General features: G+C 42.2%; 1 protein-coding gene across 2 annotated transcripts; it reads left to right on the top strand.

Moving 5' to 3' along the window:
- The first annotated feature begins 1,511 nt into the window (after positions 1-1,511).
- On the top strand, positions 1,512-92,914 carry IRS1 (insulin receptor substrate 1). 2 transcript variants are annotated; one of them, XM_029068906.2, is made up of 2 exons: positions 1,512-5,325; positions 90,884-92,914. In XM_029068906.2, the coding sequence occupies exon 1, from the start codon at positions 1,607-1,609 to the stop codon at positions 5,303-5,305; it is 3,699 nt and encodes a 1,232-aa protein (XP_028924739.1). In that variant the 5' UTR covers positions 1,512-1,606; the 3' UTR covers positions 5,306-5,325; positions 90,884-92,914. The 2 variants fall into 2 exon arrangements, with proteins under 2 accessions (XP_028924739.1, XP_028924740.1); XM_029068907.2 differs by lacking the exon at positions 90,884-92,914 and adding an exon at positions 31,534-31,854.
- Positions 92,915-121,896: the final 28,982 nt, after the last annotated feature.

Here is a 121,896-nt window from a genome sequence, read left to right as displayed (position 1 = left end):
GTCCGGGGTCGGGGTGGAAGGCCCCGCCTGCAGACACTGAGAGGGAGCTCGGGCCGCACTGCACATTCCAAGCGCTTAGTCCAGTGCCCCGCACATGGTAAGCGCTTAACAAATACCACCATTATTATTACAATTGGGCAACAGGGACCATCCCCGCCCAACAAGGGGCTGACAGTCCCTCCGGGGTCGGGGTGGAAGACGCCTGCCTGCAGACGTTGGGACGGAGGCCGGGCCCGCCCCGTGCAGTCGGAGCGCCGCGCACACAGCGGGAGCTCCCCCGAGGCTTGGGGAGGGAGGCCAGGGTCGGCCCGGGCAGTGGGAGCCATGGGCAGAGCGCTTTGCACACAGTGAGAGCTTCCCCCGAGGCTTCGGGAGGGAGGTGGGGCGGTGGCGGGCGGCGCTGGTTGGGCTTGGGAGGCGGGGCGGTCCCGGGGGCGGTTGCGGGCCGCAGCGTCGATCGGAATGTAGCAGCGGGGCCGGGGCCGGGGGCTCCATCACGTGCCGGCCCTGCTCGGAGCCAAACGGCCGGCTCGCCCTGCTCCTGCTCCTCCTCCTCCTCCTCCTCCTCCTCTTTCTCCTCCTCCCTGCCCCTCGCAGGGCGGGGGGCGGCCCGGCCTCAAAAACGCCCCGGCTCCCCGGCCTCCCACCTCTCCGCCAGCAGGAGCCGGAGAAGCGAAGGGAAAAGCCTCCCCTCTTCCCTCCGGCCGCAGCGGGATGGGGGGCTGAGCCGCTCCCGGCCCCCATCCTCCGCCCTGCCGGGAATCTCCGGGATTCCAGAAGGGGAAGGTCGGGAGAAGCGCGGCAGGACTGTACGGGAGGGAGCGAAAAAAAAATAAAAGGGAGGAAGCGGGGACTCTTCCCCTCCTCCTTCTCCTCCTCCTCCTCCCTGTGCAGGAATCCGAGCCATGCGATGAAAGATGAGGCTTCGCTTCTCGGCGGCGGCCGGGGCTGAAGACGCTTGGCCCCGCACCGATCGACCCGCCGGCCGCCCCCGGGACGCGGGACCCCCTTGAACTCAGCTCCCGGGCCTTTTTCCCCACCGACGAGGCTCGCCCTCCTCGGCCCGTCCCCCCCGGGGCCGAGTTGGGAGGGGAGGGCGGAGAACTAGAGGCGACGGGGGCTTTTGGCGGCCCCCCCTTGGCTCCCCGGTTTGCATGTGTCGTGGTCCGGGAGGAGGGGGGGGCGTCTCGTCCTTGGGGCTGCTCGTTTTTCCTCCCTCTCCCCGTCCCCGCCGAGCGGCTGTGTCGGCGGCACCGCAGCGACAGCATTAGCAGCTGCAGCAGCACCGAGCGGCAACAGCATTTGCAGCGGCAGCTGCGGCTTTGAGCGGCAACGACCCTTGCGGCTGCAGCACTGACCACAGCACTTGCGGCTGCAGCGTCGGGCAGCATCCGCCGCAGCATCTGCAACGTTTGCAGCAGCATCTGCAACGTTTGCAGCAGCAGCAGCAGCAGCAGCAACGTTTGCAGCACCATCTGCAACATTTGCAACAGCAGCAGCAGCAGCAGCATTTGCAGCAGCAGCAGCAGCGAGCAGCCACGGCATCCGCTGCAGCGGCAGCCGCAGCCTTTGCGCCAAGGGCGTCCGCAGCAGCGGCGGCGGCAGCATGGCCAGCCCTCCGGAGAGCGACGGCTTCTTCTCCGACGTGCGGAAGGTGGGTTACCTGCGCAAACCCAAGAGCATGCACAAACGCTTCTTCGTGCTGCGGGCGGCCAGCGAGGCCGGAGGCCCGGCCCGGCTGGAGTACTACGAGAACGAGAAGAAGTGGAGGCACAAGTCCGGGGCCCCCAAGCGCTCCATCCCCCTGGAGAGCTGCTTCAACATCAACAAGCGGGCCGACTCCAAGAACAAGCACCTGGTGGCCCTCTACACCCGGGACGAGCACTTCGCCGTCGCCGCCGACAGCGAGTCGGAGCAGGAGAGTTGGTACCAGGCCCTGCTGCAGCTGCACAACCGGGCCAAGGGCCACCACCACCCGCCTCACCACGAAACGGCCTCCGCCGCCTTCGGGGCGGGCGGCGGGGCCGGCGGCTGCACCGGGAGCCTGGGGCCGGGGGAGGCCGGGGAGGACGGCGGCTACGGGGAGGCGGCCCCGGGACCGGCCTTCAGAGAGGTCTGGCAGGTGATCCTCAAGCCCAAGGGCCTGGGCCAGACCAAGAACCTCGTCGGCATCTACCGGCTGTGCCTGACCGACAAGACCATCAGCTTCGTCAAGCTCAACTCGGAGGCGGCGGCCGTGGTCCTGCAGCTGATGAACATCCGACGCTGCGGCCACTCGGAGAACTTCTTCTTCATCGAGGTGGGGCGCTCGGCCGTGACCGGCCCGGGGGAGTTCTGGATGCAGGTGGATGACTCGGTGGTGGCCCAGAACATGCACGAGACCATCCTGGAGGCCATGCGGGCCATGAGCGAAGAGTTCCGGCCCCGCAGCAAGAGCCAGTCGTCGTCCAACTGCTCCAACCCCATCTCGGTGCCCCTGCGCCGCCACCACCTGGGCAACCCCCCGCCCAGCCAGGTGGGGCTCAGCCGTCGCTCCCGCACCGAGAGCGTCACGGCCACGTCGCCCGCCGGCGGGGCCGGGGCCAGGCCCAACTCTTTCCGCGTCCGCGCCTCCAGCGACGGCGAGGGCACCATGTCGCGCCCGGCCTCGGTGGACGGGAGCCCCGTGAGCCCCAGCGCCAACCGGACTCACTCGCACCGGCACCGGGGCGGTTCCCGCCTGCACCCGCCCCTCAACCACAGCCGTTCCATCCCCATGCCCTCGTCGCGCTGCTCTCCCTCGGCCACGAGCCCCGTCAGCCTGTCGTCCAGCAGCACCAGCGGCCACGGCTCCACCTCGGACTGCCTCTACCCGCGGAGGTCCAGCGCCTCGGTGTCGGGCTCCCCCAGCGACGGGGGCTTCATCTCCTCCGACGAGTACGGCTCCAGCCCCTGCGACTTCCGCAGCTCCTTCCGCAGCGTCACCCCGGATTCCCTCGGCCACACCCCCCCGGCCCGGGGGGAGGAGGAGCTGGGCAACTACATCTGCATGGGGGGCAAGGCCGCGCCCGGCCCGACGGCCCCCAACGGCCACCACGTCCCGCCCCGGGGGGGCGGCGGCGGCGGCCTCCGCTGCCCCTCCGGGCCGGCGCCGGGCCGGGCGGGCGACGACGCCGGCGACTCGGAGAAGGGTTTCCGGAAGAGGACTCACTCGGCGGGCACGTCCCCGACCATCTGCCACCAGAAGACGCCCTCTCAGTCCTCCGTGGCCTCCATCGAGGAGTACATCGAGATGGTGCCCTCCTGCCCGGGGGCCGGCCCGGGGGGCCGGCTGCCCTCTCACCGCCACTCGGCCTTCGTGCCCACCCGTTCCTACCCCGAAGGGGGTCTGGAGGCGCACCCTCCGGAGGCACGCGGCGGCAGCCACCACCCCCACCGGGCCCACCCCCCGGGGCCCCACACGGACGACGGCTACATGCCCATGTCCCCCGGGGTGGCCCCGGTGCCCGGTGGCCGCAGAGGGGGCGGGGATTACATGCCCATGAGCCCCAAGAGCGTGTCGGCCCCGCAGCAGATCGTCAACCCCGGCAGGCGTCACGCCCAGCGGGTGGACCCCAACGGCTACATGATGATGTCCCCGAGCGGCAGCTGTTCGCCCGACGGGGGCGGCGGGTCCGGCGGCGGCGGCGGCGCCGGGGGCGGCGGCGGCTACGGGAAGCTGTGGCTGAACGGGGGCGGAAACCACCACCACCCCCATCACCACCACCACCATCACCACCACCACCACCACCCGAAGCTCCCCGGAGAGAGCAACGACGGGAAGCTGTTACCCGGCGGCGGCGACTACATCAACATGTCCCCGGCGGGGGACTCCGCCACCGGCAGCCCCTCGGACTGCTACTGCGGGCCCGGCGACCCGCACCACAAGCCCGTCTATTCCTACTTCTCCTTGCCCCGCTCCTTCAAGCACACCCAGCGGCGGGGCGAGGCCGAGGACGGCGGCCACCATCACTTGCGCCTCTCGGTCAGCTCCGGCCGCCTTCTCTACGCGGCGGCAGCCGAAGACTCCTCCTCGTCCACCAGCAGCGACAGCCTGGGAGGGGGCCAGGAGGGCGGCCACCCCCACCAGGCAGCGCAGCAGCACCAGCTGCCTCGCCGAGTGGACACGGCCGTGCAGACCAGGGGCCGCCCGACCAGGCCTACCCGACTGTCACTGGACGGGCCCAAGGCCAGCACGTTGCCCAGGGCGCGGGAGCAGCAGCAGCCGCCGCTGCTCCCTCCGGAGCCCAAGAGCCCAGGGGAGTACGTCAACATCGAGTTCGTGGGCGACCCGCCCGGCTTCTCGCGGGGTTCCGCCGTCTCCCTCTGCTCCCCCGCCGTCCGGTGCCAGCCCCAGCTGCACCCCGCCCCGCGGGAGGAAGAGGCTAACTCCGAGGAATACATGAACATGGACCTGGGGCCTCCCCGGCAGCCCGTCCGCCCGGAAGGCCGCGCGGCTAAACCGGGCCGAGGGGGAGCCCTCCCGACGGGGACGGGGACGGGAGGCGTCGGCCGGCCCGGCCGAGCGATGGCGGGCGGCCGGGATTACGTGGCCATGCACGTGGGCGGGCCTTGCCCGGGCTGGGCGGAGACGCCCCCGGCCGTCCTGCTCGGCTACCCCGACTCGCGGGCGGGCTGCCCCGTGGAGACGTCGAGTCCCCCTCGTTCGACGTCCGAGGCCCCGTCTTCCTCCGCCGCTTCCCCTTCGTCCTCCCCCCAGCACCGGGGCCAGGCCGAGCTGGCCGGGCACGCCGCTCTGCTTGGCGGCCCCCAGGGGCCGGGGGCGATGAGCGCCTTCACCCGGATCAGCCTCAGCCCCGGCCGCAACCAGAGCGCCAAGGTCATCCGGGCCGACCCTCAAGGGTGCCGGAGGCGGCACAGCTCGGAGACCTTCTCCTCCGCCTCGAGCGCCGCCCGGGGCAACGGCCTCGCCCCGGCCTACGCGGGGGGTGCCGGCGGCGGGGCCGCGGGGGGCGGCGGCGAGGACGTGAAGCGCCACAGCTCTGCCTCCTTCGAGAACGTGTGGCTCAAGCCCGGTGAGCTGGGGGGCCCTCCCACCAGGAGGGAGCCGCCCCAGCCCTGTGCCGGTGGAGGATTGGAGAACGGACTCAACTACATCGACCTGGACTTGGCCAAGGATTTTAATCACCGCCCCCAGGAGTGTCTCCCTGGGCTCCAGCCTCCTCCTCCTCGTCAGCCTTGCGGCAGCGGGAGCAGCCGCTCCAGTGAGGATTTAAGCGCCTACGCGAGCATCAGCTTCCAGAAGCCACCCGAGGACCTCCAGTAGCATTATGGAAAATTCAGCAGGTGAGTCTTCCCCTCCCCTGCACCTCTCAGGAGAAGGCTGGGGTCCACCGAGGCCGCTTTGACCTTGCCACCCGCCTCACCCCACTCTTCCCCTTCCACCCTCATCTCCGTCTGATGGGACTCTCCGTAGGTGGCAAGGTGGTGGAGACTTCGTGGCTGCCCAGCGGACTGGGGATAGGCCCGACACCTAATAGACGTAGCGAAGACAGAAGCACGTTGGAAGGCAGCGGAGGGCTTTTTCATTCAGGGGTTCTAGGGAAGGGCTAAACGACAGGATGGGCTAAAGGAACTCTTCTGGCGGGGTGATCTTTGGGAACCGACATCACCGCTCGCAAGGTGTGTCTTCATGGACTAGCTCACTGTCTCATTCACTTTTCTAAGATCTGTGCCGAATCAGAGGGTGAAGGGTGGGAAGCTGTCGGAGAGCTAGTCTGGCCATTTCAAGTCAGTGAAATCGAGTTTTCTTTTTAGAAGTCAACAAGGTTTGTGGCAAACAAAATGAAAACAAACCTTCCCTACTGAAATTCTTAAGATTTAATGAACTCATTAGATTTGTTACTGGGGAGTCTGTCGCACGTCCTAAATTGAAGGTATCTTGTTAAATTCTCCTAGTGACTTCTGTTGTGATAGCTTCCCCGTTCTGTTACATTAAGCAGATGAAAGCCAAGCACTGTAAAAGAGAGACACTCTATTTGAAAAGGCCTTGAAAATAGTACTGTAATACAAGCCTAGATATTTTAAAATTTAGAATAAGTAATGGTTAATGCGATAGATGCTTGTTTTGGAATCCAGTAGGGCGATATTATTCTCCACGGAGACCCAACATCTCACAATCATTGCTGTTTTTCTTACTTTTAAGCTTCCGCATACAACTGGGACCCATGATTAGTGAAGAATTAGGCGTGTGTCTGAATTGCACCAATTTGTACTTCTTTGCCGATCTCCAGGCTAAGACCCTGAACTAGCTTTGGTGGGGGGGGGGGGGGGGAGGCGGGGGGGTCCTCTCCCGTTTGCGTAAATCCAGTTTTCATATTTTTGGGTAGGGGTGACTCGAAAGGAAAGAATAGTGTTCTGATAATAGGATGTTAACTTTTACTCCCCACCCCTCTTTTTTTATGTAACTGGAGGCGACTCAACGCATGGTTAGGGGGTTTGACTTCAGGAAGTTTTGCAACAAGGGTGGATTGGGTTGAAGCACCATTTGTAGAAGAAACATAGTTACTTCCATAGGCCTGTGGATCATTGCTGTAAGCTGAGGAGAGAGATATTTTTGCAAATGTTTTGTGTTGAGTAGGCTGAGTTTCTAACCTTCAGAAACACTTTGCACCATTACCTTGAGCCCTACATTTTTGTTTGCTTTTATCTGCTGTTGGCTTTCCTCATTTTGAACTGGGATTCATGAAACCTTGAGGTCTTCCCCCTGTACCTCTAATGATGCCGCTACCGATAGACAAAGCAACTGTATTCATTTACATAGGACACTTCTTCATCTCGGTTAGTTTTAAGCAATTAACCCATCTGAATCATTGTTCTGTAAAGCGAATGGCTTAGGCTGAAGTAGGTTCAGACGTATTTAAACCCGAGAACACAAACCAGCTGCTCCATTACAACAAGTATGTTTTGTTCTTTAGTAGTGCCCTTCAGTATTTGTTTGTCTGCTACCAAGTGAAAAAACGAAAACAACTCAGGAGAGTTAGGTAAATGGGCGTATCAGATTCATTGACAATCACCTTGTTACTGGAAATGGTGTTTTTAGGACTTTGAATCACAGCTAGAGCAAACAAATGTAAAATAATGTTTGATTTAACCTTTTGAACTACTAGTTTTTTTCTTATTTTGAGACAGGAAGTAAGCACATCTCTTATCCAAGAAGTTAGGGCAAAATTAGCCAGGTTATTTAGTTCATCTGTTTGATCTTTTTTAATCATCATGATGACAAATGAGTGGTAGCTGTAGTGGAGGATGGAATTCAAAAGCACAGAAGAAATCCCGTCTTTATAAATAAAGAACTCTTAAAATATCCTCCAGACTAGGGTGCAGTGCTCTTAAAACTGAAAGATTTGTCACCTGCTCAAATCTCCTAACCTAGAAAAATACAGCAGAACTGAGGTTTTTGGAGAATTCATATATCGACAATATCTAAGGGGCAGACTAGTCAGAGCTAACTGAAAATTTTTCTAATGGTGATTTATTAATTGCACTTTTATATATTAGTATTGTCTTAGGAATGTGTAGAATCAACGAGCTCAGAAACAGTGCTCAGAAAAGTGATGGCTTAAAAAAAGAACTAGATTCCTACTTTATGGCCAAGGCTCTTGCTCTGTATTATGAAGCAGATGAAATGTTGTACATCAGTTATCTTCTTGAGGGCAGCTGAGTTCAAAACACTAGCATTTTTAGGGTTTTTTAAATTGCCTTTTTAGCGATACTTAATTCTATTGTTTCGTGACCCTAAATAGCCTGTGTTCTTTAGAAAACCAGAATTTTTACATTTTGGGTTTTTTTTTCCCCAAGTATGTGTTTTCAGGTGTAAGACGGCACCTTTCAAACTATGGGAGGGTAAATAACTAGAGTTTAAATGGTGTAGGCACTCCGATCTGGAATGATTATTCGGAGGTGCAGAGGTCTTTGAGAAAAATCTTGGCCTCCTTGTGGCAAGAGGATCTGACAGTTTTACCACTACCACAAGCCTGCTGGATTAATAGAATTGCAATTTTGACTCAAATGATTCTACTGGAAAGAGTGAAGTGAACAACTTAGCGGGATAGTTAAAGGACACCCAATTTATTAGATTTGTATTGCATTCTCATATGCAGTTTGGGAAAACGTTGTGATGTGCTTCATGGGAAGGTGGTTAATCTGTTCTCTTTCGCCTCATTTGTTCCCCTCAAGTTATTTTTCAAAGCATTTTCTTCCCTTGACTTGGGTATCCCTTTGTTCTTCTGTGACCCCCGCACCAGTGATCAGTTTCCTTGCTGCATCCAATCTTATGTCTTGAAGGCAGTGTCATTCCTCAGATGCTGATGGGAACATCACAGGGGAGAAATTCACTTGAAATGGGCCAACGTAACACAAAATTTCACCCTGGACTTCTGGCCAGAATAAGAGCTTTTCTGGTTTTCCAAACAACTTTTGGGTCACAGATTGTGTCCACCTATACATTCCTAGTCAAACACAATTTAGATCAGTCACTCAAGGTCTTAAAAATTCTGTAAACCAACGTGGGTAGTATTTTTTATCTCAATCCTGTATTGCATACTCTTCCTGAAATAGAAGCTTTTAACTTCCTCTTTAAATATTGTCCATGAAATAAATGCTGTCCATGGTATTGACTTATTCAAAACGTGAAATATCACCGGGCATATAAATTATCTGCTCTAACGATTTTCCTTTGGTACGCAAAGCTCCTTGGAGACATCCCTAGAATGAAGATGGCTTACCATCTAGAAATTTAAATAACTGATTTATTTCAAAACCTCTTGGCAGAGAAGTGTTTTGAAGGTGGTAGTTGTCTAGTAATGGCTGGCTGTTCTGACCCTCTACCAGCATCCACGCTTCTTAGCACCCCTTCTCTTTGCCCCTGGAGCTCAGGCCGGTTCTGAGACAGCAGTTCGAGCTTGGTTTTAGGTAGACGTGCAGATAGGAGATTTTAACATTGTCCTGTTAGTCTGTAAACTCCTTGAGTGCAGTGGTCAGGTCTACCAGACTGTCTTGTACTCTCCCAAGTACTTGGTACAGTGCTCTGCACAAAGCAAGCACTCAACAAGTATGATGGATGGATGGAAGTCACTTAGCCTCTCTGGGCCTCTGTTTCCAGTAAAATGGGGGTAAAATGGATAGTGAGTCCCAGGTGGGGCAAGGAATGTATCTTATCTGATAATTTTGTATCTAATCCAGTGCCTAACACATAGTAAGCACTTAATGCCAATATCATCATCATCGTCAGTGGTATTTTTTGAGCTCTCTGTGTGCGGAGGACTGTAGTAAGTACTTGGGAGTGTACAGTACAACAGTTTGTAGCCACAGTCTCTGCCCACAAAGAGCTTCAGGCTATTCTTAGGCCTCTTGCCTACTACCTCTTGTCTTCTACTACACCGGGGTTTAGTCTTGTCTTATCCTGTCGAGTCATCTCCGACCCATAACCGCTTTATGGACACATCTCTCCCAGAACGCCCTGCTTGCATTTGCAGTTGTTCTGGTAGTGTATCCAAAGAGTTTTCTTGGTCAAAATACAGAAGTGGTTTACCATTGCCTTCTTCCGTGCAGTAAACTTGAGTCTCTGCCCTCGACTCTCTCTCCTGCCGCCGCTGCCCAGCACAGGTGAGTTTTGACTTGTAGCATATTGCCTTCCACTTGCTAGCCACTGCTCAAGCTAGGAATGGAATGGATATGCCTCTGCTTGACTCTTTCCTCCCCTAGCTGAGATTGGTAGAGTACTGGAAGCTCTCCAGGTGCGATCCTGAGAGGGGCGTGGTTTAGTAGTGGTGGTATTTTTTAAGTGCTTACTACGTGCCAAGCACTGTACTAAGGTTCGAGGATTTCCTGGTTGTCCCATTGGCCCCAAGATGCTCTGAAGAAGCCACAGAGTTGGTACCTACTTGGGGATATGAGTCTAATTTGACCAGAGTGGTATAAGAACTAGCCAGACTCCCCGAGGGCTGTTCTAGCTACTGTGTCTGCATTTGATCTTTTGGGGCAGTCATCAGGACCCCAGAGCTTGGATTCATATTCCTATTTCAGAAGCTTGGGCTGCCCAGAGCAAACCTTGGCTCCAGGGGTATGGTTTGGAATGCCCGAAGACCAAGTGTGTGGACACCTGGTATTAGCTATCGGCTGCTAATGATCTCGTTGAATTAATAGAAATGCTGGTTTCCACAGGTGACTATTTTCCATTAAGCATCCTACTCTGCCACAGAAAATGTGAGTGAGTTTAAGTAAATCCAAAGGCAAAACACTGTACATGACTGCCACGAAAGATCCTGCTTAACTAACAATGCATCTTAATCATTTTAAAGATATCGTAAAACTTTCGATAATCACATATTCACAAGAGGGAAAGCAAAGATGCATAAAGGCGAAATACTTGATTTAGTGTGGTGAGAGAGGGTGTAGAGGAGAACCCTGCAGTTGTACCTATAATTTGTTTTGAAATATCAAGTGCAAGTTTTCCATTTGGATATGTGAAATATTTCAATATTTCACAACATTAACTTAATTTTGAATTTAAAAGCTTTGACCAAATTGTTTACTATTTGGGCTTTCTGATCAATTTGCATTGAACTTTATATTGCTATTCCCATTTTCTCCATTTAAGACTGGAGTTCCATCTTGCAGGTTTCATAAATCATTAAAATAGTTCATTGACTTTTTCATTCAGTGCTCTGTTGACTTATCCCTTTTCAACCCTTCACTCATTGTGGTAGTGATCCAGACAAATTTCTCAGCCATGTAAAATGTAAATGTTAACTTTTCAGAAGAAATTAATTCTTAACAATTCGAGTCATCTCACCTCTTTCTTTGCAGAAAGTATTAGATGAGCCTTCGGGGGGGCCAACGTGTTTTAAAAAGGTACACTTTTAGAGGAATAGTCCATTTTTAACCTAAAAAACCCAAGGGCGAGCCTCAAGCTAATTAGTCACCTTGTATTTTCTGTGATTGAGTCAATAAAGGCAAAAACAATATTTTAGAGCCACGAACTGGTATTCAATAACTCCAGTAACTCCAATAAACTGGAGTTATTATGAAATTTCATGATGACCGTAACTTATAAACGAGGGAACTAATTTGATAAAGATCATCTCAGATTCATATGTAAGGAATTTTGACAGACCACTCTCAGGGAAAGCTTCCTGTTTCTCCTCACCTTAAGGAATATGTTCGCCCTCCAACTGGGGCTCAGGAAAGCTGTCCTTAGGAGGGAGCTTTAGGTGTAGGGAGCAAGATTAGAATTTACAGCTCCTGAGTTTTCGTGATGCTCCTTGGGTCCTGACCATAGTGATAACCCATTCCTCTTCATTCTGTAATGGCTGTCCATTCCTCTATGAGTTAAGCAGAAATCTAATCATTGGCATGAAGGTGCTCAGTCAGCTCTCTTCTTCCTACTTATCCATTCACTTCTCCCACTACCACTCAGCTTGCAGTCTTCACTCTTCTCAAGCTAACCTACTCACTGTGCCTCTACCTCAACTCTTCTGCTTTCCCAAGCCCTTCCCCCTGCCTGGGATTCCCTCAACAGACTACTCTTCTCACCATCTTCAAAGCCCTTCTGAGACTACATCTCCAGGAAGCCTTCCCAGATTGATTTCTAATCTCCTTACCTTATATCTCCCTAACTGACTTGTGTACTTATAACCACCATATTACTACTTAAGCACTTACTCCTATGGATCTCCTTTTCCCTCTTCTTCTGATCTGTAAATTATTTTAATGCCTCTCTCCCCAGATGGATTATAAATTCTACTAATTCCATTGTATTGCTCACAGTAGGTACTCAGTAAATACTTTGACTTGATTGGAGGTTTTAACAGAATGGCTCAGAGGCCATTTTGAAAATCTGCAGATTGTGAAATCTGATCCCAACCCTTTTTTTTTTTAAATGGTATTTAAGTACCGTCCCTGTCCTGCAAGGGGCTCACAGTCTTAGTAGGAGGGAGAACAGCTATTTAATCCCCAGTTGGCAGTTGAGGAAGTGACTTGTCCAAGGTGACAGAAAACAGTTGGCGAAGCCGGGATTAGAACCCGGATCCTCTGTTTCCCAAGCCTGTGCTCTTTCCACTGTCATATGCTGCTTCCCCTTTCCAAAGGACAGGGAGAGGGTGTCGCCCCATGTCTGGGCAAGGAGCAGGAATGTGGGATGCCCCGGTCCTGCATCTGAGGAGGGGCTTGGGAACAGATGAGAAGAGGTTTCTGTTTCTGGTGATACTATCAGCATCTGAATGGAGGAAATTATGCCAATTTCTCAACAAAAGGGAAACTGAGGGAAAACTCCCCCACCCCTCCCCCCCAGGAAAATATCCAGTAATAAACTGGAAATCAGTGGGGACAATTGGGTTCAATAGACAAATTTTATGAATTTTCAGGAGCCTTTTTTTCTAAATATTGAGGGAGAGTTTAACCACAATTTTTATTTCTAAACCAGATTCAGGTGGCCAAGATGAAATCACCGGTCCTAGTAGACAAACAATATTTTAGCTTCCAGAGTCCAGGCATACTGGTGACAGGGTGAAGTAAAGAGTAGATGACTTCCACCACCTTTGGAGAGCGGCGGGGACTGAGGGGGGTGGGGGGAAGCACATTTGTACCAATAAGAAGGCAGGCACTAGGAAACAATTCCAAACCAAACTTGGCTATCCTGTTCTAGCGCTTTCCAATACCCCAGTGAGTAGCTCCTCTCCAAATTGGCAAACTCTACTCCCTCCTAATCTTCCCTGACTTCTTGGCTGCCTTTGACATGCTAGTCTAGGTGAATAGGTGCTTGGAAAATCAGCATGGCTTAGTGGATAGAGCATGGGATTGGGAGCGAGAAGGTTATGGGCTCTAATCCCGCTCTGCCGTTTGTCCGCTGTGTGACCTTGGATGAGTCACTTAACTTCTCTGTGCCTCATTTACCTCATCTGTAAAATGGTAATCGAGACTGTGAGCCCATGTGGGTTAGGGACTGTGTCCAACCAGATTTGCTTATATCCATCCCAGCACTTAGTATGGTGTCTGGCCCACAGTAAGCGGTTAAAAAATACCATAATTATGAGTTGTTTTTATTATTTAGACTATGTCCTTCTCCTGGAAATACTATCTAATCTGTTTTTCTGACACAGTCCTCTCTTGATACTCTTCCTGCACCTCCTCAGTCTCTTTCACCAGCCCTTCCTCTGGTTTCCACTCTCCAACTGGGTATCCCTCATCTCAGTTTTCCATAGTTTAATCTGTGGATTTTCCTCAGGGCTCGCTGTAAATTCCTTTCTATTCTTAATCTACTGTCACTACTTTGGGGAGCTCATTGACTCTTACAGCGTGACTTCCACCTCTACAAGGGTGACTCTGGAATCTATCTCTCTAGCCCAAACCTCTCTCCGTTGGCGATACCCGTCTCTATCTGCCTCCATGACATCTCTATAAGGGTGTCCCACTGGCAGCTCAGGTCAGCTCTCATCTCTCATTCATTCAGTCATATTAATTGAGCGCTTACTGGGTGTAGAGCACTCTACTAAGCACTTGGAAAGTACAATTCAGCAGTAAAGAGTGACAATCCCTGCCCACACCGGGTTTATAATCCTCTCCTCCACCTGGCTTTCCCATCAATGTAGACTTCATCCTCATCTTCCCTGTTTTTTGAGCCTGCATCCGTGGCATTATCCGTGACTCCTCACTTTCTTTCAACCTGCATATTCAGTCACCGAATCCAGTTGGTTCTTCACAGCCTCTCCAGAATTCTGCCCCTTCTTTCCAGTGAAACTAGCACCACCCTTTCCCAAGCATTTGTCATATTCCAAGTCAACTACTACATCAGCTTCCTCACAGACCTCCTTGCTCTCTTCCTTTTCCAGTCCATACCGCGCCATTGCCCAGGTCATTTTTTCAAGCATCATTTTGCACATCTCTCCACTCAGTGGATCAGTGGTATTTATTGAGCACTTACTGTGTACAGAGCACTATACTAAATGTTTGGGAGAGTACAGCCCAAAAGAGTAGGTATAGATGATCCATGCCCACAAGGAACTCATAGACCAGAAGGGAGTGAAAGACATTAAAATACAGTACAAAGGGATATGTACCAAAGTGTACAAACCCCCAGTGGCTGCCCTTTCTTCTTCACATGAAACAGAAACGTATATGTGGAATTGAATATAAATTGGAAAATTTCTAAAGATTAAAGAAGCAACTCTAGGGTAATTTGAGCCTTTGTATGCAGACCTATAATAATGTTGGTATTTGTTAAGCGCTTACTATGTGCCGAGCACTGTTCTAAGCGCTGGAAGCTGTCATGTGATTTTTACATGTTATGTCATATACAGAATCAGCGTGGTGTAGTGGAAAGACAATAGGCCTGGAGTCAAAAGACCTAGGTTCTAATCCTGGCACTGCCAATTGCTTGCTATGCAATGCACTTAACTTGTCTGTACCTCAGTTTCCTCAACTATAAAATAGGGATTAAATACAAGGTTCTCCCTCCTACTTAGACTGTGAGCCTCGTTTGGGACAAGGACTGTGGGCTACCTGTATCTACCCCAGTGCTTAAAACAGCACTTGACACAAAGTGAGCGCTTAACAAATATGATAATAAGTAAATAAAAAGTGGTGTTTTCTTCTCCAGTCAGTTTTTGCAGCATGCTCCTTTACTACTGTACAATTTTATATTGGCTTGGGTTTTTCTATGGATAACAGTGGGCACTCTTTTTTGAATTTACAAAACTAAAAAAAATATATATTTTATCATCTCTATTTCATTTAGGTTGATGTCATCTATTTACATTGCCTTCTGTCTCCTTTTTACTTGTAAGGTGCCCATATTAAGAACTCTATTTTCAAGACTTATATTTTGAGTCTGAATCATTGCAACTGCTCAGGAGTAAAAAAGAAGTTTTGTTTTTATGCTAGTTGAAACTATGAACATGTTGCAGTAACATCATTTCTTAAATGGCATATTTTATTAAGTGTCAGGTTTTTCCCAGTTCCCTCTCTTTCAGTCTGGAAAGACAATATACTCCCCAGGAATACTGGGTGGGTTGATTAGACGATATATGTGAAACATTCTTGTGAGGAAAGTGCTTGTGAATATATAGCCTCACTTAAGAGGCTACTCTGGATTCTACTCACCCCACTTTCAAAGAAAAATATGATTTTTTTTCAAACCGGTGATCAATTGAAGCTTCTTTGAATTATGTGGTTAAGAGGAAAATGCAATTAAACCCACATAAATAAAAGGACATTGATTTGCTTTTAGGAAACGTTTTTAGTGTTTCAGTTTATAGAGATTACAATCCTTTACTAATTCTGTTTGTACCCCTGATTTCTCCTATAGCACAGAATAGAATCTTACCTTTTTAATGTTCTACTTTGTGGGTCATTGCACTGAACAGAGTTTAGTGATTTCAGTCTTCCATGACTGCAAACTGTTTTCTTCCTATTTTATAAGATCTTAATCAGAATTTTCAAAGTGAAAGGAAGTCACAGCGTCTCCAGGACACACTAGTGAATACATTGTTATGATCTGCTTATTGATAGTGTAGATAATGATCCCAGAGTAATCTTAGTTGTAGCAGGTCAAGGAAACTTTAATAAGCTCTGTACTCTTTTGTTTTAGTAACTGAAAGATAACTCAGTGTGCAACTCTCTGATCCTCCTTGGCGTATCTGGGTCAAACACTTCAAACAGCACATTAGAGGTTTAATCTCGAGTAGTTGGTAGGTGTGCTATTTTTGTATTTCACAGCTCATGTGGAGAAGTGATCAAAGAGGTGACATTATCATTATTTTTATTTTAACATTTATTAAGAAGGCACAGTGTGCTAGGTACTGTAACACCCAGAAAGTTGTTTCTACCGTGTAAGAGTTTATAAGAACAGTCTGAAGGAGATAATATAGAAAAAAAACCATAGAAAATTCAGCAGAATAGTTCTGTGAGCACTGTCTGAATTCCTGGGACAGCTAAGATATCTTGACTATCCTGCCTTTACCAGGCAGCAGGGAGGGCCATGAGCAAGAGGTTGGTGGTGGGAGACATGAGAACGAGGCACAGTGAGTAAGCTAGCTTGAGGGAATGTGTCTACAAAGTCTGTTAGAGCGTATCCTCCAAAGTGCTTAGTACAGTGCTCTACGTATAGTAAGCACTCAATAAATTCCATTGACTGACCTTAAGAGGAATGAAGAATTTGAGCCAGGCCATAGTAGAAGAAGTGAGTGGATAAATTGGAGGGAGAGAGCTCTGTGAAGGCCTTCAAACCAATGGTGTGGAGTTTCTGCTCAATATGGAAAGGAATGAGCAGCCAGTTGAGGTTTCTGAGGCGTGGGGAGGTGTTTGCAAAGTGACATTCTAGAAAAATGTTCCAGAGAGAAGTATGGGGGTTGAAAAAAGAGAAGGGCTTGAGAATTGGGGAGGATGGTGGTGGTTGCAACAATGACTGGGAAATTTGATTCAATCATACTTATTGAGCGCTTACTGTACGTGGAGCACTGTACTCAACACTCAGGAGAGTACAATAAAACAGCAAACAGACACATTCCCTACCCACAGTGAGCGTGCAGTGTAGAGGAATTTGAAGTGGAGCAGAATGGCATAGTGGATAGAGCATGGGCTGGCTCCTCCACTCATCTGCTTTGTGGCCTTGGGCAGGTCACTTCACTTCTCTGACCTCATCTGTAAAATGGGGTTTGAGACTGTGAGCTCCACATGGGATGGGGACCTTGATCAACCTGATTTGCTTGTATCCACCCCAGATCTTCATCCAGTGCTTGTCACATAGTAAGCGCTTAATAAATATCACTATTATTATTATTATATAGAGGAGTGGATCTGGGAGGGAAGATTAGATCAGTTTTGGACCCACTGAGCTGGAGGCAGCAGTGGGACTTTCCTGGAGGCAGGTGGAAATGGAAGATTTCAGATCAGGAGAAAGATCAGAGCTAGCAAGGTAGTTATGTGTCTCATCTGCATAGGGGAGCTAGTTGAAGCAGTGGGAAAAGATGAGTCCCAAGGGATTTGGATGTAAATTGAAATGAAAACTGATCTCAGAACAGAGCCTTGAGGGACACCCAAAGTTAAGCAGGGAGGTTGAGGAACAGCCAGCCAAACAGACTTAAATGGATCTGCCTGATTAGTGCGGAATTAGGGGAGGACTGGCAGAAAAATCAAGGTTAGTTAGAGGGTCTGGGAGAATAACAATAATCATCACCACTGTGGTATTTGTTAAGGGTTTACTATCTGCCAAACACTGTACTAAGTGCTGGGGTAGATATAGTATATGGGGCCAGCGGAAGAGAGTATTCCATAGTGTCGAAGACAGCCTAGAGGTCAAGAATTAGAACAGAGTAGAAACTGATTTATTAAGAAGTAGGTCACTGGTGACCTTGGACTGTGCAGTATCAGTGGGGTGAAGGGAGATAAACATTGGACTGTAGAGGGTCTCAAGGGAGTTGGAGAAGAGGAAGTGGAGCAACTAGTGGCTATAACCCACTTGAGAAATTTGGACAGAAATGGGAGGAAGGAGATAGGATGATAGCTAGCTGGATGATGAGTGGTGTCCAGAGAAAATTTTTATAGCCTCTTCCCTGTTTAGCTCACTGATGTGCTCACATAATCTTTAGGCAAGCCCCAGGGGTTGCTAGGGAACTGGGGAGAGGACATTTAAGTGGTTAGAGTCCATTCCATATTTAGTGATTTTCACTTCTATTTCCTGACCTTTACTACGGAGTCTTAATGGGGGCATATATAAGGTGCTGGAAAGAGGAAATCTTGAGATCTGTTTTTTTTTATTTAGTTACAAAGATCAGAACTGGTTTTTTTTTTCATATTTGTGTTTCTTGAGCCTTAACTGAAGTCAAAATCTGCAGTAGGTTCTGCAAAGGGTGTTTTCTTTGTTAATTTTGGGGGGATGTGGATTTTTTTTATATTTAGGAGAAAAAAAACATAGCACCCCTACAAACTCTGTTTTCTGTTTGATTTCAACAGGAAGACTTAGCCTCCTTTGAGGTTTTGTCACTGGTATTCTATCCTATTTTTTGGTTAAAAGTTTGCTATCATATAGCAATCCCTATGTATTTATTAACCAAAAAACCCACTTTTTGAGAAAATGCTTGCCTAGAGACCTGCATGGGAAGAGTTTTGTCCCAAATATAAGGCTTCATTTCTGACCTTATTCCACATACAAGTTGAAACTTAAACTTGGCAAATTTCATATAATACCCAACAATTCTATGATTCTTCTGGAGGAACTTTGATAAAATCACTTTGAATGTTTTATTTTCAAGTTGTCAAGATAGACTATAAATTTTGTATTCTGAGTACAAATAGCAGTAAAGTCACCTATGGACATAAGTCTGTATCCCGAAAGAACTGAGCTCCTCACCCCAACCCTAGCCCTATCCACACTTAATGTTCATATCTTTATTCTCTATTGCTTCCCATACCTGTAATTTATTCTGTCTGTCTTCCCTGCCAGATCATAAACTCCCTGAAGGCAGGGATTGAGACTGTCTACTCTATTTTTGCCCCCGAGTGCTTAGTACAGTGCTCTACACACAGTAAATACTCAGAAAATACCAATGATGACTACTCACCTTTTCTTCACCTGGAATTCCTTGCTGAAAAAATAGTTTGTCAGATGCCAATAGGATAAAGGAAGGAGCTACCTTTGTTTGATCCTGGCAAAGAGAGGGGAACACAATGGATATGTGTTCCCCCATTAATCCAAATAATTTGAAAGTGAGTAAAATCTTCTCCCTCACAAATCAGATTTTTAAACCCAATTTATGAGTAGTAATAATGATGGTATTTGTTAAGCGCTTACTCTGTGCCAAGCACTATTCTAAGCGCTGGGTTAGATACAAAGTAATCAGGTTGTCCCATGTTGGGCTCACAGTCTTAATCCTCATTTTACAGATGAGGTAACTGAGGCACAGAGAAGTTGAGTATTGTATGAGTTTTCACTAACATTACCACACATATAAATTACAGGGCCAGGCAGATAATTTAAGGGGCCTGGCAATGAGTTACTTAAAAATCCTCATTAAGAAGCAGCAGCAAGCATAGTGCTGCACAGTAGCCAGAGAGGAGAACCGATGGGTGTAAACGGAGAGAGTTGAAGATGTAGTTAGCCCCAGCGAGTTTATGGGGGAGGTGGTTGAGGGAGCTGAGAACCAGGGGGACAATATTTCCAACCCAGCCCTCCCAGAGACATTGCATAATCTCTAATCAATGTCTACCAACTCTTTATTATAAATCCTTATGTCCCCACACCCTTTCCCTTATGTGTCACCCTTGCCCTTTTTGTTTTTGTTTTTATGGTATTTAAGTGCTTACAAGTTGCCAAATGTTGTTCTAAACGCTAGGGTAGCTACCAGGTAATCAGGTTGGACACAATCCATGTCTTATATGGGCCTCAAGTCTTAATCCCCATTTTACAGATGAGGTAACTGAGGCCCAGAGAAATGAAGTGAGTTGTCCAAGGTCAAAGCGTAGACAAGTGGTGGAGCTGAGATTAGAACCCAGGGCTTTCTGACTCCAGGCCTGTATTCCATCCACTAGACCATGCTGCTTCTCTGCTGCCCTTGGAGTTGTACACTATGTTCACCCTTCCCTCAGTCTCTCAGCACTTATTTGCATGTCTGTAATTAATTTTAATATCTGTATCCGCCTCTAGACTATAAGCTCCTTGTGGGCAGGGAAAGTGTCTGTTAACTTTGTTACACTATACTCTCCCAATCCCTTGGTACAGCACTCTCACCACAGTAAGCACTGAGAAGCAGAATGGCATAGTGGATAGAGCCCAGGCCTGGGAGTCAGAAGATTATAGGTTCTAATTTCGGCTCTGCCACTTGGCTTGTGTGATCTTGGGCAAGACACTTTTCTTCTCTGGGCCTCAGTTACCTCATCTATAAAATGGGGAATGAGACGGTGAACCCCCAAATGGGACAGGGACTGTGTCCACCCTGATTTGCTTTTTATCCACCCCAGTGCTTAGTACAGTGCCTGACACATAGTGAGCACTTTACAAATACCACTATTATTATTATTATTATTATCATTATTATTACTTGGCTAGTGGAAAGAGCACGGGCCTGGTAGCCAGAGGACATAGGTTCTAATTCTTGCAGTGTCACTTGTCTGCTCTGTGATCTCAGGGAAGTCACTTAACTTCTCTTTGTCTCAGTTACCTCATCTGTAAAATGGAGATAAAGACTGTGAGTCAATGTCTGACATGGACTGTGTCCAACCTTATTAGTTTGTATCTACCCCAGCGCTTAGAACAATCCCTGGCATGTAGTAAAGCGCTTAAATACCATAAAAAATAAATATTGATAAATCATATTGAGTGTTTCTGTGAGCTTAGTTAGCCTGTCAGTTTATATTTATTGAGCGCTTACTGTGTGTAGAGCACTGTACTAAGTGCTTGGGAGAGTACAGTACAGAGACATTCCTTGCTCACAATGAGCTTACAGTCTGGAGGGTGAGACAGATATTAAATAAAATTACAGATATGTATGTAAGTGCTGTGGGGCTGGGCGGGATGAATAGTTTAGAGTGATAGTTCTGTTGAAAGCACATGAGGATGTACAGTAATGAAAGTCTTGGGGACTTTACAATATAATCGGGGAAGACAAGCTCACACATTGACATATAAACAATAACCAATCAGTGGTATTTGTTGAGTGAGGCCAGAGAGGCATCCAGCAACAGAAACACAGAAAAATACAATAAAAGAGAGTGATGGGGGAACAAAGGAGGTGAAGGGGAAGAAAAGATCTAGAGGACAGAAGGGGGAGGACAGGAGGATGGGGACGGGAGTGATACCCACTCACATGGAAAAAACTTTTCCGCTTCTTCAACAGCACTACTAATTGAGGCTACTGCCATCTCTAATTCCGTGATGCAATGGAGGAAGCCCCTCCCATCACTTTAGCCCATAAAGGGGCCCAACAAGTGCCCTTCTATCAGTTTACTGTGAGGCAGGGCAGACCTCCCAGAGTTTGGGAGAATACAACAGAGTTGCTGGGCACATTTCCTGCTTTCAAGGAGCTTACAGTCTAGAGGGCAAGATATTGTGAGAATAAAACTAGCAAATAAAAGTGAATAGATAAGTGAATGGGTAGGTGTTTAAAATGGTGCATGGAAGCTAAGGTGCTGAAAGAATGGTGAAACTAGAAAAATAGGGGAAGAAATCAGGGAATCCATTCAGGAGGAGGTTGCATTTGGGAAGTAGCATAAATGAAGGAAGGGTTGTCATTTGGGTGATGCTGAGGGGAGAGGATGATTCAGGAGGGAAGAATGATATGAGTGGAAGAGTTAAGGCAGGGATGATTAGGAAAGTGGTGTGGGAGGAATATAGAAACTGAACTAGGGTCTATTAGGAGGAGTTAACCAGCTCCTAGAAATTCCTGAAACCATTAGTCGGGAGCTTTTGTTTTACACAAGAGGCAGTGGGAAGCCAATGGAGATTTATAAGGAAGGAAATGATCTACTTCAACCATCCTTTTTTTTTTTCTTGAGGTCTGCCCTGCCTCCCAATAAACTGATAGAAGGGCCCTTGTTGGGCCCCTTTTTGGGCCAAAGTGATGGGAGGGGCTTCTTCCATTGCATCACGGAATTAGAGATGGCAGTAGCCACGATTACTAATGCTGCTGAAGAAGCGGAAAAGTTTTGTTCCAAGTGAGTGGGTATCACTCCTCTCCCAATCCTCCTGTCCTCCTGATCTTGTCTTCCCCTTTGCCCCCTTTTTCCCCTATCACTCTTTCTTTTATTGTATTTTTCTGTGTTTCTGTTGCTGGGTGCCCCTCTGGCCTCTCTGTTTCGGGATATCTTTGGCTCTCTGTCTCTTTCTGCTTCTTGGTTCCCAGTGACCTCCCCAAAATCTGGTTTCTGTAGTCTTAAAGATTGTTGGAAGAGAGGAATTGGAGGCAAAGACCAGAGTAGCAGCAGCTCATTCTTTCCAGTCACTAGGGTAACATTTATTGCAAAAGAAGAGTTAATTTAAAGAATATATCCCTAGTGGTGTGAAAAAGCTATGCATTTTATTGATGTTTCCATTTAAAATCTTGAATCAAATTTTGTAGACCAGGAGGATTTCTGTCAAGAATGAGGAGCAAATCCTTGGATATTGAAAAAAAATCTAACACCCCAAAAGACCACTGTTGGAAAAAATTTACTGGCAGGGTCAAAAATTGAAAGTCAGTCATTGTCAAAATCAATTTTTGAAATGTATTAGGGTTAGTTCTGTAGTTGGGGTAGAGCAGCTGGTTAAGAGATTATAATTTTGGCTTATATCGTAGTTGGACTTTGTATTATTGTTATGGCAAGGTTTAGAGCTAGCCTTTTGGGTTAGGGTAGGATCATCTTTTTTCCTTTCTTAATTACTTAATATATGATGACTTGGGCTATTTATTGCATTGATTTGCTGTAGTACAATAACCTTTACTCATTTTCCCCAGAGCAGTTAAAATTGGATTTTAATCACTTCTGGATCTCCTTGTCAAAGATCCTGAAATAGAATTTAGGACAGCTGGCATTTCTCACTTAGATTTCCAAGCTTTGTGTAGTTTAGTTTAGGAGGCCTATTTCACACATTGGGAAGGTTTGCCCATTTATTCTTTAGTCTGTAGAAAATCTGTGACAGACAGTCCTGCTGATTCTGGGTTTGATAATATTCTCTACAGGTGCTTTAAATTTCAAGACTATGATACATATCAATAATTGATCATTCTGACTCCCAATTTTATGTTTTTTATGACTTTCTAGGAAGATTATGTTAAATAAGGAAATCTTTTCTTAAGCAATCACATCAGGTTCTGTTTTGGGATTTTTTAATTAAGGGATGGAAATGCTTCTTTCAGTGAGATCCATCAAACTGAAGGACCTTGTCTTGACTAAAATAAATCTAGATATCTACAGATATAGCATGATATGTATGCTTATTTGGAGTTTGATTTATCTCTTGTCGGATATTGAGGATTGATTGCTGTGTCATAATCACTACCTAATTTTGTAAGTTATCATCCTTCTAATTGTCCCTTACTCTTGACTCTCCTCCTCTGACTGATTGCTCTTGCCTCTCCCCCGCTTCAGCTCTGTCAAATGACATATCTCCCTTTTTTCAGAGTGCCCCTCCAGGTAGCCTTGCCTGACTAATCCCCCATCTATTCGATCATATATTATGTTAATTTTTTATGTAGTCCCCTGTGTTGATTATCTTTGGCTATTTTATCTTGTAAATGGGGCCTCTGTCACTTTACCACCCCTGTTCTCTGGGTAGATTACAAATTTCTTAAGAGCAGGGGTCCCGTTTTTTGGGTTTTTTTTTTTTGCAGGTTTCCCAATCATGTAGCATAGCACTGTGCACACAGTGGGTCCTTATTAAATATGATCATTAGCAATACTGAGATTTCTAAGTTGTCAGTGCCGACTTTTCCATTTTGAGCATGAGGTGAGGCTTTGAGGGAAGATGGAAGAGGGTGGGAGGCAATTGAGGAAGGAAAAGTAGGAAGACTGAAGGCAAGGGGAGAGGAAGGAAAAGGAACCAAAAGAAGAGAGCCTCCTTCTGCACCTTTATCCTTCTAGTCCTCATTAGGACTGGCGTGAGTGGCTCTAGACTGTAAGTTCGTTGTGGACAGGGAACATGTCTACCAACTCTGTTATACTGATAGACCCTTTTAAAGGTAGCATAGATTTACCTTGTCCTTTCCAGGACTCTGGCACATGTCTGTAAAGAGTTTGTTTAATTTCCACTCTATTAACACAACTGCAAGGAAACCGAGGTTCATCCGGGTCCATCATCCAACTTTCTGGTGGTGAACTCCTGAGCGAGGCCTATTTTCCCAGAGGGTAGCCCACCACTCAAGGGTAGTTTGGATTGTGGTGTTCATTGGGAACTCATTCCCACAAATGGTAGAATGCCCCTCTACCGTAGTCTGTTTTCACTGCCTGCCATTGTGAAGATGTCGGGTCTAACCTGAATCATGGAACACTACTGAAAAATAATAATAATAATTGTGGGTTTTGTTAAGCACTTATTATGTGCCAGTATTCTCCCCACCGTCAACCCCACAGCACTTACGTACACCTTTAAAATTATATATATATATAAAGTTATTATTGATATTAATTATATATAATAAATATTATGCCTATCTCCTCTAAACTGTAAGCTCATTGATGGCAGGGGATGTGCCTACCAACTCTGTTGTACTCTCCCAAGTGCTTAATACAATTCACTGCACACAGTAATTGTTCAATAGATACCACTGATGATGATGAGAATGCCCAGCAGTATTCTAAGCACTAGGGTAGACACCAGATCATCAGTTCGGACATAGAGAAGGAAATGTGTCTGTTTATTGTTATATTGTACTCTCCCAAGTGCTTAGTATAGGCATTGCCCATAGTAAGCGCTCAATAAACGATTGAATGAATGAACATAGTCCCTGTCCCGTGTGTCTCATATCCCACAGTCTAAGTAGAAGGAAAAACGGTTATTGAATTCCCCATTTTATAGATGAGGAAACTGAGGCACAGAGAAGCTAAGTGATTTGCTCAAGGTCATCCAGCAGGCAAGTGGCAGAGCTGGGATTAGAACCCAGGTCCTCTGATTCCTAGACCTGTGTTCTTTCCACTGGGCTATGCTGAAAAATGGCTTTTTATTTTCTATCCATCTCACATCTACACCCATGAACACTCAACCACACTCAGTTGCATTCACATGCATTGAACCAAACTTCTTGTGGTCCAGGAAAAGTCCTCCAGAGAATGGTGAGCAGGGCTTGGGAAAATGCTTCCAGGCAGCAACAGCAGCGGCCTTGCTTGTACAGTGGCAGCTGCGGAGAGACCTCCCAGAGAATGGGGGGCGGGGAATCTAAGCTCCCACCCAGATGGACAGAACAGAAATGACAACAAAAGAGGAAAAGTGCTTGGAGTAAGGCCAGCAGGAGGAAGAACCCCAGAAACCTGGTTGGGGGGAGTTGTTGTTCTGACTGCAAGGGGGAATCCATTCAAGATTCAGTTCCTGATTTGCACAAAGAAGGTTTGCTTTACTTTGGAAAACAAATGTATATTTTGGCTTTGTTCGTCTCAAACCTGAGGGTCTATCTAGCCAACACTTACAATTCTCCCATATTATCAGTTGTCGAATTATAAAGACGGCTCCACCATTGAAACACTTAATAGAAGAGGCTGAGGGAAAAGGAAGAATCAGGAAGAAAAAAATGTGGCAGATTTTCACTCTATCAGTTGTATGTATTGAGTGCTTGTGTGCAGAGCCTGTTTACTAAGTGCTTGGGAAAGTATAAACAGTTGATAGAATCTCTGCCCTCAAGGAGTTTACAATTTAATGGGGGCTCCAGGCATTAAAATAAGTTACAAATAGGGGAAACAACAAAGTATAGCGATATGCACATCAGTATTATCTGGGTTGTGATTTCATACCCTGCCTCAATTTGTACTCTTGCTTAAATACTGATGTGCTCCTTTACGAACTGATTTAATTTTTCCCCCATCGGATTTAGGGACATTAACCTGCCTTTTGCGATCATTGATTTGTGGGAAATGAAATCTTTCATTTCCACCTAAAAAAAAACCAGCTTGAAAATAGAATTACACTTAAACCTTCTTTAGGGAAAAAAACCCACTACATACTGAACTAGCTCCCCCCTCCCCTTTTATTGGAATGTAACATTCCTCAAACAATGTCTTTAAAAATATTTTGCAACATGAGCCTTCACCACTCACAAGTTCCTGCAAGGGAAAGACCTTCAGAAGGTGTGTAGGCATGTAGCTAGGGCATGTTGTTTTTCAGGCCTTTGAACTAGGTTAGGAATGTGTCTCAAGATGGAAGAATGAATGGCTGTTTGGCGCTTTTAGCCTCTGGGCTTGAAACTCACAAGAGGAATGTTATTGTGTCTTCAAAGCCTGCTTCACACAAGGCTTTGCGAGACAAGATCTTGGATAGTGTTTTTGCATTATCAAGTGCACAACAAAAACATTGAACCACCCAATCTGATCTAATTGGGTGGTAGGCCAATGTCCTTGAGCATCAGGTCCTGCCAAGTGGCTATATTGTTGGAGATGCTTATTTTCCTTTATCTGTTTTTTCAATACTAAAAGAAAAAAGAACCCTATTTTTTGTCTTGCTAGGAGTCTAAATGCCTTTTTTGACACATGTATTTTAAAACTTTCATTGTTTTCTTAAACTAGACTTTCTTTAAACACTTGATTTATAGCCCCTAAAATATTGTTCCAAAGTGATATGCACCTCACATACACATGATTTAAGGAAACACTCTCATCAGAGTATTCGGTTAAATGGGTAGCTATCTTTAAAGACATATTTTTTGATCTCCATTAATACATTTTTAATTTTGCTAAAACAAGAATGCTTACATTAACATTTTTTTAATGATGATCTGCTACTACAAGTATTCTGCAACTGGTTAGAAAGTCCTGGTAAAAATAATTAAACCTGGATCATTATTTATCTGAAGTCTCACACATGATCTGTGGTTTGTCTGACTCATTTTTATTTCAGAAAACCATTCTCTTGATGATTGATAAGTCAATTGCTTTTTTATATGAAGCTTTTTTTTGCCTTCTTGAAATAACTAATTGACTTCTATTAAATCAGATTCTACCAAGCAGAATCTATCAGATTCAAGCCACAGTTTGACTTTTGCATTAAGGTTTTGGTATAGGAAATAATTTGCCCATGTTTTGATTTCAAATAATTTAAATTTTTAATTAATATTTTATTTAAGCACTTTCCTTGTGTTGAGCACTGTTCTAAGTGCTAGAGTTAATCAGATTGGATACAGTCCTTATCATACATGGGGTTTAAGTAGGAAGGAAAGAGAACAGATATTTAGTCCCATTTTATAGTTGAGGAAACTGAGGCACAGAGAAGTTATGGGGCTTTTATTTAATCAGTTTCATTTATTGAGTGCTTACTGTATGCAGAGCCCTGTACTAAAATCTTGGGAGAGTACAATATAACAATAAACGAATACATTCCCTCACCACAACGAGTTTGCAGTCTAGGGGACTTGTCCAAGGTCACATAGTGCGACCTCTGACTCCCAGACCCATGCTACTTATTTTGCAGTAGGCAACTCAGTTTTTAAGGGTTTAATATCCAGTTTGTGTATTACTCAGATCTTGGCATCTTTTTTCACCATTTTGGACACTTCTCTCCTTATTAACCCATACCCAGGAAGGTAAGAGAACTATGATTAAAAAGTTTCTTGTGGAAGAAGGTTGCCTCATAACTATTTTGCAGTTTTAATATTGTCTATGTTTTGATTTTCCATGCTATCTTCCTCCTCCATTTCCCCTGATAATCAAGAGTTTGCTATTTGTGCTAGTCTTAAAACAAACACACAAAACATATTTTAAACTTGACACCTTTTTTCCTAATCTAATTTGCATGTGGCTGAATTGCGCTTCTGAATGAACCTAAAATGAAATGCAAGAATCATAAGAAAGCAGTTAAACTTTAAACTAAAGATTGCTTTTTCTATTCCTTCCCAGAGAAGTAGGTTAGGTTTAAACGAAGGCCTTTGTCTACTTTTGCAGATGGAGGGAGGAGGGTTAGTAACTATGAAATCATTGGATCTGGGATAATTTTATGAAAGTTAAAATCATTCTTACTTCCCAAGTTGATAAGTTTTCAAGAACAAAATCATCTTATTCATCTCCCAACACTGCCAGACATTGACCTAATTACTGTACAGGCTAATAGCAATACTCGTTTGGAAAAAAAATAAAATCCTGAGTTTTCCTTGGTTTGAAATAGGGGAGGATTGGTGCAAGAGAGGGAGTATTTCAGATGAAACCCTGAGGTTGAAGGTTGAGAACCCCATTCCCACCCCCAGACTAGTGGTTTGTGGCTCCCAAAAAGTAGACTCACTTACACAAAGAAATCTTTGTATCTGTTTGGCTCCGAGCTGCACAAATGGAAACCGACCCATTTTCAATCAAACAAAAAGGGAGTTTGCTATTAGGTTCTTTTTGTTGTAATGTATACAGATCAGATGAATTACATTTGAGGTCACAAAAGTCAACTTTTGATTTCCTATGAGATTAGGGTGTCCACTGACAGCAGTCACAAATACCAGACCCGGAAATCACAGATGTAGTAACATCATATGGAACCTTTTATAGAAATCCACAGAACTTAGAGTGCGGCCCCAGGGGGACCCTGCCCCCCCCCCCATCTTTGCCCCAGAGCCATTGCATTCCCTTCTCTTGTCTCTAATTATCTCCTATTTATTCATTCATTCATTCAATCATATTCTTGAATCATATTGGAGAAGCAGCGTGGCTCAGTGGAAAGAGCACGGGCTTTGGAGTCAGGGCTCATGAGTTCGAATCCCAGCTCTGCCACTTGTCGGCTGTGTGACTGTGGGCAAGTCACTTCTCCGTGCCTCAGTTCCCTCATCTGTAAAATGGGGATTAAGACTGTGAGCCCCACGTGGGACAACCTGATTCCCCTATGTCTACCCCAGCGCTTAGAACAGTGCTCGGCACATAGTAAGCGCTTAACAAATATCAACATTATTATTATTATTATTATTCTTTGAGTGCTTACTGTGTGCAGAGCTTAGCAAGTACAGTTCAGCAATAAAGAGAGACAATCCCTGCCCACACTGGGCTTACAGTCTGGGGGGTAGTGGTAGAGACAGACATCAAAACAAGTAAATAGGCATCAATATAAATGATTAGAATTGTAGGACATAGGACTTAATAGATACCACCATATTACTATTACTGTTGACAGAGTTACAGAGTTGTCTCTTCCAAAATGTGGATCTAGGGGGCGGGAGCCAAGGCCGAAATAGACTGGCCATTTAAAAATACTGGCCATAAAGGTGCCCAGTGCTATACCAGTACCAGTTAGAGAGCCGACCAGCTCAAAAATCAGACCAATGGTCACCTTACGGGAGATGGCTTTTTTGGGTGAGGTCTCTGAAGCTGATCATCTGGGCAGTCAGTCAATCGTATATTTTGAGCATTTACTGTGTGCAGAGCACTGTATTAAGTGCTTGGAAGAGTACAATATAACAATAGACACATTCCCTGCCCACAACGAGTTTGGAGTCTAGATTTCTTATCTGTTTATATTTATAATCTGCTGTTGTGCTAAATGATGTAATTCTGTTGTAGTCTCCCAAGCACCTGGTACAGTGCTCTGCCCATAGTAATCTCTCAGTAAATACCACTGATTGATTGATTTTATCCAATATCAGCCAGCAAGGTGAGATCAGCCAGAGGGAGTTCTTCCATCCCTCTCTTCCCACTTTAAATTGGGATATTTTAGCTCTTGGAGCAGCGTTTAGTTTCATAAAGGGCGAGCAGGCACCTTTGCTGGCTAATTTGTAAATGAACTAGACTCCCTATAACTTGGCTTCAATATTAGTTTTGATAGGGCTTTTATTTTTACAGCATCCACAAAATTCTCTGTGCTTAATGCATATGTGAGCTTTTTAGCCTAAGTGCTCTATACTACAAGAGAAGGGACATTGAATAAAACATCCCTATCAATCAGTAGTATTTATTGAGCACTTACTGTGTGCAAAGCACTCTAGCCTCTATGCTAGGGACATCAGATTTCAAAGCTCCTTACAGGAGCCACAACAATACAGGACCACCTATATTTTTGAAATACATAAGTTTCTATTGGAAAAAATTCCTTTTTTTGGGATCCAAAATGCAGAGAACAAATCAGGTTTTAAGGCCCAAAATGACTTGATCAGGGAGTGTCCCTTGTTTTTGAAGCCGAAACCATCTTGGTCTGGTTAGAGGTAGCCCCAGACACCCTGATGGTTGTTCCCGATGTCCCTGCCTCCAAGCGAATCCTTTAGAGGCAGTTCCTGGAGAAAGCTGACACTGGGGCAAGAGGAACCTCTCAGGATCCCTACAACCCTGAGCGTTGGCTGCCATATGGGTAAACTTGGGAGACAATCAGGAGACTTCATGAGAAGCAGTGTGGTCTAGTGGATAGAGTATGGGTCTGGGCATCAGAAGGACCTTGGTTCTGCCGTTTGTCTTCTGTGGGACCTTGTACAAGTAGCCTAATTTTTCTGTGCCTCAGTTATCTCATCTATAAAATGGGGATTAAGACTGTGAGCCCCATGTGGGACAGGGTCTGTGTCCATCCTGATTAGCCTTTACCTACCCCAGCACTTCATACAGTTCCTGGCACATTGCAAGCATTTAACAATACCTTAAAGAATAGACATATGAAATGATTTAATTCTTTTGGGAAGGGGGTAGGGGGAACACGTGTGTATAACTTTAATCAATAATTTATTTATTGAGCACTGACTGCATGCAGAGGCCTATGCTAAGTATTTGGGAGAGTGCAGTACAACTTAATGTGTTTTCATGCTTCCGTGCTGAATTGTGATAAAAAGAAATAAAAGCAAACCACTATCATTAGCTGATTAATGAGAGATTTTGCTAGTGTTTTTAAGAACATAGGGATTTTGCTTTTTTTGTTGTTTGGTTGAGTGTTTTTTTTGAACCTGACATTAGCTTTCTCCCATTCAACCTTGGCCACTGTCTCAGAACTGTTTCTTAAATGGTGTACATTCAAAGTAGAGACAGGGCCCTAGCCAGACAAACAATTGCCTGCGACATTCTATCAATCTCTTTGATCTTCCTTGATGGATTTGAAAGGATCCATTGTGAACTCCACTCATATCTCTCCCAGCAGAGTTGGCTTTGTTCACTTGACATCTGGTACCATACATTCAGAAAAATCAATATATACCACTAACAATTTAATTTTTTTGCTTCATATATTGAAAGAGCCTTCCACTTGAACTGGCTAATAAGTAAATATCCCACTCTAGGAAAAAATACTTATGAGATTACTGCCCATAATCCAACTGTAGACTTAGAAGAAAATGGGTGAGAACTGTGTGATACTCCATAATTTTTCTGTAGCTAGAGAAGTCTAAGAAGCACAGGATTCATTTTTTATGAATGTGATCCAACACATTTAAACTAAGTGGCCAAATACTGTATAGTGTGTTGACATCTAGTATAGAGGTAGTTGGTGTAAATTGTAAATACTTAAAGCTTGTAATTCTGTTACAAAGCTGTCAATAAGTGAAGGCCAAACTCTAAATAATAATTTGAAAATGAAACCATTGCTCTTTTCAAGATATCCTTTCATCTACTAACTTTAAATTCATAATTTTTAATTTGTGCTTTTTTTCTCTCCAAGTTTTTTTCTTTATTCAATTTTCATCTCAGGCTTTATTGGGCTAGAGAATAATATTTGATGTCTGGTACATACTGTGGGACTCACAAGGCTCAAATTAGGTGGGGGGAAAATACTGAAATTAAATTTTAAGCATCCATAACATTGAAGGCGCATTTTTGCTAGCTAAAGAGAGAAAATAAATTTTGAACTGTAAAGTTTGATCCATTGAATTTTCCATAAGAAATTGCAGTTAATATTCAAATATAATGAAATTGAAATTAATTCATTTTTCTGTTTGTTCGATAAAGATTCCTCCCCCTGCAGATCAAGCAAACCCAGCCTGCCTGAAAATTGGTTGCCTTTGACTTCTATGGAAGAACAGTGTGGTTCAGTGAATGGTACTTTTGATGCCGTGGATTGAGCTTTTCAGCTGGGTTTTTTTTCTTTTTGTTTTCCATAGACATTTCCCTTTTTTTGGCTAATCGGACAATTGTTTGTTTTCTTGTACATGGTTAATTCTTTCAAAGGCATGAATTCAACTGGTTAGCATATGTGACTTCTTTCTTCATCTTAAGCAAGCAAGAAGATGGGTGTAAGTTGGAAATGTGAAAGAAACATGGACTGTAATTGAGGAGGTCTCAGGGTTATTGAGGACCTTTGACTGCATTTCCAAATTCATCAGTCCTTATTAATGATTCATGGTCATCCATTTTGACATTTTTAAGGTGAAAATAGTTCTAGAAATATATGTATATACCAATGTTACATGTATTCAATGTTACATAGGAAAAAAAGCTCTTAGGCCGCTTCTTTACTTTATAAAGTAATTTTGACCAACAGAGAGAATTCACAGTCACCGGACTCGAAGAGATCATCTAGCAGCCCTATAAGTAAACTTTCAAGATAGAACAAAGTTCTTTGTTTTTCAAGACTTGATTCTACAATTTCATTTAAACTACATCAGTCTAAAATGAAGGGAATCCTGAATTTGACATGCCCCTCTAAAATTTTGTTTTCAGTGAGTTACCTAGCGAATGACACTCACGGAGTTTACTCACTCTCTCTCTCTCTCTCTCTCTCTCACACACACACACACACACACACACACACACACATATTCCCTTCTTTCTCATACATCCTCCTCTCACATTGCTTCACTTCTCATGCTCACTGTCCTTGGGCCCCTCCCTCCCATCTACTTCTCAGAATTATTTTTGTCACTCTCCTTCTCTTTCCCACTCCACCGATGTATGCATTGGGTAGGCCCATCCAGCCCTTCTGCCTGACTGGTCTAAGGTGAGATCCATTTTGGGTCCAGTTTTTGATTGGGGCATCAGAACAAAATACCTCCTCATCTTCTTTGTTGGTGACAACAGCAGTCTCTTTGGTTGAACTGGCCCTTGGCACCTTCCTGGGTGGTCTTCGTCTTTGTCCTCTCCTGCCCCTCCCCTTTGGTCTCTTCTTTTCCCCCTCTTTTTGTCCTCTCCTTTTGCCATCCTCTTTCTCTCTGTCTTTTGTTTTTTTCTTTTTCCTTCACCCTCTCTTTTACGCCCACTTATTTTTTTCTCTTTTTCTTTCCTTCTGTCTTTACCCCTCTATGACTCTCTGCTTTTCTTACCTTTTCAGCCCAATCCCCTGTCCCACTTTCAGCTTCCAAAAATCTCACACTCTTTCCTTTTTGCTCTTTATCCTCTAAGTCAGTATTAGCTGTAGCCTGGTTAGGGAAGGGCACAAGGTGGACTTTGAAGTCTGGAGTGGCATAAAGCCACCCGGAGAGTGCAAGTGTCTGGATCAGAAAAAATCTGCCGAGGCACAGAACTTGCTGGCTAGTGAATGGCCTCAAGTAGGAGAAACCAATGAAATCAAGAGTATTAGAAAGCCTATTGTAGGCAGAACACTATATTAAGCACCTGAGTGCTGATAGTAGAATTAGCAGAAATGCCTTCTTCCCCTCTTTCCCATCACTGAAATAATATAATAATAATTGTGGTATTTGTTAAGCACTTACTCCATGCCAAGCACTGGTCTAAGCACTGAAGTAGACAACACCACTACCCTCCCTGTCTACAAGCCCGTAACCTTGGCATTTTCTTTGACTCATCTCTCTCTCTTTCAACCCACCTATTCAGTCTTTTGCCAAATCCTGTCGATTCTATCTTCATAACAGATGTTACCTGAAGGATTTAGGTGGGCTAAAATGAAGACTTCCTTGGCAGCAAGGGATTAAGGATAGGTAACATGCCTGTCAACTTTGTTGTATTGTCCACTCCCAAGTGCTTAGTACAGTGTTCTATACATAGCAGGCACTCTGTCGATAAATACCATTGATAAATTGATTGACCAGAGGCAGGAGGAGTTTTAAAAAATGTCAGTGTTCATCCTTAAGTAGGGTTTTGGAGCAGTTTCCATAATTCTAGAATTTTTAGACAGTCTTTTATTTTAGCGGAATGAGGCAGGAGATGGAGTAGGCGAATGAGTAAAGAGAGTCCCAAAATCTTGTGTAGGATTTGTATAATATCGTCAGTGGTACGTATTGGGCACTTACTCTGCAGAGCACTGTACTAAGCGTGTGGGAGAGTACAAAAGAGTTGGTAGACACATTCCCTACCCATGACCTTACAGTCTAGAGGGAGTGTAATATGATCTATTTCAAAGACTATCCGTCACTTAACGGTATTTATGAGCACTTACTATGTGCAGAGCACTGTACTAAGCACATTCCCTGTCCTTAATCGCTTGCTGCCAAGAAAGTCTTCATTTAGCCCACCTAATTCCTTCAGATTACATTTTAAAACCAACTATGTTTGGTTAATGGCCCAATCTAATAATGATTCCTTCTGAATAAGGAACCTTCTAGTACTTGGCCATTTTGAAGTCACCTCTCTTCCAGGCAAACTGGTTTCAGTTCCTATAGCCTGTGCTCATAGTATTTTTTTTATCCTTCATTCTGGCATTTGTCTTAAACTTTGCTTGTGGAACGTAATGCTGAACTCTTAAGAAATATTGGACCACTACTATACAGGGGCATGCCAGATATTTCTTCAAGCACCTTAATATTGCATAACAGCAGGTCATGTGCTCAGCTTGAGGTCCATTTTGATCTTCAGCTTTTTCTTACTGTCCAAGGATTTAGCCCTTTGGCAACTTTTATTTGTTCTATTTCTTTTTTTCCCCCAAGTCTCCTATTCTGTTTTGACCCTCTCAGTTTAATTTCTAACAACTTTTTGAATGTAACAGTCATTTTGAATTCTATTGTTATGCTTCATTGTATAGGAAAAGCTGAATAATGGTGATAATGTTCCACATTCTTTTTTGGCAATATGGACATTATTTAAATACCAAATAAAACAAAATAAATTCCTGAGAAAATATGCAAGCTGCCTATTTTACTATAGAAAGTCCTTTTAAAATCAAATGCTCAATTTATTTTAAATTCCATATTATATAAAAGAGGAGTACATTTGGAACTTTTAGAAACAACCCACTTTAGACACTGAATGAGTTTTTTTTAACAGAAACAGCTTTTCCTATTTTCATTTATCAAAACATTGGAAATTTTCTATACTGTACTTTGTTCTTTTTTTGAGACTTGTCGAACCCCAGAAATTTGTATAGATGTTTAAAAGAAAAATATGCTAACTAGAAATAATGATCATAAAAAAATGTTTACTGAATACCTCACTCAACATGACCCTTAATTACAGATAAATCAAAGGAACTCCTTTATCCTTGTGTTCTTTCTTTCCCTTAGAAAAAAATTTATTAGACTGTATTAAAATTCTATCCTTCTTTACATGATTTCTCCATTTTTTTATAACCTGAGCAGATCTCTTTACAAAACTCCATTGACGTGATTGATATATTAAATGTATTTTACTACAATATTTTCACCAATATAATATCCTGATATATGCATATGTATATCTCAGCCAAGCAAAGATGTGTATTGAGTACTTATTATGCAGGACATCATACTACTACTAATAATTATGGTATTTGCTAAGCACTTACTCTGTGCCAGGCACTTTTCTGAGCACTGGTGAAGATACAAACCAGTCAGGTTGGACTCAGTCCCTGTCCCATGTGGGGCTCACAGTCTTCAATCCCAATTTCCCAGATGAGGTAACTGACGCTCAGAGAAGTGAAGTGACTCGCCTTAGATCACACAACAGACAAGTGGTGGAGTCAGGATTAGAACCTGTGACCTTTTGACTCCAGGCCTGTGCTCTATCCTCTACACCATGTTGCTTCACTATTACTAGTAAGAGCTGAGGAGAGTATAATGTATTAGAGTCTTTGCCCACAAAGAACTTACAGTGTACGGGGGAGACAGACATTAAAATAGATTAGGGATAAAGAAAATAGTAGAGAATAAGAATATTTAAGTATTATGATATTGGGGTGAGTCTGAAAATGCTTAAGGGATTCACAGCCAAGTTCATAGTTGACAAAGAGGGGAGGGCAGATATGGGAAATAAAAAGCTTACTCTTGAAGAAGATATGCTTTTCGGAGCGTTTTGAAGATAGAGGAGTGGTGGACTGGTTGGTTATGAAGGGAGAGGGAGTTCAAAGCCCGAGGGCAGTTGGGCAAAGGGTCGGTGGCAGGATAGATGAGATTGAAGTAAAAAGAGATTGGTGTTAGAAGAGCAGACTGTGCTGGTGGGATTGTAGTAGATCAGCAAGTAGAAGGGGTATTGCTGATTGAATGCCTTAAAACCAATGGTAAGGAGTTTCTACTTAATGCGGAAGTGGATTGGCCACCATTGGAGAGTGAGAATGTGGACTCTATGGTTTTTCAGAAAAATGATCCAGACAGGAGAATGAAGTTTGGATGGGAGATGGGAATGGCAGGAGGCAGGGAGGTCAACAAGGAAGCTGATGCAATAGTCAAGGTAGGAAATGATGAGGGCTTGCATCTGCATGGTAGCAGTTTGGATGGAGAGGAAAGAGTGGATACTTAGAGATGTTGTGAAGGTATAACCTGCAGGATTTCTTGGCAGATTGAATGTATGGGTTGAATGCGGGAGATGAGTTTATGGGCAATGCCAAGATTAAGGGTTTGTGAGATGGAGAATGATGTTCCTGTCTACAGTGTTATGGAAGTCACGGGGAGAACAGAGTTTGGGTAGGAAGATGAGGAGTTCTGTTTTGGACATGTTAGGTTTGAGGTATCGGCAGGGACATCCAAGTAGAGATGTGTTCCTGAGACGCAAGGTGGCCTAGTGAATAGAGCATGGACCTAGGAATCAGATGGACCTGGGTTCTAGTCCTAGCTCTGTGTGGTGTGACCTTGGACAAGTCACTTAACTTCTCTGAATTTCAATTACGTCGTCTATAAAATGGAGATTAAGACTGTGAGCCCCATGTGGGACATGGATTGTGTCCAATCTGATCAACCTGATTACTTGTATCTACCCCAGCACTTAGAATAGTGCCTGTCAGTCAGTTGTATTTATTGAGCACTTACTGTGTGCAGAGCACTGTACTAAGCACTTGGGAGATACAGTACAACAATATAACAGACATATTCCCTGCTTATAATGAACCTACAGTAGAGGGGGAGACAGACATTAATTCATATGTACATATGCTTGGCACATAGCATTTAAATACTATGAAAAAAAAGAGGGGAAAAGTATCAGTTAAGGGGGAATACTGGGTTTGAAGTTTTGGAAGTATGTTAAAAATCTACATTTACAGTTGATCAATGATATTTATTGAGCACTTGCTGTTTGCAGAGCAATTTACAAAATGTTGGGAGAGTACAATATAACTGAATTGGTAGACATTCTTGTTACCATGAGTTTACAGTCTGGAGGGAGAGATGGACAATATAAATGAAAAACTACCTATGAAGCTGAGGGAGGGGTAAATAGTGGGTGTAAATCCTAGTGCAAGGGTGACACAGATGGGAGTGGGAGAAGAGGAAATGAGGATTTAGTTGAAGATCTCTTAGAGATGTGTTTTTAATAAGGCTTTGAAGGTAGGGAGAGTGAATGTCTGTCAAATTTGCAGAAGGAGGGAGTTCTAGGCCAGTAGCAGGACAAGGGTGAGAGGTTAATGGCAAGATAGAAAAGATTGAGATATAGTGAGTGTATTGGCATTAGAGTAAAGTGTGGGGGCTGGGTTGTAGTAGGATATCAGGAAGGTAAGGTAGGAGTAGGCAAGTTGATTGAGTGCTTTAAAGCTTGTAGTATGGCATTTCTGTTCGATGCGTAGGTGGATGGGCAACCACTGGAGGTTCCTGAGGAGTGGGGAAACATGGACTAAATGGTTTTTGTAGAAAAGTGATCGAGGCAGCAGTTTGAAGTATGGACTGAAGTGGGAAGAGACTGGAAGCAGTAAGCTCACCAAGGAGGTTGATGCAATAATCAAGGCACGATAGGAAAAAGTTCTCAGAATAATGTGGTAGCCGCTTGGATGGAGGCATAAGGGCAGATTTGAGCATTGGACAGAGTTTACAGTTGGACAGCATTACTCTGGACAGCTCAGGTCTGAGCCCAATTCAGGGGAAACAAACATGCAAGTCCTGGCAAGGTGTGGGGAGGGTGCTCCCTCAGGCTGAGTGCAGTGAGCTACCAGTCCAAGCATCACCAAGTACAAGTATATGAGCAACTTTCAGTGTTTTAGAACAGTGCTTGGCCCATAGGTAAGTGCTTAACAAATATCATCATCATCATCAGTGGCTTTCTTAATGCTCTTGAAGTCCTGGAGATGTGAGGGTAAGCAGAGAAAAGGGGAGGGTAAGATCCATGTTAGACTTAGCGATGTGAATTCCTGGCTTTTTCGAGCTTTAGCGACTCTACATAGCAACCTCTATGGCACTTCAGCTCAGCACTCTCCCATTCCTGTACCACTTCCCGAGCAATAGGTAATAATAATAATAATATTTATTATTTAAGTGCTTACTGGGTGCCAGGCACTATACTCTGTCCAATCTGATCAACCTGATTAGTTGTATCTACCCCAGCACTTAGAATAGTGGGGTGGATACAAGCAAATCAGGTTGGACAAAATCCCTGTCCCACATGGGACTTCCAGTCTCAACCCCAATTTCACAGATGAGGTAACTGAGGCACGGAGAAATGAAGTGACTTGCTGCCCTGAGGACATGGTCCGATCCCCTAGTCACCCAATAGTGCATTCTACATCCTTTTTATTCCACTTCCATTTTGTCAGAGGCCAGAGAGTTGAGGTTCTTCGGTTTTTCTGTGTGTTTCTCAATGTATCGTATGTCCGTTTTTTATGCTATTAATGGCAGAGGGTTAAAATGCTTTCATAGGTTCACACTGTTCTAACTGTTGCTAGTTTGAATGTGGATCGTAATGCATGGAATTGTCGAGCAGCTGTGCCGATTAGTACAGGCCTTGGAGACAGGATCTGAAAGAAATTTGACCGGATCTAAAAGAAATCAATAAAACTTGAAATTATGACCCGTAGGATTAATTTTTGTTCTTCAGGTTACTTGCTCTCCCTATCATATTCATCATTTGTATTAACATTAGTAAGGGTGGGGCATGGAGTGAAATGAAAATCTTTTTTTCACTCTGCAGTCTCCCACACCTCATATCTTCTTCTCTCCCAAGGTAAATTAGCAACTAACATGTATTGCAAGGGTGATACTGTGGCTGGGCTGGAAGGGAGAAAGCAAAGGCAGAGAATGAGGCAGTACTCTGGTCACCCTGGTAGTCCCTTCCAATTCTCTTGACTTCTTCCCACAAATTAAGAAAGAGTCTTGAGACTTTACTATGAGTTGCTGATTCTATTTACAATTTTCAACACTGTACTTCTGGTTCGCTATAAGTTCATTACCCTGCCTCATTACTCTCACTAACCCTACAGTTTCCACTGGCACAAGGTTCAAGTGGAACTTTACTGTGGAAAAATAGGAATTTTAATAAAGATAGAAAATCAGAACGATTGTCCTGGCATCTTCAGGGTCCTGGGTTTGATAATAATAACAATAATAATAATAACTGTGGTATTCAGGAAGCACATATTACGTGCCAGGCACTGTACAAAGCACTGGGGTAAATAGACGGTAATCGGGTTAGACACAGTTGGATTGGTGGTTATTGGCTATATCAGATCACTTCAGTGTGGCCATATCTACAGAAGGGAACCGTGTTTGTGTCCAGAAAGGTGAGCCTTGCCCATGTGGGCCCCTTGTGAGACTGAATCAAATGATGGTGGAACTCACCATGCTGACTGTAAATGATGGCTTGGAGTCATGCAGCAAAAACTGGGCTTTTCACTCTTTGCAGACACAGCTGATCCTGTTTTTAGGAAGGCCTGGTGAAGTTTTAAAGGCTTGACAGTAACAGCCCTTTGAAAGTCTCCTGTGAGGTTTATTTAATCGGCTGGCATTTGGTAGATTTAAAAGACTGGATGGTTTGGTTACCCTGTTACCAAAATGAGTTTTACTTCACGATTAGCCTCATCTCCTTCCAGAAGTAGAACTCAAAAGCATTTCTTTAACCAAGTTCTAAACCTCTAGCTTCTTGATCAGAAGAATGCACAGGCCAAATTATGTGTGTGTGTGTGTGTGTGTGTGTGTGTGTGTGTGTGTGTGTGTGTGGGTCATTGGTCGAAGGACAAAACTTTACCAGTTCTCTGCCTCAGAAAGTTAGAACCCATTTGCCTTTTCCACACATCAGCATTGTCCATTTCTTTTCCCCGCTCTTCTAAAAATTGTCTCAGCTTGTCTGCCAGTGCTGGCATTAGGATTCTTTCCAGCCTAGATCATGAAGATTATAACCAAGGATATGTTATTTGTGAGTGTGTTTTCCCTATATATTTAACTTTGGTTCACACATGTAATTTTTTTAACGCATACCCTCATAATCTGCTTTGCTGTCTATACTTGTAGATTGAGATGGGCTACTGGGAATTTAGTTCAAAAAGGGAAGTCATGGGTTTCTTGTGAATTATCATTTTAATTATAATGGGTGTTTTTGATAGAAAATGTTTTAAGACCTTTTCAATATTCAATTTCTCGTGGGCTGAAACATAGAATTAACTGCATGAATATATACCATTTGATAGTCTTTATGTATCACTGTTACTTTAAATAGCATTTAAAAATATCTTTTGCAGAACAATTCCAGTGGCATTTTGAAGATCATTTATTGTAGCCATTTATGATATCCTCTGCAGACTTCTAAAGAATGTTTTACTTATGAACTTTCTGGACTCAATGCACCACAATCTCAAGGGAATTGATACAATTGAACTGTATTTAGATTGTAAACAACCCTCTGGAGTACATATGTTTGGCTCTTTATGAAACAACTTTGTGAGCTGGAGACCAAATGACACTACTTTCAGTTCCGTCCTTAAATGTGAGGCATAATGAATGATGGAAAACTTGAGTTATCATTTTGGTGAGGAATTTTAGATAAAAGGCAATGGAGAGGTATTCCGGGTCCTATAATTGCAGCTTTCAATCTGTTTAAATTTTGTCATCAGTTTACATACGCATAAAATCTGTCTTGCAGCAAGGTTTTTTTTAAAAAAAAAAACACCTTAAAGCTTAGATATTTTCACCAGCTAGCATAATTTGCATTTATCTCACCTGATTTTTGCCAGTGGCTCCCCTTTCCTCCTCAGCAGGGCCCCTTTTTCTCACAGTCGGGGCCAATTTGGCTCCCCAGGAAGGTTCTGATGGGCCAATGCCCGTGTGGGCCAGTCTGGGCCATGTCGGCGCCGGGCCCTGGGCTCAGAGCTAGGGGACAGAACTGCCAGCAGCCATGGAGCTGCCTATTTCCTGGCAGAGGTTTTCAGAGCTGGTCTGGCTCGTCCTGTGACTCATTATCCATTAGGATAAATGTGAAAGCATCTGTCTGGGCAGTACAGACATTCTGAAATACCAACTCTAATGAAAATGTAAAGGATTAGCATAATTTTTAGATGGCCTTTTTTATATTTTGGGAGACGTGGTAGTTTCTTCGCTCTGGGCAACTGTTTAATTTTCATGTCTGTGTATAGATGGTGCTCAAAAATGTACTCATCCAAACAGGCTCTATCCTTGTTTGTCTCCTGCATCATACATAAATAGTACCACATCCCGTGTAGCCTATATGTAGTATTTTCTTCAGTCACTGCATTTTTTCATTCTGAGGGTGGTCTGTTTTTTGCTGCCATTCTCCAGCTATTAACTGCAGAGTCACATTAGGTCAAATCAATTTTGAACATGTCCTTGAAGTGTTGCTGCTTTTGGTCGCGTTAGACAAAATTCAAAAGAACCTTGAAAAATACTTTTTGGCAGAAATTATCAAAGCTTAATCTGCATGAAATATTGGTGTAAATCTAAGGATACTTAAAGACAGGGAGATTCATTGAATTCTTAACTTTTAACTAAAAGGCAGATACATTTCAGTAATAGTCTATTTTTTCTGCATAATTAAAACGAATACTTAAGATGTTTAGGTGTGTATGAAATAAAGTTTGAATAAAGCTAAAATTGTTCTGTACCTGAGATAGTGCCTCAAATTGACTATTTAGTGTGTTAGGCAATTGTTTGTATTATATACAATCCCAGCCCCAAAGGATTTATGTACATATCTTTAATTTTATTTATTTGTATTGTTGTCTGTCTCCCCCACTCTAGACTGTGAGCTCGTTGTGAGTAGGGAATGTCACTGTTTATTGTTGTATTATACTTTCCCAAGCACTTAGTACAGTGCTCCACACGCAGTGAAACGCTCAATAAATATGATTGAATGAATGAATGAATATATAATCTCACTGTCAAGTTCTAGGACTCTCTCACTGATTCTTTCAGCTAAGGAAAAACACAATACTTGGCATGAATGGTTTTTAATGACCTGATACCACACACTTTGGACATATAATCCAGAACTACAAAGTATGAATTTTGTTGTATTTTAAAAGTAACCTATGAGTATATTTAGTAATTTCTAGGGATTTAATTATGTATTAAAATGGAAAATAAACATATCCATGTGTTTCCAGTTAATGTTGTCCTAACTGCCAGTGTATTTCCTGCTGCTTGTGACCTCATCTTCTGGGTCAGGCCCTGTTGTAGCAGAGCGCTTGAATTCCATGAACCCTCCAGTGCCTGAGTGGAAGGGAATCCTCTAAAATGACATGATTTTGCTCCAGGAATAAATTAATCAGTGAGATTTGTTGAGCACTTCCTGTGTGTAGAGCACTGTACTAAGCGCTTGGGAAAGTATAATGCAACAGAGTTAGCATAAACAACCCCTCCCCACAGAGACCTTTTGTCTCCAGGAAGGGACAGACATTAAATTAGATTAGGGATGGGGGAAACAGTAGAGGATAAGAATGAGCATATAAATTCTATGGGGTTGGGGTGAGTATCAGAGGGCTCAAGGGCCACACAGTCAAGTGCATAGTTGGAGAGCAGATAGGGGAAATAAAGAGTTTAGTCAGGGAAGACCTCGTGGAGGAGATGTGATATTAGAAGGGTTTTGAAAGTAGCGAGTGTGGTGATCTGTCGGATATGAAGGAGGAGGAAGTTCCAGGACCGAGATAGAACCTGGGCAAGAAATCAGTGATGGGATAGATGAGCTCGAGGTACAAAGAGTAGGTTGATGTTAAAGGAGCAGAGTAGGAGATCAGTGAGGAAAGATCGAAGATAGAAGAGATAGAAAAGAGCTGGTTGAGTGCCTTAAAGCTTATGATAAGGAATTTCTGTTTAATGCTGTGGTCATGGGCACCATGGGGTTTTTTTTTGAAAAGTAGGGAGATATGGACTGAACATTTTTTCAGAAAAATGATTCAGACAGCAGAGTTGAGTGTGGACTGGAGAAGGGAGAAACAGGATGCAGGAAGGTCAGTGAGGAAGCTGATACAGTAGTCAAGGTAGGAAATGATGTGTCCTTGGAACAGTGTAGTAGCAATTTGGTACCCAATTGTACATAGTACAGTGCTCTGCACATAGTACATGCTCAATAAATGTGATTGATTGAATTCCAAGTGCTTAGTACAGTGCTCTGCACATAGTAAGTGCTCAATAAATACGATTGAAGAGGGCAGCTTTTAGAGATGTTGTGAAGGCAGAACTGACAGGGAGTAGGTAAAAGGTAGGTACTAGCAATTCAAAGAAGCACGGATATTGTGTGTTTGCCTGTGGGTGGGTGTGCATGTGTGCATTTACACAACTGAATAAACTGTTTAACTTTTTGTAATGGGAATTTAACTACTCTATTGACTGGCCCCAGAGAGAATGGAATGTACAAAGGAGTGGCCAGAGGGAACCCTAAGCAGCCATTGCTTCCTAGTGACATCTCACAGTGATCAGAATAGCTCTGGTATTGTTAGCTATGGGGTATTTGTGTCTTTTCATGTGTTAAGACACTAAAGAAAGGAAAGAGAAACAATTAATTGGGAACTGCTCCCTTTGCTCCCGATTCCAATATCTCTGTGCCAGATACAGACGTGCACCTGTGCAAGCTATTCAGTATGAGGTGAAAAGTTTTACAGCTGGCTGGTCTTTGCTATTTCTAGAGGTTAGGAAACCAGCTAGCAATCCAGCACACTTATTTCTAAGTCAAGCTAACATACATGTTTGTCTCTCCCATTAGAGTCTACGCTCCTTATGGGCTGGGAAAATGTCCCTGCTTTGTTCTATAGTTTACATTCGCCTAGTAAGTACCCTGTACCAAGTGGGTGCTCAATAAATGCTGCTTCTCCTACTAAAAATTCTGTAACATTCTGTTCCATAAAGAGAAAGATGTCTGCCAGGAGTGCATTCATTCATTCATTCATTCATTCATTCATTCATTCGTATTTATTGAGCGCTTTCAGTGTGCAGAGCTCTGTATTAAGTGCTTGGAAAGTACAGTAGAGCAATAAAGAGAGAGTCCCTTCCCCCAATGGGCTGATAGTCTAGAGTTAATCATGTCCTGGACCAGAAGTAGTTTAAGGTGGCCCACTAATTAAGGAAAATAATTGTCATACATTGATAGAAAAAGGCCTAGGGAGGAAGGTTTCAACTTTTCCTGAGCTGGCATTTTTGCACATAACTTTTTGTATTTAATTTGCGTGTGTGTGTGTGTGTGTGTGTGTGTAGAGAGAAGACTGAGAGGCTGTCCACTATTTTTTTTTGGTGGGGGGGTGATATTCAAAGTGTCTCCTTTTCGATTTGCTTCGGTCAGTGAGACACCCTGAAGATAGTCAGTGAAAATTGAATCAAGTTTTGATTGATGTGGCATCCACCGAAATGGTACCCTGGGGTACTTGGGCATACTATTTTGCAACAGAAAATATATATGTATATACGTATATGTGTCTTGGAATCTGTGAACATTCATGCATTTATATATCTAATTCATAGGAGTCAAGCTGTAGTATAAACTTTTTAAATGTAGAAGGTGATCAAGTAATCTCAACAGAAGGCAAGGCCACCTGAGACCACGAATACATGTTCTATTTGTTACTCAAGTGCAGTTTACTGTAAAGAATGTTCCCGGGTAATAACTGCAGATTTGTTTGGGTGTTTAGTAGAGTGAAAAATCTGAGCAGCTACGGAGAAGAGGCGCAGAGGATGTGAAAAAGTATCCTATACTTGATTACTTCCTCTGTTGAAAAGTTGTGAACAGAGCTAATTAGCACCTGCACGTATGACTCAATCAGTCATAACTATGGAGTTAAAACATGCATGTAATACTATCACGGATTTAATAGTTAAAAAGCCATCCTGTATCATCTTACACGCTTGGCTGCTCTAGAGTGTAATTCCTAGCCCTTCCAGGGCCCATTAAGAAAATGCTATCATATCTGGGATCCTGCCTGATATGAGCTGTGAATATTTACTCAGATGTTCAGGTCAATTGCTAATTTATTAATCTCTAATTAATATTCATACATTCAGTTGTAGTTTTGAGCACTTCTTGTGTGCACGGCACTGTACTAAGTGCTTGGGAGAGTACAATACAACATAAAACAGACACATTCCTGCCCACAATGAGTTTACATATATACATATATATGTATTATATATATAATTGTTATCAAATCAAGCAGTCAGCAGTGGTATTTATTGAGCACTTAGGTGCAAAGCAGTGTACTAAGCACTTGGGAGAGTACAATAGAGTTGGTAGACGTATTCCCTGACCACAAAGAGTTTACAGTCTGAGGGAGAGACAGATATTAATATAAATGATACAATTTATAGATATATACATAAATCCTGTGGGGCCAAGGGTGTGGTGAACACCAAATACCAAATATATTTAATGTAAATATGAGATCCTCTTTGTGCTGTTTTGGTTTCTTGAGGTTTTGCATTCAAATAAACAAGAAAGGAGGACACTTTTCTCCTCCGCTCTTACTGTCTCTGTCCATCAGGGTCAGAGTGAGGGAGGGGATGGGGATAAAATGGGCAATTACCAGTCATTCATTCATTTGTATTTATTGAGTACTTACTGTGTTTGGAACACTGTTCTAAGCACTTGGGAGAGTGCAGTACAACAATACACAGACAATACCTTGCCAACAAGGAACCCCGTGCCATTTTTGAAACAACTCTGGTATTTGTCCCAAATAATGCCTGGGTTTCATTCTGAGAGAGTACAGGTTTTAGAATTTACTGGTTAAGTGCTAATTTTCTGTTTGAAGAGATCGAAATCAAAGAGAGTGCACAGACTGGGGACCTATCTCTTCATTTCCAGAAACAAGATTAATTAATGAGATTAAGGAAATTGGTTTTAAGTGTAATAGGTTTTTATTTGTTACTTTCACCATGAGGAACTCAAAGCACTTGCTAAGGTTAATTTATTAATCTTCCCAGGAATCTTAAGAGATAACAGCTGGGATATGCAGTGTCTAGTACAGAAGCGTAACATCAGTTCCACATGTTGCACTGGACTCAAAGAAAGGGCTGAATTTGGTTTTCATTGGAATGTTATTTGGGGGAACACTGCGTTTTTGTTGCAGGGAATGGTCATTATTTAGTAAAATGAAGGGCGGTAGAAAAGTTAATCTAACTGGGGGATGAGTAGGGGTCCAAGACATCCCGTTTGGGGCCAACTTTCATTTTGAGTGCAGGGGTGACTTTGGGGTTGAGCACCAAAGAATAGGGCAAAGTAGGGGAGGGAGGAAATGAGGAAAAGGAGAAAGCAGGGACACGAATGGAGGAAGGAAACCAGAAAAAGAGGGAGAGTAAGTAGTTTAGTTCTTTGTCTTCTTTATTAGGGTCTTTGTTTAGTTATAATTATAGTGGCGTATTAAGTGCTTACTGTATTGAGAAGCCTTGTACTAAGTCCTGGGGTTGGTACAAGATAATCTGTCCCACATGGGCTCACATTCTAAGGAGGAAGGAGAACTGTTATTGAATTTCCATTTCACAGGTTAGGAAAGGGGCACAGAGAAGTGAAGTGACTTGCCCACACAGCAAGCAGTGTTATAGCTGGGATAGAACCCAGGTCCTCTGGCTCCCAGGCCGGTGTTATCTCCACTAGGTCACAGTGCTTTGCCGTGCGTGATTTCGAGGCTGCTACTTCGGGGCTTTCTCTTTAGCTTGGTCCCATTTTTCATCCCATCCAATAGGGCTGTATGCCTTCCCAAACTACCATCTCTGGAGCCTGCTAAGTGATGTCTTTTCAAAGCCACATGGTCTTAGACTCTTGACTAGACCTTATCTGGTTTTGGTTGAAACAGTACATCTTAATCAATCATTTAGTCAATCATAATTATACTCCAGATTACTGTCTTTAATTCATCCCCTGTCCTCTGTTCTCCATTACTATTCAGCATTCCTTTGGGGCCCTAAATAGAAACATTCACTAAATGTTCTAGTTATGCAATTAAGAAAAAAGTTCAGTGTGAGAATAATTTTGACTATGTCACCTGAAATAACCTATTAATCTATCAGTCTTTTATTTTTAGACTGGTATTTACTTCAACACTTTGAAGTAACTGCCACACCACTCTTTATCTTGAACAATTTTTACGTTATGAGGTCTAAATTTAGACCTGCTGATAACAACTGGCTGCCAGTGGATTGGCACTGAGTGGAGTTTGTGTGTTTAAGGAAGTATTTTTGTTGTTTTAATCCTCTTATCTTTGTACTTCCTTAGATATTAGATGTTAGTTTCAACTAACATCCACGTTTTGAAATCAGGAAACATGTGGCAAAGATCAGGTGTGGTGCTCTGAACCAGATTAGTACCCGAAACGGCCCATTTCCAATAGTATTTCCAGAAAATGGTGAATTGATTTTTATGGTTCTGTTTTGCTTTGGGGATATGTTTTGGAGGACACATGTCATGCTAGTGCAGAGCAAAGCTTCTCTGGACTCTTGACTGAAAACCTTTTGGACATCTGAAGGGTGTAAGCCAACCAGCTGTTCATTTGGGGATATAGGGAACCAATCAGTGGTCTTTATTGAGCACTTACTTTGTGCAGAGCACTGTACTTAACCCCTTGGGAGAGTACAGTACAGCAGGGTTGCCAGACATATTCCCTGCCCACATTGAGCTTTCAACCTAGAGGGGTAGACAGACATTAATATAAATAAATCATTTATAGTATATAATTTAAATATATATTTGGTAGTGCTGTGGGGTTGAGGGTGGGACATATAGGGAATAGGGGAAGCATTCCGTTTCTAGCCTTTTCCCACACCCCCAAAAACATTTTGTATGAAGGATTTCACATGACAATAATTGGGAATGTTATTCACTTTGAGGAGTTGCCACTTCTACCCCTTTTGTGACTTTTTGTTCTTGACCTTTGTCTTGAAGGAAAGCAGATCTAAGTGAGAAACACTGAAATTGCATAGTCCAACTTCCTTAAGTTTATGAGAGAAATGGATCCATTGGAAATATATTTGGCAGTATGCAAAGAAATGAAAATGGAGTGCAAAAAATTTTTTCAATTTGGTGCAAATGCTCCAGAAATAAATGCTCCAGGAATAGGGAGAATTAGCTGTTTGTTCCAAAATATTAAAATAGATACTGTACAGTGGCAGCAGTAGAAACTCTGTGTTTATTTCTTGGACTTAAAAAATGGTTTGGGGGAATTGCTCATATTTTGATGGTTGAAGTAGGCAGAGTAGGCTTTCCTAATTGGACCGACTACCCAAAATGTAATTGTTAAAAAGGTGAAATGGGCTGTTTGTTTGATCATATGATTTTATTATTTATTCTTTGGGAAGTTTTAATTTCTTCCTAGATTTGGTATGTTTAAAAATTTAAATCAGGTCGGGAAGCAAATAGTTTTTTTTTTTTAAAAAAAGAGTATCATAATTGTTAAATATCTGAGAAACATGGTGATAGAAGGATAGTAGGATGGTATAAAAGTGTTCAAAGAAACTGTCCTCTAGCAGTTCATGTTTATGAATTCAGAAAAGCATGTTCACTATATAGTAGAAAACAACTGTTGCTATTACAGGAGGGTGCAGTAGGGTTTGCATTGACTGATTGAAGTCCAATCCTGTATTTTGTTAATAGTTTGAGAATTAATGGTTTAAAATCTCATAATATCTGAACTGCTTTAAGAAATCTGACTTTAACTTCTTCAAGTCGTATGTTGAATTGTGAAAGATAAAAGTCATTCCAGGAGTTGCCTGGAGCTGTATTTTAATTTTCTCCAGAAGAAGATCTTATTATCATTAACCTGGTTATTGATTCACAATATTTTAAATTCTACAAGCTGAGGTTCTTTAAGCAGACCTTGTTATTGATATTCCCTATTCACTTCTTGAAAGTTAATAAATTGTGTTTCAGTTTGTATCCTCGGAGAGCAATTAATTTGTCGCTCTTGTTGCACTTAATTTTGTAGAAGAATCAATTAGGCAGGAAATTGACTTCCCTGTGCTGATTAGACGTAATGTTGGGTGGAGCTTATGGACCCTGAGTAGTGTCACCAATCTGTGCCTGATGTGTCTCTCCATTTTTCAAATTCTGGTCTTGTGGAACCAGAGGTATGCCCATACTGGTCATGATAATGGTCTTTGACTCCCCCGTCTACCCATCCATTGTTGACTAGGTATGCCTGGGTCACAGAGTTTGACGCCACCTTTCTACCTTGTATCCGCACTGAAAATTTTTGATTGTGTTATGTTGCCTTTTCTGGTACAGGCTGGTAAGTACTCGTAAGTATTCTTTAGATTGATTAGTAGTTCTTTATGGTGTGCATCTTTTTAATTTATCGTCTCAGACATTCAATGATATTCCAGCCTGGTGATTTGGAACAGATCTCAACAGATTAGAAGCCTATTTTGACACCAATTTTCAGTTCTTTTGTTGCAGCAAGACAGCCAGTCAATCACTGATATTTATTGAACATTTACTGTGAGCAGAGCAGGTGACTAAGGGCTTAGGAGAGTATAATAATAATAGTATTTGTTAAGCTGTTACTGTGTGCAATGCACTGAACTAAGCACTGGGATGAATGCAAGCAAATCGTGTTGGATACAATCCCTGTCCCATGTGGGGCTCACAGTCTTAATTCCCATTTTACAACTGAGGTAACAGGCACAGAGAAGCTAAGCTAACAAATTTTCTGTTTGATGGAGAGGTGGTGGGTCAACCACTGCAGGTTTCTGAGAAGTGGGGATCGATACTTTCATTAGAAAAATGATCCGGACAGCAGAATGAAGTATGGACTGGAGTGGCTATCCAGTTCCTATTCCTGCCTGCAGCAGCCTATGAGCCCCCAGGATTTGCCCCCCCATATAACTTCTGTGAACTGAGGTAGAGGACAACAGGAACAAGACCCATCTTCCTTCCCTGTCCGCAAATACTGTGCACTGGAATAGGGATTCAAACGGGCAAAAATTATTTACAAATAGTGGGAGCAGGAGAAAGAACAAAGTTGAAATGCAAAATAGTGGTAGTAATAATCCCAGCTCTGCCTCTTGTCTGTGTGACCTTGGGCAAGTCACTAAATTTCTCTGTGCCTCAGTTACCTCATTTGTAAATTGGGGATTAAAACTGTGAGCCCCATGTGGGACAACCTGATTGTCCCTTGTATCTACCCCAGTGTTTAGAACAGAGCTTGGCATGTAGTAAGCTTAAATACCATGATGTTTATTATTAATAACCCAGGTCCTTCAGACCCCCAGGCCCGTATTCTGTCCACTAAAGCCAGCTGTCAAGGAGAAGCAGGTAGTCAGATTATCAAAAAGTGGAAACTGTGGACACATCTAGAAATGTAAGTATTTTTTAAGGTATTTGGTAAGTACTTACTATGTGCTAGGCACTGTAATAATAATAATAATGTTGGTAGTTGTTAAGCACTTATTATGTGCCGAGCACTGTTCTAAGCGCTGGGGTAGACAAAGGGGAATCAGGTTGTCCCACGTGGGGCTCACAGTCTTAATCCCCATTTTACAGATGAGGTAACTGAGGCACCGAGAAGTTAAGTGACTTGCCCAAAGTCACACAGCTGACAAGTATGTACTAAGTGCAAGAGTACACTAAGTGTGTACTAAGTGACAAGAGTGACTGTACTAAGTGCTTGGGTAGATACAAGCTAATCAGGTTGGGCACAGTCCATGTCCCACTTGGGGCTCACAGTATTAATCCCCATTTTACGGATAAGGTAACTGAGGCACAGAGAAGTACAGTGACTTGCCCAAAGTCACATAGGCAGGTGACAGAACCGGGATTAGAACCCAGTTCCTTCTGACTTCCAGCTCCGTGTTCTATTCACCAGGCCACCCTGCTTCTCCGGGTATTAAAGGAGGCCTTTGGATTTGGGCTGTGGAGTGGTGACCACAGCTGTCAGATTGCTGGAGTTATATAGATCCATAGTAACATGCACCAAAGGTGAGAGAGGGGTTTTTGACTATTGGGTATAAAGGAAAGTCCTATTTGAGGGAGAATAGTTTTTTTAATAAGAAGAACTAAGATTGAGAAAAGCCTGTTTTTTGGAACTCTGTCTACTAATGATCTACTAGTCTAATGGTGTGGTGGAGTCTACTGTTCTGCAGGGCCACGTATTCTGACTTGTATTGCTTTATTTTAAAGCAAATTATAATGTATCCAAAAAAAGTTACCAAAAAAAATCCTTTCAAACGTTTTGGTGAGCTTGTTCTTTGATAACTTTTGGGAAGGTTAACCACCAGTATCTGACATGTGGCATCTCTGACACTCTTCGTGGTTTTTGCCTGTAGTATTTTTGACATCAGTTGGGCAGTAGCTTTGTGGGAAATTCTCCATACGAGTGTTTGGGAGTTTTAAATATTTTAGAACTATAGAAACCACAGAATGATATAAAAAGAAACTCCCTAAATGTAGCAATTTGAATGAAAGAATCTGAAAATAGAAGAGTATGGGAAAATGTTTGGGAACGGGGAAGTGGGGTACTCTGAAGAGAAACTCAGAAAATTGTAAACTTTCTTTTCCACAACTTTGTCAATTATATATTTTTTTGCTACTAGTAAACTTCTCCAATCTTTCACAGTTATTTGAGAAAGTGCTTATTACTCTACAGTGAATTTTATTAACTGGAAAATTTATTCTTAGGCTATATTTTGCATGATTAGAATTTCCTAATTTGGGGACGGGAAACTGTTTACCATACATAGGTGGGATGTCTAATCGTGTTACAAAGGTTTTCATCTACCAAATGCAGAGTATATTTCTACATTTGACTTTCATTGAATTACTGAAGCAGAAATATGCTTATATCTCCCTTTCCCTAGTTCTGTCCTTTTTTTTTTTCTGTCAAAAAATATATTGATTTGCCCCCCACTGTACCCAGTATTACACCACTATTGAGATATTTGTTAAGCACTTACTATACATCAATACATTTTACTAAGTACTGCGTAGATACAAGGTAATCAGATCAGAGACAATCCCTGCCCCACCTGACGATCACAGTTTAAAGGGGAAGATAATGGATATTTCTTCCCAGGATAGATAAAGGCATCAGTTTTTGTGTGTTAAACCCATTTTGGTATCTGCTCCATCCTCTGGGGTGTCCGTACATTCCATTAACAGTCCTACTCTGACCAAACTTTGGGAGCCTAGATAATAATAATAATGATTATGATATTTATTGCTTCCTATGTACCAGGCACTGTATTAAGTACTGCGTAGATACAATTAAATCGGGTTGGACACAGGTCCTGTCCCACGTGGGGTTCAAAGTTCAATCTCCATTTACAGGTGAGGTAACTGGCACAGAGAAGTAAAGTGACTTATCCAAGGTCACACAGCACACAAGTCGCAGTAGTCAGGATTGGCTTCTGATGTTGGCGGTGGGTGGGGAAAGAAGAGAGAAGCTAGCAGTGCACACATGTGAGGTGATGGCCATGTACCTTTTTTCCTGGAGTCTTGGCAGACAATGGAGTTCAGCACAAATGACCCCCCTACACCAACTATTCTTCCCAAGGGGCTCACTCCATGGTAGGCAGTGGGAGGGAGGGTGATTTCACCTCTGCATTATGGTCCCCAGATGGAGCTGCTCTTAGGATCTAGGCTTTTGAGGAACCGATTGTGTGCAATCTTTGGAATACCAACTGGGCAACCTCTGAGATTTCTAGTTTGAATCTTAAATGATCTTCCATAAGCAGGCATTGATTGCCATATGTGAGAAGCAGTGTGGCCTAGCAGAAAGAACCACAGCTTGGGAGTCAAAGGACTGGGTTCAAAATCCCAGATCCTCCACTTGTCTGCTGTGTCAACCTGGGCAAGCCACTTTCTGGGCCTCAGTGACCACATCTGTAAAATGGGGATTAGGCTGTGAGCCCCACATGGGACATGGACTTGTCCAATCCATTTAACTTCTATAACGATAGTAATAATAACGATTATTTGTTAAGCGCTTACTATGTGCCAAGCACTGTTCTAAGTGCTGAGGTAGATACAGGCTGATTAGGTTGTCCAGGTTGTCTCCACTCCAGCACTTAGTACAGTACCTGGCACATAGTAAGTGCTTAACAAATACCATTAAAAAATATATATCTATGTTGTAGTTCAACTTGTGGACTGTTAATAAAGCCAACAAAAATCCTATGCAGGAAGAAAATCCACTTCCTAGTTACAGTTTGGAGAGGGGACAGTCACAACTACCAGCTCTTACTTGTGATCTCTCTCAGACTGAATGTTTTCTTCAGAGGAATGACTAAGGTAAGCCAGATCAAAGTATAAATGAGAATAGAGAAGAGCATTTAACCAGTTAGATAATGGGCAGTGGTAGCATAAAATGGGGAGAATAGGCACAGAAGATCACCCCCTTTATTTTTCTATTTTACACCTTTTCTTGTCATAAGGAATGGAACAATCAGGAATGAAATCAAAAGCGTAGTTATTTATTTAGGAGAGAGAAATTGAATGCTGAAATGACTAAGAAAAATACAGAATAGGCTTAATCCAGAAAGCAACCTCTTTAGATAAAAACTGGGCTATTACGTTGCAGAGATGTGGCTCCTTCAATGCTTGTCCACCTAGTAGTGCACGTTAACCATCATTTAATTTTCAGGAATCACTATTTGCAAACTAAGAAAGTGTATTCAAATTCAATGCTCTATAGAGCTATTTTTTTTCTTGATGGCACAAGTTTAGCTTCTAAGTTTAGCTTCACATAAACAGCCAGCAGTGAAGCTAGAGGTATCGTTTTTCATTGAAGGAGTGTGGAAACCTCAGCTAATTCTTGAAGCCCTGCTGAAATGCACATGTATAGCTATGCTGTTCTGCAGAGTTATAGTGTCTTCAGTGTTATGGTTGCACAATGACTGCTCTAAAAGATTTTCCTTAGCGTATGCATATTTAGTTCCAAAAGCTTTTAAGTATTGTACATGACAGCATTTTGGACCTTTAATAGGCAATTTTAACGTGGAAGCTGTTGAACCTTCCGTCTGGAAGAGAAAATCCATACAGGCTTGAAGTTTGCCTTATATGTAATGGTAGTGTTAAACATGAAAGGATAACAGGTCCCTCTTTCCATCATAGGAAGGGAAAAGATTTAAGAGACTTTCTGACATTTGAGTTGAGGAGGATTCATTATGTCATTGTACTTCCACTTACATGTACATGTCCACATAGACATTACAGTTTATACCAACCGTATGTTCATACTTTTGCAGAAGTGTGTTGAAAGCTCTCCTCTGATCAAGAAGCATTCCAGATGGATAAGAGTATTAATGACAGGTTACATTTGGGGGATTTGCTTATAGAACCGAGGCTTTAAAAAGTTTGGTGGAATAAATTTATATTTATATAAACAATATTCCATCTTGTTTGTTAAAATGCCATCTTTCCCTCACTTTTCTTTCCCTAAAAGAACATTTTTAACTCCATAGGATAACTGTAAAGTAGTTTCTCAATGTAAATTTTCATTGAAAAATTCAATAAATAGTACCTCGAGTGGGGAAAAAAAACCCAGTGCGTATTGCAAGCATCCCCATGGTTTTTGAGTTCTGCCAGTTAGATTTTTAGAATGTACTTAGTCAAAAATTGAGCATCAGTTTTCTCCCAGGCATGAGCTTAGTCAGTTTGAACCATGGGATAATTTTACTGATTCCTTTCCCTGAATATTAGGTCTCTTAATTCTAGTCTGTACAGATGTTCTGGTGTATTTGTATTACCCAGAGGAAATGCAACCCTTTTAATATTTTAAAACCCCACGGCATACTTGAAGAAAGTTATTATGACTTAGGGTTGATGTTTATGTTCCCCATTTTACAAAATACCATATTTGGGGCAATTAAAATTATTATTTTCATCAGGTAGGTGAATAATTTTGAGAGGGGATCTACTCTTTTCCCCATTTTCTTCCTTCTGCAAATACTTCGGTACCCTTGAAAATCCTATCTGGTTTGGTCATAATATCTCTTTTTTATCCACGTGATCTTCATTCAACTTCAGCGCGAAAATAAATGTGAGTACATACCAAAATATATTGTAACATGGGAGGTGCTACAGAGTTTTTGAATTTGGCTTGCTACAGCTGCTGTTCAGTGGTTAATGTTTCAGGATACTTCCCAGCTGCCATGGTTAACAAAGTCTTCCCTTCTGTGTTTAAATCTTTGTTTAACTTGGGGATGATGGTAGACTGTCTTGTACTTCAAAACAATACTTAAAAAAAAGTATGAGCAACAATTATGTATAGTTTAAGGATATCAGAAGCTTTGTAGGTGAACATTCTTCTTTGCTTCACAATGTTTAAGAAGGAAAAAGGAGAACAACGGGGTTTTCGTGGAAACTTTAGCCCCACTAATTATTTTTGGTATTAAGAACACATATTGGAAAACAGTTTTACACAAAATGTACATTAACACGAACAAACGGTAAAAACTTTTTGGAATATGCTAGTAGAATAATGTGTTGGCAAATATTAGTTGATACAGTGAGGATATTTGAGAATGCCTTGACTCTTCTGTAATTGCTTTTTCATTGTAGTTTATGGTTTTGGACATTAGCACACATTTTTCATGGCCCTTCACAGGGGCTCCAGGAGCCCAAAACCAAAGATGAATTTGAAATTGAAATACCATTCCTATTTCATAATCATTGATTGAAAATTACATGTAGTATGCTATCTCTGCCGTGACTGAAAAATGATTGAAAGAAACATGCTCAGCAGGGACATTCAAATAAGTTTCCCATTTTGATTTTAAATCCCAATATATTATGTACTTAACATTCCATTTTATAAATTGTGTCTTATGACCTGCCTAATTGGGAGTGTGTATGGTTTTTAATATTGAGTTCAGCATGCAACACGTGCTTAATAAGTACTATTGATTAGTTGCAGTTATGATTTTTTTCCCTTCAGTTGTACCCATGAGGAAATTGGCCTTTAAAATTTCATCCTTTAGGACCAATTTTCCTGGTTGTTCAGTATGCAAAATCTATACAGTTCACTGTGTTTAAAGGTATTGAGAATGTGATTGGAGGATAGAAGAGAAATAATACATCATCATCACTTCTTCAGGACGATGCTAAATTATATTGTAATGCTTTTCACATCCAAAATGTCAAATTCAAACCTGCCCTCCTCTCCCCTCACAAAAAAGAAAACTCTACATAGGACCCAAATATACATTCAGTCATTCTAAATACTCATATTTGAAATCAATCAGTCTATTTTTGAAATAATTTAAGGTCAATATATAAACCAGGAATTACATTCTTGATGAAACTGTGCAATAAAGGAAACTTGCATTTTAGTACACATATCACAAGCAGACACCATGCCCGTGTACACAACCATCAGCATTCATTCATTCATTCATTCATTCATTCATTCATTCATTCATTCATTCATTCTATTGTATCATCAGATGGACATTCCCTAATTCCCTAAGAGCATTTTGTTGAAAATGAAAATGTGTGGTGAAGATTTGTGGACGATTTGAGTGTACTTATGAACATTAAGAACCACCTAAATGTTTTTTTCTTTGTGAATTTTTGAAAAATATTGAAATTCCTCAAATCTTGTGTGATACATTCTGATGTGGGACCAGTACATTGTTGCTCTTACAGCAGTGTCAGCATTCTTTTTTTTTTCCTCTGGTTATTTAAGGGCAATTAAAAATGATTTGTCCAGGAACAACCCATTTTCATGTTTCTGACCTCCATGAACAAATCAAAAAGTTTAAAATAAATCAAGTGTCCCATATTGGGCAGCTTGTTATGGAAAGTTGCAGTATGGTACATCTGTTTCTTATGCTGGCTTGAGATCAAGTCTAGGGAGCCCATGTTGGGTCAGTAAGCAATTAAAGGAAGGACTGGCTTGGCCCCCTTCAGAGTAACTATATCCTAAGAACAGATAAATTCCTTTCAAAGTCAAAGCACTAACGAGTTCGTTCCTGATGTAAAAATGTTATACCAGGTTATAATTTGCTATTGGTTTTGTGGCTTCCTTATTGGCTCTGGTAATCATACTAAAAGTTGGAGAAAGACAAACATGGTTCCTGTTACGTGTCTAGACAGTTGAAGCAATATTTATAGTACAAACATATACCGTTTGTTCGTGTTAATGTACATTTTGTGTAAAACTGTTTTCCAATATGTGTTCTTAATACCAAAAGCTGATATACTGGTAATAAACTTCTTTTTAGGTTAAATGTGTTTTGAACCACTAAGGTCTGAAACCACTATCTTCCCCACATAATATCAACGATTAACATTTCACTAATGAAGCATGAATGGACGAGATAAATTATTGGAGCTGAACTCATGTAGCTTCATGAGATTCACTACTGGATAACTGTTAGTGACCTTTTCATTATTTTTTAAAATAAAACCTCATAGACTAGGGCCAGTGTGGGCCATATTGGCAACATCTATCCGTGAATGGCTCCTTGCGAGCTTGGATCAGGCAAGCAGCCTCTCACTGAGAGTCATTTAGGAAGGAAGGAGGCAGCTCAGTGGACAGGAAAGGAGGAACTTCCACCTATCTCTTCACTATGCTCTCAAGGTTCATACCGAGATTTCTCAAATCAGAATTTCAGAGTCCATTCATCCCTGGTCCTAAAACAGCATTCTCGATACTGAATGATTCTCTGTCTTGCGTGACATTTCATTTGTGCTACTAAATGAAGTCTTGTCCTGTCCTTATGATGGAAGAAAGCCCAGGGAAAACTCTGGGGTTTCCATCCATTCTGTTTTAAATATCTTTGCACCTGGAAATAGTTTCCATTTTTATAACTCCCCCATAGCCCCAGAATGTTCAAACAGCGTGGCAGAAATGCTTCTATCTTTCTCCAAAGGTTGTCAGCGAATAAGATACCTGTTAAGGTAGACTCTGCAGATTTCCAGTATGTTGTTTCCAGATGTTCAATCCTCAGATTATCGGCATCTCTTTCTGTTACCCTCAGTCAGTGAGTCAGTAGTATGAACTGAATACCTACTGTGTGCGGATCACTGTACTAAGTGCTTGGAAGAGTGCAATAGCAGCAGGACTCAAGGATCTTCCAGGATCTTACAACTTTTGAGAAGAGGTGAGGTGCAGAGGAAGGGAGCAGCTGAAGGTTTCTAAAATTCACTTTACTATTGAAGCCACAACAAAAATTCCAAAATACTGTCATGCCTTCTTTTTAGGAGTGATCCTCCTTTAATGGTCTTCCTTTTAGGAAGAAGGATTGATCTCCATGATCAGACTACTGAGTCTTTATTTCATATTACACCCTGAAGGAATGCTTAACAACTACCTATGTATATATATGTGTGTGTATTTTTATATACACATTCACACACACACACATACACACACACACACACGTGTGTCATTTGTCAGTCATCTGGTTTAAAACTCCTCAGCTTTCAAAAGAAAACAATTTCATCCCCCATCATTTGGCCCAGATGTAGACCTTTGGGACCATGAAATACATCACTGTTCTGTCCAGCCCCTAGAAGTTCAGGTTTTCAGCAAATGACAGTAATATGTGGTAATCACTACGATGTGCTAGACACTGTGCTAAATGCTAAGGTAGACTCAAGTTAATCAGATCACACACAGTCCCTGTACCACAGGATCTGAGTAGGAGGGAAAACGGGGAGAAGGAGCATGGCACATTGGAGAGAGCACAGGCCTGGGAGTCAGAGGACCTGAGTTCTAATTCTGCCTCGGCTGTTTGTCTATTGTATGACCTTGGGCAAGTCACTTAACTTCTCCATGCCTCAATTTCCTCATCAGTAAAATGAGATTAAATCCTACTCCTTTTTCATCTAGACTGTGAGCTCCATGCGAGACAGGGATTGGGTCCAATCTGATTAATTTACATTGCTTGGCACGGAGTTGCACTTAACAAGTACCATAAAAACAGGTATTTAATTCCTCATTTTACAAATGAGGAAAGTGAGACAGAGAAGTTCAGTGAGTTGCCCAAAGTCACACTGCAGGGAGGTAGCAGAACAAAGATGCTCCTTCTCTACTGTCGTATGGTCCAGCAATGGGAACCTTGCTGCATTATCCATGCATGAAAGCATTAAGAGAGACTGGACCACAGAGCATCGCTTAGGCTAGGCTAGTTGAGATGTTAATTTAGAACTTTCTTCTTTGGCTTACTGTGATTATTAACTTCACTAGCACCAAGGTGAAAAGAGCAGATGAAGACAATAGCAAGTAAACCAAGAGAGAGGATAGGACAATTAAAGGAAGATTTCGATCAATATTTAGTGATTAGATAAGGTGGAAGGAAGGATGCTCAAAGCAGAGGTAATATAATGGCAACAGATGGGAAAGAAAAGATGAATCACAACTACCAAGATTCTGTAATGGAACAAGGAAACTGGAAAGCTGAATAGTTCTAAGCCCAGGTGGACATGCAGTAAATACTTCAGCCCACTATCCTCGAGAAGCCACATGACCCAGTGGAAAGAACATAGACCTGGGAGTTAAAGGACCTGGATTTCTAATCCCAGCTCGGTCACTTACCTGTTGTGTGACCTTGAGCAAGTCACTTAATTTATTATTATTATTATTACTTCTTTCACCTTCAATTTCATCATCTGTAAAATGGGGATTAAATACCTGTTCTCCTTCCCCCTTAAGCGGAGAGCCCCTTGTGAGGCAGGTCCTGTGTCATTCCTGATTGTTTTATATTTATCCCAGTGCTTAATTCTCTGGTTGGGTTGGCACATAGTAAGTGCTTAACAAATACCATTAGTATTATTATGATCATCCTGTACTATCATGGAAATACTTATGATAATGTATGAAACTTTTTTGCCTTTAAAAACAAGCTCTCCTAAAATATTGCATTGAGAAGGAAGAAGCAATAAAATCTGAGGCTCATTATTTTAAACATTTTGATTTATATTATAAAATTAGGATTAAAGGCAAAAGATGATCTTGAAATACCCTTTCCTTAGGTTGGCTATTTAAAATACTCTGTTTTGGGATTATTAAAAGATATGATGCATTTCTTCAAATCCATATAGTTCATAGCAGCATGAATAAGATTTGGTGCTGTGATGCATGAAGGCAGTAATGGGAATTCTTGTGACCATGGAACAGCTTAAATAAACTTGGAAAGGAATGTCTCTTGTTTTTGGTTGGGTACTTGCTAAATCAATTTTGATGAGATTACTTTAAGTGCCATTTATATATTGTATCAGAATATATACATTTATGGGTTTTTTTTTACTGTGCAGTCACCAAATTTTTTTAGGTTATGGTTTTTTGATTTTTATTTAGACAGTTATAATTAACTTTAACAAATTTAATTATAGCTGTATCCACTTGAGCTCTTTCAGATCAGTTTCTGCCAACTGGGATAATATGCATAAACTTAGTTTTGTTTATATGTAAACTGTACAATATTTTAAAGCTAACGTCATTGTTTTACCCTACGTGTTGCACAGCATGTTTTGATCCACATAGGAAATATTTTTTAAAACTAGATGATTTAGAAATGTAAACAGTTGGTATGGGAAAAATGCAGATGTTTGTAATTTACCTTTTTGATCTGTTGCTCTTTGTGGACTCTACCCTTAAAGGTCTTTTATTTACCTATTATAAGGTCAGACATATTTTTATATGTATCCCTTCAGTGGTTTCATTTGGGTCTTCTAAATAAAGGAAAGGAAAGCTAAAGAAGGGCACATGAGGATATACTCACGTTTCCCAGAGGTTGATTTTGAAGCCACTCGCTAGAGTAAGATGCTCTTTGGGAGGGGTGAGAGTTTAAATTTTATGAGGTCAATAAATGTCAGCCTTCTTAAATTCTGTTTGTATTTTTAAGTCAGAATCTATTAGTCACAGTTTGTTACATTTGTCTACTAGTGGCAATACTTCTCAAATCAAAGCTTTCATATTTAATTGCTCAAAAACAAGATCCTCATATCCCATGTTTTTTGATGATAATCTGTTATATAAACAATTTGGTGTGCTGGTAATGAAGGCACTCATGAAGTTGAGATGTGTATTTTGTGTAACGTTCTATTATTTCTACTCTGACTTGTTAGAATTGCATTCCAATCTATTTAGTCTCATTACTGTCTTTATAAACATTATTCATCTCTAAAACACATTTAATAAACTTGTGTACTTCATGTTGATTTTTAGGCTAAAGAAGGTGTCAGCAATTCTTCCTTAGTAATTTCCTCTTATGTTTAATATTGATACTAAGTGTGAGATTTGGTTTACAAAGAATTAAGATCTGCCATCATCTTGTCCCTTTGTGTGAAAATTCTACAGGGTAAAAAATGTTAATAGTGTGCTTTTCCTATAACCTTTCATTATATTACTCACCTAGTAGGTATAAATATATAGGGAAAGGTGCAAATTAAATGTAATTTACTTGACTTTCACAGTCCCCGTGAAGAAAAATAAGTTCAGGAATGTACCCTAAAAGGAAAAGGCATTTGTAGTTTGCTTCAAACCAAATATAAATGGTTATTCAGACTTGCCATTTAAGTCAAGGTGGGTTTTTTTTTATGCAAGGAATTTTACTTGAATTTTATTCATCTCAACCTCCTGAAGTTGAGATATAGTAAACCGCCCAGGAGATCAACTTATACTTTACAACCCAGGAAGACTGGCATCTTCCTGGTGCTACAAAAGAATTGGGACAGGCTGCTGTAACTCCATCAACATCTTAGATTCAGAAGTGCAGTGGTAGCTCTGGGGACCTCACTTCTCCAAATCAGCAATTTCTCCCCACTCCAGCATTCCTGGTGCCTCTGCCATTTAGAGGGATGGCTTAAGCAGGAAGGAGTGTTTGAGAAGCCGAAAACTATGATGCCACTTAAATTTTATTTTTGAGTCCGTACCTCTGTGCCTCTGAGTGGAGCACCTCTGCCTTTCTGACTTCTCCCAGTGCCTTGGGAAGGCCTAAGCAGGGAATCGTGCCAAGGAGAAGCTTCCTTTAGTTGCTAGTATCCTTGGACTCTCACAGCACTTGGTCCCAAAAGGAAGCAGAAGCAGAAATGCTAGACTTCTAAAAAAAATTATTTATGTTAAGCTGGCTGTGGGCTGAGAATGTGTCTGTTTATTGTTATAGTATACTCTCCTGAGTGCTTAGTACAGTGGTCTGCACACATTAAGTGCTCAATAAATGCAATGACTGACTGACTAGAGGTCTGTATTGCCAGTCAGAAAACCACCAGGGATTCTTTATTGCCTAGACCACCTAACCTGTAGGATGAGTAGAGTATTGCAGTGGGACAGACTCTCATACCTGCTGAACATTATTACACTGTGAGTGTCCTATAATCTAAAATTCTGTTTCCATTATTGCACATAAATATTAATGAAAAAAGAATTCCCTACATTGCCCAAATGGAAAGTCCTAAATTTAGTGTAAATACAAATCCCAGTATTCAATATGGGTAGTTTTACCTTTTTGGGCTATAAATTCTGGTCCTGATTTCTGGGGGTAGATGTTCATATATGTTATATTGATTTAGATTTTGTATTGAGGTGTTTGTGTATGTGTTTGTGTGTGTGTGTGTGTGTCTGTAAGAAATATTTCCTTGGGTATTTTCACTATAAGGGCTGCTTCTTGTGGCTCTCCTTCACCCGAGGTTTCATGCAGGCCTCACTTTATGATGTCTCTGTGTGCTGCTATGTGTAGTTATGCCACAAAACCTTGGTCAATGCTCTTAATTGGTTCCAATAAAATAGTGAAAGAGCACTAAATGAACAATAATTTCCCCTTGCAAATCATTTAAAGTGCATTAATGCAATCCCGAGATCCAAAAAATGGATCAAAGAATAAAAATGTAATAAAGACAGTGATAAAGTAGCAATACAAGGACATGCCAATAATAAAAGATTTGAGGTTCAGGTTTTTTGAATGAACATATGTAAATAAGGACCTTAATTTTCCAAATGTTATCATTCAGCCAAAAGGCACCTTAAGGTAATAAACTAAGAAATGTTTGTGCTAACAGATCTGCCTTTATGCTAAAGAGTAAAAGCAATCTATTCAAATCAAAATACTTAAAAGGGAGGGCAGAAAAGAGTTATACCAAGCAAGGTAAAAACTGCGGTATTTCAAAGTGAAGATGTTTTCTATCTCCTCTAGAATGATGAATGGTCCTTGATCCAAAGACTTGCACAAAATAATTGATTATAATGATAATGGTTTTCCACTTGCATTTTATCAGGGATGCCGGGGGCTCCCATAGCCATTGAGCAGTTCGACAGGTGAACAGCACATTGCAAAGTGCCAGAAAGGTTGGTTTTTTTTTTGATCTCGAGGTGTGAAGCCACTGCCAGCTCTAAGAAATGCATTAAAATGTGCCTGTGCAAAAGATAACTCAAAGAATAGTAACTTTGGTATTTGTTAATCATTTAATATGTGCCAAGCACTGGGCCAGGAGAACAGGTATTAACCCTCAATTAGAAGAACATTGTAATGGGGGATTGCCGTGTATGAGTTTCTTATACTCATGGACAGTCTTGATGATGAAATTGTACCTCTGTTATGAGAGAACTCATTAAGTTTGTCCAGAAGATTGAGTAATTTGATTTGAAGGTGATGTCTTGGGTTTTAATCATGTCTCCACCACTTGCTTGCTTTGTGACCTTGAGCAAGTCACTTAATTTCTCTGCGCCTCAGTTTCCTCATCTCTGCAGTGGCAGTTCAATACCTGTTCTCCCTCCCATTTAGACTGTGAGGGATTGTGTTCTGACCTTATTGACTTGTGTCTCTAATGTAGTGCTTAGTACAGTGTTGTTTTTTTAAATGGTATTTGTTAAGCGCTTACTATGTACCAGGCACCTTAAGCACAAGGATAGATACAATGAAATCAGGATGGGACACAGTCCGTATCCTACAGAGGGCTCACAGTCTTAATTCCCATTTTACAGATGAGTTAATTGATGAGGCACAGAGAAAGGGAAGTGACTTTCCCAAGGCCACACAGACAAGTGGTGGATCTGGACTTAGAACCCAATGCTCGACACATTGTAAGCGCTTAACAAATACCACTATTTGTGGTCGTAGTAGAAGTAGCTATGTTCCTGGCACATAGTAAGCATGTAAGTACCATTAAAAAATAGTATTCTTATATTGGGGCTCGAGAGAAATGAGTAAAATGGATTTTAGGTGTCCTTTCTTTCATTTCAACTATACTGTACTCTTCCCAAAGGCTTAGTTCAGTGACGGGCATACAGTGGGCTCAGTAACTATGACTGATTGACTGGTTATAACCTTTGTCGAATGAGTGGAGAACCCATCATGGTTTGTGTGAGAAAAGACCTCAAAGAGTAGCAATGTTTTTTCTAAAAACCCGTCTACCAACTGTGTTGCATTACATATTTGTGGTTTTGGATTTTAGTCTTTTGGGCCGTAACTCTGGTCACCTCATCACTATCCTTCCATTCCTAAAGACATAATAAGCTCTGCCTCAGGCTGCCTTTTGCAATTCTTCCAGCACAGTAAAACAGCACTTCCAGGGTAATAAGCTGAGAGTCAAGTCCCAGTGAAAGAAATTGTCATCAAATAATTAAGGACAGTGCTCTGTTGTAAAACTTCATTGGCTGTAAAACTGAATCTTGGCCTTGTAGCTGACTTCCCAATAAATAGGATTGAGGGATATGCGTACTGGCTAAGGTCCTGCTTTCTTTCTTTTGAAACTGGGACCAATTGCCGGTGCCAGTGTCGACCTTCTAGATGCTATTTGCAGCTTGTTTCTCAGCCTTTTCCTGAGTCAGGTGCTTTGAGCTATCGTCACTGATCCACAAAGACCTGCAGACTTTGGCCATGTTTAATATGCCTTTCATCACCGCAAAATGAAATGAAAGTTGGACGTTGGGAATTGGATTAAATTTACCTGGGATATTCAAACAAATCCAACCAAAAACGGTCACCAACACACTTTGCATGTAGAAATCTTGCCTTACAATAATATCAGCAAAAAGTAATTATTAGACATTGGGTGACAAAATTAAAAGCAAGTCAACCAAAGGCCTCACTTAAAAAAATGAATTTCTCCGATACCATATACTTCTTAATAAGTTGTGCTATTCATTTTCCACAAGTATATACAGTTTTACTCAAAGTTCTCCCTCTCCATTAGCAGTGAAGGCTGTTGGGCTACAATACCAAAGTCTGATGTGTGCGTTTACCTCTTGTCAAAACAGGGAGGTACTGCATCCTGAGTTTTCCTTAACAGGAAGTTTCCCATGAACCCTCAAAGTACAGGATTAGATATGGTTCTTTTCTCCCTCCATCCATATTATAATTGGTGTATAATCAAGGGTATCATAGAATGTCAAGACTTATTGTAAAACAGCTTTAAATTAAAATCAGTGTAAATTCATTCATTCAGTCTTATTTATTGAGCGCTTGCTTTAGAGCACTGTACTAAGGACTTGGAAAATACAATCCAGCAACAAATAGAGACATTCCCTACCTAACAGCGGACTCTCAGAACTAACATGCATGCAGTGGGTAAATTTTAAGGCTGGCCTACACTTAGGGATGGGCAGGGAAGCAGCGTAGCCTAGTGAATAAAGCACAGGTCTGGGAGCCAGCGAATAAGAGATCTAATTCTGCCTCTGCCACTTGCCTGCTGTATGATCTTGAGTAAGCCACTTAACTTGTTTGTACTTCAGTTGCCTCAGCTGCAAAATGTGGATTCACGACCTGTTCTCCCTCAGACTCTGAACCCTATGTGGGTCAGGATTGTATTCCAACTGATGAATTCGTATCCACTCCAGTGCTTAGAACAGCGTTTGCCACCGAGTAAGCTCTTAACAAGTATCATTCAAAAAATGGATATCTACTTGGAAAAATGGCAGTGACAGTGGTTTCCAGTGATGGAGATTTGAGTAATTATACTGGTCTTTGAAAGAGGAAATAATTTTTTTTATCAAAAATTTCATTTAAAAAATGAATTGGATAATGAAGGTGTTGCTTTTCAAGATGTTTCGTGTTGTTAGTAATCTTGGGCTCATTAGCTTTAGTAAAATGTCACTTGTTTTGACAGAGTACTTGCATTTTAACTGTAGCATTTTAAATGCCAGATTGTGGAAGCAATTTACATGACTAAAAAAATGCCTCAGTCAGATTGCCAAGACTTGGGCGGGCTTTTCATTCATATCGGAAAATGAAACCCTGAAGGAAAGCTTTGCTGATAAGTATTTTGTTTAGAAATGTTCATATGTGGTCATTTCACTTTGCTTCATCAGAGCAAGTTTCAATGACCTCTAATTCCTTGGGAGTAATGTTTTCTAAAGATTCCCATTTTAGAGATTTTACATAAAGTTCTTATATTTTCCCCCTAAATTTAATTGCAGACTGTTGGACATATAACAGAAGATTAGTGGCATAGAAGCGTAGACTCGTGTGACTAAACTTATTTGACTTCCATGTTGTGAATATATGATACTTTCAGGACATTCTTTGGATTATATGTGGGTAGAAGCAAAGAGGAAGGGAATGAGTACCAACTGTAATCAAACATTTGAATGAGCCAAAAAAAAGAGCATGGAGAATTTTTGAGACATATTTAAGAAATTAAGTGAATTGTTTGGAATAAATCTAAGAATACAAATCTTCATTTTTGACTCATTGAATTGGGACTGGTACCTGTTGCTGCACTTTGAATACTAATGATAAATGCGTCCTGTAACAGAGATTCAAAGCATGCACACCCTGCAAGAATTACACTCACATAGCTTTCCTATGAAGCTATTTTCATTGGTATTATCCATCCTATGAGGAAAACTAAAACATATAGGTTATAATTCTAATTTATTTACTGGCTCAGGCATTTAAACCTTATTGTTGCCTCTTAATCCATAGCTCTGCCATTATGATAACAGTATTTTGGGGGTGTTTAAAAATTCAGCACACTTTCTGCAGAACTTTGTCCTTTAGGTCATATATTTTTATGTGAAGTATAGTTTTTATCTAAGTTGGGTTAGCTAAATAAATATCTAGCCTTAGATGGGAAAATGTTGCCATTTTGAAAATGGGCTGGTAAGAAGGGAAACAAATCTGAAATGGATCAGGAGTAAGCTTCCAGTATATGTGATTTGTGAAGGAGGGTGTACAATCCTAGAGCAGAAGAACAATCTCTGGCCTGATCTACACTGCAGCTACAGGGAAGGATATTGAATTAAGTCCTTTCGAGACATGTATTTTGTTCTTTATTAAGTGCTTTTCATTTTGCTCATATTGTCACTATTATTAGGCAGAATTCTCCCCAAATGTATCACTTTCATGTATCTATTTTAGAAATTGGTTTGAGGGATTTCTGATGTTCACAAAGTGCCTTTTTTTTCTCTTGGACTTGGAAAGAACCAGATTTAAGAATGCCCTGGTTGTCCCACCCCACCAACATTTCTACGTTCAAGCACATTTAAACTGTAGCTTTCTAGTGTTCAATTTGACAGGCTTGGTAACTGGAGCTTTGGTTGAAAAAAAAAAAGGAGCTTTTTTTTATTATCAGACATTACCTTTCTAAGTTACTAAGGATTGAGTGATGGTGGAGGGGGGAGGCAGAGAGCTGACTGTGATGGGAAAAGGAGCCTTAAGAGTAAAGGTTAAAGGCTTGATTACATTCAGCACTACTGAAAGAAAGAAAGATTTCAAGTTGCTGGACTAATGCTTTATGGTTTTTAGTGATTAGAGATTTATTTATTTATTTATGGCAACTCCATTCTCTGTAACCCCATAGGCATGGGCAGAGCACTGGGAAGTTAACTGTATCCTTTTTTGATGACAAATGGGATGCATCCAAAGGTTTCCATTAGTATACGTATCCCCCATCTCTCAAGTGAAGCCAGGAAGGGTGAAGAAAATGGTACGGATATTTCATGATAGGTGGCTTCAGCTCAGTGATTCCAAAGAGAAGCAGCGTGACCTAGGGGAAAAGCTCGGAATTGGAGTTAGATTTCTAATCTCATCTCCACCACTTGCTTGCTAAATGACTAGGGCAAGTCACTTGATTTTTCTATGCCTCCATTTCCTCACCTCCAAAATGGGGATTCCAATACCTGTTTTCCCTTCCCTTTAGACCATGTGTCCCATTTGTCATAGGGACTGATCAGATTGCATTTTTCTACCCCATGCTTAGGGTAGCAGGGTGGCCTAGTAGAAAGAATGGGGACCTGGGAGTCAGAGAACCTGGGTTCTAATGCAGACTCTACCGTTTGCCTACTGTGTGACCTGAGCAAGTCACTTCACTTCCCTATGTCTCAGTTTCTTCATGGGGAGTCAATGCTTGTTCTCTCTCCCCATTAGACTGTGAGTCCATGGAGGATAGAGACTCTGTCCAATCTGCTTATATATTAGCAACCTGGTGTCTAGTATAGTGCTTAGCACCTAGTATGCACTTAACAAATACAATTATCCTTAGTAGATCAGTCAATCCAGTTCTGCTGCTGTACTTTTAAGTATGTGTCTTTTAGTCTTGGGGATGGAGATGGACAGATAATGTTCAGATGGAGAAGGTACAGTGTCCACAAACTCCTTGCAACTACCAAATATCCTTGAATTAGAAGCTACTGTGTAAAACCACAGCCCCTTTAGCTTTTCTTTTTCCGGCTTATTCATTGTTTTCTTTGCCTCTCTCTGGACTCTCTACAGTCTCATCACATTTCTTAAAATATGGAGGCAAATGCTTGATACAGAATATAGCCATCCCCAGAGTGGAAAAATGACTTGGCAACTTTTATGTCTCATCTGTGGCCCATTAAAACTCCTCAGACTTTCTCTTTTCACCATTTTATTTGACAGTCATTACCCTGGTGAATTTTTGAAGCATTTTAATCTTACAGTTGTTCATGTTGCTCACCATTTCCACCTGTAACGGAATGATACTCTAATTCATCATGCTCATTTTGAAGTTAATTAGAACTCTACCCAGCTTGATGTTATCTTCCAATTTAGTGCAGTTAAATTCAAACATGTAGGTCATTGACTCAGTAATGAATGATACGTAGGTGTGTCCACTTTTCATTCTGTGCTTGAGAGTCATTGGATTGGGGCATTGAAAGACAGACATTGAAGTGTTGCGACTAAGTGGGAGAAAGATATGGGAGAGAAGGGAAAATAATGGAAGAGGAATGGATAGGAATGGGAAAAGGAAGGAAGAGAGAACTGATCTTCCACTGATCTGCTGTCTGTGCTTCACCTACCCGTTCTCTGCTGCAGCCACCATTGTCACAAGTGTTATTTATTGAGTGCTTATGGTGTCTCTAGCCTTGTACTAGTGAGGTGCTTTGGTGAGAACCGACAATAATAGTAACAATTATGGTATTTGTTAAGTGCTTACCAAGTGCCAGCCCTGTACTAAACATTGGGGTAGATACAAGCAAATTAGGTTGGACACAGCCCCTGACTCAAATGGGCCCACAGCCTCGATCCCCATTTTACAGATGAGGCAACTGAGGCAAAGAGAAGTGAAATGACTTGCCCAAGGCCACACAGCAGACAAGTGGCAGAGCTGAGATGAGAACCTATGACTTCCTGACTCCCAAGCCCATGCTCTAACCACTATGCCATACTGCTTCACTGGTTGTGAAACTCTTCCTATGTACCAGACACTGTACTAAGCACTGGGGTAAATACAAGCAAATCAGGTTGGACACAGTCCCTCCCACAGAGGGCTCACTGTCTTAATCCCCATTTTACAGTTGAGGGAACTGAGGCCCAGAGAAGTGCAGTGACTTGCCCAAAGCTATACAGCAGACAAGTGGCAGAGCTGGGATTAGAATCCATGACCATTGGACTCCCAGGCCCATGCTCTATCCACTATGCTCTGTTGCTCCTCAAAGTTGGTAGACATGTTCCCTGCCCAAAGGAACTCAGAGTTTAGTCCAACTATAAACCAGACTAGAAGGTATCAGTTGAAGTTAAACCAGTGCTGCCCTGGGCATGGTAGCTAGTCCGAGATGAGAAGTAGCATGGTGGCTGAGCGGCCCAAGTCGGTTACCCTGAGTATGACTCCTCCGGTCAGTCAGCCAATCGTATTAACTGACCGCTTACTGAGTGCAGAGCAGCACACTGAGCACTAGGTAGATTACAGTACAGCAGTATTACAGACACATTCCCTGCCCTCAGTGAGCTTACAGTCTAGTGGTGGTGACCCTGCGCCATTGATATACTTTGGGTATAGCCCTCCAGCAAACTGTCAATGACCTGGGATAATGCAGGGAAATGGAGAACTTAGATGAATGGAATTCAGATAGCCTTAGTAGTAATAGCACACTAAAGGATTTACAAGGTACAACTCACCGTTCCATATATTAAGGGACAGGAACAGCGCTCATCTCGGTCAATATCAAATAATTCCAAATACAGTCGTGTCCCAAAGACCAAAACCTAATAGTTTCAATTCTTCCACCCATCAAGTCTTATAGCTGCAAACAATTAGCAAAATTGACTGGTCTGAGTTTCATCTATTTTTATTTTCCATGCCCACTCTCTAATGAAGGTGTTAATGAGCAGTTAAATTGCCAAAGGGCCAACAGCCAGAGGGAGAAGTGAAGAAACAAAAGACATATATTATTCACTAATTGGATAACTGGTCTCTTAATATAAGAGAGTTGATTGTATTACTGTGATCCAGACCATATATTCCTAGCTTCTTGATTAGAATGTGTGTGTGGTGGGACATTAAAAGCCTCACTGAAGTTCAGATATATTAATGACATCTATTGCTTCGCTTTTGTCCCTAAGGCCCCAAACGTGCCATTGCTGCATGAAATAAGCATGCTCTTTGGAGAGGATTTTTGGAAGAAAACTCCAATTTGCAAACAGATCTGCTTGAGCCAAATCTAATTTTAAGTACCAACGTAGCATTAGGCAGAATTACACCTTTAGAAAGAATAAATGTACACCTCTAGTCTCCCCAACAAGACCACACCGGGAAAACTGACATCATCACATCTTCCCGATTGACAGCATTTCAAACTTTTCCACTCCTCAACCTTTTCTCACCCCATTCTCTTCCTGGATGGCCTAGGGCAGTCCCCGGGGCCCAAGCAACCTGACAATAAAGGGGGGCTGGTGTGTGTGTGGGGGGGGGTAAGGCATGACACACACCCCTGCACAGCAGCTACCAGGTAGGATTCCCATTAGGAAGCACAACAGGACTGTTTCATGGTCAGAAATAGCCTGCCTGTGTGGCTTCCCCATTCCCCCACCCTGCACACTCTTATTGTGCTCAATTGCCACCAAGTGATAGACACAAATCCCCCAGTCATTAGTGGGATGGTGAATCAGTCATCATTAATGACACAGAGTCACAGATGGAATCAGCAAAATGCTGTCAGAGTTCATTGGGGAGTGTTACTAGATTGATTGATAGAAGACAATAACCTAGAACCACTATGCATTTAGGAAGACAGCCAGTTTTCCTATAACACAGGGGTTGTGTTCTTGCCGAATCCTGTGTTAAAGAACCATCATGCTGTATTACCCATTTCTAAGCTCCATACATGTGCCCTCGCCACTTCTGCTGACGAGCCAACACGCTGAGTCCACCCAGGTTTACATTTTTAGATGTGGGTTCCCTAATTGCTTAACAACCTTCTAGCCAAAATGCATAGTGTCCCCTTCACCACCTTTTTTAATTTTTTGGTTTCACCTTAGGAAGAGTGTATCACTTAAGCTAGTGGGGGTGGGGACACTGGAGGGTGTTCTAAAAGGAAATACCTTTATGGATCATCATCAAAATCTATAACATTTTTTGAATGTTTTCTGTATCCAGAGCATCGGCCCGACTCCTTGGTATATACCAATAAAAGTAAAAGATGCAGTCGGACAGTCGGTTTTATTTATTGAGCACTTACTGTATGCAGAGCACTGTACTAAGCACTTGGGAGAGTACACTATAACAGTAACGGACATATTCCCTGTCCACACTGAACTTACAGTCTAGAGGAGGGACATTGTCCTCCAGGGTCTTATGGTCTAATGAATCCTCATGTCTTGTCAGATTGAATAAGAGCTGGAATTGCTTACATTTTCCTGTCTTCAAGGAAAAAAAATGTGGAAAAAACATATTAAATAGATAATTATCCATTTCTGACATGATTTTTTCCAAAAATTTCAGGCTTTTTTGAATATTGTTAAGTGAAACTCACTTGAGGCTTGTTAAGTGTTAATTGTAACTTGTCATTATTTGATTGTAGTGGTGAAATTATGTGGTTCAGTTTTAGTTTACATTCATTTCAAGAGTGTCTTGGGGCAAATGCTAGATAAAATAATTAACAGTTGTTTTGTCAGTATTACCTTGATTCTTCAGTTCCCGTGAATCAGATCAAGATTTTTTTTTTTTACCAAGCTTTCACCTTGAGGCTAGATCCTTTAAAAATCAATTTGCTGTGGTTGGATGTCACTGTTTTAAATTTTCCATTATCTTTTGAGAGAGTATTTTAATTTTTATTGGAGATTTTGATCATAGGTGACGGATCGACCATTCCGTTTTTTGGAGGGTGGCCACTCTCATGTTACCTGCAGAGATGACACTTGAGTGATGGGAGAATGGAGCCAAGTGGTGTCATTCACCTGAGGGATCGTGGGAGATGTCCCTACAGAAGAAGGAGGAGGACAGAAGCCTTTCAAAATCTCCTTCAGTCCTCCTCCTGCAGCTCCCGGAGGTGGGAAACTCATCAACATTCCTTGAGGATTCATGAAGTGGGCAGAGGAGAGCAACAAAGTTTGAAAGGTGTTTTCTCTCTTACCACCCCAGCTTTGACCCCTCCTGTGGCCTCAGGGTCTGAATTGATCACTTTGAGCTCCCTGTTCTCCACTCTGGGGTTGGCTAGGGTTTAAAGGCTCAGTTATGCATCATGCCTTATACTGGCTCCAAGAGAAGATAGCAAGGACCAGGCTCTGGGTTGAGGACTGTAAAAGATTAGAAGTGTCCAACTCGTCACAACTTTGCAAACTCAGGTGGCATGGAAGTTCATTCATTCCTTTTACCATTCCCCTCATTAGGTGAAATGCCATTAGGGCCATATCCACTGTATATGAGTCTGGTGTGAACCTCAAAAGTGGGCAGTTGTATTTGTTCCAGAGATTCACTTAACCAAGAGAGCAAAGAGAATCTAACACACTTTATTGCAGCAGTGATGGCCTGGCTAAGCAAAAGGCAAAGGGCGCCAAGTTCTACTCTCTCACGGTCCAGTGTCACTGTCTCGAAGTGTAAACTTGGATAGCCTAATACGCTGATTCACTTCAGTTGCCCAACTGGACCAGTTTCTGGTATGAGAGAAATAAAAGATCTCTGAAATGGAACAGTGAATTAATCTCAGTCAGCCTGTCTGGAGGTTTGGGGTTGGAGAATGTTGCGGGAGGATCTGAAGAGCAACGTATCAGGGCAATACTGACCCTCACTTTCTGGTCATTTCTGGGCGATTGAGATCAGTTGTAAAGCCTCAAGGGAATATGTCTAGAATTGGGGGGAAGAAAATGAACCTTGCCTCTTTGCCCCTATGTAAGGGGAGAATTTAGTGTGAGAATTCAGCTCCCCTTTTCTTCCCTCATTTCTTGTAAGTTTGCTCCCACCAATCCACTGGCAGCCCGGAACAGGCCCCTGCAACATCCCCTTCCCACAGCAACTCTGTGAAGCCCCAAGCTTGACCCCCAAGATACTCCAACCTCCGTTGTTTCCAGTCAGCGTGATTGTAGCCTGAGTTATTGGAAGGCCCAGGTGTCAGTGGACTTGAAGCAGACTTCATTTATTCAGTCGTATTTATTGAGCACTTATGATGCAGAGTACTGTACTAAGTGCTTGGGAAAGTAAAACACAACAAAAAACAGTGACATTCTCTCCCCACCCAGTTGGAGAATCCCAGAAAGGGCAGAGGAAAGAATTGGTATCCCACGTACAAATCAATGAATAGTAAAAATCAGTGAGATGGAATTTTGTTGGCAAATCACTGGCTTTTGTAGCTTGTACTAGAAGCTTAATTCATGCTTAATTCATTAATTGTAAGATTTAATTTAATCCCACATAATATTTCTTCAGTTTAGGACTTTCCGTGCAAACTGTAGTTTATGTGGTCAAGGGGATTTTCTAGGGAAGTCAGAGGTTATATAAATACCCCTGTGAGTTGTCTTCAGCTCCACTTTTAATTACCCTGCCTCAGGTACTGCCACCCCCTCCACGACCTCTTTTTATGGTATTTGTTAAGTGCTTACTGTGTGCCAGGCTCTGTACTAAATGCTTAGGGCACTTATAAACTGATCAAGTTGGGTACAATCCATTTGCACATGAAGCTCACAGTCTTTATTCCCATTTTACAAATGAGGTAACTGAGGCCCAGAGAAGTCAAATGAGGTTGCCCAAGGTCACACATCAGAAAGGTGGCAGAGCCAGGATTAGAACCCATTCCTTCTGACTCCCAGACCCCTACTCTATCCACTAGGCATCACTGCTTCTGTTTCTCTTGAATCCAGTCAGCTTATTGAAAAGAGAATAATAATAATAATAATAGTGGTATTTGTTAAGATCTTACTGTGTGCCAAGCACTGTTTCTAAGCACTGGGGTAGATACAACGGTAATCAGGTGTCCCACGTGGGGGCTCACAGTCTTAATCCTCATTTTTATAGATGAGGTAACTCAGGCACAGAGAAGTTAAGTGACTTACCCAAAGTCACACAGCTGATAAGCGGCAGAGCCGGGATTCAAACCTTCAACTTCTGACTCCCAAGCCCATGCTCTTTCCACTAGGGAAAGGCATTGTTTCTTTTTCCTAGATTCATTATAAAGTGACCCTTCAAATGTATGAAGGATTTTTGCCGGTTTTTACTTTTGGTAGGTTCCGTCGTCCAGATCTGCTGACATCTATGTGCCACGGTACCAAATGGGTTAAAAGGTAGGGGCTGTTTTACCTCAGCCTCCTTAATGTCTAATGCCACCGGGAATAAACAGAGACATAGATTCCACCCACCGGTTGATGCAGAAGTGTTCCATGGCCACAGTTTTTATTCCCAGCAGCTTCAGGTAGTTATATTCATTCACATCCAGTTGCAGTGAAATGTAATGACGCTGGGGCAAGCGAGGCGGACAATGTAGCAGGTTTCATAATTCAATCTCTCTTGCTTTTTTGCTTCCTTTTTAATCTTTTTTTCTGGGAATGGAAGAAGGAACAAGCAAGGCCTAAAGTGATTCCTTAATGGGATAATCTTGAGATTGTTTTATACTTTATCATTCATCCAAATGATTCCGTACATTTTTTTTTTCTTAAAGTGTTTTCATTCCTGATTATTTTTAATTTTAAAATGCAGTATTAAGGGTGCTCCCTAGGCAACAAGCCCCTATTCTCTATTTGTTGATTTCTACAGTCCTGTTGTAGCACAGGAGTTGCATTCTTGATGAGTCCTAGGTTAAGACAGATCCGTGAGGTAGTAATGAATATTACTTGTCCATGACTGTTTCTTCCAGTCTTTGCATCACTAGAGAAAGCAAGCGTGGCTTAGGGGAAAAGAGCACGGGCTTGGAGTCAGATGTTGTAGGTTTGAATCCCAAGCTCTGCCACTTGTCAGCTCTGTGACTTTGGGCAAGTCACTAACTTCTCTGTGCCTCAGTCACCTCATCTGTAAAAGGGAAAGGCTGAGAGAGCCACGTGAGATAACCTGATAACCTTGTATCTACCCCAGCGCTTACAGTGCTTGGCACATAGTAAGTACTGAACCTATATCATCATTATTATTCATTCATTCAATTGTATTTATTGAGTGCTTACTATGTGGAGAGCACTGTACTAAGCGCTTGGAATGTACAATTTAGCAAGAGACAATCCCCCGCCCCAACAACAGGCTCACACTCTAAAAGGGGGAGACAGCAAAACAAAACAAGTAGTCAAGAATCAAGACCATCAAAATAGATAAATAGAATCATAGATAGATATATACAAATCATTAATAAAATAGAGTAATAATATAATATACACAAGTGCTGTGGGGGAGAGGAAGGGGGTAAGCAGAGGGAGAAGGTAGGGGGAATGGGGAGGGGAGGAGGGGCAAAGGCGAAGGAGATCTCTGGGAAGGCCTCCTGGAGGAGGTGAGCTCTTATCCCAAATATGCATGTTTCATTTTCTCCAACATGTTCTATCCAAGTAATAAAGTGAAAACACACATCCTAGGAGAACTGACTGTGTCAATTGTATTTATTGAGTGCTTACTATGTGGAGAGCACTGTACTAAGCGCTTGGAATGTACCAATTTAGCCAAGTAGACAATCCCCGCCCAACAAACAGGCTCACACTCTAAAAGGGGAGACAGCAAAACAAACAAGTAGTCCAAGAATCAAGACCATCAAAATAGATAAATAGAATCATAGATATATACAAATCATTAATAAATAGAGTTAATATAAATATACACAAGTGCTGTGGGAGGGGAAGGGGTAAAGCAGAGGGAGAGAGTAGGGGAATGGGAGGGGGAGGAGGGGCCAAAGGAGAAGGGAGATCTCTGGGAAGGCTCCTGGAGGAGGTGAGCTTCTTATCCAAATATGCATGTTTCATTTTCTCCAACATGTTCTATCCAAGTAATAAAGTGAAAACACGCATCCTAGGAGAACTGACTGTATTTTGAATAATGGGTATTTTGGAGGGGGGTTTTTCTTCCTAGTGGGGGAGAAATTTGTCTTTCATTGTCTTCCTGCTTATTGCCATTACTTGTAATGTTTAGGTTTTGGATACTTCAGAAATTGAAATTTTTGAAGACATTTCCGTGACGGCTCACAGATTTGGCAATTGTGATAATAATAATGAGTAATAATAGTGGTGGTATTTTATTAAGTGCTTACTATGTGCTGTGCACTGAACTAAGCACTGAGGTAGTTAAAAGATAATCAGATTGGACACAGTACCTTTCCCACATGGGACTCACAGTCAAAGAGGGAGAGATTACAGATATTTTATCCCTCTTTTACAGATTGAGGAAACTCAGACACTGGGAGGTTAAATGGGAGGTAAGAGAATAACTGTGGACTACTGAAAAGGGCAGGGTGCTGAGAACCAGAGGACCCGGGTTCTAGTTCCGCCTCTGCCCACTTGCCTGCTGTGTGTCCTTGGGCAAGTCATTTGATCAGTACAATTATTTAATGGATGTTACTGGGGCAGAGCACTGTACTAAGTGCTGTGCGAGAGCACAATGTATGCAGAGTTGGTAGATAAGTTCCCTTGCCCACAAGGAGCTCATGGTCTTGAGGGCGAGTCTTGTCTTATGCATCTGAGTCATTTCTGACCCATAGCGACACCACCAAACACATCTTTCCCAAACGCTTTCCGGCCTCCATCTGCAGTCGTTCTGGTAGTGGATCTGGAAGTGAGGTGGAGACAGACATTAAAATAAATTGCGACTAGGCACATAAGTGCCGTGGGGACGAGGATGAGGTGCATAAAGTGTATAAATTCAAGTGCAAGGGTGATGAAGAAGGGAGGAGAAATGAGGGCTTAGTGGGAAGACTTTTGGAGGGAGTCGTGATTTTAATAAAGCTTTGAAGGTGGGGGAAAGTTATTGTCTGTCAGATATGAAGGGAGAGGGAGTATTCCAAAGCCAGAGTTAAGTCATGAGCAAAGGGTTGGCAGTAAAATAGACTGGATTAAGTAACAGTTGAGGTAGGTTGGTGTCATAGGAGCAAAGTGAATGTGCTGGGTTGTAGTAGGAAATCAGTTGCAGTAAGATAGGAGAGGATAAGGTGATTTGAGTGCTTTAAAACCAATGGTAGGGAGTTTCTGTTTGATGTGGAGGTAGATGGGCAAGCAACTGGAGGTTTTTGAGAAATAGGGAGACTTGGACTGAATGTTTTTTTAGGAAAATGATCCAGGCAGCATAATGAAGTATAGGCTGGAGTAGGGGAGACAAGAGGTAGGGAAATCAGCAAGGAGGCTGTTGCACTAGTCAAGGCAGGATAGGAGAACTTACTTGGATCAAAGTAGCAGTGTGGAGAGGAAAGGACAGGTTTAGCAATGTTGTGAGGGTTGAACTGATAAGATTCGGTGACAGATTGAATCTGTGGGTTGAATGATGGATGAGTCACAACGTCTTCCCGGAATCTGCCCCTTCCCTCTCCATCCCAAAACTGCTACTACTCTGATACAAGCACTTAGAATTTCCCTCCTCAACTCATCTCGCTGACCACCCTGCCTCCTGTCGGTCCTGTCTCCAGTCTGTACTTCATTCTGCTGCCCCAGAATCATTTTTCTGAAAAATATAAGTGCCTATCTCCCCATTCCTCGTAAACGTGCAAGTGGTCGCCCATCTACGTCTGCTTCAACAAAAAACTTTCTACAATGACTTCAGGGACTGGATCATCTCTCTCCCTCCTATCTTACCTTGTGGATCTCTTAGTAAAACTCATCAGCACACCCTGCTCCTCTAATGCGAACTCTCTCTCTACAGTCTCATCTGTTCTATCCTATTGGTGACCCCTAGATCACATCCTTCCTTGGGCCTGGAACTCTTCCCTCTTCACAATGACAGTCCACCTCTCTCCCACCTTCAAACTCTCCTAAAATCAACATCTCCTCTGAAAGTCTTTCCCTCACTATGCTCTCATTTCTCTTATTATTCCTCCCCTCTTAATCAGCCCACACCCTTGACCATATATGTCTTAAGCACATACACAGTAAGCAGCATGGCCTAGTGGATAGAGCACAGGCCTGGGGAGTCAGAAGGACCTGGGTTCTAGTCCCAGCTCCACCACTAGTCATCTGTGTGACTTTGGGTAAGTCACTTCACTTCTCTGAGCCACAGTTACCTCATCGGTAAAATGGAATTAAGACTGTGAGCCCTGGGTGGGCAGGGACTGCTGACCTGATTAATTGTATCTACCCAGTGCTTTAGTAAAGTGCCCTGGAACATAATAAGGGACTTAACAGATACCATTAAAAAAAAGCTTCCTGTTGCTTCACCAATAGGAGATGGATCATTGATCTACCCATAATAAATAGCATGATTGTATTTTGGAAATCAACATCCCCAGGAATTCCTCAATCAGGAGTTGGTCTGGTCCTAGAGAAGAATTCCAGAGCACGTATGGGTACCCTGGCCTGGACCAGGATAAGACTTAAATTTCAGGTGGATCTAGGAGGCCCTTTGATAGTCTGTGAAGATTCCTTGAAGATGTTGATGATATTCCCATAGTGGGGAAAGAAGGGAATTATTTGCTGTGGCTGAGTATTTGCAGACACAAGATGCTGATTAAGAACACTCTTTCCAATAGGTGCTATTTAATTCCTTGTTCTATCTGTGAGAAGTTGAGGATTAATAGACACTGTTAATAGAATGAATAAAGGTAGGAGAGAAAAGAGAATATGTTTCTATAGGCATATATCTTTGGTCAGAACTTGGTTTATACTGGGAGACTCTATCTGTTGGCCTAGAATAAAAGGAAATGTTAATAACTTAAGAGATTTGTAGCTTTGTCTGCTCAAAAGAGCCAAGAGCTCCAAACTATGTATACATTATCAATGATTTTAGATTATCTTTTAGATTTTATTCGTGTTTCTACAGCTGAGAACAGTTAGAACGCATCTGGGAGCAATTTCACCTTTTCATAAAGTTAGTCATACAGTATTGGCTATATTACCCTCTTTACTTCCTTCAGATGAGAGTTTTTGTAAAATGCCCCATTCCACCCTGAAAATATTATTAACTCTGCTTTGGAACGTGGAAACAGTATGAGTAACTTACAGAATATCCATTTAAGCCTATTCATGAGAATTCTTTCACAAGGCATTATTTGCTTTAATGACTGTTACGTCAGCTGAAGACTGCAGAGGGCAAGGCCTAACCTTTTGGTTTCCTCTTTCAAAGCTATTCTGTAGACAGCATTAATTTTAAGAGTCACATAAAGCTATGCTAATGCTATCTGTTGTAATGTTTAATGTATCACCCCATGACATTCCTTAGGCAGACAGCGCTTTGCATGAAATTGTACGATGATGCTTGGTTTTGGGGTTTTTTTTTTAAGATATAAAGCAGGATGGGTGGGACAAACCCAGAATTGTTGTTCAGTAAATTGTTTAACAGCCTGATGGGGACACCCATCGGAGTTTGAACTACTCATTTACATAGCGGCTGGTAGCATATGGAACGTGTTACCCCAGGATGTTGTGCAGGCCAGAAGTCTTCAGGTTAAAGGAGGGTTTAGCTACATTAATGAAAGAGAGGTCTATAATGAGCTTTATTAGAGAGGCAGTTAGGCATGTACAAGGAGAAGTTGCAGATGTTAGAAGGTACTCTCTCAAGCACTTAGTACAATGCTCTGCACATAGTAAGCGCTCAATAAATACAATTCATTCAGTCATATTTATTAAGCGCTCACTCTGTGTAGAGCACTGTACTAAGTGTTTGGAAAGTACAATTCAGCAACAGACACGGTCCCTACCCACAATGGGCTCACAGTCTAGAAGGGGGGAGACAGGCAGCAAAACAAGTAGGCAGCTATCAATAGCATCAATATAAATAAATAAAATTATAGATATATACACATCATTAATATAAATAAATAGAATTATAAATATGTACATATATACACAATTGCTGAGGGAGGGCAGGGAGTAGAGCAAAAGGAGCGAGTTGGGACGATGGGGAGGGGGACGATTGATTGATTGATTCCATGTTAAACCTTAGAATGACTGCTCAGGAGAGTAACCATCACTGAGTCCCGTGCTTTTGGAGAGAGAATATGGGAGTGGATGGACCACTGGCCAGACCCCATAATGGCACTGCTGTGCTCATACATTCTTTCACCTTCATTTCCTGTCCTGGCTTTTCTTCTATTTTCTTCTTAAGATGGCTGCTTTTTTTCCTCGTCTAATCAGCCTTTTCCCTTTTTTTTTTTTAATGGTATTCTATAAGTGTTTACTATGAGCCAGGCACTGTATTAAGCGCTGGGGTAGATACAAGGTAATCAGGTTGGTCACAGTCCCAGGTGAGCCCCATTTTCTCAGAGGAGGTAGCTGGGGCAAAGAGAAACTAAGAGACTTGCCCAAGGTCACACAGCTGACAAGTGGTGGAGTGGGGATTAGAACCCAAGTCCTGACTTCCCGTCCCCTTTTATTCCAGTACCATCACCATCCATGGCTAAGGTCTCCACACCGGCATGAAGGTACTAGCGGGCAATAACCCAGGTAGTTCTGTCTCAAAAATAATTTTTGTCAAATAGCAGGACAATTTATATTTTTGACTTGAAATATCTGTATAGATGGTTGGTGAAAACCTATTCCAAGTGCTCATTCTTAGTGGTCAGTTTGGCATGGTTTTTTTTACCACAGCTATTTTTAAATAGAAATATTTTTGTAAAGTCTGTCAAAGAGCCTATACAATAAAGTAAAGCATGTTTTCTTTTTTTATTTTGCAAATGTAATTTTGTTAAAAAAAATTTCAAAGTTAAACATGAAATTTAAGGTAAGCAAACAAGACCCCCTGCATCTCCCTTAATTCTAGGTGTAATTAACCACGTAGTAATGAAACTCTTGGTGGACCAGAATTGTGACTACCAACTCAGTTGCTAGCTTTTAGTGCCCAGTAAGTGCTTACTAAATATCTTTGGGAGAAAAAAACAGGGATATCAAAATATGCCATCAAACTAAAACAAGGAAACAAGCAGGTATGTGAAAGGCACAGACCGAGAGCCTCTAAGTAATCTGAAGCCACTTTTAAATTCTGAAAGCACGTATAATTTTGGTAGCTACAACTGGACTCTGGTTAGATTCTTGCCAACTGTAAAGAGCAGTGACATGCCTAAAAGAGGTTTTGAAAGTGTAAGACCCAGCTACTTCTCGATGGATTGGATTTGGGTCTTCCTTGCTATATAACCATAAATGAGGACCCAAATCAGCTTTCCTGTTATTTAGGACTATTAAAGGAAAATATGGATTTAGGAACTCCAGGCAGGATCCAATTGAGAGATCCATGTAGGCTCCTGTAAGTGTGAATGAGCCAAAACTCCCAAACCAGGCAAAATCAAAGTTGGAATTTAATTAGTGAATGGGGAAAGGTTGCAACACACAGTGCTAAAGTCAAGGTTTGTAAGGTAGTCTTCTCAATCACTGAGGCTTAAATCTGTCATGGCCAAGTGGAGGATTTGATTAGGCAAAGTCAGATGGTTACCTGGGAATTTTGCTTGGGAAAAAACTGGGAAATGGGAAAGAGATAGCCCCCAAATTAAGGTAATGACCAAATTAACCTACTTTAGAGAGGAATATATTGCTGCATGAAAATCCAATCTGGCTGAATCTCGGAGATAGGAGGCAGTAGGGTAGCCAGCCACCAACTTCAGTTGCTACTTCCCATCACCATACTGTGAAGAGAGCTCAACTCTGCCCACTTCCCCTTGTTGGCTGAGAGGCAGTCCCCTCCCAGAATATTCCAAACAACTCAGGCTTGTTAGGGGTGGGTTCTGATTCTATTATCAGATCTGTAACCTTGCTAACAGTAGTTAGCTTTGTTATTTCTTTTTTACATGGGGGCAGTGGTAACATTCTTGAAATCCTGTGGCATTTCCTAAGTATTTAGTATGTTGACATCTGATATCTAAGCAGTCGATCCCCTCCTTGCTTATAAACATTGGCTTTTTGGCCACCAGATTAGAAGCTTTACCAGTCTTTATGGCTCAAGCTGATAGGATGACTTCAAAAGTTGGAAGAAATCCTTGTACACCCATGGAGACAAGTTCTAACTCCTTAATATGGCCTCATTTTCAATGGAAGGTTTGTTAAGATCATTGAATCTATCCGTGGACATTTATAAGCCTTTATAAAAAATTGCTTAAGATGAAAGAATCTCAAATTAAATGTAAATTTCTTTCTATTTCTCTCTTGCCAACTTCTTAGAGGAAAAGATATGCATTAGGGGTCTGCAAAGGGGAGCCCGGTTTATAATAGGCTTTGCTCATAAGAAACCATGGTTTAGCTAACTCTATGCAATCCGCTGTCTCCCTCCTATCTTACCTCGATGATCTCCCTCTACCACCACCTCATCCACTTGCCTCCTTTAACCCTAATCTGTTTACTGTACTTTCATCTCATCTATCTCATTGCAGGCCCCTTTGCCCATATCTTACCTCTCTGCTTACATTCAAGAAGCCACCTGCCTCCCCACCTTCAAAGCCCTTCTAAGATCACGCCATTTCCCAATGACCTTCCCAGATTAAACCATCCTTTCCCTTATTCCCCATGTACTCTGATCTGTATCCTTTAAACACTTGATGTTCACCCCATCTCACTCCCAACCCTTTTGTACATATCTATTTCCCCTATCTGTAATTTGTTTTAGTGCCTTGTCACCAGCTAGACTAAGCTCCTTGAAGGCAGGGATCATGTCTTCAATTCCATTGTCTAGTACAGTGTTTGGCAGACAGTAAGCGTTCCATAAATACCATTGTTTGATTAACCGATTGATAAGTAACATATAACCATGCCAGCCAAATAACCAATAACCTTGTGGAAAGGCAAACATCACCAGCTGGATCCTAAATTTGTCTTATCTGCATGTATCACGTAACAGATGTTGAGCAGAGACCACTTGTCAGAGATACATTGTAGTAACGTTTAAAGATACTTATTTGGTTCAGTACATTTGTCTTGCATTACCAAATTCTTCCATAAAGCCAACCACAAACCATATTGTTGGGGACTCCAGTTTAATCTTGTGGTAAGTAGGAAATAGATTAAACACAGGTTTTCCCTTTTCTCAGGCTGCCAACAGTGATGTCAGTCATGTTAATGATCCTTACCTCAGCTCACTGTAGTCCCGGCACCCTCTCTTAAAACACTTGTCTTGTAAGCTGTTTTTTTATATGTTGTTAAGGAAACACTGACCCTTGTTGATAAGAAACAATGGGGTATCCCAGACAATGCCGGAGTGGCAGAATAAAGACCGTTCCCCTTTGAAGCAGTGTTTAATAGGACTCCAGGGAGAGGCAAATAATATAAAAATCCATTTACTGTATAACAAGAAAAGTGAAATACAACAGCTTAAAATATGGGAATAATTTGGATCGAGCACCCTTTACCTACTTAGTCAGCATTTTAAAGCCTGAAAGTTTAGGCCTGATTCTTGAACCATAATCTCTACGGTTCTGGAAATTATGAAAAACTTATGTTAAGTGGGTAGTGTAAAAGTCAGACAAGGAAAAAGCTGAAGTAGAACTTATTGATGAAATACTCTAATGAACGCCGAACAAACATTTGCTTTTACCGTCGTGTACTTTTAACAAGGGTAGAGAGAATCCTGGGCATTTGCCAGATTGTACAATACTTTACTAATACACATAATAGTTTTAGTTTATATCCTATTAAAAAGACATCCTCTCATTTGCCCAGGTGGGCAAATGGGAATCTAATCCAAGGGGATTGCAGCAAACCTAACAAAGGAGAGGGAAATAATAAGGTTGAAAAGGTATACTAGAGCCCTGCCCACACCTTCCATGCCAAGAGAAACAGTCCTTGCCAGGCTGATTTTTCTTATGGCACATGTTATGGCTAGGCCTATGTCAGTGTGCTTTCACCAAGTTATTGGTGAAAACTGATTCCGGATGAACTGTTATTTCTTTTCTAGAATATTTGGTCCAAGTTCCATTTGGGAAGGAGACGTGTCTTGGGCTTCTGTAGTACTTTCCCAAGCACGTCTGTGGATGCTCGGTCAATGTCATTATTCATTCACCCATTCATTCATTCAGTTGTATTTATTGAGCACTTACTGTGTGCAAAGCTCTGTCATTACTGCAGTAGTTCCAGTATCAATCAGTCAATCATCTTTATTGAGCGCTTACTGTGTGCAGAGCACTGTACTAAGTGCATGGGAGAGTACAATGTAGCAGAGTTGGTAAACACATTCCCTGCCCACAACGAACTCACAGTTTAAAGATCTCGCAATCTAGCAATAGATTCTTTTGGAGGATTCTCTTGATGTCTAAAGATGTGCAATTTACTTAAATGCATGATTTGATTCTGTCGTTTCTGATAATTACTGAACTAAATGCCTAATTGTATTTATGAATTTAGCAGTTCCTCAGTAACACCTCTGCAGTTCCTTTTGTATTCTTCCACCACTTTTAACCTCCCAATAAAGCTAATTGGAGAGTCTATAGTTTCTGTGTAATTTCTCCTTAATGGACTGGTCACATAATAATTGTGTTTGTAAAGTGCTTACTGTTTGCCAAGCACTGCACGATGCACTGGGGAAGAAACAAGATAAATCAGGTCAGACATGGTCCCTGTCCCATGTGGGACTCCCAGTCTAAGCTAGCTAGGAGGGAGGACAGGGATTGAATCCTCATTTTACAGATGAGCAAAACTCAGGCATGGAAAAATTAAGCGATTCAGCCAAGGTAACACTGCACGCAAGTGGCCGAGCCAGGATTAGAACCCAGGTTTTCCGACTCCAAGGTCCCTGCCCTTTCAAGGAGCTGAACCATTTTATGACCCTACTTCTTAGTCCCCAAAACTTGTCTGGGCTTATCAGAAGTTTTGTCCCATTCTTTGGAAATTCCATGAAGGGGTCAGTCTTGCTAGATGGTCTTTCCTTAGGACAAAAAGGGATCAGGAAAGAAATGGCCTTTCCCCTGTTGGTGGTTACATCTGAATTTTCTTCCTCAGCAGTACAAGAACTGAAAGATTTGGCTAGCGGCCTGGTTATGTTTCACCCTCTCCCACCTAAATGACTTGGAGCAGGCCAAGGTGTCATTTCAGCAGTCCCATTAATACACAGACTCTGCTAGAGAGTCACCCTTCATCATCAGAGTCAGAGTGGTCTAGTAGTTGCCCAACTTCAGCCTGCCAGGAAATGTATTCCTTTCATACCACCTACTGAAATGTTTTCAACCTTTCTGCCTAAAGGGAAAAATACTTTTAGCCGACCTTTAACATGTTTTTTTAGCTTGGTGATATATAAGCTCCTCGTGGGCAGGAAATGTTTCTACCAACTCTGTTATATTGTACCCTTCCAAGGCTTAATACAGTAATCTGCACACAGTAAGGGCTCAATAAATAGGATGGATTGATTGATTTTTTTTCTCTGTATCTTAATAGAATTGCTTAGGTGGCCCTCTTAGCCAGGGAGAAGATATCAATAACAAATTGGTCACTGCCGTGAGTCCTTAAATGGGATTGTCCATTTTCTTTCATTTCCTTGGGCATGAGGAAAAGGACCCGAAAATAAAAGTGGTATCTGGTGTGGGGGATCCTTAGAGGGCTGGAGTATCTTTTTTCTACTTACTTAATGGCTCATTTCCCCCTCTAACAAACATACACAATGGTACCACTTCACAGTGGGCCTAAACTGACAGACAAGTTGCTTTTAAGGCTTGTGTGCCAGATTCAGGCCCTTTTTGGAATGCAGCATTTTTGCTCGCTTCCTTTTGAAATGCTGTTTTAACTTTAGTACACACATCCCCAAAAACCATATATGGACTCTGCGAGGTGAGGTGGGCAATGAAAATGCCATCTCTGAAGTGATTTACGTAGAAGCAACTCTTCTAAATCAATGTCCCAAAGACTAAAATCCATAATTGGAGGATTGAGTTCGGCTGAATAAGCACAATAGGAATGGACTCTGATGAAATTTTAATTTTATATGTCAAAATTGTTGCCGTTTCTCCTTCTCTCTCACTCCCATGTCTCCTGGCATTTAAAGGGAAAAATAGATCCCTTTTTTGCAAATAGTTGGTGTGTTTCTCTCATGTGATGCAATTTTGAAGTGGAGGTGCTAAGCAGTATATCTGCAATTAGCAGGATTACAAGAAACTATCACTCGTTTTTTTTCTAAACATAAATTTTTATCAAAGGGCTTTATAATATGAAACTGTGTATAGTAACTTTTCTGGTATCTTTTTTCTTCTTTCCTTTAATCCCTTTATCTGAACAAGCCCCTGCCGACTAGGTCTAGATCACCCCCTCCATCTGATTAGGAATGATCTCTGACCCCTACTTAGAGTGTAAACTCCAGATGAGCATGAAATGTTTTATTATTAATAATAATAATAATTGTGATATTTGTTAAGCACTTACTATGTGCCAGGCACTGTACTAAGTGCTGGGATGGGTACAAGCCAATAGGGTTGGCCACAGTCCCTATCCCACATGGGGCTCACAGTCTTAATCCCCATTTTATAGATGAGATAACGGAGGCACAGAGGAGTGAAGTGACTTGCACAAGGTCACACAGTAGACAAGTGGCAGAGTCGGGATTAGAACCCAGGTCCTTCTGACTCCCAAGCCTGTTTTGTATCCACTGGACCATACTGTTTCTATACTTCCTAGGCATGTAGTACAGTGCTTTGCACCCAGTGGGAGCTCAGCAAATGCTATGACTGCTATTAACACTCTCCATCAGAGATTGTCCAGTGATCTTAAAATGGCCTTATTAAAAGTAAAGGAGCATCTTTCTTAAACTAGAATTGTCCTCTTAAAAAACAAACCAATGTGGTGATATGGTAATGTTAGGACAAAATTTTCCACCATGAGACTTCGACAGGTATAACATATATCTGAGTTCTCTACCTATCACTGGAGGCTGTAAGTGGAAATATTAATTTTAGCAACCTCTTTGTAAGTGGAATTTTTGTGGCATTTTTTCTAGGGAAATATTTCACATTTTTGTGTGTTATGGGAAAATACTGTATTCACTGCTCCCTGTATTTTTAGGTTGTTTTCCCAAGTCACAGACATTTCTTAGCATAGAACCTTGCAACACTTACAAAGACCTGCTTTCGTAAAGTTATATAGTATGATAGCTTATATGTGAGTGTGCCCATTTGCACACACACACTCCTAATAATTAATTAAGTGCTTACAATGTACACTATACTGAGCTCTGGGATAGATACAAAGTAAACTGGCTCGAACGCAGACCATGCCTCACATGGGACTCAGTCTAAGTAGGAGGGAAATATTACAGAGGAGGAAACTGAAACCCCAAAAAGTTAAGTGATTTGCCCAAGGTCACACAGCAGGCAAGTGTTGGGGTTGGAATTAGAATCCAGGTCCTCTGACTCCCAAGCCTGTGCTCTTTCCACTAGGTAATGCTGCTTCCTCATATGGGCAACTTGGCTAACACTCACATTATCTCTCTATCGCTCTCTCTCACACACACACACATCACACACACACACACACACACACACACACACACACACACACCCCTTGCTCCTTTTCTCTCCCTCTTGAGGACTGGAATTCTTTTTCATTCATTCAGTTGTATTTTATTGAGCACTTCCTGTGTGCAAAGCACTGTACTAAGCGCTTGGAAGTATAATACAGCAATATTTTCCAAACATTACTTCTGCCTCCACTAGCTGGTATCGACTTAACCTTTTCTTCTCTGTTTTGGATGTTTTCTGGAATCTTGCATTGAAGACCTGTAGGAGAGCAACAGCTATAGGTAGCAGTGATGATAATCCAAGCCAAAATTGACAACTTTATAATTGAATTGTGACCATTTAGACAGACCCTAAATCTATAGAGCTGATAGATGGCTCTATAAGGATGCTCTGTTTTAGGGCAGGGGAGTCAGAGTGTTTGCCCCAAGCCCTACTGTCTAGAGGCCCCCATCCTTCCCAGCAAGTAGGACTCTGAGGGGCAGCAGGGAAGGAAAGACGAAGAGCAAAGGGGGGACGCAGCCTGCAGCCATTCCGACTGACCCCCATCAACCTCTCGGTAACGGCTCTCCAGAGCTCCTCCTCCAGGCTGGGCAGGGCTGCCTGGCTAAATCTGGGACTGCAAGCTGGCTAACGAATGTAAGCTCGTTGTGGAGAGGGAACGTGTCTGTTTATTGTTCTTTGTACTCTCCCAAGTGCTTAATACAATCCCCTGCACACAGAAAGCACTCAATAAATATAATTGACTGACTTTACCGAAGGGGCAAGAAGCAGGGGTGTCACTCGTCGGGGAGGACCAGTAGGTAGGAAGAGATTTCAGGTTAGCCCTTTTTTAAAAAAATAGTATTTGTTAAGTGCTTACTGTGTGCCAGGCACTACTAAGCGCTGGAGTAGATACAAGTTAATCAGGTTGGACACAGTCGCTGTCTTAATCCCCGTTTTACAGATGAGATAACTGAGGCACAGAGAAGTGAAGTGACTTGCTCAAGGTCACAGAGCAGGCAAGTGGCAGAGCTGGGATTAGAACCCAGGTCCTTTAGACTCCCAGACCTATTCGCTATCCACTATGCCCCACTGCTTCTCACTCCACTCTTTAATCCTCCACTGTCAAATGCTCCAGCCCCTCACCCCCTTACTGATTATAGTGTTTCTAGGTATGGTAATGTATAAGTGGCCTGGAGAATCAGAAGATCAGTATGGTTTTTCCTGAAAAGTATACCAACACATGGCTAGGATTGCAGTGTCAGCCACACCATCTTCAAAAGCGAAGGGCAGCTCACTTCACAAGTCTTCATTCTGTCCGCCTGAGTTTGAATAGTGTCTCAGAGCAAGAGATTTTGACATATTTGATGCCACTGAATATTTTCCCTTCTCCCATCCTTTTCCCATTACAGGTTGGAGCACGTGACCATACTATCGGGTACACTTTGTTCCCATTCTAAGCTATTCATTCAGCTGTTTTGGATAAGAGCCAGCTATGAAACGAAAAGCAAACCATCACACTTCACTCCTTCCCAGTTTAAATTAGGCCATTTCTTTGTTTGTCGCTAGTCCTTTAATAAAGTATGGTATTACTATCTAATTTTAGGTCCATGGCTGTGAAACTATAATCTGTATATAGATATTCTGGTAGGAACATTCCAGTAGATTGCAATGTGTGTTCCGAAGAAAATAGAAAGTAAATAAGAGATCTGTGAGATAATTCCCCAGGGAGTTTCACAGCATACCACACATCATTTGCAGGGATAGGCTTTCCTTTCACTTCAAGGACCACACAAAGTAAATCCTGTTTTGGGGGCAATTACTAGGCACAGGACAGATGGCTTTTTCAGTTTTGAACTTCAGTGTCCCTTTATTTGTAAGTGGAAAAACATACTGTTTGCTTATCTTTTAGGATCTTAGTTAATATGGAAAATATATAGAACTCTTCATTTATAACTCTGCATCCTAATTTCATAAGTTCCATAGGGCTTGAAAACCAGCATATATAAAGTATGTCTTTTAAGCTTAGTCAATCTTCCTGCAAGTCATTTTTTAAACTGTTGTTTTTTACTGTCATAACATCATGCCCAAAAGGACTGTTCCATTCCTTCCTAGATGCTTTTCTTGATTCCGGGCCTAACGTATTGGGTTTGTTGTGAACGTATAAAAGAGAATGCATATTTGCTGCCACAGATGGGCCAAAGCAGGAATTTATGGGTGGGGAAGAAGGATGTGTGTGCGTTACTGCAAATGTCCTTTTGGTAGAATGGGAAACTATAATGGTTGTCTTTAACATCCAACTCTCTTTAATCGAAAGGCAGTCTAAGATGTTCTCAATTGTGGATATCTACCTTGGAACTTCCATGGAACCTGACTTTGACCTAGTTTCCTTCTTATTCATATGCCACTGAACTCTCAGTTTGCCTGGATTTCCGTCGCCCATTCACCTCTCCCAAAATTCTGTACCAAGCCAAGCTGCTTTTACCATATATCCTTCTGCGATGTTGCCTCAAGAAATAACCTTTAGGACTAAAACGGATGCGTGATAGTGATCAATTCATCTATTCTAACTTTGCAAGTTTTCGTTAATGATTGTTTTAGATGCTAGTTTTTTTAAATGAGTGAGCTAAACCAACCGCATATGAGTACCTAGATGACTGCCGCCTTTCCCCTCCCATCTTCAAAAAAAAAAAAAAAGCCAGTAGTTGCATTCCATTCAAAATGCTCCAATGGTAATTTTCTCTCTTTTTTTTTCCATTTCAGAATGATGACCTATACAACCTCAGCAAATCCTTCTTTAACTCATGGGTATCCGGACTCTAAAAGCTTCATATCTATATCACAACTAGGACCTCAGATCCTCTTCCTCAATAGATGGTACGATACATCCAGTTTAGTTTGTTTACTTTACACAAACCTCAGGAGTTAGTTGACTGAACCGCACATTCTCTATTGTACCAAGCAAAAAAGCACTGTGACAAACCAGGACGTAGAGTCTGCCTAACTTCATCCTCAAAATCATACAAGGACTTTAGCTGGCCACGATGAACTGATGTGCACACCACTATATCATGTGAGAATGGGTTTACTACTAGCACATTTACACAATACATTAAATTTCATTTGCTGCTGAAAACCTGACAAATCAGTGTAAATTATTCCGTACAAAACTTTTAATGTGGGTTGAAGAGTATTAAATATTTAACATAGGTTTTGATTTATACATGTAATTTTTTAATTAAAAGGTAACTTTTTTCCTACAACACATCTTTTTTTTGGATGTGGAACTGAGGTATACTATGATCTGTTGTAAACAGAGTGGGAAAACTGCTTAAAACAAGGCTAATAAGAATAGAGTAGGGTACTATTCTTGTTTTAAGATTATAATTCAGAAAATAATATAATATAAATCACAGGCCTTCAAATGGCCTTCGATTGTACAGTTATATTTACTGATACCGTTTCTTGTAATATAACCCCGATGTGGAGCTGAATTCCTTACAAAAGATAATAAATTTTGTACTTCTCCTGTAAGACAATAGGCTGTGTCAACCAAACAGAAGACAAATTTACTGTATTTGGTATTTGCAAGTTTCAGCTCAAACTCATCAATTGCACAAAAAAAATGAGAAAAAATCAAAGTCTTCCGCTGTATATATTGTAAAAAAAAAAAAAAAAAGCATTTGGGTGAATCCTTCAAATCAAAACTCTCCTTGGAATGAACAATTGTGGGTGTTTGTAAATTCTGGAAATCTCTTTCTATGGTAATAAACTAGATACTGTTTATCTTTTTTTCTTCCCCTTTTGTAAGTTGTCTATCCCTTTTCCTCTAATCTTTCAGTGCACACAAATATTTTATTCCTGTTTTGTCTTGAGAATGGTGAGGCAAGTAAGTGCTTGCTGTATTGAAATTAAAATTCCAGAGAGGGTATTACTACAACTAGGAGAACTCATCTCACTCTACTTAAAAGAAAAAAAAACAAAAAAAAACCCTTATCTCGTGTTTTCTGAGAACTTTGGGTGTAAAGTCTTTAAAAGAATGTAATTGACCCATTACGCTTATAGAGCCCTGGCCTGTTGACGATTATTTAATAAAACACAGGTATATAGAGCACTTAAAGGGAAAATAGCGTACCATGTACACATCGTATCAGTGGAGAAAAACAGAGTTCTATCCTTTTCCTGTTTGAGAGGGTGGTGTATCTTGGGATTTTTCTTTGAGAAAGAATAAATTGTATTGAACATGTCTTTCAAGAAATAATATTGCCTGCAGATCTTTTTGTTTTAATCAGTGAACGTTCTGATGGTTTAACTTCAATAGTCTACCCGGCACTAATCTCCTCTGGTTTTCTCCACACACCCTGCTCTGCAAAAACAGAAAAACTGCAGGGGATGGAGTTAAATTGAGACTCCTCATCCTCTATGAGGGCTGTGCTACTGTTGACTAAACCTAATGGCACGTATCTCTCCGCCATTTACCTTGTACATATCTCAAGCATCAGCACAATATTTTACATGTTCTGCAAAGAATACGTGTCTAGCCATAAGCATCCATTGAACTTTTTCCAAAGGACTTGTGGACACACTTATTGGTTTTAGTATAGAATGCTATTTTCATAAATATATTTTTGATAAAAACCTGGCCTTTAAAGACCTTTGCCTTTCATATAATTTGAGGTTTCCTAGCCAAATGGATTTACCCTCTGTTTTTTTCTTGGTTTTGACTCATCCTTTATTCCTCCAAGATTTCCTGAGTTCTTATCAAATAAATGACCATAATCAGCACACCTGCTTCCCATCATACTGCTTATTTCTTTCTAAAGAACCCATTACTCTTTCAGGTATGTATTTTACGGACATTTATCCCTCCAGGGAAAATTGACAAGGACACATTTGGCTAAGGGGGAAGAACTTAGGGGAGAAGAGAATTCTTCCCTAGACTTGGATGTCATTGGAGGTTCGAGTGACCAATGTTAAGAGAGAAGACTGTCCTTTTCTAGCCCTTAAGTTGTGATGATGATGGTATTTCTTAGGTTCCTTACTATGGGCCAAGCACTGTACTAAATCCATAGAGTTGTACAAAGTAGTCAGATTGGACACAGTCCCTGTTCCATACAGAGTTCACAGACTAAAAGGTGAAGAATGGTTATTTATTCCCATTGTACAGACTGGGAAAGTGAGGCACAGAGAGGTTAAGTGACTCACTGGAGGTCACACAGCAGGCAGTGGTGGAGTTGGAACTAGAACTTGGAATCTCCTGACTCCCAAACCCAATATAGTCCCTCTAGTTCAGACTGCCTCCCCAAACCGCTCAGGTCTTTCCTGACCCTGGGTTCATGAACATCCACTGGAGGGCTTGCTGGCTGTTGATTTTGGTCCAATATTCTGTATAAGCACCAAAGCACCCTTCCATTAATTTGCAGTCTAATGGGACTGGCGTAAAGAGAGCAAGTGAGAAACAATGTGGCCTTAGTGAGAACCTGTTCTAATCTCGGCTCCGCCAATTTGTGTCCTGTGTGACCTTGGGCAACGTCTCTTAACTTTCCTGGGCCTCAGTTAACCCTCATCTGTAAAATGGGGAATTAAGACCATGAGCCCCATCTAAGGACATGGACTCCTGTCCAACACTGTTTATTCTAGTATCTACCTCAGCACTTAGTAGAGTACCTGGCACATAGTATGCCCTTAACAAATACCATTTATTAAAAACAGTTATGCGGTCCGTCTGAATTTGATAAGGTATAGTTGTGCGATTTGAGAAAAAACACAGAGTACGGTTAACTGGATAACTGTCAAGTGCTCTGTGCTGCGTGGCCAAGATCAAACCAAAAGAAACAATCAAAAACATAAAAGCTAATCAGCAGCTAAAATTTGGAAATCTTAGTCATCCGTCCTTGATGTCAAACTGCAGGTTCTTCCTTAATGGATCCAAATTTCATAGAGCCCTGTTTTAAATATCCTGCGTCCGAAGGACAAGTATGTATTTCACTATGATGGTAAAAACATTCTGGGAGAAAGGTCATCTTATCTTTAAGCTAATGTCAGTATTAGGATAAAGATGAATTAGGTGAGGCTGTATTTCTGGCTATTTCCTTGATATCTCTCTTAAAAGATCAGTGTACCTTGAATACAATATGTATTTATTGTTAAGTTTCTAAGGAAATAAAATAGCATTAAAATGAAAGGCAAGTTTCTTAGCCTTTATCTCCTGGGCTTTTATGCTTGTAAATCCCCTATTTTGCCTTTTTAAATTTGAGCCTTTGTGAAGTGCAACTTACTATATTAAAGTTTGGAGCTTCTTTAAGGAATGTGTTAAAGCTTTGTCCTTTCATTACGCTTGTCTGAACTGATCACATTCATGTTTATTATTAATAATTATTATTATTAAAAATGGTATTCTTTAAGCACTTTGTGCCAAGCACTGTAGTAAATCCTCGGGCAGAAACAACATAATCAAGTTGGACACAGTCCCTGTCCCACAGGGAACTCAGCAGTCTGAGTAGGAGGAAGAACAGGAATCGAATTCCCATTTTACATTTGAGGCACTGAGGCACAGAGAAGTGGCTTGCCCAAGATCACACACACACCCACACACACACATACACATCAGGCAAATGGCATAGCTGGGATTAGAATCCAGGTCCTCTGACCCTCCAGGCCCTTTCTCTTTCCACAAGGCCACGCTGGTTCTCTTTGTTGTCAATTTGAAGAAGGATACTTCATTTATCACAGGTGGAAAGATAAGTGGTGTTCACTGTCTAAATGAAAACTCTTCAGAACTGGGATAAACTGTAGGTGTTCAAATTATTCGGGGCAGCACCAATGCCATCACTTCAAAGAAAGACAGGTTTGGCTGCTGGTTGTAAATGAGCTTCTCCAATGAGGTGTTCCAGGAGCACCTTACTCCATAGCAGTTGAGTCGTAGGTTCCTAGAGATTCTGCCCCTGTGGGAGGGTGTGCAGCTAGCGTGCATAAAAGCCAAACATTAAAAAAAAGGATCTTCCCAGTGAATTGAAGGAGATTAGGCCTGCGTAAGGCTGGTTAATGACATAATGCTGCAAGCCCCTGCTGGAAGTCAGGTTGGTGTGCTGTCATAGTCACTTATGAAACTCGAATGGAAAGAGCCTGGGATTTTCTGGGATTGGGTGGTTTTGTTTATAGGAAAGCAACGTATGAATAGGGTAGTTAATATTCCCTTTCAGCATACTCCCTCGAGGCAAAGGCCTAGGACATTGGAGAAAGGCAAAGCTGCACGTATTGTGGGTATCTGTCAAGCACAGGCTTGCTCAGCTACTTCCACCCCATGGGTCGTGAGGAACTTCAGAAACATTATCTTTCTGTATGCAAATACTACTGGGGTACTATTATTCCGGTACATTAGGAGAAGGAATGGCTTCAACTGGATATAGCCACTTTAAGGGATTACTGGAGTCAAGCTGTGTCTGTTACTGACATGGCATAGATGACATGGAGCCATCTATACATCCCACATCTTGGACCCGGTTTTTTGTCATTTAAAAGTAGTAAATGTTCATTTTCCAAATGTTAACACACTCAGCAGATGAAAGAGAAAATTCAGAAGTAGAAAGAAAAACACCTATGGAATGGATAACTTTTAGAACTGTTTTTCATTATGATATTTAATGCTGTACTATAGGCACATAAATTTGGCTTTCAGTGCACTTTTTACCTTCAGCTGCAATTTTAACTAAAAGGCACAATTTGTCTTCTTTCCTAGTCCTAATTGGAATGTCTTTAGGATTCACAGAATCAAGTGCAAAAAAATGTTCACTGATACTGTTGTGATTAATACTGGATTGAAGAAGCAGCAGATAGAGCACAGGTCTGGGAGTCAGAAGGGCCTGGGTTCTAAATCCAGCTCCATCACTTGGCTGCTATGTGACCTTGGGCAAGTCAGTTCACTTCTTTGGGCCTCAGTTACCTTATCTGTAAAGTGGGGATTAAGACTGTGAGTCCCATGTGGGTCAGGGACAGTGTCCAACCCGATTGCTTTCTATCTATCCCAGTGCTTAGTACAGTGCCTGGCACATAACAAATGGGATGAAAAAATGGTGGAAACGTGTAGGACTATATCATTTTATTGACGATAGTGCTCCTTCAGTGCTATTTAATCCCTGTACAAAAAAGACCAATGAGTGGTCTTTACAACCAAAGCATAGCCTATATTTGATAGTCATACACATTCACCCGCAGATGCTTATATAAGCAATATGAAATAGACATCGGGTCATCAAATGCTTTTTCTTTAGAAAATTTGGCTTTATGATTTTTGGAATCGGTTTGAGTTTTGATTTTTTTCTTTTTTTCGATGTTAGAGATTTGATCTATTTTCAAATGGCTGTAGGTTTCTAAAGCCCTACCCAAAGAAAACTGTAATTAAACTCTCTCAATATTGGTGAGCCATAATATCTTTGATTATAGCCTGTAGAGTAAAATGACTAGCCAAACCTGCCTCAGAACCTACGTCCATTTTTCAGAGCAGGTGGGGAGCACTCCTTGTATGACAAATGCTAAAAATGCTGAACGGAGCTGTATAGAATTGGTTTCCTCCCCTTTTACTGGAACTTCACAGAGTATGAAGGGGTCACAGAGAGGGCAGGCCTAGGTATTTCTGTCTTTGCTGGAACAGTTCTTAAGCCTCCATTACCAAGGCAACACTTGCCTCAGCCCCTCTGTGTCCCACTCAGGGAGACCGGAGTTGCAGTGCTCAGCACCGAAGGTTGTCACAGATGGTAGGATCACTCAGTAGCACAACCTCACGCCCCCTCCCCACCCCCACCCATCCCAATGTTAACCTGATTAGTCCAGGATACCTCCCACCCTTCCTTATCACCCTGATCCTCATCACTTCCTAGAGGAACTGCCCATCTTGATCAGGGGTTCATGAGATGGGAATATAGAGAAGCAGCATGGCCTAGTGCATAGAGCACAGGCCTGGGAGTCAGAGTTAGGAAAACCCAGATTCTATTCCCGGCTCCACCACTTGTCTGCTTTGTGATTTTGGGCAAGTTGCTTCACTTCTTTGTGCTTCAATTACCTCATATCTAAAATGGGGATGAAGTCTGTCACCCCATGTGGGACAGGGACTGTGTCCAACCTGATTAGCTTGTATCTACCCCAGTGCTAGAACGATGCTTGACACGTAATAAGTGCTTAACAAATACCATCATTATTACTACTATTATTATAAACAAGATTGCTCTCCCCTAGCAACCCCCAACCCAAACGCACATGCTCATACCTCAGCCCCCTAGCCACTCAAACTCACACCTCTCCTCCCTTCCCCAACCACACAGTCCCAGCATCTCCTGGACAGAAGCGAAGATTAGAAACCTGCCACCACCTCCGCCATCCCTCCCTCCTCTAGTCCGTCAGACAATGACTCTCCCCCACTTCAAAGACTTATTGAGGACACATCTCCTCCAAGACCCCTTCCCTAAGCCCCCTTGCCTCTTCTCCCACTCCCTTCTGCGCCACCCTGACTTGCTCCCGTTGTTCATGCCCCCAACCCCCCAGCCCCACAGCACTTATGTACACATATGTCATTTATTTATTTATGTTAATGTCTTTCTCCCTGCCTCTAGACTGTAAGATCATTGTGGGCAGGGAATGTGAATGTGTTTGTTTATTGTTGTATCGTACTCTCCCAAACAGTACAGGGCTCTGCTCACAGTAAGTGTTTAGTAAATACCATTGAATGAATGAATGAATGACTATATTAATAATGATGGCATTTGTTAAGCGTTTACTATGTGCAAAGGACCGTTCTAAGCACTGGGGTAGATACAGGATAATCAGGTTGTCCCATGTGAGGCTCACAATCTACATCCCCATTTTACAGATGAGGGAACTGAGGCACAGAGAAGTGAAGTGACTTGCCCACAGTCACACAGCTGACAAGGGGCGGAGGCGAGATTCAAACCCATGACCTCTGACTCCCCAGGCCGGGGTCTCTCCACTGAGCCACGCTGCTTCTAGCTGAACTATTAGCTGAAGGATAAGATGGTGGTAGTCACAAAAGTCCCACCTTCTCCCGCGACTGCCCTGGTCCTTCCTGCACTCTGGTAGGGCAGGAACCTTGGAGAATTGGTTAAAGTGAAGGTAGCAGCAGGGACGGGTTCTAACTTTCATTTGCTCCATTTGCTGTAATGCATTCCTTGTTGGCACCCAGAGCTCTCCCCTCTGCAGGCACCCAGCGAGAAATGGATCGGTGCCAATGTTGAGAAAGAATGAAAGCCGTAGCCATTGCTACCACGATGACATCCAAGACCAGATTCGTTGATCCTGGAGCTCTTGGAAGGGACAGCAGGCTTAGCGCACCTCTCTTCCATCCCAAAACTGCCCTGACTCATGTACATCAGTGTATGGGACACTAAGACAGCTCCAGGAAGGTACACTCCCCATTCAAATTCTCTTTATATGTATGTATATATATAGAGAGAGAGATTGAGAGAGAGAGAGAGAGAGAGAAATCCTGCTATTAGTCCAGTGGAAAGAGCACTGCCCTGAGAATCAAGAGACCTGTGTTCTAATTCCAGATCTGCCCGCTGGTGTTAATCAATCAATGGCATTTATTGAGCACTTACTGTGCGTGGACCACTGTTCTAAGTGCATGGGAGAGTGTGATAGAGTTGGTAGACTGCTTCAGTTACCTCATCCATAAAAAGGGGATTAAATCTCCCTCTAATTTAGACTGTGAACCCCAAGAGGGACATGGACTGTGTCCAACCTGATTATCTTGTATCTACCCCAGCACTTAGTACAGTGCCCGGCACATAGTAAGCACTTAACGAGTACCATAAAAAAAGAGTTTACAGCCAGGAAGATGAGCTTACATTGTAGGGGAGGCTTTTGACAGAAGAACAACCTAGGTCTGGTAGGAATTTAAAAAAATAACTGGCCAATATGGGGAGCCAAGAACCCGCACCTACCAAAACAATCACTTCCCAGGTCATGGGGTCCCGGCAGAGCACTGGCCCGATGCTGCGGCCACGAATGGGCACTGCACTGTAGGTTGCACCTGAGTCCACTCCATGCTCCCAGAGCTTCAAGTCTCCTCGAAGTAACTATTGTCACTATAATCAATTCCTCCACACCGATACTTGATCCTGAAAATCTCAAGAGCAAGAGTCATCTGTCCTTCGGATGGGAAGCTGCCACTGTCATTGTCATTATCATCTATAAATAGAGAGAGAAAGAGAGCTATCACTTTGTTCCCCACCCAATCCTCTTCGTTAGCCTCTCCTTCAGAAAATGAAAGATTTCTCTATTGGTTTCTCCTTCCAAATAGCTTTTATAGATATTAATGGAAGATGGATGAGAGGTATGAGTTGTTGGAACTTTTACAAAGATCACACTGACACCATTTTCATATGTTTTTTACAGTGACACATTGAAACATATTTGTAACCCCTTTTTGTTCAAATTCTCCATCTGCCCTAGCAATCACTGGATCTTTCAGGGTTTGAGGACTCGCATGCCTTACTTTTCCAAGATACAAAACAACCTAAGTCACTTTTCATTCTTTGCACTTTGCAGTGTTCCACCCAAATACTAACACAGCCAACTTTCGATTACCGTGTTACTTTGAAACTAAGTTGACCCTGGATGTAAGATGACCTCATGAAATTTGATACTTCAGATTGTAAAAAATGATTGAAAGTATGAATTTTACCTAAACTTTCAATTGATTTCATATGTGTTTATTCTCAATCCTGTTATATTTCATGAATGAATAGTGATAATGAGGAACAAGGCTAAAATGTTTTTTTGGTCAACTACTTGCCTAAATATTTTTCCGTGAAACCAATTTAATGGTGGTAATATAGAGAGATAACTAAAAACTGGGAAGTAGGAGAAAGATGAAACAAGAAGCATGAATAACCCACTAGTGAAAAGTCAGCTCCTATGTGAGGAATTGAAATTTAATTAATACACAGATCTCCAGCTTAAGGTTCAACTCAGAGCAATAAATTAGGGCAGAGGTACTATGAACTGAAGGGAACTTAAAGTGCTACCAATGAACCTTTTCTTGTATTAAAAGCAACATTCACAGAGAAATAATATGCACATAACTAACAACCTTTCTTTCATGGTCTCCAAGTGCTTTGTTAGAGTTTACTTCCTCAAAACCACCAGTACTTCTGTGAGCTGGACATAAGTAAATGCCATTATACTGGAGTAGATTGTGGGCAAACACTTTATAGATTTATATTTTCCAGAAAAGAAGAAAATGGCCTTTAAAAGGCTCAGCCTTTTTAAGATGGATTCTTTCTGGCTAAAAATAAAGCAAACCAGTAAGGCTAAAGAAGTAAAAACTCAGCAAACCAAAGTACCCCCTCTCTTCAGTAGCCAGGAGCGAGATGACTTTGGACAAACTTTCTTTCCCAGCAGGTGAGGTGGTGACAGTGGGGACAGCACAGACACAAACTCAGTTTTGGGGTGGAAAAGACATTTCCAGAAAGCCAGTGTTAAGGGTAAAAATGGGATTTTTTAAATAAATACTATTATCATTTAATAATCATTAATAGTGATAAGCTCACTATGGGCCAAAAATGTGTCTGTTTATTGTTGTGCTGTACTCTCCCAAGTGCTTAGCAGAGTGCTCTGCACACAGTAAGTGCTCAATCAATACTATTGACTGAATGAATGATGATGTTGATACACGTATTTATTAAGTGCTAATTGGGCAGGTGCTACACAGTCCCTGCCCCAAACGGGACTCATAGAGGTTGGAAAAACAGGTATTTTACCTCCATTTTCCACAGGGGAAACTGAGGCATAGAAAAGTTAGTTGACACCTCAGGCAAAGAATGAGGCAAGAACTAGATTCTGGGCCTCCTGACTCCCAGTCCCGTAGTTTTTCTTCTCCATTAACAAAAGAACTGACTTGGTCCAATAAAGCATTCCTTAACGAACAAGTGATTATGCTTCATTGCACTACACCAGGAATAACTATTTATATAAAGCCCTGGGCACGGCTGGGCTGACTCCCATGCCAGGCACAATCCAGAAAGGTGTGTAAACAGGGACTTGAAGTGAGAAAACCCCTTACCTCTTCCTAGTTTTGGCCCATCCCTAGAAACACCGCCACTTGTCTGCTGTGTGACCTTGGACAAGCCACTTCATTCATTCAATAGTATTTATTGAGCACTTACTATGTGCAGAGCACTGTACTAAGCGCTTGGGATGAACAAGTCGGCAACAGATAGAGACAGTCCCTGCCGTTTGACGGGCTTACACTTCACTTCTCTGTGCCTCAGTGACCTCATCTGTAAAATGGAGATTAAGAATGTGCGCCCCACGTGGGACAACCTGATTACCTTGTATCAACTCCAGCACTTAGAAGAGTGCTTGGCATACAGTAAGAGCTTCACAAGTACTATTATTATTTCATTATAAAACCAGATAGTTCCTGCATGTCTATCTGTATCTAAGTTAGGAGATCCACATTTTTAAATTATTCAATCAGTTAACCAGTTAATTATATTTATTGAGCATTTACTGTGTGCAGAGCACTCTACTAAGCTCTTGGGAGAGTACAATATAACAGAGTTGGTAGACACGCTCCCAATCCACAACACGCTTACAGCCTAGAAGGGGAGACAGACATTAATATAAATACATTTTGGATAGGTACATAAGTGCTGTGGGGCTGAGAGAGGGGTGAATAAAGAGAGCAAATCCAAGAGCAAGGGTAATGCAGAAGGGAGTGGGAAAAGAGGAAATGTGGGTTTAGTCAGGGAAAGCTTCTTGGAGGAGATGTGTCTTTCATAAGGCTTTGAAGGTAAGGAGAGTAACTGTCTGTCACATTTGAAGTGGGAGGGTGTTCCAGGCCCGAGACTGGTTGTAGGCGAGAGGTCTGCAGTGAGATAGATGAGATTGAGGTAGGTAGGATGACATTAGAGGAGCTAAGTGTGCAGGCTGGGTTGTAGTAAGAAAGCAGTGAGGTAGGGTAGGAGGGGACAGGGTGATTGAGTACTTTAAAACCTATGGTAAGGAGTTTTGTGGATGGATAACCACTGGAGGTTTTGAGGAGTGGGGAAACGTGGACTCAGTGGTTTCACAGAAGAACGATTCGGCAGCCGTGTGGGATATGGATTGAAGTGCAATCTAGCACCATCAAGCCACCATTGAAAATTGAAAGTTTTTTCCTGTTAATTTTCATTTTAGCTATTTAGAAGTGTTTTCCCATATACCAGATTAAAGAGCTTTTCCCCATTGCTGGTGTCCATGCCTTTAAAAATGGCAGACTTTTATCATCTCCCAAGAAATTCATCAGTTTCATCACATTATATAACTTGTTTTAATCTGCATAAATGAATCCCTCGGCCCTGTAATCATCATGTGATGCTTTTTTTTAACTGTCTAGAGTAGTGGTATTATTCCAATCACAATCACAATAGTATTTGTTAAGTGCCTCCTATGTGCCAAGTACCGTTCTGAACGCCAGGGTAGATACAAGGCAGGTTGGACACAGTCCTTGTCCCACATGAGGCTCACAGTCTTAATCCCCATTTTACAAATGAGGTAACTGAGGCCCAGAGAAGTTAAATGACTTGCTCAAGGTCACACAGCATACAGGTGGCAGAGCCAGGACTTGAACCTATGTCCTCTGGCTTGGCCTCTATCCACTAGACCCCACTGCTTCTCTAGTAATGAGAAGTCTGAATCTGAATGCAATTTTCCAGGTGAGCTTTCACCAAGTTGCCTAGAAAAGAACCATCTCCTCCTTAATCTATGACATGGAGCCTTAGGGCATACAGCTAAGTCATTGCATTTTTTAGATCATGATCTCTTGCAGATTGACAATATCTGAATATTTTTAGAATACTTGTCGAACATTTTCAAAATTATTTCTATTACCCTGTTTTTCTTCAACTCCTGCTATTCAGTCCCCACCTTATTTCTAGAGCCTCCTTTCTCCATTCTGCCATTCCAGTTTGAACCTCTGCCTCATTCTGTATCATAATTATAGCATTTAATAAGCACTTGCTATATGCTAAATTCTAGCATAGATTCAAGGAGATTAGATCAGATCAGTCCAGTCCCACGTGGGACTCACAGTTTATCTTATCTCCACTTTACAGATGAGGAACTGATGCCCAGAAAGTTTAAGTGACTTGCCCAAGGTCACACAGCAGGCACTGTAGGTAGGTAGGACTAGAACCCAGACCTCCTAATTTCCACTGCCATGCTCCTTCCACTAGCCAAGATAAGAGTTACATAATGTGATGAAACTGATGGATTTCTGGGGAAATAATAAAAGTCTGTCATGATTAAAAAGGCATGGACACCAGGGAGGGTGGGGAGCGGTTTAATCTGGTATACAGGAATACATTTCTAAGTAGATAAAAGTTTAATTTGGTATACGGGAATACACTTCTAAGTAGCTAAAATGAAAATTAACAGGAAAAAACTTCCAGCCTTCAATGGTGGCTTGATGGTGCCAGATTGCACTTCAATCTATACTTCACACTGCTCCCGAATCACTTCAGTTTGAGTTCCTAAAAAGTCTCTTTCCGAAGTTGTCCCTCGCTCTTGACTCTCCCATCTCTGACTCCTTATTCATGCCCTACTTCCTGCCTGGAATTTGCCTTTCTCTCCAACTTCACCAGATCGCAGCTTTGTCTGTCTTCAAATACAGACAATGAGTCTTTGGGTTCGAAAGCAGCTTTTACAAAAGCTGAATTTCCACCACAGAATGCTGCTATTTGAAGAAACATTTTCACTCTCGAGCATTTCCAAAGCAGAATGTCTACCACGGTTGTAGAAGTATCCCATACATGATTTTTCCCATTCTAAAGGTGGCACCAGTCCCCCAGACAATAACAACTTCAGCAACAACATGGCTTAGTGGACAGAGCACAGGATTGGGAGTCAGAAGGACGTGGGTTTTAATTCTGGCTCCACCACATGTCTACTGTGTGATCATGGACAGGGTACTTAACTTCTCTGTGCCTGTTACCTCATCTATAATATAGGAATAATAATAATATTGGTATTTGTTAAGCGCTTACTATGTGCCGAGCACTGTTCTAAGCGCTGGGGGAGATACAGGATCATCAGGTTGTCCCACGTGAGGCTCACAGTCTTCATCCCCATTTGACAGATGAGGTCACTGAGGTACCGAGAAGTGAAGTGACTTGCCCAAAGTCACACAGCTGACAGGTGGCAGAGCTGGGATTCGAACCCATGACCACTGGCTCCCAAGCCCAGGTGTGAACCTCATGAGGGACAGGGGCTGTGTACAACCTGATAAACTTATGCCTACCCCAGCACTTAAAACAGTGCTTAGGACATAGTAAGTGCTTAACAAGTACCATTATTATTGTTATTATTCTTATTAATAACAACAAAACATTATCCCCTATCTGCAATTAGTTAATGCCTGCCTCCCGCTCTAGGCTGTAAGCTCCATATGGGGAGAGTTAATATCTACCAACTCTGTTGTGTTGTACTCTTCCAAGTGCTTAGTAAAGTTCTCTCCACACACAGTAAGCTCTCAATAAATACCATTGACTGATTGATTAATTCATTAAACCCTTTCCAAATAAAAGATATTTCTTCTAAATTTTTTCTCCTTTTTATCTCTTCTTCTCCACAAAAAGAGTCTGCAGATTCTTTATTCTCTTTTAGGCTTTTCTGTGAAGTTATATTTGTGAAAAAAAGTAAAGATCCAGAAATAATCCTAAAACAAGTTTTGTCTCCCTGATTTATTTTAACAGTGCTCTTCTGGGCTTGCCTTAATATTAATGAAGCTCTTTGTCTTTTCAAGGCAGAAATGACCTCCGTGATAGACTGAGTTTTCTCTGCTTGAAGTTCTGATCCTGTCTTTGAGGTGTCACAATCTTTGACCGAAGGAACATTTATGAAGTCATAGATATGACTTTATGACCATGAGGCTACCTCATAAAGTTGGACTGAGGCCAGAAGCGAGGAGTCTGGCAGGGAGGAAGGGTAAAAGGCAGAGTCCTTCTCAGAGTCAAAAGACCACTGAAGAGTAAAGGAAATGGGAATGGAGATAGATGGTGAAAGGCGATTAGTACCTATGATGAATTTTCTCTCACAAAAGGCTTCATTGGAGGGTCTTTTAATTAAAAGTTTTCTGTTAATAGAGTTACATTTCTGTTTCCAATTTCTCCACTTTTTCCTTAGTCCAAATGTTGACCTGTTCATCATTCTATTTACTCACTCTGTTGGGCTTCTCTTCCCTCTAGCAAGTTCCCACAAGAAAACTCCTCTACTATGTTTGGCCACTTGTGTTATAGTGTTTGAATAGTCAAATACAGTCTCCAGTTACTTTAAAAAGAACTATTCATTTATCACCCAACCCAGAAAAAAACACTTGTGCCATGGGCTACCTTATGAGTTGTGGCTACAGGGTCTCATCTCCTACTTTCCTATTAGAGGCTCTGGACATGTGCTATGCTTCCAAAGCCAAACCATGCAGCTTGGTAGAGGCCAGAGGGGGCTTTCTGCAGCCCAGGATGGTGCCCAGAAGGGCAGAGACTAGGCACAGCTCTAACTGGGTAGTCCACCCACTGATAATCTCCCCTGATAATTCCCACCTGCCTGATGTTTCCTTCCCACCCAATAATTCCCCCCAATGATAAATCCCACACACCTAATAATTCCCACCCTCCTCCTAAATCCCAGCTGCCCAATAATTTCTGCCACCCAGTAATTCCTGCCAAGAAGAAGCAGGATTATTTTCAACTGGACATAGCCCGCACACCTCACTCTGCCAATGCCAATCTTCTCACTGTACCTTGATCTCATCTCTGTCATCACTGACCTCTCACCCAAGTCCTGCCTCTGGCCTGGAATGCCCTCCCTCTTACCTTCCAACAGAGAGTTACTCTCCCCACCTTCAAAGCCGAAGGCACATTTTCTCCAAGAGGCCTTTCCTGATTAAGCCTTATTTTCCTTTTCTTCCACTCCCTTCTGCATCATCCTGACTTTCTCCCTTTATTCATCCCCTTTCCCAACCCAGCAGGACTTAGATACATATCTGTAATCTATTTATTTGTATTAATGTCTCCTTCTCTAGACTGTAAGCTCACTGTGGGCAGGGGATGTGTCTGTTTTATTGTTATACTGTACTCTCCCAAGCACTTAGTACAGTGCTCAGCACATAATAAGTGCTCAATAAATATGATTGATTGACTGACTTCCATGACAATGCAAGGAACCAGTTATTCCCTTGGCCCTCCTACAAACTCTGTTTCCTTCCCACCATCTCTTCCCAGCTTCTCTTTCCTTCCCCTTGGTTTTAGATCGAGACAGGATTTCCCAGCCCTGTTTTTGTTTGTCCTGGGGGAACCCTGAATTCTTCTACTTGGCTATTTTGCATCATTTGTTCCTCCTCCAATTGAAACCAGTGATCATTTTTCAGCTTGGCTTTTCCAGTGCAGACAAAACAGTTTGTGCTGATGTTTAACCCCTTGAATTTCTCTGAGGTTCTTTATGGAGTTAGATTGATTTCTCAGGCTTTTATATTTGGACCAGACTAGATTCCCTGGAGCTCGGCTTGTGTGCTTGCCTTTGCTTACATTTATTGCTTCACAGGAAGACCATCTGACAGTTGTTATCTGGGACCCGAGAGATGGAGTCATCAGAACCATGTGCTAGAAGCAGAAATGAGTCCTCCTCTCCCACGGCTTCCCTGTTTCCTCCTCCTCTTTCCCCCCATCTGGAGCAACCCAGACTAGAAGACGAGTTCTCGTCCGGAGAAAGAGACCGTGTTTGGCAGGGGAAAGTGTGAGGCCTTCATCCTCCAAGCTTTGTCCACCATGGGGTGAGTACCGCCCAAGGAGCTGGGAAGCTGAATCACTGCTACTTGTGTGGTGTGAATGTGTGACTAGATGGGTGGCAGAGTTGGAAGAATGAGAGTGGAAGGAGGACTTAGGAGAGAGGGAAGGAAGAAAAGCAAGTCCAGTCCTGTCTCTCCTTCTTTCCCCAACATTTTCTTCCCCTTCCTCTCTGTACAGTGCAGAGTGCAAGCTCCCTGGAGACCAGCCCTGTTTCTGTATTCACTCATTCATTCAATCGTTTTTATTGAGCACTTATGGTATGCAGAACACTGTACTAAGCACTTGGGAGAGGACAATATAACAATAAACAGACACACTCTCTACCCGCAATGAGCTTACAGTCTAGAGGTGGGGAGACAGACATTAATAGACATAAATAAATTACAGATATATACTTAAGTGCTGTGGGACTGGGAGGGGGGATGAATAAAGGGAACAAATCCGGGTGATGCAGAAGGGAGTGAGGGAAGAGGAAAGGGCAAGGCCTCTTGGAAGAGATGAGCCTTCAGTAAAGCTTTGAAGGTGGGGGGGGAGTAATTGTCTGTCAGATTTGAGGAGGGAGGGCATTCCAAGCCAGAGGGGGAACATGGGCAAGGGGTCAGCAGCAAGAAAGATGTGGTTTTGAAGAGTTATCTTTTGGTTGTTGCAAACGTTTTTGTGGTAGCTCCCATTACTCAACTCAGTCAATCATGAATCCCAAGATCTCAAGAGGTGTAAATAGTGGTAGAATGAGGGAAAACAAGGCTCCCTACCACCCTTATAGGCAAGCTAAGGTGCAGACCACAAACAACTATGTCCTGAGTAAAGAATATACATCCTGGGTTTCAGTCCCCAGTTTTCAGTAGTAGTGAAAATGAGGTAATGGTACAGGCCTGGGAGTCAGAGGACCTGGGTTCTAATCCCAATCCAGCCACTTGTCTGCTGTGTGGCTTTGAACAAGTCTCTTGACTTCTCTGTGCCTCAGATACCTCATCTGTAAAATGGGAATGAAGACTGTGAGCCCCAAATGGGACATAGACTTTGTCCAACCTGATTATCTTGTCTCTATCCAGTGCTTAGTACAATGCCTGGAACAAGTACCACAACAAAGGTGACTGGATAGTATATAACTGTATTGCCCTTCTTATAAGACTCAATTGTTTTTATAACAGAAACAAGCAGGCAAGAGGAAAATAGTAACTGCTGCTATGGAGGGCCTACAGAGTGATCTGCTCCTCCAACTGGCAATTTTGTAGTAATAGCATTTATTGAGTATTCTGTGGGTGCAGTGCACTGAACTAAATTTCTTGGAAGCATGAAATAGACATGTTCCATGCCTAAAAGTTCACACTTTAATGTGAGATGCAGGAAAAAAATGTATTTACAAAACAAGTAATTGAAATAAATAATTGAATTATAATTGAGTTAATGTATATAAGTCTGAGAATGGGGAATCAACTGTATTTTTTGAATGTTTACTATGTGCTAAGCACTGTACTAAACTCCTGGGAGACTACAATATAACAGAGTTGGTAGACACATTCCCTGACCACAGTGAGCTTACGTGTAGAAGGGGAGAAAGACATTAATAGAAATAAATACATTAAAGGTATATACATAAGTGCTGTGGGGCTGAGGGAAAGGTGAATCAAGGGTGAAAGTCCAAATGCAAGGGTGGTGCAGAAGGGAGTGGGCGACCACTGGAGGTTCTTGAGGAGTGGGGGAACGTGGACTGAACAGTTTTTTTAAAAAAATGATCTGGGCAGCAGAGTGAAGAATATGGTTTGGACTGGGGAGAGACAGGAGACAGGGAGGACAGGAAGGAGGCTGATACAGTAATCAAGCCAGGATAGGATAAGTGCTTTGGAGTAACATGGTAGCAGTTGGGATGGAGAAAAAGGTGCAGATTTAAGTGATATAAAGGTGGTTGAATGAGAGAGATAAAATGAGGCTAGCACCAAGGTTACTGGTTTGTGAGACAGGACAGATGGTGGTGTTGTCTACAGCGACAGAAAAATCAAGGGGAGGACAGGGTTTGCGTGGGAAGATAAGGAGTTCTATTTTGGACATGCTAAGTTTGAAGTGTCGGTGGAACATCTAAGTAGAGATGTCCTGAAGGCAGGAGGAAATATGTGACTGCAGAGAAGGGGAGAGATTCAGGCCGGTGATGTAGATTTGAGAATCATCCACCTAGAGGTGATAGTTGAAGCCATGTGAGCGAATGAGTTCTCCAAGGGAGTGGCTGTAGATGGAGAATAGAAGGGGATCCAGGACGGAACCTTGAGGGATTCCCACAGTTAGGGACTGGGAGAGAGAGGATGATAGAAGATGGCTGATGGTCTTCTACCACGTGGGTCATTGGGAGTTAATCAGGAAAGGGTTGTTGGAGAAGGTGGGTTCTGGTGATGGGAGGAAAGGAGATTCAAGCTGTGGTAATAGTGTAAATGAGGATACAAAAGTGCGAGGGTCAAGAGGGAGGTAGAATTAGAAGGTTAGTTGCGGAAGAATAAAGAGAGGAAGTTGGGGCAGAGTGAATACTAATAACAGTATTTGTTAAGCACTTACTATGTGCCAAGCACTGCTCTAAGCCCTGAGGAAGATACAAGGTAATCAGGTTGTCCCACATAAATAATAATAATAATGTTGGTATTTGTTAAGCGCTTACTATGTGCAGAGCACTGTTCTAAGCACTGGAGTAGATACAAGGTAATCATATTGTCCCACGTGAGGCTCACAGTCTTAATCCCCATTTTACAGATGAGATAACTGAGGCACAGAGAAGTTAAGTGACTTGCCCACAGTCACACAGCTGACAAGTGGCAGAGCCGGGATTCGAGCCCATGACCTCTAACTCCCAAGCCCGGGCTCTTTCCACTGAGCCACGCTGCTTCTCCCACATGAGGCTCACAGTCTTAATCACCATTTCACAGATGAGGTAGCTGAGGCCCAGAGAAGTTAAGTGACTTGCCCAGGGTCACATAGCTGGTAAGTGGCAGAGCCGGAATTAGAACCCACGACCTCTGACTCCCAAGCCCGTGCTCTTTGCAGTAAGCCACGCTGCAAATAAGTAGGTTGGGTTGAGTTGATGGTGAGCCTTGATGCCAGTTATGAGGACTCTTTGCTTAATGGTCATGGGAAGCAACTGGACAGCTTGGAGGATTGGAGAGCTGTTAGCTGAGCGATGCTTCAGGATGATGATTTATGCAGCTAGCCATATGTAGTATAAATTGTAAAGGAAAATTATATCTTATAAATTACTTATTTATTCATATTCGTGTCTGTCTTCCCCCTCTAGACTGTAAGCTCGTTTTGGGTGGGAAGTGTGCCTGCTAATTCTATTCTATAGGGAAGCAGCATGGAGTAGTGGGTAGGGCACGGGACTGGGAGTCAGAAGGTCATGAGTTCTAATCCTGACTTCGCCGCTTGTCTGCCGTGTGATCTTGGGCAAGTCACTTTGCTTCTCTGTGCCTCAGTTACTTCATCTGGGACAGTGAGCCCCAAGTGGGACAGAGACTGTGTCCAACCCTACTGTAACTACCCCAGTAGTATTGTATCTACTGTGTGAACACAGTTAAAGGATGAGAGAGAAGAGGGGCCAGTGAGTGAAACTGAGAAGAGGCTATCAGAGATGGAAGGAGGGGAAGTAGATAAATGGAGATGACCTGATAGTACTGCTGACTATTTGGGGACAGCCTCAATTCCTTCAACTTTTATTAATGGGATTTATTTCCTCTCTCTTCAGGCTGTTCTTTATTCTGGACCTTTTCCAGTTTCTCCGCACACATCTTTTTTGTGATCTGTAATCACAATAGACCCTACGGTCTAATAAAGATCTGTCCAGGGACGAGAAAAGGTTTACTTACCACCCCTTGTCTGGCATACTCTCATTAATTCCACCAGTTTCAGTTTGTTGTTTTTGTTGTTGTTTTTAAAATAAATTAAAACCTACATTGCTAGCTTATACTCAACCCTGGTTGAGTAGGGTCATTTTTTTTTGCCCAGCCAGCCTCTACCCAATGTAAGTTCCTTAAGGACTTCCATTGTCTACCAACTCTATTGCATCGTGTCCATTGTCTACCAACTCTATTGCATTATGTGTCTGCAAATGCTTAGTACAATGCTCTGCACACAGTAAGTGTTCAATAAATACCATCAATTGATTGATTAATTGATTGGCATTGTGACCCTTTCTCCTTCTTCCTCGGTTCTCCCTCGTGCCTACGAGGGTAGTACCTTGAACTTTCTTAAAACATAAGGAAATTTTATCCTTTTTTTTTCTGGGGCCATTTTTCCTACTTGGGTAGGTCACTTTGAATGTGTTTCTTCTTTTAAAGAGTTAGCAAGCCTGCCCAACTTAGAGATGCCATTAATGGGTCAGTTCAATGATCCATTGAGCCTAGTAGTCCGTTTCTGAAGGTGGCAACAGAATGTTTGGGTTATCGATGTGATGGTGACCTTCTCTGACCCCCATCCTGATGGCTAGGAATGTATCAAATAACATCCCCAACATTTCCTTCTATATTCCTAACTTTCCCTGTAGTAACCAATTATGGACTTCTTAGCCATGAATTCCAACCCCCTCTTGAACCTATATTTAAAGAAATCAATAAAAATAATACTTGCATCTGAATAGCACCTTGATCTTTCCCAAGTGCTTTCAAGTAGGTTATTTAATTTTAGCCTCATAACATTCCTGAGAGATAGGGAAAGACAAGTATTATGGTTCCCATTTTGTAGATGAGAAAACAAGGTACAGATGATAAGGGACTTGACCAAATTAATGCAGGAGACCTATGACAAAACTGGGATAGGATCCCTATCCCCTGAGTCTCAGCCTCGTGTTCTTTTCTCTAGACCACATTTCCGCCCGATGAGCCGCTCTTAATACATCCTATACCAATTTGGCCATCTGGATTTGCAGTTAAAGGTAAGAATAGTGTTTGGTGGCTGTATATTTGCTACCTGTCATTTCAGGCCAGCTGCATTCTCTCCCTGGCTTCCTCTGCCTCCAGCACTCAGATTGCCCTGAGCCTCAAGTCCGAACTGTACCTCTGGTTTGTTAGCAGTACAAAGGGAACTTATTGTAACAGTAAACTTTAAGCAGTTTCAACACATAGCACTGAACTTATAGTAGCAACAGAGTTTAGAAAAGTACTGCAACGTACCTAACAGAAAGTTATTGTGACTTTCCTTGTTCTTGGACTGTTATTATCATTATTATTATTATTACCTGCTTACTGTGTGTCAAGTACTGTTCTAAGGACTGGGATATATACAAGTTAATCAGATTGGATACAGTCCCTGTCCCTCATGGGACTCACAGTCTAAGCAGAAGGGAGAACACATATTAAATCCCCGTTTTACAGACGAGGAAACTGAAGCACAGAGAAGTGAAGTGACTTACCCAAGGTCACACAGCAGGCAACTGGAAGAGTTTATGCAATCAAACAATTATTACATCAGATAGTGGTATTTTAGCAGCATGGAGTAGTGGATAGAACACGGGTCTGGGAATCAGAAGGTCATGGATTCTAATGCCGGCTCCACCACTTGTCTGCTGGGGGACCTTGGGTAAGTCATTTCACTTCTCTGTGCCTCAGTTACCTCATCTGTAAAATGGGGATTGAGACTGTGAGCCCCACATAGGACACAGACTGTTTCCAAGTTGATTTGCTTGTATACACCCTAGTGCTTAGTACAGTGCCTGGTGTATAGTAAGTGCTTAACAAATACCACTATTATTATCATCATCATTATTATTATTACTATAATACAGTAATTTAAAGACAAGAAAAATGATTTTCACTTACTGAATGTTCTTTTTTTATATCTTAGACAAGATTAAAATCCTTTTTCATTACTGTCATAACTATGAATTTTGCCCATTGTCATCAAAACTGCCAATCCTCTCCCATTAGAATGTAAGCTGCTGGAGGGCAGGAAACCTATCTACTAATTTTACTCTACTTTTTCAAGTGATTAGGTTAGAGCTATGCAAGCACTCACCGCTAAAGAAATACTACTCATCATGGATACTTCCAAGTACCAAACCTGCATTGTTTCGAAGGGAAAATTGCATTTTGTTCTCTATTTGAATTGCATTTGTTTTGATCCTCTGATTGAAGTTTATCTTTTTCATAGTCAGAAATGAATAAAAATGTGGGCTACCTGCACCCTTCTTGTCCTAAAGGGGACCATATTTTCCCTGGTTTTCCTGTTGTGTTAATCAAATAAGAGGTTTTGCCTTTTCTTGGTCAGGCTACTTTCAGTTCCACTTTGGCTTAAGCATTTCTGATCTTGTCCAAAGTGTGATGGTTTACATTAATGGTTTGCAGTAATGGCTTATGGCCCCAAGTGTCCTCTTTTCCCTTTGCCCTCCCAATTTAGTGATCATTCTGGGTTTTGCTAACTCTATGACCCGATCCCTGGCATGGTTCCCCTGCTTGCCCTCCCTGGGCGTTGCTAGGGTGGGTTCCTGTACCTTCAGGACTGGATGGCTTTTTGTTTGTAAAGACAGTTTCTTTGTTTCCTGGACATCTTTCCCTCAGTTCCTGCCTTCAGGTATCTTGAGCTTATTCAAATTTGCTTCCCTTCACATCTTGAAAACGACCACATCCCCAGGGTTTCCACTCACAATTTAGTTCCTCAACTAATTCCTTCCTCTTAGTAAGATGGAAATGAAGATAGTATCTATTTTAGTTGATTCCTCTATTGTCTGTACCATATCTCCCAATACAGTACAAATAATCAGTCAATCAATGGTGTTTATTGAACACTTAATCTTTGGAGAACACTATACTAAATGCTTGGGATAATACAAAACAAATCCTTGTTTGGTGCCATGCTTCCCTCGGGAATTCCATTGATAGCGCTACTCTGAATAAATGAAGACCACTCAAGGTTTTTCCAGTCCCAGTCCTGTTCCCCAACTGTGTTGTCTCATGGGGAATTTTATGGCAGTTGCCAGAGCCCAGTCAGACTGTATGCAGAGTGAAGGAGAGTAGCACAGAGTAGCTCATAGTGAGGAGGAATTCCGGCTTAGATGAGGAGTTGGGTGGAAAACCATTGGAAGTTTTGGAGGAGTGGGAAGATGTGTGCAAAATTATATTTTAAGACAACAGTAGTGATAATTGTTTGATTTAAGTGCTTACTGTGTTCCAGGCACTGTACTAAGCACTGGAGTAGATACAAACTAATCAGGTTAGATATAGTCCCTGTCCCACTTGGGGCTCACACTCATTAATCTCCATTTTACAGATGAGGGAACTGAGGCACAGAGAAGTGAAGTGACTTGCCCAAGGTCACACAGCAAATAAGTGGAGGAGCCAGGACTAGAACCCAGGTCCTTCTGATTCCCAGGTTCATGCTCTATCCACTAGACCTTGGTGCTTCTAATAAAAAGAACACGGGCCTGGGAGTCAGAGGACCTGGATTCTAATCCCAGCTCTGCCAAATGCTTGCTTTGTGACCTTGGGCAAGTCACTTAGCTTCTCTGTGCTCCATTTCTCCTGTTCTCCCTCATACTTAGTCTGTGAGCCCAATGTGGGACAGGAACTGTGTGTGACCTAATTCACTCGTACCTACTCCAATGCTCAGAGTAGTGTTTGTTACATAATAAGTGCTTAACAACCAAAAAAGGCAGCAGAGTGAAGTAATAATAATAATAATAATTATGGTATTTATTAAGGGCTTACTATGTGCCAGGCACCGTACTAAGTGGATAAAGCAATTGGGTTGGACAGAGTCTCTGTCCCACATGGGGCTCACAGGTTCAATCCCCATTTTACAGATGAAGTAACTGAGGCACAGAGAAGTGAAGTGACTTGCCCAAGGTCACACAGCAGACAAGTGGCAGAGCTAGCTCAGAACAAGGGAAGGGGGGAGAGACCAAGTGTATGTGTGTGTTGGGGGGGTTTGGTGTTTGTGTGTGTGTTTGGTGAGTGGGTGTGCAAAGGTGATTAACATCCATAGAAGTTCAGTTGAAACTAAGATCTAGCAGGGGTTTGGTTAGTCGGGCTCGTAAATATGACTTTCAAGGTAAACGGAACCAGGATTGTTTAACACAAAGCTGGCAGTAGTGCCGGTTGGAGGCATTATTGACTGTACTTTTGAAAAAAACAAAACAAAGCACCCTTGTGAAATAGCAATTTGTACTCAAGGTAAAAACAAAAAAATAGGGAATCATCTTTATACATACCGTATACCTATGTAAAATCTCTGCTCGTGGTAATTTGTGGAAAACCAGAAATAAATTTATTTCAATATAGAAGGCAATTTTTTTTAACAACTCATTAGTGTTACTCCAGAGAAAAGAATTCAATAAGTGAGGTTCAGTTGGAAAATTAAAAGAATTATGTGGTTGAGTGTTCCCTTATATCTTCTCCTCTGACTATGACAGCCTTGTAATATTTCCTCATGGCTCTTTCTCAAATCCAAGCTTTTTCCCAACCAGCTGTAGTTGGCTTAATGTGGCTAAGTCAATTACACCCTTTGGTTTCATTGCCATTATTTTGAAGGAGAGTGGGAGGAACACCACAGACTTAACTTTCCTTGATCTGCAAACCTCAGGGCAACACTGTAATTTCATCCTTACTACACCTACCTCCTGGACGTGATGAAAAGAGAGAGCAGGGACGGGATGGGAGTTATACTAGGGTAGGGGTTGGATCGTAATACTTTATTTACCCTCATCTCAGGCCAGTAGCAGCAGGGAATTGGATCCCTTTCAGTGCTGTCCACCTCTTCTTAATCAATGAACATATTGTGCAGCCAGAAAGAGATGGTGACTACTGCCAAAGGAGTCCAAGGCCACCCAGAACCCCCTCTCCCCGTGATCCCAGTTGGTATGTGCTCTGGTCCTCCAGGTCTCCTCAGTAGTTTCAGCCATCTAATGGCGGGGTGCAGAGAGAGAAGAAAGTTGGCCTAGATCTGGGGAAGGCCAGATCTGGATCACGAGAGTGACCAGAAGAAGAAACAGTGGAAGGAACTCGGGGCAAAAACAGGATTCCTGAGGACCCAGGGAAACCTACAAGGCTTGCGTGAAGGAGGAATTCTTGGATTCAACAAAAATACATTCCCAGTGGATTGCTAGAGCCAGTGGTCTACTACCTCTCTTGCAGGAGGACAGAGAGGCTGAAACGATCCATCTTTTCCCAAAGGCAAGGCTCCTGGGTATGGTGCTGCCCACAGCACCAGGGCTGCTTATGGATAGTGATGGCATGCCTCATGTTTGGCCAAGAAGACCTCCATGTTGGGTGGGAGGGCCTCAGAGAAGTTAGTCTAGCTAATGAAGATGTCCACAACCTGATGTCCACCCCCCCCCCCCACACACACACACACATACACAGTGGAATAGCCCAACCAGAGCAGGAGACAGACTGGGTCAGTTATTAGAGGCTTGATGACAAGTCTTTTTGGGTGAACAGTGAACCCTGCTGTCCATATCCTTCCACAGTAGTTCAGGGTCAGTTATCTCCTCAGGTATTCAACTGTCTTCAAGGAGGTTCTGGTTCTGTTGGTGGGATGTTAGCCACACCCTCAGAGTCTTCCATGGGTGGCGGGAGCAAGCAGGCCCCCAATTTGAGGATTCAGTGAAAGTAAACCCTCAAAGAAGGGGGAGGGAAGCTGGAGGCCTTTCAAACAGCATCAGGTTCCCCCTCTTCTCACCTGTGCTTGGCACAGCATGGCGTGTGCCTCTGCCTCAGCCTAAAATTGTTTCCAGAGTGCTGGGAGCTGATGTCCTGCCCCCTGCCAGTGACAGCCTCGTTATTCCCACCAAACAGAGGGTTGGCTTGGAAGATGGCCATAAATGCCCATCACTGAAGAACCTGGGGAGGGGAGGGTTGATGTGCCCCTGCCAGAAAAGTAAGACCGTCTGCTCCCTGCAACTAAAAAAACAAACAAAAATCTTGATTAAAGTTTTCTCCCCAACCAAAATGGCAGATAAACTTTCTGCTCAATGAATACAAGCTGTGTATACTGAGTGAGAACAGGATGGCCAATGTCTTTGGAGGCATTTATGCAGAGCAATCCTTGGGACAAGTGAATGAGGCAGTCAAAAAGGCCTGAGTCCCCCCATTTTGAGGTTTTGAGGTCCCTCACGGTCCCAAGGGCACCCCCCAACCACCACCCTGCCCCGGCCTGTTGGACCAGAAAGCAGCCCAAGGTCAGGAATCAGAGCTGAGACGCCGCCTCAGCTTGAACTGTTTCCTGGGCTGGCTCTGGGGAGAAACTGGTGATAGGAGGCTCCAGAAATGTTAACAATGTCCACCCCGCATTCTCCTTGCAAGCATTAGTTCAGCCCTGAGGGTTAAATTTGCCTAGTGCAGATTCAGGACACAAGAGGAATTTTCCATTTGAAAAACTCCTTCCCCAAATACAGCTTTCCCTGTGCAGACTTGGCCCCAAAGTCATTCTTTGAGGCCACAAGGTACCATTAGAAAATTACTGTTCTGGTGTGCCAAATGATGCCCTAGGGGCCCAGAAGAGTTAAAACACTTTCCCAAATGCTTAAACCATATTCAGGGAAGAGCTTACTCACTTGTGAAGGTTTGACCCCTGATGCCTACTGTCCTTCTCATTTTTTCTTCTCTACTAGCTGAGACACCCACAACATTCACAGATTTTAGTGCTTTTTACTCTCTTGGCGCTGCCTCCTTCCATAGTTTGTCTTCTCTACTATTCCCCCCAGGGTCTGCTCCCTCCCGACTTTTCTTAGTTTTTTCTCCTCTTCGGCATCCTGTTCCCTTTCCTCTCGACCCTCACTCTCCTTCAGGTGGACAACTGTGCTTTTCTCCATGTGGCTGTGTCCAAATCCAAGGGTTTTATGTCTTTGTGTCCGTGGATGTTTTGTTATTTGGTTGTATGCCCAGATAGCTGTGTATTTTCCCGAGTGTGACTTTGTGCATTTGGTTTTAAATTCCGGTGTGCTCCCCCACCCCCACCATCCCACCATTTATAAAGTGATCAGATTTTATTTCGGCCTTAAATTCAGCTAGGGGTGGGGCCTGAGAGGGGTGGGCTCAATAGGGATGATCCAGGTCAGAATTAAAGAGAGCCAGAGGGAAGGAGGGAAAAGAGAGGAGAAAAATGAGAGGGGAGAGCAGGAGAGGGAAAAGGAGAAGAGGGAAAAAAAGAAAAAAAAGGAAAGGGAAGAGATGATGATGATGGTATTTGTTAAGCGCTTACTATGTGCCAAGCACTGCTCTTAGTGCTGGGTGCAGGGAGTAGGGAAACAGGAAAAGAGCAAGTTGTCATCAGGGGGCTTACTCCCAAGATGCAGAGGAGAAACACTACTAACCCTGGCCCAGAAAGGTCCAGCCTGGACGTCTGAGGGGAAAGAACACACCAATCAATCAGTTAGTCAGTTAGTTGTATTTATTGAGCCCATACTGTGTGTAAAGCACTGTATTAAGCACTTGGGAAGTACAATATAACAATAAATGCACCATTAGGTTCTTGGGATGAACAGTATTTATATTAATGCCTGGCTTCCCCCTCTAGACTGTAAGTTTGTTGTTGGCAGGGAATGTGTCTGTTTACTGTTATATTGTAATCTCCCAAGTGCTTACTACAGTGCTCTGCACACAGTAAGTGCTCAATAAATGCCATTGAATGAAAGAATGAACAGAGATTTGTTGAAATTATTTCCACCCATTGTTAGGTGTGCCCCACACAGGTTCAGTCACTAGAAATAAATCAGCATAGAAACTGTTGATGCATCTTTGGGGCATATAACAGCAGGATGAATAAAATGGCAACTGAACTAGGGAGATAAGCAAGCTGAGAAGAGATTGTGAGAGAGGAATTTGCCGGCATAATAATATGGGTTCTAATGAGAATGGTAATGTGATGAAGCCTAGAGAAGCAGGAAGCTGGGAAGTTTGGGGCTTGTTAAGGAATAAGTTTCTGTAAGGTCAAAACTAACCTCACCTTGTAAATATTCCCCCAAATGTCTCCTTTTTCTTACCAGCCAAACATGAAATGAATGCATTATGCCTAGGTTTACACTTAGACTTCTCTTTCCAAGTCTAAGACATTATTTTAAAATCCCAAGTGAAGTCAAAGTGACTCACGAAAGCCTACTCTGAACATACCCTGCACCTGTGGACAAAATCCTAAGTTTGTTTCTTGACTGATATGGTCTTAATAAAAGATGGAAGGTTTCGGGGGTAAGGGGATTCTGGCTCCATAATCTGAAACTGGATTTCCCCCAGCAAACAGTCTCCTTAATCAAGGGCTGGGTCAGGACAGAGAAGGGGAAGCGATTCTGCAATTCAACCCTTACTGGCAATTCTAAATTACATGCTGTAATTACAGCTTTGCTACTGGCCAGTACGGTCTACTGTTCCAAAGATCTGGAGATCATCAAAGGACTCTGGTGAAGTATTTTGAACTAGTACTCAGCGACTGCCTTTGTGGTCGATATACTGTAACATAAATGCATATATTGAACAGTGCTTTGTTCAGACAAACAATTCTGGAGACCATTTTAAAGACAAACATCACGAAGGATCTGGAATGCACGATTTCTTCAGAAGCGTTTGCCAGTTGAATAGTAAGAATCTTGGCATCAGTTACCCAAAGAAGGCCCAAATCATAGTGGGTGGAGAAAGAGGAAGAAAGGGTTTTAAAGTTATGGTACTAGACTCAATCAACAATCAAAGGCATTTACTGAGTGTTTTCTGTGTTCAGAGCACTGTCATTAGTATTTGGGAGAGTACAGTACAACAGAGTTGGTACGTTCCCTGCCCATGAGGAGCTTAGCATCATATTGTAGGTGTACGATCAGAGAAACATGAAGCTTTTGTTAGATTGATATGTGTGGAATTCCAGAAACAGCCATCATCTTTTGTAGCACCGAGAATGAGGGGAGAAAGCAGAAGCAAGTTTCAACAGGACAGCCTAATCTCTGTCCAAAATAAGGTGAAACTAAATAGCACATCAAAGAAATGAATTTGTTGTTCCTTGAACGAATAGCAGCGAGAAGCAGCGTGGCCTAGTGGACAGAGCATGGGCCTGGGAGTCAGAAGGACCTGGGGTCTAGTCCTGGCTCCGCCACCTGTCTGCTGTTGACCTTGGGGAAGTCACTTCACTCCTCTGTGCCTCGATTACCTCATCTCTAAAATGGGGACTATGTGATCCCCATGTGGGACGTGGACCGTGTCTATCCTGATGACCTCCTACCTACCCCAGCGCTTAGAATAGTGCATGACACATAGTAAGCACTAAACAAATACCAATAAAAAATACTCGGTTGCAGGCATATGGGAAAATGGAGTCCATATCAGGAAAAAGACTCGTTGGAGGAATAAGTATACAACATCTATAAACAGATCCTGTGATTCTCTCACTTAAATTTGGGACGGTTCCATGAGGCAACCAGCTAGAAAATATAAATTTTATACCCTCAAGGTAAATTACCCAGGGTAAATTACCCCGGGGTTGTCTAGGGGAGAATAAATCAAATAAATGAATATTTGCTGAGTACTGGGCCTAGACATATATAATTTCCTCCTTGGCAACTGGGATTTCTGAATGCACAACTGAGATTGAGAACTACTGACTCGGCACACATAAAATAATGTACCGATGCAAGTCAGATGATTGTTAAGAGAGTAGGCTGTAGCCTGACAGTATAAAGGTAGGATAGGGAAAAAAATGAGAGTTGTTAAACTATAATACATTTCTTTTTAAAATCAGAAGGAAAGTACCTTATAGACAAAAGTCCAAACTGTTGCCAGATAAATATGAAATGGACAACTGGAGTTTTCAGTGAACATGAGAAATCAATATTAATGGGCTTTAAATTCAGATGCATGGGTATGCCCAAATATCTAGTAATAGAGGCACTGAAAAAGAGCAATTAGAGAAATGAGAAGAGAAACATAATTGATTTCTATATGAATATCCATAAATCCAGTCTCATATAGTTTTATGATGAAGATATCAGATGCTTGTACTTAGGTACTTTCATTGTAGGCTTAGGCAACTGAGTGATCCGTGAATAAACAGCACAAACTGTCGATGAAAGAAAGCCACGTGACAAGGAGCAAGCCACTCACAACTCACCCCCAAACTATGGATTCTCTACGTATTCAATAAATATGAAATCTCTATATCTACCACCAGCCACAAAAACTAAGGCAAGAACAGGGATGTTGAACTTTAATGTATAGTTCATTTAATAATAATTACAATATTTGTTGAGTGCTTATTATATGTCAAGCATTCTACTATGGGCTGGGGTGGATACCAGATCGTCAGGTCAGATACAGTCCCCATCCCAATGGGACTCACAGTCAAAACAGGAGAGAGAACAGGGATTTAATCTCCATTCTATAGATGAGGAAACTGAGGCACAGAGGAATTAAGTGATTTGTCCAAGGTGACACAGTCGGCCAGTGTCAGGACTGGGATTAGAGCACATGCCTTCCTGTTGGTTTTCATAGTTAATTATAGATTTAGGGATTTCATATTTTAGGAGCATTTGGTGCATGCTGAAAATATAGTCTCCTCTGTTTCTGTGTCTTTCTCTAAGCATACAAATTTGCATAGGCCTCCTTCAAATTTGAAGGTGGTGCTTCTGCTGGTGAGCTTTTTACTGGTGAGTGCAAATGTGGCTGATAAAAACAATTTGCAACTCGAAATCCCTTCCATATCCTGTACATATAAGGATTTCCCCTTTCCGCATCTGTTCCTCATAGTGCTTGATGCTACTTTTGTTTCTCTCTTTGGGGGTCTTGGTCCCCTCTAAACCGCTAAACCTCCATGACAGTCACCTCACTTCTGATAATAATAAAACAGTAGTATTTGTTAAGTGCTTACTATGTGCCAAGCTCTGTACTAAGTACTGGGATGGATACAAGCAAATCGGGTTGAACACAGCCCCTATCTCTCATGAGGCTTACATTTTTAATCCCCATTTTACAGATGAGGTAACTGAGGCCCAGGGAAGTGAAG

The sequence above is a fragment of the Ornithorhynchus anatinus genome, chromosome 7, assembly GCF_004115215.2.
Source record: "Ornithorhynchus anatinus isolate Pmale09 chromosome 7, mOrnAna1.pri.v4, whole genome shotgun sequence".
Taxonomy (NCBI): domain Eukaryota; kingdom Metazoa; phylum Chordata; class Mammalia; order Monotremata; family Ornithorhynchidae; genus Ornithorhynchus; species Ornithorhynchus anatinus.
The sequence above is the reverse complement of the archived record's forward strand: the minus strand, read 5'-3'. Positions and strand labels throughout refer to the sequence as shown.

Coding starts and splice junctions, on each gene's coding strand:
- IRS1 (XM_029068906.2), top strand. CDS start 1,607: ATGGCCAGCCCTCCGGAGAGCGACGGCTTCTTCTCCGACGTGCGGAAG.